The sequence below is a fragment of the Gobio gobio genome (assembly GCF_949357685.1).
Source record: "Gobio gobio genome assembly, chromosome: 6".
Classification (NCBI taxonomy): Eukaryota; Metazoa; Chordata; class Actinopteri; order Cypriniformes; family Gobionidae; genus Gobio; species Gobio gobio.
This window is the reverse complement of record NC_137102.1, coordinates 53555264-53675263: the sequence shown is the minus strand read 5'-3', so window position 1 is coordinate 53675263 and position 120000 is coordinate 53555264. Positions and strand designations below refer to the sequence as shown.

General features: G+C 38.9%; 6 protein-coding genes across 11 annotated transcripts in view; 2 read left to right on the top strand and 4 right to left on the bottom strand.

The window, feature by feature from the left end:
• hecw1b (HECT, C2 and WW domain containing E3 ubiquitin protein ligase 1b) overlaps nt 1–4541 on the top strand; it is a gene marked incomplete at its 5' end in the record, with an annotated part of 68693 nt that extends 64152 nt beyond the window's left edge. Inside the window, one exon of the mRNA XM_079820602.1 lies at nt 1888–4541. Coding sequence (XP_079676728.1) covers nt 1888–1999 — 112 coding nt within the window. The 3' untranslated portion in view covers nt 2000–4541. The remainder of the gene's footprint in view (nt 1–1887) is intronic.
• Nucleotides 4542–14213: 9672 nt separating this feature from the next.
• On the bottom strand, nt 14214–18041 carry coa1 (cytochrome C oxidase assembly factor 1). 2 transcript variants are annotated; one of them, XM_079820612.1, is made up of 5 exons: nt 18020–18041; nt 15045–15182; nt 14819–14970; nt 14672–14748; nt 14214–14550 (listed from the first exon to the last, which is right to left on the bottom strand). In XM_079820612.1, exons 2-5 carry the CDS (start codon nt 15136–15138, stop codon nt 14469–14471), a joined length of 405 nt encoding a protein of 134 aa, XP_079676738.1. In that variant the 5' UTR covers nt 15139–15182; nt 18020–18041; the 3' UTR covers nt 14214–14468. The 2 variants fall into 2 exon arrangements, with proteins under 2 accessions (XP_079676738.1, XP_079676737.1); XM_079820611.1 differs by lacking the exon at nt 18020–18041 and adding an exon at nt 16760–17035.
• On the top strand, nt 17026–25315 carry blvra (biliverdin reductase A). The gene is made up of 7 exons (XM_079820610.1): nt 17026–17162; nt 18389–18512; nt 22838–22957; nt 23070–23167; nt 23950–24057; nt 24134–24302; nt 24541–25315. Exons 2-7 carry the CDS (start codon nt 18394–18396, stop codon nt 24803–24805), a joined length of 879 nt encoding a protein of 292 aa, XP_079676736.1. The 5' UTR covers nt 17026–17162; nt 18389–18393; the 3' UTR covers nt 24806–25315.
• Nucleotides 25316–26662: 1347 nt separating this feature from the next.
• wdr48b (WD repeat domain 48b) lies at nt 26663–44744 on the bottom strand. The gene is made up of 19 exons (XM_079820606.1): nt 44662–44744; nt 43823–43963; nt 43549–43627; nt 43367–43449; nt 39691–39820; nt 39468–39556; nt 39238–39339; nt 38809–39033; nt 38629–38703; nt 35106–35208; nt 34756–34853; nt 34572–34679; nt 34368–34464; nt 33652–33747; nt 31361–31466; nt 31192–31279; nt 31024–31100; nt 30275–30467; nt 26663–28019 (listed from the first exon to the last, which is right to left on the bottom strand). Exons 1-19 carry the CDS (start codon nt 44707–44709, stop codon nt 27924–27926), a joined length of 2034 nt encoding a protein of 677 aa, XP_079676732.1. The 5' UTR covers nt 44710–44744; the 3' UTR covers nt 26663–27923.
• Nucleotides 44745–46161: 1417 nt separating this feature from the next.
• Nucleotides 46162–104799, bottom strand: urgcp (upregulator of cell proliferation). Of its 3 annotated transcripts, XM_079820390.1 has the most exons (7): nt 104351–104488; nt 95109–95249; nt 74204–75290; nt 64552–64645; nt 63844–64443; nt 61115–61206; nt 46162–52045 (listed from the first exon to the last, which is right to left on the bottom strand). In XM_079820390.1, exons 2-7 carry the CDS (start codon nt 95216–95218, stop codon nt 47243–47245), a joined length of 6786 nt encoding a protein of 2261 aa, XP_079676516.1. In that variant the 5' UTR covers nt 95219–95249; nt 104351–104488; the 3' UTR covers nt 46162–47242. The 3 variants fall into 3 exon arrangements, with proteins under 3 accessions (XP_079676516.1, XP_079676518.1, XP_079676517.1); XM_079820392.1 differs by lacking the exon at nt 95109–95249 and having other exon boundaries at nt 104351–104799; XM_079820391.1 differs by lacking the exons at nt 95109–95249; nt 104351–104488 and adding an exon at nt 84301–84511.
• A 700-nt stretch (nt 104800–105499) lies between these two features.
• On the bottom strand, nt 105500–111056 carry LOC307128489 (serine/threonine-protein kinase pim-1-like). Of its 3 annotated transcripts, none has more exons than XM_079820393.1 (11): nt 110903–111032; nt 110117–110218; nt 109857–109955; nt 109360–109454; nt 108298–108345; nt 107737–108115; nt 107472–107651; nt 107233–107321; nt 106819–107013; nt 106359–106437; nt 105502–105886 (listed from the first exon to the last, which is right to left on the bottom strand). In XM_079820393.1, exons 2-10 carry the CDS (start codon nt 110193–110195, stop codon nt 106366–106368), a joined length of 1236 nt encoding a protein of 411 aa, XP_079676519.1. In that variant the 5' UTR covers nt 110196–110218; nt 110903–111032; the 3' UTR covers nt 105502–105886; nt 106359–106365. The 3 variants fall into 3 exon arrangements, with proteins under 3 accessions (XP_079676520.1, XP_079676519.1, XP_079676521.1); XM_079820395.1 differs by having other exon boundaries at nt 105749–105886; nt 110117–110176; nt 110903–111033; XM_079820394.1 differs by lacking the exon at nt 110117–110218 and having other exon boundaries at nt 105500–105886; nt 110903–111056.
• Nucleotides 111057–120000: the final 8944 nt, after the last annotated feature.

The following is a 120000-nucleotide window of genomic DNA, read 5'->3' as shown; positions in this document are numbered from 1 at the left end:
CACACTCTTTCATTTTTCACAAATCTGACTTTGATTTGAGTTGGTATGCAAAAGGTTTAACATTCAAAGATGCAAATATCAATATTGAAATAATGAAAGACAAGTTTTATCGCCTGACAACTGTAAGCATTCGATTTCCTCAATTTCTTCTGTAATGTTTAAGTCAACATATTACAGCATTTACAAACCAGTTTACTGTATTTCTGATTGTCGTAAGATATGGATCATTATCAAAATGATACACCTGTCCCTTGACTTTTCAGTCAAAAAAGACATTTCAAATTGTCTAGAAATTCTGTGTAAAAGGTGTAAAATTATTTTAATATGAAAGGTTTGACTGACAAATTAATAATTGTTTTACTAAATATATTTGAAAATATTTTAATTTGTCAAGTGCCTTCTGTTAATTGAAATAAAGCTAAAATAAAATATAAATATTAGTTGAAAAACTTTAAACGTAAATTAGAATTTTTTTCATTTTAAAATTATTATTTAAAATTGTAATATTAAATAATGTTCATTTTAAACTATTAGAAGTTTTGCCTGAAATTAAAGCACTTAAATTAGCACTAAAATTATTAACTGGAAATAAATAAAAACTAAAGCTAAAAAATAAATAAAAAAAAATTAAACCTAAATAGAAATAATATTTAAAAAATAATAATAAAATGACAAAAGCACATAAGTTCCTAAAAATGTAACTAAAATTAACATAAAAACTAAAGATATAAAAATACATATTAATTAAAACTAGAATAAAAATGAATAGTATTTAATAATATAAATAATTGAAAAAGAACAGTATTTAATATAATTTAAAATGAACATTAATAATATAAACAATTTAGAATTATCACTATTTAATAGTATAATTACAAATGAAGTGTATTTAATAATATTGATCATTTAAAAAGTTTTTTCATTAGTGTCATCAATGTTAAAGGATTAGTTCACTTTTAAATAAACTTTTGCTGATAATTTACTCACCCCCATGTCATCCAAGATGTCCTTGTCTTTCTTTCTGCAGTCGAAAAGAAATGAAGGTTTTGGATGAAAACAGTCCAGGGTTTTTCTCCATATAATGGACTTCAATGGGCTCCAAACGGTTCAAGGTCCAAATGACAGTTTCAGTGCAGCTTCAAAGGGCTTTAAACAATACCAAACAATACCAGATGATGAATAAGGGTCTTATCTAGCGAAACGATCCGTTTCTGCGAGAAACCGAGCAGTATTTATGCTATTATTTTACCTCTTAACAGGAGAAACTCGATCGTCTCTGAGCTCCGCCATCACTTCCGACGAGTGAGGTCGAATTAGATCGTGGTCATAGATGTATACGTAGATGCCTCATTAGCGACTGCACGGATCAGTAGAATGAGGCATCTACTATCAATATATCTATAACCACAATCAAAGTTGACCTCACTCTCCGGAAGTTATGGCGGAGCTCAGAGACGATCGCGTTTCTCCTGTTAAGAGGTAAAATAATAGCATAAATACTGCTCGGTTTCTCGCAGAAACTGATCGTTTCGCTAGATAAGACCCTTATTCATCGTCTGGTATTGTTTAAAGCCCTTTGAAGCTGCACTGAAACTGTCATTTGGACCTTGAACCGTTTGGAGCCCATTGAAGTCCATTATATGGAGAAAAACCCTGGACTGTTTTCATCCAAAACCTTCATTTCTTTTCGACTGCAGAAAGAAAGACATGGACATTTTGGATGACATGGGGCTGAGTAAATTATCAGCAAAAGTTTATTTAAAAGTGAACTAATCCTGTAAAAATATGACCAGACCTAAAACACAGATGATTCTGGAGACTGAAGACCAATTCCTTTGAGACGTGGTGTCAGTCAGGCTGATGGATGTGTCATGTCTGTTTTCTCAGGGCGCACACATGCTTTAATCGTCTGGATCTTCCGCCGTATCCGTCCTACACGATGTTGTACGAGAAACTGCTGATCGCTGTGGAAGAAACCAGCACTTTTGGCCTTGAGTGAGGACTTCACGTGACTTTCCACGTACACTGTATGTAATTATCTACTAGCGTGGATCGTGTCCTGTGTTCGTTTCTTTGGTTTGTTCAGGACACCACTGCATGCATCAGTCGCCTGCGCGGGTGTACAGTGTGTAACGGGTATGCAATAGTGAAAGAGAAGCCTTCAACCTGCTTTAACACTCAGGGCCTCGACCTCCGCTGGAGTCGCAGTTCGCACACCATCATTTCACCGCAAACCGTCGTTTTCTTTTGGTGCATTTTGACATTGACAAGAATTGTAAAGTTAAAACCAAATACACTCACAGAAAATATCCGACGGAGGTGCCGTAATTACTGTAAATGTGTGCACTAGTGAGGAGTTCACAGAATCTCACCCAACACCTCGGCATCATCACAGGAAGTGACATCACGCCATTGCAGGAGTCAAAGACGGACTAGGAGGAAATGGCAAGTCTAAACCTTGATTTGACTCTTTTGATTCATTTATTAATAAATACATTTTAATATTGAAATCATTAAGGCATCAACAATGTTCAAGGATGTTCAAGGCTTCATGCTGTTTTTATGTTTTGTCTGTAATGTTTGAATGAATTTCTAGTGTTGACACATGATTGCATTCAATGAATGAATGTTTATGGGTATGTTAAAAAAATGCCCAACATTGCATTTTTTTTTTTTTTATGTCATCAGCGAAAATGCTAAATAACACAACACATCCGGTTAGAATAAGTTTATTATACAGCTGTGTGGAACGGGATTTTGAACCAATCAGATTGCACTGTGGGCGGAGCTATTCAGCGGAACAAAACAAAAAACAAGGGTCTGACAAAATGCCTTGTCAGGTGTTGCAGTTGCGTTCGGTTAAGACACTGTGTAAAGGTGCATTCATGATGACTGATTTATAGCGATTTGGGCGTGTATTTTATGTAAATGAGCAATGCAGTGCTCTACCAATGGGAGTGAAGACATCTCAGTTAGTAAATGCTCATAATGAGCAGTTTTACTGTTTATGATTGTTTATGCACTGCTGCAATTTATATATACAAATTTCCATTCAGCATGTTCGTTTTTAGTGTATTAGTTTACTTTGTTTTATTTATTGTATGGTTATTTATTTCAATTTTCAAAGTTACTGTCTGCGCTCCCATTGGCAGTTCATCATGGCTCATTTGCATACGATTAAATCTCTCGCTGTCACTTAAAATATACTTCGAATTTCCCGATGTCATGATAATGCACTCATTTCCCCCAATGTTTATAAAATGTATTATCTATTTATATCTATTTATATGGTGTCTTTTTTATGACTTAAATTAGTGAGGGGATTGTAAGAAATGACAAACCAAATAGTAGAAGAATTTGTGCGCCACACTTTATGTGTTTCGGCTGTTTGTGTGTTTATGGTGAAGAGCAGTGAGAAATTCTGAAAGTTATATATTTATTCAAAAAGGAAATTGGTTTAAATGTCAGGACACATTTCTTTGAAAGGTCCAAGTGGTTCGTTCCGTGGGTTGGTTTATTGACGACTAGATTCCTGTGCTGACATTATTGTTCATGTTTACATTTTTTAAATGACGTGAATGTGTGTGTATTATACATTACGATCGTCATAAATCGTCTTGACATGATGCCATTTAAAGGTGCATGTGTTTGTGTGTAATCCACACTTGATGAATCAGTCTTTTATTTTTGTCTCCTAATATTTTCATAGAGGGATTATCACCCAAAAAAATGCTTTGTTTGAATATGCAGATTTAATAGCAACAATGGTTACCTCTCTCTCTCTCTCTCTCTCTCTCTCCTTCCCCAGTTTTCATTTTTGGGTGAACTGTCCCTTTAATGTGGTGATGAGAAGTAAAGCTTTGGTCGTCTCTGAAATGTAATTCTATCTAAAAGCAATTGCAGCTCAAAATGAACAACACTTCCATTCAGCTTAAGATATTAGGAATGTAGAGAAAGTGCATTTGTATTATTTATCCCAATTAAGAAATTATAAAATGTCTGTATATCAAATGTGTACATATTTGCTTGAACAGTCTATCAAGATTTTAAAATGTGATGAATCAATTCTACAGCCAACTATTCATCTTTTTTTTAAAAACATGTCTTCATACTTACTATTTACATAATGTTAGTTTAAAATGGTTTTCTCGGATGTATATTACTATGCATATTAGGTTGGGATTATAAGAAAAGCGCGGTTGTGAAGGACGTTTCTTCATTTATCAAGACACTCGCAGCCCTGAAATGAAAATGTGCTAGAAATGAGGAGAAGGTTCTGGAACAAACTGCCTCTCTATAAACATGGCACTGTGGGAAATGCAGAAAGGGTTGGCTCCTGCTTCCACCTCGGACACATACACTCGCCTGCTTATGTCTTTTTACACTTTTAATCTATCTGTATGAAAGAGAATAAGAGCGGAAATGTACAAATGTTTTGAATTGTGTGTTGAGGTCACTTATAGCGCCTCTCTCAGGCTGAGCTCTGTAACTACAAGCATTACACTGTTAACGAATGTCAATAAACAATCACTTTCTATCTGAATCTGACTGGCGCTCGTGTGCTTAATCCATCGTGGTCTGAAATATAACAGTATAAATATAAATTGTACCATTTCTTAGTAACATTAGATATTAAATTATATTCTGTGTACAGTAAGGCCTATTGTGAGGATGTGCTATTCCATACATACTTTTAAGACAGATCTGGATTTGACTACCTATAGCAAAATATACAAAACAGATATTCCCAAAAATGTATTATTATAGAAAGCACATTATATTATGATTACAATATTATTTACATAATAATAATGCAAATAATAGTAAATATAGCTGTTATTGAGGCCAAGCACAACAGAAGCAACAAGAAAACTAGCAGCAGACCAACTGCAATGAGTGAAAACATTTGGAGACAATTTTAGGCAAAAAGGTTGCAAACCCATATAAATACATTGAGTTGTATAGAGCCAATTTCATATTTTGTTTGACTTTTTTGCTGTTCCACCGCTTTTTTTGGTGCCCCCATACGCGTGTGACATTTGGTGGAAAATCTCATTTCGTTTACGAGTTATTGACGTTTAAATGTGGGAACATAAACGTCTATAAGCCACTTACTATCAAAATTTTGACATTTGGCCTTTAATATTTAGTCAACCCACTATGATTCTGATTTTCCTACGGTGGTTTCGTCTCGATCAGACTAATGGTTTCGAAGATATTTGCAAAAGTTGTTTTAACGCTAAATCACAACGTTGAACAAAGCATAAGGCGAAACCTAGCCTGTTTGGTATCGTTGGACTCGGCAAGGATCCAGGAATCTAAGGATATGACTCCTGTGAAAATAAGTCAACCAAATCCAAAGTTATAAGCATGTGAATATTTGATTTTACCACTAGGTGGCGCTGACTCAACTTCTCAGGCTACTTCAGGGCATCATGAAAATTACCCGTGAGGTTTGTAACTATATGCTAATGCATTCATAAAATACAGCATTTTACTACAAAATTAAAAATGGCCGATATGAACAAATTGGATTCGCCCCGAATCTAACAAGACTTTTATGGTTTTTAGGCAAATTGTTCAAACAGTAGGTGGCGCTGCACCATAAGGCAGCATGTAGCCTCAGGTCATGCTTGTGATGATCTGTATTAAGTTTGGTCAGAATACGATAAAGCATTCTGGAGATACAGCCTTATGTCTATGTAAAATTAGTTCACGCGCTATTCAAAAACATTTTGATGAATCGACTTGAATTCCATAGGATTTTAAACAGGGTTTACTGTTTATAGAATGCATTTCACTTGAAAATATTGCACATTGAAGCAAAAAATAACAGTCATGTATTTTTTTGTGTGTGTTTTTTTTTGTGTGTGTTTTTTTTTTTAAAAGAAAAGGTTAATGTGAGGTTTATAGGTGTTTTCCTCAGCCCTAAATACCCTCTGGTAACTTCACAGTCTCCCTTCTCCTATATTTTCAAGAGAATCTCAAGCCAGTATAAATGTACCAAGCCAGCCAGCACATGCTCTGTGACCATATAATCTGCAAAAATCAACAACAAAATATACCTTAAAAACGTAATAACATTTAATGAAGGATTTATACATTTAATTTGCTAAAACACTCTTATGCAATATAAATATGTTGCAAAATCAGATCAAAACAGATTGGAGGAAGTATTCATATGCATGGATGTTTTGGCAGATGAACGTGAGGACAGATGGTCCCCAGAGCTCTGTGGAATATGAGGATATTTCTGGAGCAGGAGCAGGGTGGTTTTGGGGGATCACAGTGGGATTTTTGAAGGGCTTGAGAGAAGAAGGAAAGTTTGAGACATGAAGCCTCAACTCGGTCTGGAACTGAGATTTAGTCCGATTCGAAACAGATTTAGAGAGAACTGAAGAAGTTCCACAGATCACTAGTGTACTGCTTACCGCACTGTGTATACAATGGAAATACAATGGGTGAGATCGTAATTGCATATACCGTACTTTTACTATTTGTGATATTAATTGGTCAGTGTACATGAAAGGCTGAGCGCATTGCAGTTAAGTGAGATGGTTAAGTGCATGAAGTGACCAACATTCCCCACTTCATTTGTTTGGTGAATTAAGTGCATCATCCCGGTATTTAAAGTGCACTTCTTTGTAGAATTTTTACTACCAAAAAACGGTGTAGAATAGTGCAGTCAAGTTGAGTAAAAAAATAACAATTCAAGTAACACTTGTGAATGTAAAAAAAATCTGTGGAACTAGTTACTAAATAATAATTAGTTAAATCCACATTACATTTTTTTACAGTGTAGAGAAAAGGTTCAACTGGGGTTAAATAGAACACTTTATGCCAAAAATATATCAAAAATACTATAAGGAGAATGTTTTATAATAGTTGTTTAGTGAAGGGAAGTGACGCCCAATTATGGCAACTCATACTCAGAATTTGTCCTCTGCATTTTACTCATGTTAGTGCATACACATTAGCAGCAGTGAGTAGTGAATATACACACACACACACACACACAGAGAGAGAGAGAGAGAGAGAGAGAGAGAGAGAGAGAGAGAGAGAGAGAGAGAGAGAGAGAGAGAGAGAGAGAGAGAGAGAGAGAGCGAGCAGTGGGCACTGGGCAGTCATTCACTCATTTCCTGCCGGTGTTGAGAATCGAACCTGCGACCTTAATCCACTCTCTAGCCATTAGGCCACAACTGCCCCCAATAATGTTTAATCAGTTATTTCATTTTTTTCCCTAGTGATTTAGTATGTTTAAAAGCCGTTTAATTAATTGAATTTATTAAATTAACTTACTATTAAATAATTTATTAAAATTTGGTTTACTCACCCTCAAGCCATCCTAGGTGTAAATGACATTCTTCTTTCTAATGAACACAATCAGAGGTATATTAAAGGGATAGTTCACCCAAAAATGAAAATTAGCCCATAATTTACTCGCCCTCAAGTCATACTAGGTGTATATGACATTTTTCCTTCAGACAAATAAAATCTGAGTTATATTACAAAAATCCAGGCTAATCCAAGCATTAGAATTTAATTCATAGTTGCTCTGTTTTTGAAGTCCAAAAAAGTGCATCTGCCCATCAAATAACATGCTCCACGCGGCTCTGGGGTGTTAATAAAGGCCTTCTGAAGCGAATCGACGCGTTTGTGTAAGAAAAATATTCATATTTAAAACTTTATAAAGTAGAGTTCCAGCCGATTGCCTTCCATGGAAAAGTGTTGAATGTTGAAAGTGAAACTCAAGATGCGTACGTGACGTCATGACGAGCAGACCTGGTCGCGTTAGTCTTTCGATCGGCAGGGGAACTTTCAATAATTTTTTCATAAATTGTAACAGGGAAGGAGGTCGGCCGAAAGTTTACTTGATAAAGTTTTAAATTTCTTACACAGACGCATTGATTCGCTTCAGAAGGCATTTATTAATACCCCAGAGCCGCGTGGAGCAGTTATTTGATGGGCAGATGCACTTTTTATGGACTTCAAAAACAGAGCAACTATGAATCAAAATCTAATGCTTGGATTAGCCTGGACTTTTGTAATATAACTCTGATTTTATTCGTCTGAAAGAAGAATGTCATATACACCTGATGACTTGAGGGTGAGTAAATGATGGGCTAATTTTCATTTTTGGGTGAACTATGCCTTTAATAAATATCCTGACTTCCGAGCTTTATAATGGCAGTGAATGGGGCCATGAATGGGGGAGTTTGAAGCTCAAAAAAGTGCATCCATCCATTATAAAAGTAATCCACACGGCTACGGGGGGTTAACAAAGGCCTTCTGAAGCTAATCAATGGGTTTTTGTAAGAAAAATATCCATATTTAAAACTAAAGTAAAATATCTAACTCCCGCCAAATCGCCTTCTGTATTCAACTTATACGCAGTTCAAAACGTTTACTTTACTTTACTTTACGTGATGTCATCATTGCCAGTTACACTTTTTCCGTAAGTTGAATATGAAAGGCGGTCTGGCGGTAGCTAGATATTTTACTTTATAAATATTTAAATATGGATATTTTTCTAACAATTGCATTACTTCGCTTCAGAAGGCATTTATTAATTGTGTTTGACTGTATTCATCAGAAAGAAGAAAGTAATTTACATAGGATGACATAAGTGAGTAAATCATGGGATAATTTTCATTTTAGATTGAATTAATCCTTTAATGCAATTAAATGTGTATAAATTATCTTAATAATAATAATAATAATAATAATAATAATAATAATAGCCTAAGAGTTGTTATTATCATAGCTTTAAGTGTTTAAAAAAATTATTCCTTTTAACCAGTATTTTGGGGCTCTTATGGTTCTGGCCTAGCCTGGTCCCACCAGACTCTCGTACATTTTATTTGCAAAGTAATTTACACTCTCAAGATCCATTAATGTACAAAAAACATATTTAAATTAGTCCATGTGAATACATTGGTTCAATATTAATATTATAAAGCGACAATAATATTTTTGGTGCGCCAAAAATACCTAAATAACGACCTATACAGTGATAACCGATTTCAAAACACTGCTTCATGAAGCTTCAGAACATATCGAATCAGTGAGTCGATTCAGTGGTTCAGTGGAAGTCACGTGATTTCAGCAGTTTTGCGGTTTGACTTTAGGTGTGTTCGACATCGGCTGTGGCTGGATGCAACTGACCGGCGAGAGTAGCCGCGTGCAGGCGGGGAGGAGCTGCAAACACAGACGTGAAGTCGGACACTTTCTGCTTCCCGCAGTGACGCTCGCGCTGTGTTTGCATACTTTATCAGCTGAAGTGAAATAAATGCAATATTTGGCAATACACAGATGTTTCAGAGACATTATTGTCATGTTATACTTTATGCACTGCTTAATACAGCGTGTGTTTGTACAAGAATAAAGTTCAACATATAAGCCTACACTATCAATGAAGTGGGGTCTACGTTTTTTATCAGTTTTATTTTGATAAACATGACAATATTACACTGCGCCTACATGAAAGTAGGTTTTACTGTTATAAAAAACAGATTTATGAGCATTAGTGGAACTGAAGGTTTTAGAATAAACACGAAACACACGTGATCGCTGTCATGCGGTGAATCTGGCCAATCGTGGAACGGCTGTGTCGTCATCAGAGCCCGTGCAGCCTCGAGCAGAGCAGCTGCTTTGGAGAAACTGCACCGGCTGTATTCGCCGGCTGCTCGAGTAGCATCTGCCTGCACAACCGGAGGCTGCTGTATTTTCAGGACCGCACTCATAGGACCGCATTTCTAGGACCCTAGGTTTTTATTGACAACGCCACCTAGCGAATTAGAGGACCAGCAAAGACGGATGACGATCAGCGTGTGAGTACCACATGTGAATCAGTTTTTATTTTAACATTAAAAACAATCGTGATGCATTTCATTGGAAAGTTAACGTAGCCGAAGTGATCGTGATTAGCTAAATAGTCAATAGTGCTGTAAATGAATTGTTAGCACATTCGTTTAACTAAACTTGCATGAAAGCTTGTGTTGACTTAGTGACAGCACAAGACAACTGTATTTACGTTCGTTGTGAAAGCTTGTTAGTTACTCGTTGTTGTTTTTTTCTTCATTTTAAGTAAGTTAAATTAATCTCAATGTTTTAGCTGTCACGTGCTCACAGTCAGCCTGTTTAACGTTAAGTTACCACACAATACATGTTATGGGTATGTCTCTTCATTTTGACATAGTTTTATAATGTTGATTGAGACATATGACGTTTTTATAGTCAGGAATAACAGAGGCCATCATAATAATTGACTGTTAAAATACCACGTGTTAGATTGTGGCATATACTGTGTACTGTACTCTATATGAAGTGCTTTTAAGGACACAGCTCAGGGCAGGCAGAAGTATGACAAATGAATTAATTGGTCAAGTCCTAGACTTAGCCCTAATTTATGTCTATTTATTTACATGAAATTAACTTGTTTTTTATTTATTTATGTTTTTCAAGAAACATATAACAATCCAGGAAGGGAGAGCCATTCCTGAATTAAAGAGATGCACTACATGCTGTCAGGATTTCCACTGCCCGTTCTGCAGCTCTTCTTTGTTTCAACCAATGAAGCTGAGCAAAGTAAAATGTCATTTGGAAAGCCATTTTAAACGTGCAGTTCTTCATGAAGGTAACATTTGCAAACATTCTTTTGGGAAATACAATATAATTATCAATTCATTTTGAGCAATTAATCCAAACAACAGCATTTATGTTTTGTTTATGTTAACCTGATTCAGATTTTGGGTATTCATAATTTACACTGATGACCATCATAATGATACTAAAGTTTATTGTTCTTATATTTTAGGTTATACCATTCACAGATGTGGATTAGATTGCCGACCAAAGTGGCATTACCATTGCATCCACTGCAATTCTATGCTGCTACGTAAACCGGACTTCATGAAGCATCTGTCTTTTTGCAAGGGTAAGCACCCTGCCATAACCACCGCCATTCCAGCTCCAACTACCTCCGCCATTCCAGCTCCAACTACCTCCGCCATTCCAGCTCCAACTACCTCCGCCATTCCAGCTCCAACTAACTCCGCCATTCCAGCTCCAACTACCTCCGCCATTCCAGCTCCAACTACCTCCGCCATTCCAGCTCCAACTACCTCCGCCATTCCAGCTCCAACTAACTCCGCCATTCCAGCTCCAACTACCTCCGCCATTCGAGCTTCACAGATGAAGTGCAGTTCATCTGTGGTGTTCTATTTCCAGAGGTATGCATAACAGTATAATGTATTGTGCATGTTTCTGCCCTTTCAAACTCTACTGTACATTATACCATATGCTGCTTATCTACAGACCATATTTCAATTAACAATTTTCTTTTGATAAGCCATCATATATGGCCTGGCTGGGCTTCAGAATTTGTCACTGCAGGATGCTGAGCAGGCCTTCCTCTCTGGTCCACATTATCATTACAGGTAAGAATAGAAAATTTATTGTTTTTACACAATGTCCAATGTATCCTTTTTGTTTATTTTTTTACAGCATTTCTGTTAACCCAGCAGTAATTATGTTCTTTATTTACTATTTCAGTGAAGTGGAGGAATTTAATAGAAAAATAGACAAACAATTGAGAAAAGAGGGGAGAGCATCCAGTTAGTAGGTAGTGCTGCAGCATACATCACAATGTGTGCTTTAAATATTTAAAGGACAGGAAAAGTCATATTATTGTAGAAATTACTTGTTATTTCTATTCAGATTTCTTGCATCTATCTATATATTTCTCAGTTCAGATGCGCTTTATTGACATGAATGTTTCAAGAACCTGTTCACCCAAATCTTTGAACAGTATGCAATAACAGTAATATGAACATTATTTGGTATGGAGATTGATATAATTTTGTATTGTATATAATGTGTGTGCTCTGTGGTGACTAAGATCTTTAAAATTTTAAATAAAAAATTATTGTTCCTTATTTCATTCACTACTCTTTCTTTCTCTCTCTTAGGAGTCAGTGAAGACGTCCATGAAGTTCTTCGGTTTACGTCATGAACAAATTCGTTTTTTGTGTGTTCAAATGTAACTTGTTATATATTATTTTATAAAATATACACAATCTTAAATCTACCCCCAGAGTCATTCTTGTGTATTCCCTCTGTACTTGAAAATGTGATTGACTGAAAAGGCTATACCATTCCTTGTTTATTTTACTTGATGAGTTATTAAATTATGCAACTTGGACCCAATAATTACTTAACATTCCTAGAAACCAGATTTAATTGCAATAAAGAAAGCAGTATTTGGGTGTAATAAACCTTTAAAAACCTAAAAAAAAAAAAAAATTGGTCAAAATATTGCCATGGTGGCATTTGTTTCGCGTTCTCCAAAACTAGGGTCCTGGAAATGCGTTCCTGGGATTGCGGTTCTCCGACACGGTAGGTGGCGCTGTCACAAAAAAATAGGGTCCTAGAAATGCGGTCCTAGAAATGCGGTCCTGAAAGTGCAGCCTCCGTTATTGCAGACGGATAATGTTGGGCTGCTCTCGAATCGCTCTCGCGGCACTTTGTTGACATACGTCACTGTCACGTGGCGTCGGCGCTGCCTCAAGTCGGACAAAATTTCTAACCGGCATGCACTGCTTCAAGTCAGCCGCCGATCGGTCTGCGCATCGCTGGGTGAAGTCGAACAAGCCTATTGACACGCGATCCGAATCATGATTCGACTCGCTGATTCGATACACTCTGAAGCTTCAAGAAGCAGTGTTTTGAAATCGGTTATCACTATATAAGTCGTTATTTAGTTTTTTTGGCGCACCAAAAATATTATCGTCGCTTTATAATATTAATATTGAACCACTGTACTCACATGGACTGATTTAAATATGTTTTTAGTACATAAATGGATCTTGAGAGTAAAAATGACTTTGCTCCCTATGGAGGCCTCACTGAGCCTTAAGATTTCAACAAAAATATCTTCATTTGTATTTCGAAGGTGAACGGAGGTCTCACGGGTGTCGAACGGCATGAGGGAGTAATAAATTACATTATTTTCATTTTTGGGTGAACTAACCCTTTAAGAGATTTTTTTTTTAAATGGCACAAACTCATCTGGCTTAACTTAACCGCATGACCTAGAGCACTTGGACAAACTGCACTTGTTTTTCTGCATATTTTGCAGCTTTCAAAATTTCTCACAAAATGAATCGATTGTGGCTGTTTTGAGATGTTTTGTCATGAGAAACATGTGATTCAAATTTCTGGAGTTACTCAGGCTTAATCTTTTACTGACACCTACTGGTAAGGTTGAGTAACTACAGTGGTACTAGACAAGTCATGTCAATGGAATAACAAATGATCTAATGATCCCAGGGTTGGTAATCTGTATTAAATTGTAGTTCTCAAATGTTAATGTTGTACACACATTTTAACTTGGAAAGTCAAACAGATGTAGAATATTATTCTTGTGATTAATTTCATGCAACCCTGCTTTTTCAATATGATCAGATATTTGCTGTTACTAAATAAACATATTCAAGAACATATTTCAATACATTTTTACCTCATAAACTGAGTGGATCATTTAGTGAAATTGTTAACATTATGACCTAATATTGTGTTGTATCTGTGGTATCTGGCACCAAGATGTTAGCAGCAGATCCTTTAAGTCCTGTAAGTTGCGAGGTGGGGCCTCCATGGATCGGACTTGTTTGTTCAGCACATCCCACAGATGCTCGATTGGATTGAGATCTGGGGAATTTGGAGGCCAAGTCAACACCTCAAACTCGTGCAAACCATTCCTGAAGCAGTCCTATACACATTAACTTCTTGAGCAATTTGAGCTACAGCAGCTTGTCTGTTTGATCGGACCACACGGGCCAGCCTTCGCTCCCCACGTGCATCAATGAGCCTTGGCCGCCCATGACCCTGACGCCGGTTCACCACTGTTCCTTCCTTGGACCACTTTTGATAGAGACTGACCACTGCAGACCGGGAACACCCCACAAGAGCTGCAGTTTTGGAGATGCTCTGACCCAGTCGTCTAGCCATCACAATTTGGCCCTTGTCAAACTCACTCAAATCCTTACCCTTGCCCATTTTTCCTGCTTCTAACACATCAACTTTGAGGACAAAATGTTCACTTGCTGCCTAATATATCCCACCCACTAACAGGTGCCGTGATGAAGAGATAATCAGTGTTATTCACTTCACGTCATGATCAGTGTATACTGTAAAGATGATAAAATTATAGTGTATGACATCATCATCCATCTTTAATGAAGCACATAAACCAGCAAAAAAATTACTAAATAAATCACAATTTCTTTAAGCTGCCCCATAATAAAGTGCGTCATAGGACACAGCTTCCATACATGCCAAATAAATATATATTAACACTTCAATAAGGCAAATATATGAAAATGCCATAGTAAAAAACATGCTGTCAATCATCTGTTGTACAGGGACTCTGTTGTTTGTGTTCAACATTGATGCAATGCTTCTGTGTGAAGTTACTCTCCAGATTCTGTCTTGTTGAAAATCTCGATAATTTCTCCTTCCCTCAGCCTCAGGAACACTTGCTGGAGGTCCCATCTAGTGACAAAAGAGGTTAAGATGATTCTATCATACACAAGGTTACTTTTCAAAGCCATGCAGACACAGTTCGGCTCTGAAGGCTTCAGAGGAATGTCTCTATTCTGGGAAAAGATGGTACCTGTTCATGAGCGTGTCTCTGGTGGACGTTGTGTAGAGGTAACCTCCAGTCCTTGACCCGGTAACTGGGATCTTCAGCTGAAAATTATTTATACAGTGATTAAAATATTGCTGACCGATGGGTATTTCTCAGGTGAGAGCTGCTGACCTGAGCGCTGCTGTGGTCCATGCGGTTGTGCCGGTCAGATAAATGGATGTTGTGGATCTTTAGAGGAGGAGCACCCAGACTGGCCATGGCTGTGGAATTATTGTTCAGTCGTTCAACGGCCTGACGGTAGTACTCGGCTTTTGCAAAATTCTCTGAAAGAAACAGGACACAAGTGTTTAAAAGATTTTTAACAGATAACACAAGATATTAATTAACAATGACTTACTCTGCATGAGGTAATACATCATAGCGCAGCCGCCGCCGGTCACTACAGTGATGAATATGGCCATCTGCTGCAGGAGGCCGGTCGATCGACTCATCCTCACTTCAGCTGGAGTAGATCTCTACTGCCTGCAGGAAAACTCTATACAACAGCAGCAATGACACAAATTTAGCTGACAGTGATCATATAAATATAACATACAGGTTTAAGAAACACGATGCATTAAGAGTCGGGGGTGAAAACTTTTGAACAGGATGAAGATGTCCACATTTTTCTTATTTTGTTGTTTAAATATTTTTTTTTTATTTAGTACTGCCCTTCGGAAGCAACAGAAGATATTTACATGTTTCCCGGAAGACAATTTATGTACAATTTACTGTGATCTTCAATTTCAAAGCATCTTATAATGCATAAGAAGTGTTTCCTTCTGGAGTATCAGTGAATGTTTAAACCTTTTTAATAGTTTGAGTCTCTAAAGCAGGGGTCTCCAAACTCGGTCCTGGAGGGCCACTGACACTGTCCTGCAGAGTTTAGTTCCAACCCCAAATAAACACACCTGGACCAGCGAATCAGTGTAAGACACTGATTTGCAGGTTCAGGTGTGTTTTATCAGGGTTGGAACTAAACTCTGCAGGACAGTGGCCCTCCAGGACCGAGTTTGGAGACCCCTGCTCTAAATTGTCCTCAGTGTGAAATAAATGGATCTCAAAATCATACAGTCCCTGCTGGAGAGGGTTCAAATATGCAAAAGATACTGGAAAACGTTATAATTTTCAGGACCTGAAAGATTTTCTGAAGAACGTTGGTGTAACTGCTCAGGACACACAAGGCACTCAAGAACAACCATCACAAAACAAAACAAAAAACAGCTCTGGATCATCCAGGGAACGGCACACAGTATTAAGAATCAAGGGTTCAAAAACATTTAAACGGGGTCATTTTAATACATTTGCATTTGGCTATTATTTTGTATTGTGGACTAGATGGAAACATCTTTTATGTAAAATATCTTAAAATATCAGGACAGTACTAAATTAATATGCATTTTGTATGATCTCTCTTATTTTGTTAAAATTATTAACATTTTGACAGTTTCTGCAAGCGGTTCACATACTTTTTCTTGCAACTGTATATAATGTAAATTCATGTATAAATTTACATTATTAAATTGTCCATATAAATAGTTTTGATTTTCGTCATTTTGGTCACTACTTATTCTCTTACTGATCATAGTTCCAGGGCTTTACTATTCTAAATTGAGGAATATGGATTTGCATTAATTTGGATTACTTCAATGCCCTTGAAAGACAGTCCTAGCATGGGATATTCTCTAAAAAAAAAAATCCAAAAAACGTAAAACAGTGCGATTTTAGTACACATTGCCACATGAAAAAAATACTATAGTATATTATAGTAAAATGACTCTAGTAAATACTATAGTGTTTTTGAACCATACTATAGTAAAGATACTACAGTAAATTGTAGTATATTATAGTATTTGCTTTGCTAGAGCTAGAGTAATTTTACTATAATAAACTATAATATACTATAGTATTTTTTCATGTGGGTTGTTAGTGTCGGAAATATCTGCCTTCATCTTAAAGATTGATACTTTAGAAAAATGTACCTCAATTTCACAGAACTGAGCCCTAATTTTGTCCATTCAAGCATCGACTTCAAGGACCGTTCATAAAAATAAAAAAAACACAATAACTCACCGTCACATGGATTATTTTTATAAGACACTAAAAGCAGTGCGCTATGGACGCGGCCATGTTTGTTTTTTGAAAAAACTTTATTCAAACATTGATGTATATATAATCTGACTAAACGCATAGTAAACATTCAATTACGCGATTGTTGCCATATAAACGATAAAGTAAATGTTATTAACTCTTGATTTTTAATATAGTCTGATTGTTTATTATCTGTAGCCTATTTGTCGACGACAACAGGAACACGTGCGGCTGGAGGGCGTGACGTCAGACGCACGCGCGGTTACGAAAAAAGAGTTATGAAAGTTCTTTCCTGAGTCACAGTAGAATGTCATTCATGCCTCTTATTATTTCGCTTCAGGTGCTCTAGAGATTCACACCGAAGGCTCTTTGAGAATATTTAGAGGTGAGGACATTTATGTCTTGCTCTTGTACATACGCATGTAGAATAATTAACATTATTCGTTGTGTAATCTCTCATTTGCGCGTTCTTGAGCGCGTTGCAGATGTGTTTCGTTAATGTGACGTCTCGGGTGATTTAATGAACAAGCGTTTTAATAAGCATATTTCTTTCCATTATATCAATATATATTTTCGAGCATTTGAGAAAGTAGACGTGTATTGGCAGCATTTTAATAGCCAAATTCCTGTTGTCAGTAGTTTCCCGAATGCTGCTGCTTAGTTTTATTAATCCTGTTACATGACAATTAAACTCAAATGAAATATAGGGTGAATTCAGGGTTATTTGGACACTATTTGCCATTGAGATGACTTGGACAAAGTGTCCAAATCACCCTGAATTCACCCTATGTGTCTTTGTGTGTGAGATTATTTTTCTAATCATTTGAAAATTAAAATAATATAAACCTTCCAAAAAATCCTATTTTCATTTGGTATTTATGTTTATAGTTTGTAACTTTTCAATATAAATTAATGTCTTCAATACTGCTGCCATTACATCACGCCAAGCTCTTTAAATGTTAATTCTATTGATCACATAAAAGTGCTGAAGTTAAGAAACACCCTCAAACATATTTAAATGAAAGCTTGTGATATTTATCATGAAATAAAAAGATCATTTTATTTGAATAGCATGCATTTTAAAAGTTAATTTATTATATACTGAGTTGGACATGAATGACTAGGCAAAAATGTTTGAAGTTCCAGGTAATAGGAAATGTTTTCTCCATTAATAAATAAATGGGTAACTACTATAACCAGGATCTGTTTTCCCTTATGCAATATTCAGAAAAAGTTACTCACAAGAGTCAATTGGGAGTCCAAGTCAATTCTAAAGTAATTTTTTTTTTGTAAATGAAGTGCGACTCAATCTCTGGTTACAGCTTAAACAAGCCGTTATCAGACAAACACACATGTAGACACACCAAAAACTTATGCAAACGCTCTTCTCAAACCAGTTTCTTGGCTTTAAAGGTCAGTGTAGATGTGGACCGATCCACTCCATTCTTGTTGAACCTTTTCCAGAGTTGTTGCATTTGAATTGATTCTTCATCGTGCAGAATCTAAATCAAGTTCAGAACAAACTCATTTATATTTTGATCTACTATAAACACACTTGTTACACTCGTAGTTAATGCTGATGTTCTGCCTGTGCATGTTGTGTTCCTGCAGGAATCATGTTGGGATCAGTGGTTGTTGGTGTAGGCATTGCAGGAAGTGTGCGAATGAGAGATTTACTCACTCCTCTATCGTCCAGCGCTGCAGAGAAGCTCAGCATCAAAGGCTTTGTGTCCAGGTCAGTGCATCATCCAGACATTCATGCAGACCCGTGATTTGTCACACACATTAAATCACACACATTGCATGATTTGTTTTAGGGATGCACCGATATGAACATTTTGGCCGATACCGATAACCGATAATTCTTAATATTTGAAAGCCGATAACCGATATATTGGCCGATAAATCTAAATACAAATTTTAATAAACTCTGAGAGCCTGATTACAAAAACAAAAGGCTCACCATTAAAAGCCATGTCCCAAACACTTCAACATAAATCAAACCTATACACTACAGTAGCCTATTTGAACCAGTGTGAGATTCCTTACCTTTTCAAATTAATTTTACACTCCTATGGCCAAATTTTTTTTTTAACACTTTACAATAAGGTTTAATTTTTGTTAGTATTAGTTAACCAACAATGAATGAACAATACTTCAACAGGATTTATTAATTTTAGTTCATGTTAATCTCAACATATTCAGACCCAAAGTTGTGTCTTTTAACATTAGGTATGAACTGTGAATGGACTGTTACAAAACACAAACATTTTATTACTAAAAGAAACAAAGGTTATTGCTCTCTGTTTGTTCATGATAGTTAATGCATTAATAAAATGAGACCTTATTTGTAAAATGTTACCAAAAATTATATTGTCTAAAAAATAAAAATAATATACCTAAATAATGCAAAAAAGTAATTGAACCGCATTACTTAGGCTGCATAATAAAGAATCAGAATGCAAGTGCATGAAATAACCTCCGCACAGACGATAAAGAAATGGTTTTAATCAAACCATATTGTTGATGGAAATGATCCGAGAAAAATAAAAGTGCTAATTATAAAAAATAATGCTTCTGTGTTTTTGAAAAAAAAAAAAAGTTTAATATTACAGTAATAGTATACATCTGTAATATTAGTCTAGTCTATTAGGAATAATGTTGCTGTTTGAGAGCGCGCTGAAGCTGGAGAGAATGAACGAACAACCATAAACTGAAGCGCTTAGAAGTTTAATTAACAACTAAACGCATCATATATGAGAACAATCAGATATTAGGCTTGTTTGAGATGAGCGAAATCTGCGCAGAACCGATCACCGGTGATCAGCGCGAGATGCATGCCGGTTAGAAAAGTGTCCGAGGGCGGTCCGCCTTGCTCTGATGTCATGCCGACGTATGTCAAAAAACTCTCGCGAGCGAAAGGCGGATGTGTCGGATTTTGCAGTCGAGCGCAGCTGCTCTCCACCGACTGCGCGGAGCAAAAGCATGATGGGAAACGACTTGCTGACGACACAGCTTAATGCTTATTGGTTTAAACAACCGTGATGTATGGTTCTTTTTCAAAATGTTTGATTTTAAAACTCTGATATCATGTTTTTATGTGTGAATATTCCCAAACTCTCTAACAAAGGCGATCTCTCTGTGGGTTATGGGATTGTTGTCATATTTATAAAAATATATATATATATACAAACATGTATGTAGGCCTAATTAAAGTAAAAATGATTGATAAACACGTCTTTCGAATGGAAATAAATAACAAAAACTTTGGGTGTCTTGTTCATAATATTTATTTTCATATAAAAGTAACAGAACTTAAATTACATCCAGTTTATCAGCAACAAAGCGCACGAGTGTGAATCCCGCGATATCCGCCTTTGATCTCGCAGGTGTCTGATCCACTACGAGAAGAGAGAACTGTCCGGCTTGCCTGCACTTTTTTCACTCCTCCCCTCACTGCAGCCGCCTAGTCTCGGCTGAATATCAGGCAAGGCGAGGCGCATCTCAAACAAGCCTACCTATACAAAATAAATATAATATTACAACTTATATTAGCACAAAATCACGCATAGGTGAAGGGTTATAACTCCTGTGGATGCTCTTCCCCTGTTTGAGAGCGTGCTGAAACTTAAGATGATCACCGGTACAGTGAAGCACTGCGGGTTATTGACTTAACGAAACACATCCTATATGACTTTAATCAGATGTTTATACTACAAAAACGTAATATTACGACTTACATATGCTTAAAATGATGCGAATGCACAAGCGAACTTGACTGTGCTGGTCAGAATGCGTTGTTGACGCTTCCCACAACAGCGCGCTGAAAAACAACTAAACCCAGAGAATTCACTACATTTTATAACAGAAATATTCTCATTGCAGTGTTATGTATAGGACAGTCCCAGTAGTTATTAATGCTGTGCATTTCTGTTTGAAATGCGCGCGCCGGTACAATGAAGTGCTTTACTGCATCGTTAATTAACTCAACCAAACGCATCCTATATGGGATTATATACACAAAATAATAAATATAATATTACAACTTACAATGGCACAAAAGGCTGTGAATGCACAAGCAAACTTGACTGTGCTCGTCATGAAGGTGTAACTCCGTGGGCGCGCGCTGAAGCTAAAGACCGGTACAATGAAGTGCTTTACTGCATCGTTTATTAACTCAACCAAACGCATCCTATATGATATTACATACACAGAATAATAATAAATATAATATTACAACTTACAATGGCACAAAAGGCTGTGAATGCACAAGCGAACTTGACTGTGCTCGTCATGAAGGTGTAACTCCGTGGGCGCGCTCTTCCCTCAACAAACGCGCTGAAACACAACGCTCTTTTACAGCCTATTCTATTCTCATTATCATTTTATGTAGATTATAGAGAAGACTTGCGCTGCACATGTTGCACATAACTGTATTTTCCTTTTCGAAGTGATTCCAAACATATTTAGAGCAATTCAAACCCATCATGGTGGACAGCGCGTCCGTCTCAGCTGAAGGAAATAATACATTATCTATCGGCTTGACTATATTGGTCAAATTTTCTTATTGGACCGATAACGATAACATCAAAAATAATCATTTATCGGCCGATAACGATATGTTGCCGATATATCGTGCATCCCTAATTTGTTTTGTTTGACCCCATATAACACAAGATAAGCTCTCTGTTGACTCAGTAGACATGTCATACCATATAGCAAACATTTATTTTGCAGTGCTTGGTGTGCCAGGGCTCCAGACTAACTTTTTGCCTTGGTTGCACTTAATTATTACGGGTAGATACACGCAGGATTAAAAGTGGTCGAAAGAAAGTAACTTTGTCTGATCTGCCGGCGATTTGAAAACCTGTAAACCTGTACATTCATTTCTACTGCTTCTGTTACACTTTTGCGGGAACCAATCACAGACTGTCTTATCCACCTGCCGCGCTATACGGACCACCGGCACATCCAGGAACTTAACTGTTAATTTCGTCAACGCCCCTTTTTAGGGGAAAATAAACTAGACTTCCCATAGACTTCCATACAAAATAGCGGCACAAAACAACGTCCATACACAGCCGGCAGGCTTGAATAACTTAAAGGGGCTATATGCAACTTTTTCCCCAAAATAAACGTAACAATAGCCTTTTTATTTTACCATTTATGACTCAAACATCTCCTGATGAGCATACTGACACCTTGTCCGCTCACAGTGGGTGCACCTATAAGCCTGTATCCTATTTTTCCTATTTTCTGGCGGGTCGTCTTTTCCCGCGCTGTCTGCGGATGTGACGTCACCACCGCTGCGAGAGCGAGCAGAAAATAAGAGCAGTTCTGTTTTTTGGCCACAGGTGTCAGTCGCGAGTTTAAATTTCAGAAAAACGCATATAGCCCCTTTAAGAAATCTCTAAGATTAAACATGTCAAGTAATTATATGTCCACCCTGCCTGCCAAGAGCGTGAAAGATACATCCACAAACTTAAATTGGTCAATTTAAAAACATAGTTCTCTTTTGAACACATGTAATGAATTTTTTTTTGTTGTTGATGGATTTGAATATATATTTAAAAAATCTCAAAGACTATTTATTATAAAGTTTTAGATATTTTGTTGTTGTTGTTAGAAATATAGATTTTTTTTTCTGTGAATTTGTGTTTTTGCAGATTTCCCATTAATTTCCTATGGTGGACATTTTTGACCGAAGAGCACAAGTGGGAGTATTTTTTTATGACCACTTAGCATGCTCGAATCATGCCCTCATTTGCTTTTTTTGTGTGTTTACATACCTAATGCTAGAAAAGTCACCAAGTTTCATATCATTCTGATGAAGCAGTGATTTTTAAAATTTCAAAACCAATTTCTGGTCAGAAATGACCGAAGAGCTCCAGAGGGTTAAATAAATAAGTAGACAAAAAAACTCCCTGAATTAATTTTTGTATTACTTTTGAAGTTAAAAAGTCATGTTTTTATTTATGTATACATGAATTTATTTGTTCTTCTCTGTGTGCATCATGGAAATGAGGGATATATACAATCAGTAGTTTTGTGTATGAGCAGGAGGACTCTTGACGATCAGCAGGGTGTGAAGCAGATCACGATGACCGAGGCGTTGAGCAGAGCTGACATCCATGTGGCGATTATATGCACGGAAAACACCAGCCATGAAGAGAACATCAGGTATCACACAGATTCATTCCTCCGTATCCATAATCTCTTCTGACCCCTCTCACATGGCAGAAATGCCCTTAGTTAAACATGATGGTCTCTCCCCTGATCTGCTCAATCTCAGGCAGTTCCTGGAGGCGGGGAAGCATGTGTGCGTTGAGTATCCCATGACCCTCAGCTACACGTCTGCAGTGGATCTGTGGAACCTGGCTCAACAGAAGGGTGAGCTGCTGTCTGAGGATGCATGTTTTCGGTCTCCTTGAGTAAATATTTGAAATAGCAGAACGTTTGTCATTATTTGTGTAGCTAAGTAATATTTTTCTGCATCATACTTATAGGGTTAGTTCACCCAAAAATGAAAAATATCTCACAATCTACTCACCCTTAAGTCATCCTTGGTGTATATGACTTTTTTTTTTTCAGCCAAACACAATCAGAGTTATATTAAAAAATAGCCTGGCTCTTCCTTTATAAAAAAAAAGCTTTATAATGGGAGTGAATGGTACCTTAGTTTTTGAAGCACATCCATCCGTCATAACAAAGACATTTCTCTTTAAAACTTCTCGTTTTTGACTCTACTTATTCATGGCCGGTGTTTTATTTTGCTCTGTCCTCTGCGCTTCTGTGTTTGTCAATGCGTCATGCTACATGCGGCTGTTATCGGAAGCCAGTGATTATAGTTTATAAAGTTTTAAATATGGATATTTTTCTTACAAAAACGCAATGCTTCGCTTCAGAAGGCCTTTATTATCCCCTGGAGCCGTGTGACGCACTTTTTGGGCTTCAAACTCTGTTACCATTCACTCCCATAATAAAGCTTAGAAGAGGTTAGATAATAAAAGCTTAGAAGGATATTTTTTAATATAACTCCAATTATGTTTGGCTAAAAGAATAAAGTCATATCCACCTAGGATGGCTTGAGGTTGAGCAACATTTATGGGGTTATTTTCTTTTTTGGCTAAACTAACCCTTTGAATGTTTTGACTTCTATATGGTATCTCCAGGCCTGGTGCTTCATGAAGAACATATTGAACTCCTCACTCCTGACTTTAAACAGCTGAAAAAAGACATCTGTGGGAAAACACTGGAGAAGGGAACACTGCACTTCACAGGTATAATAGCACTCAGGTCATCCTCTTTTCAAAGGTTTCCACTAGGGTTTTGAGTGACAGTCATGTTTCTTCTCAGGTGGACCCCTGAAGCCAAATTTTGGGTTCCCGGCGTTCAGCGGCATTGCCAGACTGACCTGGTTGGTTGATCTTTTCGGGGAGCTCACGGTTACTGCAGCGTCTCTGGAGGAGGAGAAAGAGAACAAATACATGAAGATGACGGCCCACCTACTGACCCAACAACACAAGTGAGCACACTCACCTCAGAGAGGGGCTTCTTTCTTTCTCAAGTATAGTAGAGTTGTATAGTTTTATGGGTGGTGCTTGTATTGTATTGTGTTCTAAGCGGTTGCTAGGGTGTTACTAAACGGTTGACCCAACCTTACTGACCCAAGTCAAAGAGTTCAAAATGGCTTTTTTTCCCCCACCTGTTTTATCATCTGACATGCAAAAATCACAAATTAATTAAAGTTCCTCCTGGCGCAGACCTCTTACTTGGATTGAAGAACGAGGTCCAGGACTGGGCAGAGCCAAACACATAGACCTTCAGTTCCAGGACGCCACTATCACAGAGCTGCCTGCCGGTCAGCGGGAGCCAGTGGGGCTGTTCATGCAGGATCTGGTGCTGTTCGGCCGGAAGCTGCAGGGGGACGTCTCTGCCGCGGAGCTCCAGGCCGAGAGGAGCCGGATCTTACACTGTCTGGAGCTGTCGGACCGCATTCAACAGCTCAGTGAAGGCGCTCGGGCCTGAACCTGTCCTGACTGCATGCTGACAAAGTGAGCCACTATGAGATTTTTACTCCGTCTTTTCCCAAATGTTCCATATGGAATTGTGGGATATAGGGGTGTAGAGACCGACAACTGGAGTGTGAAATAATATCAAAATAATGAAATGCATAGATTCTTTTGTTAACACCTTACTTAAAGACTTTATATATAATGCATTGTATTATATTAATAATTGTAACTAAAAATTATATTTTATAATGCATATCTATTCATGAAACACACCTTTAGAAAGGATAGTGCATTAAACCCATTTCTGATGTACCAATGAATCTGCAAATATTACAATGCATTTTTAAAATATTTATGAAAAAATATAATGCATTATACATGATGGCTTTAAGTAAAGTATTACTGATTATTTTTATTAAACAGTAAAAGGAGTTTGCTTATCAGTTGCCGTTAAGTTCCAAAAATAAGAAAAAAAGAATCACCATATAAAAGTAGTGATTTAAAGTTTGTTCTATTATTCCCCAAAAAAATATTAACAAAATGTATTATAGTCTTTTTGTCCATTTTGGAGCTTGACAGCTATATATATATATATATATATATATATATATATATATATATATATATATATATGTGTATATATATATATCAGTATTGGGAAATTGCAGTGATTTAAAAATAGGCAACATAATTGTACCAGCACAAAAGTTTGAAATCTTTAATTTGGAAATGAACTAATAGTTTGTGTTTAACTAATATTCTCCATAATATGCAGTAACGGCACATTCCTTCATTGTATCGTGCAGCTCATTACTATAGTTATTGATTAACGTTATATGGCTCATTTATTTAACAGGGTTACATTATTTTAAGGTGACGTAGTTACATTGTACTTAGCAGCAGTGTTATTTAGCTACATGTGCTTACTATAGATTTATGTGTAACACTTTTTTTGTGTCCTTGTTACATATGTTACATTTACTTACTGTAGTAATATCAATAAATTATGCATAATTACATGCTACTAACCCTCAGCCTAATCCTACTCTAACCCTAGTAAGGACATGTTAATTAATATTACTTGGTACTTAAAAGTAACACGGACACCTTAAAATAGTGTAACAGGGTTAGGTTTAGGGTTAGTTACTTGTAATAATGCATATTTGACTGTTATTATTATAGTAAGTACATTTAGTAATGTGTAACTGTGTCACCTTAAAGTAAAGTGTTACCTTTAACAGAAAGGGAAGATTCCGGCTGACTACTTATTCAACATTTGGTAAATCAGTTGTTATCAAGTATGTGACTGATACAGTGAGTTGTACATTTGTGCAAATTCAAATATACATTTTAGACAAATGAACCAGGTTTGTTTGGTTTGATGCTTCTGTCTTGAGTTGCTCTGTTGTCATTTTGTAGTTCTGTGAAAACTGGATGAGCTCTGTAGGCATTCATACATGCTTTGGAGGTTCTCTTATCGTTCATGATGTGCCGAAAGTTTTTCTTTTAATCTGATCATCCTTTCCTATCTGTTCTTTGAGATCAGACATGAGGCGAGCACGCACTGAATGGAGCAGATCAAGGAAGCATTAATGTAATGCACATATCATTGTCTGAGAGGAATGCTCATTGTTGTTTCTAATGCATTGTTTACATTTGTCTTCATGTGTATGTTTGTGTTATTCATTTAATAAATGGTGCCTGCTTTATGGAATTTCTGCAGCTGAATCCACACATTAATGCATTTTAACTATAACTTGAAATATTGAACTTTTTATTTTGTATTATGAAAATGAAGCTTACTTTTTGCATTACGAGCGAAGTATGTCCGTCCCAATTTGTTACTGTAATAAAAATGACACACTTCTTTAATTCAATTCATTTATTTGTATAGTGCTTTTCACGATACATATGGTTTCAAAAATTCAATAAAAAGGTGGTGGGTTTTTTTCATTCTTATTGTTTTACACAATTATGATGGGTGCATACTGCATATACTTAATTTTCTAGAGCAAAACAAGTCTTCATTCTTAATGCAAAATATTTACCATAAAAGTTGATTTATTAACTAATTGAAGGGTGAACAATATGTTCACCGCATTTATTAATCCAGGCTGATGTATACATTTGATTAACATTTCATGTTGAATACATTTACTTTATATAGCGCCTTTAAAAATGTATTTATCACATTAACATCCGTTCATGTAAAAATGAATATCTAATGCATTAATAACAAGCAACCTCATTATAGGGTTAGTATTCTTTTGCTTTTGAGATATGAAATATGATCCAGACATGACACTCATGAAACCCTGCATTCCTTTCTCAAAAGTGAAATGTTAAACATTTACAAACATTTATGAATCATGTTCAGACACCAAGAATGAAAAAAACGGTTTCAACTTTTATTCAGAAGAAAAGTCAGTCCTAATGTCACAAGTTGAAAAGGGCAGGGCCATATTTCTCAGAAGCTGTGGTGAGATGCAAAAACTGCATAAATTGCATCTATTTCGTTATTTCCGTACATTAAAAACAGGAACTGATTTTTTTTTTTTGATTGCGTTGCTGAAATACAGTTTCTAGATCCTCATTGATTTCTGATTGCAAAATGTAGTTGATATAAAAAAATCTTCAAATAAATTGCAACGACATATTAAACCTAGAAAATAAAAGTTGAACTTTGTTTACTTGTGGAAAAAGCAAAATGGGAGCAACAGAGCTTCAAAGAGCAGCTGATTTCAGTCTAGTTGAAAAGTGTCTGGAATGTTTGAGAATGGAAGTACTTGTGTGCATCATCATCATCATCATCATCATCACCATGCTGGACAAGACACGCCGCCAAACACAACAGTAATAAATATACAAAAAATAATGAAAAAGGCAGAAAAATGACAGTCCTTGTTTACAGCACGCCACAACAATCTGCAGTCGATCTTTAGTCTTTAACCTTCAACTGTCGGTCAGGTCTTTCTGCTGGCTCTGTCACTTCAGACAGTGCAAAGAGAATGAGAAGAAAAGAAAAAAAACATTCCTCCTGGTTGAGACTATCAGACCTGAGAAGAGCAGGGCATTCTGGGATGCTTCTTCTGGAAGTCAAAGCGATGCGGGCTGAAGCTGGTGGGAGGGGCTCACGTGGATTTCTGTTTATAATGAAGGGTCAAGTCTCCACCGCTCTTCCAGATAAAATGCTTAACAGTCCTGAGGTCCATGTTTGGATCCAAGACCTACAAAAGACAGCAAACATTTTTTAACAAATGACTACAAAAAGCGTCTCACAATTTATACCATTCAAGTCCATTCACACAATGACCGATAACTATATTAGCATTCACACCAAACGCACGATATTGCTCTGTTTATTATAAGCACGCACTGCAGTTTTGTTGTCTCCTGCCTCTTTTAAAGGGGTCTTATTATGCCCTTTTACAAAGTCTTGAATTCGGTTTTGGGGAGTACTTTCATGCTTGATTGATCAAAGAACACATTATTTTTCACATACACTATATTGCCAAAAGTATCGGGACACCCCTCCAAATCATTGAATTCAGGTGTTCAATCACTTCCATGGCCACAGGTGTATAAAATCAAGCACTAGACATGCAGACGCTTCTACAAACATTTGTGAAAGAATGGGTCGCTCTCAGGAGCTCAGTGAACTCAAGTGTGGTACCGTGATAGGTTGCCAGCTGTGCAATAAGTCCATTCGTGAAATTTCCTCACTACTAAATATTTGTAGGCCACTTAAAAAAAAAAATCACAGAGCGGGGTCAGTGCATGCTGAGGCGCACAGTGCGCATAAGTCACCAACTTTCTGCAGAGTCAATGGCTACAGACCTCCAAATTTCATGTGGCCTTCAGATTAGCTCAAGAACAGCGCATAGAGATTTTCATGGAACGGGTTTCCATGGCTGAGCAGCTGCATCCAAGCCTTACATCACCAAGTGCAATGCAAAGTGTGGGATGCAGTGGTGTAAAGCACACCATCACTGGACTATAGAGCAGTGGAGACGTGTTCTCTGGAGTGTGAATCACGCTTCTCTGTCTGGCAATCCGATGGACGAGTCTGGCTTTGGTGGTTGCCAGGAGAACGGGACTTGCCTGACTGCATCTGTGCATCGTTTATTTTATTATATTACAGCACCTCTCTCCCCAGTCTGGCTCGAACGCACCATTTAGTTTTTTTCATGAAGCCCCCCTTTCCGAAATCAGATGTAAATATTAAGAATTGCGTAATTTTCAAACCAATTCAACCCTGATTCAGACTTAAGAATGTTGACAAACAAGAGGATCGCACTAATTTCACAGGACGTTTCAGAGTGGTATGTCATTTTCTTAAACATTTCAGATATGATGATGCACCATTTAATCATGATATTTGTCAGAAAACTATGGTAATACAAACAATATTCAATCACAAAACCATGGTTAATTTTGCTAAGGGGCGGTGAACAACTTCACAAAAGCTACAGGAAAATCGTAGCAACAACATAAAACTTATAATTGGAACTGTTCATAGAAAATGCAACTACAAATAATAAGACACTAACAACAGACTGCCCAGAAAAAGTGGGAACTGCTCCATCTATAATAAGCCGGCATTGTACTCTCTTAGTCTCTGGAAGCTGTCCTCCGTCAAATGTACAGCACACAGATAAACATTGGGGTTATAATGTTCAGGAACGGTGTTTAAAACAAACTTTAACCAGTTCGTCAGCCTTAGGATGGTCGTTTTGGAAACGTGGTGACAACACTAGCGTGTTCTCTAGCGTAGCTCAACCAGGCCTCGCCCCCTTTTTTGCGTATTCCATGGGTGGGGATTATTTAAATGAGTGTCATTGTCAATTCACAAAACCCGGGAAAAAAACGGGTTGTAGTCCAAATGAGTCGTTCGTTGTAGTTCTTGGAAAGTACATATTGTTCTGAAAGTGATTACGATGAAGTCGTTATCATTATAGTTGTGGCGTGAACTTAGCTATTCTTTTAAATGTAGAACGATTTTTAAAACTATATCTTTATCATAACGGGCCTTTAGGAACACAATGCGAACAACATAATCTGGCCTAAAATGTCAACAAAACTCAGTTCAGTCGAGCATTAATGCACTATAGGGATGAAAATAATGTTAAAGCAGGGGATTGGTTTTCCCTGATTGGATTGGGATCTAAGGTTTAATCTGTTACTGGCTTTTCACATTGTTTAGCTGGGGTTATGGCAACTTTTACACCTGGTTTAATCAATGTTTCACACTGATTATTGATGTCACAACCTGGACTGCGCTGACAAAAGTTCACAGTGTGAATGTAACAGCCAGTTGCTTAACAAAAAACAACCTTATCAAAACTAAACAACGGTCACCTCATTTAAATGCGTTTCAGCATCTGGGGAAAATAAAACGTTGAAGAGCAAATAATGAGTACATTGGAGCAATGAGTGTGTTTTCTTGTCTGGATGCAGTTAATAAAATGATAGCACGTCTAACCTGATCTAAACACATGAGCTCAATCTTCTCTTCGGCCATCACTGCCACGTCTTCCTCTTTCTCCTGCTCTCCTGGCTTGTCATTGGCTGAGGAGCTGGTGGTCTGTGACTCCGTGTCAAGGTTGATGATCTTCTCATAGACGTGTTCCATCACTTTCCGCACCTGCAGCATGTCACTGGCAGACAGACGGTCCCTGAAAACAACAGGCCATGATAAATAATTTCCGAAATATTGCAATTCAAATGCATTTATCTTACGATATGTGACCCTGGACCACAACACTAGTCATAAGTCACATAGGGGTATTTGTGGCAACAGCCAACACTACATTGTATGGGTCAAGATTATCGATTTTTCTTTCATTTATGCCATAAATCATTAGGATATTAAGTAAAGATCATGTTCCATGAAGATATTTTGTAAATTTCCTACAATAAATATAAAATAAATGTATTATTAGTAGTAATATGCATGGCTAAGGACTTCATTTGGACAACTTTAAAGGCGATTTTTTTCAATATTTAAATTTTTTGGCACCCTCAGATTCCAGATTGTCAAATAGTTGTATCTCTACCAAATATTGTCCTATCCTAACCAACCCTACATCAATGGAAAGCTTATTCATTTAAAAAAAAAAAAAACCCTTATGACTGGTTTTGTGGTCCAGGGTCACATATGTCTAAGAAATTAGATTATCCAAGCATAATGATTATTCATTTTTAATTTAGTCACTTATAGACACAACATACTTTTTGAGTGTTTTGGCTCCAGATGATGAATGAGGTTGGAGGTAGAATGGGATCTTGTTGAATTTTGGCATGTTTTTCTTAAGCAGAAAAGAAAGCAATCAACATACAATCAAAAACATTATCATATGATGGACACAAAAGGATGATAGTGGGATTTTAAACACTCACATCTACAGTGATATCGATAACCCATTGAGGTACAGTTTCATTCAGTAACATAGACTCTGTGTCTCCTCCAGAATCACGGCATAATAACCTGGAATTGGAAGGAAAGATGGCTTATAATGAAGACAAGATCCAGGAAGTATAGTGAGTTTAATATCTTTATCATTCTGACCTAAACAATGTTCTTCCGCCTGCTTCACCAAAAATGACAGGAGTGTGTGGGGGAACCTGGAAGTAGCCGTTGCCCTTTTGAATTCGGCTCTCCTGTTCGCCGTTTACTACAGAGAAACAAGTCAGACAAATGCATATTTACATGTTGCAGAATGTCAGATGCGGACAAGGAAATCTATGCATTGCAACAAAATTTTCATCCAAGATGGCATTTAAAAGTCAAGGTAAATTAAATTTTTTACTAAAAGTATAGACCCTTTTCACAGACTGTGATGACGCGTTTTAACGGTCATCAATATCGTAAAATCCTGCAATGTTTTTTGTATTTTCTTTTTTTTTTTTTATATATGTACATTTATAACACTAATACGTTGTATTTTATTACTTTAGCATCAAATTACAATAAAAAAAGTTACCGCTGCTGTGAGGGTGTTTAGTAATAGCTTCTATGGGAGTGATGGTAAAAATTAACATATTTCTCTCTTTTCACTGCCGTTATCAATCTCACTCTATTTTTTCCCTCTTTTTGAAAGTTGTGAAATCACTACTGTGGCGTTTTTCTTTTGCTATGTGAGCAAATGGGCACACAAAAAAATATTTAATGTATTCTCTCATTCACAGCTATACAGGGAGTGCAGAATTATTAGGCACGTTGATTTTCTGATCATATTTTTTTTCCAGGCACATTTGACCAATTCCAAACCAAAGTAATCCTAATAACTACTATTAATTTAGTATTTAATAATGTTTAAGTGATATATAATTGTTCATGAAGGCTGGAAATGAAAAACACCTTATATTCAGGTGTGCAGAATTATTAGGCATGTTTTCTTTTACAGATAAAATGAGCCAAAAAAGAGATTTAACTCAGACTGAAAAGTCAAAAAGTATTAAATGCCCATGAGAAGGATGCAATACTAGACATTGCAGTTAAGGCATGACCATTGGACAGTGAAATACACGTTGGGTCAGCAGGATCTGACAAAAACAGGTGGTGAAGAAAAGACACCTGTTAACTGCAAAAGAATTAAGAATTAAGGTGAAGAATTAAGGGTGAAACCATCAGAAACCCTTTAGTCTCCAGCGCCACCATTTTCCAGAGCTGCAACCTACCTGGAGTCTCCAGAAGTGCAAGGTGTCAGGATCTCAGAGACTTCAGTTAGGTAAAGAATCCTAAAAAATGACCCCCACTAGATAAGAATCATAAGCTGAAGTGTTGTAAAATACATGAAGCCTGCTTTTTTATAGGCTTTATAGGTTTTATAGGTTGAGAATGACTCTTGAAGGACCAGCTCCTCATCCTCTAGTACCACTGTTTGAAGAATTCATCTTCCAGAATCTGGCAGTACGTTTTGGGAGTTCATTTTAGTCCATCCTGAAGTCCGTTTTGCAGAGATGGACTAAAAATGAACTCCCAAAACGTACTGCCAGATTCTGGAAGATGAATTCTTCAAACAGTGGTACTAGAGGATGTGGTGCTGGTCCTTCAAGAGTCATTCTCAACCTATCTGTCCATAAAGCCTATAAAAAAACCTTCTTCATGTATTTTACAACACTTCAGCTTGTGATTCTTATCTAGTGGGGGTCATTTTTTAGGATTCTTTACCTAACTGAAGTCTCTGAGATCCTGACACCTTGCACTTCTGGAGACTCCAGGTAGGTTGCAGCTTTGGAAAATGGTGGCGCTGGAGACTAAAGGGTTTCTGATGGTTTCACCCTTAATTCTTCACCTTAATTCTTAATTCTTTTGCAGTTAACAGGTGTCTTTTCTTCACCACCTGTTTTTGTCAGATCCTGCTGACCCAACGAGCATTTCACTGTCCAATGGTCATGCCTTAACTGCAATGTCTAGTATTGCATTAGTATTGCATCCTTCTCATGGGCATTTAATACTTTTTGACTTTTCAGTCTGAGTTAAATCTCTTTTTTGGCTCAATTTATCTGTAAAAGAAAACATGCCTAATAATTCTGCACACCTGAATATAAGGTGATTTTCATTTCCAGCCTTCATGAACAATTATATATCACTTATACATTATTAAATACTAAATCAATAGTAGTTATTAGGATTACTGTGGTTTGGAATTGGTCAAATGTGCCTGGAAAAAAAATATGATCAGAAAATCAACGTGCCTAATAATTCTGCACTCCCTGTAATACTTAACCCAACTATGATGACTTCCGCTCTGAGAAACCCGGAAATGTGAAAAGGGTCTATTACTAGAAAATTATTTAAATGCCTTTATTAAAAGATGCATTACATTTTTTTTTTTTTTTTCCAAAAACACCTACCATGGTTGAGCTCATTTTCCTCCTCTTCCATTGGGTTTATGTGAGTTCTGGGCCAGAACTCCAGCAGGGCCTGCAGGAGCAGCCCACCAAGATTCACTGGAATATGCGAATAAACACAAAGAATAGTTATGTTACATAATTCCCACTGTTGAGTTAATGTTGTATGGTTGAAAATTGGGCATTGATTGGTTCAACATGCAGTACTGAATCTAATGAGACTGAATTTTGGCCAAACCGTTTAGATGTTATAAGCAAAAATAGCCATTTTTATTTCTCATGACCGAAACTGTGCAGGTAACATCAGGTCATGGTTGACACAACACACACCAAGTTATGTCAGAATATGCTAAACAGAGGGAATGGCTGAGAACGATGACATTGATGTCCTGCGCTAGTTTGAGATGACATACGTCACGACTCACGACCAAACGTTAGCGATTGGTTATGGCAGATCCAGAGTGGCTCTGGGCAGATCCAATAGTTTTAAACTTCAACAGAGTACCCGCCTTCAAGGAAGTTAACGCTTGTCAATGGAGAGTGGCCAGACTCTCTGTACAAATGAAATGTACGAGAGTCTGGTAGAACCAGGCTAAGATTATATAACAATTCTGAGAAAAATTATTTGAGATATAAACTCACAATTTCAAGTTGTAAAGTCTGAGAAACAAGGTCAGAATTACTAGATTCTAAGAAGACAACTAAGAAGACAACTTTACACTTAGGGTCAGAGCCATCTGGGCTTGTAAAACCAGCATCTTTAGCTGCCACCCACGCCGCAAAGGAATCGCTTTCATCCAGCGTGATAGTCAGCATCTGAAAAACAGCAAAAACATATTTAACACTCATTAACATACATCTTCACCCACATTTTCATTGAAAAACATGATGCTAATGCAAAAGGCATTGCCTCCAATACTCACCCCTGTTTTGAGATCTACAGAAAACCAGTTCGGCACATAGACCATCTTGAACCTCTTTTTAATTTCCTCATCAAAGTCCACTTTACCCAAGTCTTCCCCCTTGCATGCCTACAAAAACACAGAGCAAGATTATATAACGGTTGGCCAAAATATGCCACAAAAGCTTCTTGTGATCTGCTCTTACCTTGAGGACATCCCAGAATGCCACACTGTTATTGCTGTCTTTCGTGAGTATGTGCCTCTTGTCATTGAGAATATGACACTGAACGATGCTGGTGCCACCTGAAATTAAATTAAACGGTTCAATACAAGTATAGATAAAAAATAAAAAAAAACAGTAGATGCTTTTATCTAAAGTAACTGAAAGCACACTTGCTACAGGTTCCTTATACAATTTCCCTGGAGAAACTGGGGCTGGTGTCTTTCACAACCAGTGACCTTTCTGGTTTAAGCTTTAACCATTGCACAACACCACTCTTGACCTCCACCTTTAAGGTCAGATGCTTGTTCTAGTGTACACTGATGGTCTTTTACCTTTGATGACCTGCTCCGGCTGTGTACACAGTGGAGTCAGTGGGGCACTACAGTCGTTGTCATAGTCTCCAGATGTTCTGAAGTTATGCATGCCCTTTAGAGACTGATGTTCACAAAGAAAGAAAGAAAAATACACATGAGCTGCTTGAAGGATGCAATTCAATGCATTTGAATTAGATTGAAGATACATGCTTAGACATAAGCAAATGTCCAATTATACAGGGTTTATGAAGGTAAATTTAAGACTTTTTAAAGACCCTTTTAAGACCAAGTAAAGAAAATGTAAAGAATTAATCGAAGGGAACACAATATGTCAATATGTTATCTAAATGCAAAAGTCTAGGGAGTTGTGTTAGCTACACTTCAGAGTTTGAAAATACATTCACTTTAAAAAAAATTAAAAAACAAAAAAAACGGTTAGGGTATATTGAATAGCTCTGCTCCCAACCCCTAGAATATGGAAACCTTCTGGTCCCACTGCACAAAAGTAAAGTTTTTCCAAATGTCTAAATAATACAATAAGATGCATTTACTGGATGAGCAAAATTACATAAAGTTTTGTTTTCTGTGAAATTGATTTAAAAAAAATTAGTGAGTTTATGATTAAAACTAGAACTTATATCTGCCAATTGGGTCAAACATTCAAATGGAACTTTTCATACACCATTGACAAATATTTGTTCTTGTTTTAAGCACAAACTCAATAAATTTTTTGATACATTTTTCAAGACTTAATTTTTCAAACGTAATTTCCATCTCAAGTACACACACGTATCTTGATTTAAAAATGCTTAGATATTTGTATTTGAAAACAAAAATACTCAGAAAGATATTTTTGCAATGCATGCAAGAGATTTAATGCCATGACTTAATGACTCTGATTTAAAACCCTTTTAAAGGCCTTAAAGGGATAATTCACTCCAAAATGAAAATTCTGTCACCAATTACTCACCCTCATGTTGTTCCAAAGTTTGGAATGGCATGAGGGTGAGTCCATCCATCCATCCATCTTCTTCCGCTTATCCGGGGCCGGGTCGCGGGGGCAGCAGTCTAAGCAGAGATGCCCAGACTTCCCTCTCCCTAGACACTTCCTCTAGCTCTTCCGGGGGGACACCGAGGCGTTCCAAGGCCAGCCGGGAGACATAGTCCCTCCAGCGTGTCCTCGGTCTTCCCCGGGGTCTCCTCCCGGTTGGACATGCCCGAAACACCTTCCCGGGAAGGCGTTCAGGAGGCATCCGGAACAGATGCCCGAGCCACCTCAGCTGTCCCCTCTCGATGTGGAGGAGCAGCGGCTCTACTCCGAGTTCCTCCCGAGTGACTGAGCTTCTCACCCTATCTCTAAGGGAGCGCCCAGCCACCCTGCGAAGAAAGCTCATTTCGGCCGCCTGTATCCGGGATCTTGTCCTTTCGGTCATGACCCAAAGCTCATGACCATAGGTGAGAGTAGGAACGTAGATTGACCGGTAAATCGAGAGCTTCGCCTTACGGCTTAGCTCTTTCTTCACCACGACAGACCGGTACATCGACCGCATTACTGCAGAAGCTGCACCGATCCGTCTGTCAATCTCCCGTTCCATCCTCCCCTCACTCGTGAACAAGACCCCTAGATACTTGAACTCCTCCACTTGGGGCAGGAACTCTCCACCAACCTGAAGTGGGCAAGCCACCCTTTTCCGACTGAGGACCATGGCCTCGGATTTGGAGGTGCTGATCCCCATCCCAGCCGCTTCACACTCGGCTGCAAACCGTCCCAGTGCATGCTGAAGGTCCTGGTTAGAAGGGGCCAACACGACAACGTCATCCGCAAAGAGCAGAGACGAAACCGTGTGGTCCCCAAACCTGACACCCTCCGGCCCTTGGCTGCGCCTAGAAATTCTGTCCATAAAAATTATGAACAGAACCGGCGACAAAGGGCAGCCCTGCCGGAGTCCAACATGCACCGGGAACAAGTCTGACTTACTGCCGGCAATGCGGACCAAACTCCTGCTTCGGTCATACAGGGACCGGACAGCCCTCAGCAAAGGACCCCGGACCCCATATTCCCCCAGCACCCTCCACAGGACGCCGCGAGGGATACAGTCGAATGCCTTCTCCAAATCCACAAAACAAATGTGGACTGGTTGGGCAAACTCCCATGAACCCTCCAGCACCCTGTAGAGGGTATAGAGCTGGTCCAGTGTTCCACGACCAGGACGAAAACCACACTGTTCCTCCTGAATCCGAGGTTCCACTATCGGCCGAATTCTCCTCTCCAGTACCCTGGCATAGACTTTCCCGGGGAGGGTGAGTAATTAACAGAATTTTCATTTTTAGGTGAATTATCCCTTTCATTTGTGTAAAAGTAAATTAACACTTTTAAAGACTTTTTTAAGACCCTCAGAAACATATAAATGATTATATCATGTATATTTAAAGTGACAGTTCAACCTGAAATTAAAATTCTGTCTTCACTGCTTTCATGCAACCAGCGACACACTCCACACTCAACGCACTATAATAAGAATGATGGCTACTTTTAAGGTAATTTTTAGTTTTTTGCAGCTTGATATTAATAGTTCTCATTCACTGACATTGGAAAAAAGCATATTAGACATATCAACGGTTATGACAAAAATCATAATTGACGATTATTCCCTTGAAATTGTAATTGCGATTATTAACGGGTTACTTCAGCGATTAGCATTAAGCTTTGTATCAGTAGAAACCCGGTAGTATATTCGAATTATCGTACTTTCTCCCCTCATGTCCCCCTGAGATGAGAGAATTATGCTTTTTATTTCTGGAAAAAAATTCTCAGATGACACAAATACCGTCATTTTGCGTCATCGGAGGATTTTTTGTCCAGAGGCTACTATTTTAGTCATTTTTAAATGACTAAAATAGTAACTCACAGTGGTTACTCACAGTGGTATTATAATGTTATACAAAATTAAAACAATGGAAAAAACCCTTAACCTGTAGAAAGAAAGAAAAAAAACACACAAATCTTAAGCACAGAGTAGTGTAAGTGGACTTTTTTTTTGTAATTGTGCCATTGAGTACGCAATTGTGGCATCCATAATTGTAATCACAATTACAAATTTGATTAATTGTGCAGCCCTATAGGTAAGTGTTATATTTACATTCATCCTTTTTATATTTTCTTTTTCTCCAAAGTGACTTACAAAAGAGGTACGCAACAAGCAGTTAATCTTTAGGCAATAACATGAGAAGTGCCAGCAATACAAAGTTTCAAACATCCAGAATATAGTACACGCTAGGTCAAGGAAAGGAGGGATATAAAAAATAGCATAGAAACCTTTTCTTTTTTTTTAAGTTGGTAGGATGCAAATAAGAGCTCATGGAGGAAATTCGTTTTCAGTTGATTCTTGAATATCATCATGGATTCGGCTGTTCGGTTAGGATCGGTGATTAATGAGAAAACTCAATTGAACGATATGAGGCTGAATATGACAGAATCTTTATTTTGGCTGAACTATTGCTTTAAGGAAAGAACCCTCTGAATTCTGGTTATGTAACTCACCCATTTGTTCACAAATGATTTAGTTGTGGACACCCAAATGGCTTGAGGAGGGTCAGCTGATTTGTCCAATTCCATCTGCACAGAGCATCAGATAAGTTGTAAAAGCAGCTTTCTTGAAGGATTCATTAATAGCATTCGAGGATGATTTTCAAGCACTATGCATTTCAATATCACTCTCACCTTTAAGACAGGAGCTTTCTCTTCGCATATGAGCACACGTATGTCAGGGTTTCGCAGGTCTGTGCAGTAGATCTTTCGGTCACGTCCGCCAGAGTAAATGTGCGTGAAAGCCTCGTTCGCCTGCAGTGCCCACACACCCTCATCGTGGACACGGTATGTGGCGATACATCGCTGCTGGCCGAGGGACCACAAACGTATCGTACCATCTGAGCTACCCGAGAGACACTAGACAGAGAAACACAAGGCTGATAACATTATCAAAGTCAGTGAATGCTTGTGTTTAGTTTTTGGCAGTCTGAATAATATTAAAATAGATTAAATATTAAACATTTTTGGAATGCGTCTAAGTAGTTTCTGATTTGCTGTGAAATGCACATGTGATTTCATACAAAGTGTGCAATATTGTCTGGAACCGTGTCAAAGTCCTACCTGGGTGCCGTCTCTGTTTAATAATAATGTTTTGACGTTGTCACTGTGGCCTTTCAGCTTCATTAGCTTGGCACATGTTCGTGGATCCCAGAGCCTCAAGACCTGCCATAACCAAAAATGTGACAGAACAGGTTCTGTAAGTAAAACCTTTTTATTTGAGCCCGCCTGCAGTCACATGAATGCCAATATTCCTTCCTTCAAATGTGAAAGTAAAACATTGTATGACTAACCTTTTCTGTAGATCCTGAGATGATCACGGTTCCTGCCTGATTCATGGCCAGACTGTAGATGGAGTCCTTGTTTCCACTCAGAGAGGAAGCTGTCACAGAAAATATGAACGCAATACTGCACTCACTTCAGAGCAAAAGAGTTTTCACATTCATCTGCTTGACTCCTACTCAGTGAATAAGAAGAAAGATGGCATGAAAGTTATGATAAAGAGAGTTTTCTCACTGGTGACTGTATTATTAGAGGCAGTCAGAGCCGTCAGCGTGTTCACATCCCACAGGAAGATCTGCCTGTCCAGCCCGGCTGATGCCACCAGCTCCTTGTCTTTCGCATATGCTAAAGCTTTGACGTAGTCCTGAAGAGAGAATCACAACCACCGTCACCATTAACATAGTCATAGGTCTCATATGTATAATAGTAATAGTACAAATTAGCTGTTTTCTAGGCAAATTCTGGAAGCTCCAAAGTGGACCAGAGTTTATACCTACAATCAAATGTCTGACTACCATCAGCATAATTGAAAAGGCCATATTATGCCCTTTTACAGAGTCTTGATTTTGTTTTTGGGGTCTACTTGAATAGGTTTTCATGCTTGAATGTTCAAATGTTTTTCACATATTTTACTCTTCCCAGCTCTGTTTAGTTCCGGTCTCAATGAAGCCCCTCCTTCCGATAATCACAATGCACTCTGATTGGTCAGCTGGACCAGTGTGTTGTGATTGGTCAAATGCTTTGAGTGTGTTCCGGAAAATGTCGCACCCTTAACATAACCGCAAGTTTTAAAAATGGACTGTACCAAAAAATATGGACGTAGTGTCCATGACATCACCCGTAGGTTTCTGAAGAGCATTTTTGAAGAGAGCCGGCTGTCACCATCTTGGCAGCGCGCCACTGTGCATCACTCCAGGGGTCCATTCTTCGTACGTCGCTAACTCGGATTTGATTGTTGACGATTTGGCATGATCTTGGATTGTTTGGTTCTTCAACGCTCATCCTGGACTTGCTGTCATAGTAACAGGTCCGTAAGCTTAAACCTGCTCGGGAGCAGCTTATTTCATGTAAACAGGATTAGATTGCAACTTGAGGTGATACTTAAAATCTGTCATAGCCACTGCTACTTTATTACAAAGTCAGCCACTTGATTGAGCGAATTATTTGTGATGGAATAGTTACTTTATAATTTTATTGAAGGTTTACACACATGTTGTACAGTTAATCTGAGCCGTGAATTAATTTAAGTGATCACGGATATTATGGGAGTGGCTTTATGTAGCGGAAGAGATGCAGATAATTTGATTTTGAACCTTAAGAAACTTTAATACTGTCACGTTACAAATCTGCTTCAAATTACAACATTGAAATAAAAATGTAAAGGGTGTATAAATACTGTATAAAATCGTGAATATAAATAATTGGTAATCATGTTTAAAAAAAAATTAAAAAAAAACATTTATAATTGATCTATTCTAACTTTTATGTTGGTTTGGTCGTTTAGCTGTTTCCTTATAAATGTCCAGAAATTTGTGGGGGGTTTTTGTGAAAATTGTCAAGTTTTTTGCCAGGTGGCTTTTTTAATTATATGATGTCATTACGTTGCTGTCTTGACGCCAGCCAATCGCTGCATTGCTGATCGTGGTTTCGAGTATCGATGCATCCAGGGTTCCTACACAATTTTCATTTCAAAATTCCATACTTTTCCAGACTCAAATTTCCAGACTTCCCTACAGATTTTTCCGACCATATTCAACTTGTTCTGATAAATTGTTTTAAAATTCAACTGCTAACAAGTATGTTACATTCTAAAGATTTAGTATTGGCGTTTTTGCCTTTTATTAGGATAGGAAAGTAGCTAGACAGGAAGTAAGGTGGGAGAGCGAGGGGCGGGATTGGGAAAAGTCCATGAGGCAGGACTCGAACTCGGGTCTCCCGGAGCACAACAGCACTGCATGGCGACGTACTTACCCACAATGCTATTGGTGTAAGTATGTTACACTCTGAGTCAAAACCTCTATGTAGGTTATCATGTTAAATTTGTAAATTTGAAAATTGTAGCTACTGTTGCTTGTACAAGTCCATTTAACACCAAACCCAGTCAAGTTCAAAGCACAGCATTTTATTAAAACTACAATGCTAAATCAGTGCAATGTTATTCATATTTGTAATTTTGTACATTTAAATTAGAGATGCACCGATTGATCGGCCAGGGATCGGAATTGGTCGATTTTCTGCATGTTCAGTCTCACGTGTCTCTAATTTTGAGCCGATCCGTCTACATGCGGCTGTGAGCACGAGCACGAGCGCGGCTGCGACGTTGATGTCATGAACGAACGAAATGACTTGAAAAAAGATTTGTTCATTTTGCTGAACGAGATTCAAAGAGCCGAGTCAGTAAATTGATCCGAACTTCCCACTACTATTTTGGCCTAGCATATGGCTTACAATTGCCACCTCCCCCATGTTGGAGATGTCAAATGATTTCACATAAAGTTTGCAAATAGCTTTCTTTGTAAATTTAAATTCTTTGGCTAACCAGGCTTTATATTTAGGATCGGCAAGCCAGCCCTCGGAAAACTTACATTTTCCCATTTTGTTTGCCGTGAAGTCCACACTCAAATGTAAAAATCAAGCACAACGTTCCAGGTGTTTTTAGTCAAGCAGTTTGAGGTAGGGGCGTTGTGATGGCAACTGCCGCCTAACAACCTAACAACCAATCACTGCAGACCTAAACTCCAGCAGATCAAGTGTAAAAACGATCGGCAGCGCTGGCAGACTGATCCAAACGCCATGAAAAAAAAAACAATTGTATATATTATATATTTATTATATACATTTAGAAATTCTTAATTTTATTTTTAGAAAACTAAATAGGGACAATAGTCTGGAAACATAAATATTTTTCCATACTCTGATTTATTTTTTCCATACTTTTCCAGACCTGGAGATTACTCAAATCAAATTCCATACTTTTCCAAACCCCGTAGGAACCCTGTGCATCTGCCCTCTTCAGGGAACACAAGAACGCGCAGTAATCTTAGATCATTTAATTCAGATATTTTAATCCAATCCGCAAATTCGTTTGAAGAACCAAATTAGCCAGAGATCAGTTATCACGATTAAAAGATCTGGGATCTGTCAAATCATCTCAGATGTATTAAGAGAGGTATGAAGAACGGACCCCTGGATAACTGAAAATGGGCCCGTTTTCAGGGTGGAGCTGGACGTGGACGTTTTCATGGGACGTGGGTGGAGCTCAGGTGCCTGTTTGCTGAAACCACGCCTGCCGAGCTCGACCATAGTGGCAATCCATCTGTCACTCAAGTGGCCACGCCCTTAATTATGCAGAACTTTAAGGCTTAACAATTTAAACGGATGAGTTATAAAAAAATTCACCCCCTCACAGTTGTCATGAAGGACAAACTTAGCTGTATAGACCAAAACCACTTTTTGCACCAGGCTGTAAACATATGTTTTCTGCTGTAAAGTTGGGCATTTTAACATAGGGGCGATACAGATTTGACTCACTTTTGAAGCCTGTCTGTAGCGGCCAGTTGATGAATTGCAGTTTAAGTCACTTTGGTGTTGACTTCAAGAGAGACCTCGGGAGGTTATCGCTTGGTTTCAACGCACTACTAATGCAACTCAACTAGGCCTCGCTATTTTTTTTAAAAATATGCCTTGGGTGGGAATCATTTAAATGAGGAACGTGTTTCCAAAAGAAAGCTCAAATCGACTACAAATCGAGGCGTTTCAGGGAGTTCAGAAACAGTGCACTGATATAGAGAATAACCCCTTTTGGAATGACTGTAACTTTGCTGACCTTTTTCATGCTCATTACAGCAACAGTACACAAATTTGAAAATGGAAAAAGCATAATAAACACTTAACACAATATGAAACATACCTTATGTGTCCGTAACGTGGACATGCAGAAACCCTTGTGTGCATTCCAGACTTTCACGGTGGTGTCCGAGGAGGCTGATATCACTATAACACAGAACAATCCACTGAAACGATCTAATACTTCGGATATGAGATCTGATCATGAAGTTTCCTGTAAAAAGCTTCTGAAGTGTTTAGACATACATGTTTTTCCATTACAACAGAGGATGATGTCATTCACCCAGTCAGTGTGATGCTCCATCGAAGCGATGTAAGGATCCTGCTGCAATAGTAAACAGCTGTCAGTAAAGTGGCACATAAAGCTGGAAATATCAGAAACATTTAAGCATGAAGAGACAGGACAGGGATAAATTATGATTTTTTTTTTGATGGTGAAAATGGAAGATATGGTCACTTAGTAGCAAAACAAGGGACCAAGTGCATTAATATTCATAAGTCATGAGCATGCTGGTTGTACTTTGTGTTGATTGACGCTCCATATCCTGACGATGGAATCTCGGCCGGCCGTGAAGAGTCTGTTGAGAGCAGGATCCAGCTGAAGAGCGTTCACACCGTTACGATTGTACTTCTCCACCTCATCTCTTATCACATAGGAAACCTGTAAACTCATCATTATTAAAAACATTAGTTTATTAGACAATTAGAGAACACATACAGTCTACCTATTTAATAAAGGTATAGAAAATAGATTACAAAGAGAGCCTTAGGAAATCTTGTAAATCTGTCATTAAGTGATTATTTGATTTTGAGGCTATACAAAATCGGTATACAAAAATGGGTAACACTTTATTTTAGTGTCATTGTTACATGTTACATGTACTTAATTTACTTATAGCAGTAAATTATGCATAATTACGTGCCACTAACCCCTAAATCAATTAATCCTACCCTAACCATATAGTAAGTACATGTAGTGAATTAATATTACTCTGTACTTGGTTAAGTTATATATTATTACACTGTCCCAATGACACCTTAAAATAAAGTGCAACCCAATAATGTCTTTATCAAATTAATCTAATTTTTGAGCCAACAATTACAATATAATATATATGCAGTGTACAGTGGCCCAAAAATAAATTTGGACACACCGTATAAACGACTGAATGCTATTGCGTTAGATATTATCATTGTACCATGGTAACACCACAGTACTTTTTGTAAGGGTGGAAACGTGTCGGTTTGCAAATATTAGCAACACTACATTAGGCGACACTTTCATGAAACACGTAAACGTATTACAAATTCACTAATAAACAGTTTTAAAGTTCCGAGAAATGATGTGTAAATGATCACCTGGACTTTCCTCCGTCCAGCAGCGTTCTGTCTGTGATGAGTCGCCATCTTGCATGTTGACAATCAGTGAATGCGTCACTTCCGGGTGACGGCGGAAAACGTTCTGGTGCTTGTTGTGCCTGTCCAAATCGGTCCAAATCTGTCACTAGAGGCCGCAGTAGAGTACATTTGCGAATAGATTTACCTAAATTAATTGTTCACAAATACTATTATAGCTTAAAATGTTATGATTTTATGTCTTTGAAAGATGCTACAATTTCAGTAAAATATTTTAATAAGTTTATTAAAAGTAGGCCTATTCCTGTTAGTTTAAAAACTTTGACTAAAGCACATTTTAGATATGGCTGTTTTAACAATTATATCCCTATACTTGCACTCAATGGTGTTCATGTAGGCTATTAGATAAGAAATGCAATACATTCTTTATTAGAAACGCTTTTTCTTCAACTCCAAACACCTCCCTAAAGCACAATCTAAACGGAGGCTATCTGTTATCTGAATTCTGAGTTGTTTAACTTATGGACTTTTCCCTCACAAATGTTTTATCCCTAGTAAAATTAAAGAACTCCATGTCAAAATTGTTTAGAGATATTACCCTTGTAATTTATTTTTGAGTAGATTTTATGAGAATGTATCTTCTTTATGTTCCTTTTGTAATATTGAAGAAGAATCCACAAATGTATTATCATTGCCCAATTATCCAAGTCTTTTTGATCAGAAGTTACCATGTTAGTATTCTCAACAAATTGTACAAATGACAGAATCAAATTTTATTTTTTGTCTGATTTTTATTCTAATGAAGTTAATCTTGATTATATTTTGATTTTGTCTTCTGGGTAAATTCCATCTTCACAATGCCAACTTTAGAATGTTTTCCTCCAATATAAAGTCCCTTTTCATTTCCTTTAAGAAAATGTTAAAACCTTTAAACTAAAAAACCTATAACTTGAGGAACCTTTACATTTTCATATTGATTTATGTAATTCTTATGACCTCTTGCTATTATGTCCAGACATAATCTCTCTCTCTCTCTCTCTCTCTCTCTCTCTCTCTCTCTCTCTCTCTCTCTCTCTCTCTCTCTCTCTCTCTCTATATATATATATATATATATATATATATATATATATATATATATATATATATATATATATATATATATATATATATATATATATATATATATATATTAGTATACAACAAGATGTGTATGATTTTGTACTAACAGTCAATATATATTAGTATACAACAATATGTGTAGTGTATGATTTTGTACTAACAGTCATGTCAAGCATGAATAATAACACATTTTGAAAGGCTTTAAATGAGACCATGAAGTTCGTCCTAACTTTTTTTAAATAGGGCCTTATTTTTAAGTGTTCCACTTAGGTTGAAGAATATAAGGGGTTAATAAACATAAAACTGGTAACTAAATAGTGCACACATCATATGAATAAACTTAGCCCTCAACTTTCTTCCTGGATAATTTTTTTTTTCCTGGTTTGATATTAATATTAGAAAATAATGTGGGATTATGAATGTAATGACTGCTTTAAGAGCAGCTGACATGTGAGTTCATCATATGCAGAATGAATATAGAGCAGACATTTGCTGTTGATATTCAAATGTGGATAAATATGTTTTAAACTTAAATGTTGTTATGCATTTTAAAATGTCTTTGCAGTTTAAACTTTATTAAAATGTGTATGTTCCAATAAACATGTTTATCTTGCTCTGCTTACTTGTATTCTGTCATTATTAAAGCTAACATGCTCATAAATGCATTCACATTGTTTTTACTTACTCTTAGAATCATCACATACCCCTGGTTACATATAAGTGTACAACTTAAGTAAGTTAAGCATATAAACAAACAAAAAAAGTTTTCAGACTTAATTTCATTCACTCCGCTTTATTCAGAATTTATAATCACAATTTAATAAAACATGCAGAACTACAGTATGTCTGTGATGACCATATACAGCTCATAGTCATAGTTTTGCTCTGCAGGCACAAGCTTTCTAAAGACTAAAGTGATTAACAATTAGGAAATCATGGTGCTTTTTCATCTCGGATAAGTAAAATATGGTTGAGGTTTTAAGATACAAGCAACATGACTTTGCAAAATGATGTCCAATATGAAATCAACAGCAACAACAGTAATAAAAATGAAATTGTCCATCACAGGCTAATTTATCTATTGAATTTCAGCATTACATTTGCATCATCACATACACCGATTCCCTTCATGGAGCAAGTCACGAAAATATATTTTTTTAAAATATATATTTAAGCTGAGGAAATTTTTTGACAGAATAAATCATTAAACATTTCCCACTGGCTTTAACAGCCACACGTTTGTCTCTCAACTTTGATAGTATTGATCCATGTCTAAATAAAAAGCACATCGGAGTTACTTCACAACAAAACATAGCAGTATGTAAACTTTATCAGAAAAATAAATCTCAAACAAAAGCACAATGTACTGAATCTACCAGTTCAGAAACAGTATTGTGCGAAACAGGATATCAAAATATCATCTGTAAACAGGGATCTGAAAGAGTGGCATTTGCTTACTTTTCCATCACATGTATTTATCCAAACTTTCCAGAGCATCTTTTTTAGTGTACTCTCTCCATTCAACTGGAATCTGACCATGTCCCTGGAATGTTTTACTGTAGTACTTTTCCAGATCTTCCTGGAATCTGCACACAAACCATTTCCAGTACGGCAGCTCAGCGTGGTCAGGGGTGATGCTCCAGTTAGCATATTTAGGGCCTCCTTTTCTGTATTCTTTCCAGGGGACTTTGTCGTCTGAGGAATTTGGATAAAAAGATTTATCGCTCGCTACTGCTGTTGTACAGATATTAATGGACAAGTTTGTTGTTCCTCTGTAAAACCACCCATTCAGTCCAATATTGCGGTGGAAAGAAACACTGTGATCTCCAGGATGGTCTTCCATTGTGTTGGTGCAGATGGCTTTACAGAAAGGACACTGAACCCAACAGCACTGACAGAAGTGGTCAATCAAATGTTGATCTGGCCCCTTTCTGCAGTTTTCCATTTTTAGGTCATTAATGCTTTCAAAACTGTTCTGAAGCTTTGTCATCCTTTCCTTTAGACTATCACTTAAAACATTCTCAAGAAAATCCAAGTCTTTAATTTCACTGAGATCAACACATGAGTTCTCTGTGAGTTTCAGCTCATCTGTCAGGGTTCTGGTAAAGCATTTGAACCACATGTTGCCATCTCCGCTCCGGTTCTTGACATCTGCAGCTTCTTTAATTGCATTACTTACAGTCAGCCCTTTTTGCTTTAGATTTCCTTTGAAAATGTTTAGAATCCTTTTGCTTTGATTGGTGTAGTATCTGTCCACTTCATTTTTTATGAATTGTTTGAAATGTTCTCTGGGATTATGAATGTATTTTATGTACTGGCTAAAATCCTCCTTTTCTGCAAGGGATTTCAGAATGTGTTTCTCCAGGTTTGGTCTGTTTTCACGTAATGCTTCTATGTCAGACCTCATCTGTGCTGACAAATCAATAGCAGTTTTATTGTAAACCGCTTGTAGGATAGATGGCTCGAGTTTGCTGCAGATGAATTCACTCAGTATGGTTGTTGTTGTTGCTCCTTTGTAGTAGTTCTTGAAGATATTCCAATAATGAGTTTTCTGCTTCTCCAGATAAATTCTTGGGTCATGTTTATCTCTGAATTCTTTGTGGAGTTCATTAAACTTCTGTCTTGCAATGGCACAAACATGAAGACTGAGATCTATGCTAAACTCTTTTTTCAATGTGTATTTTTGGCTCTTGGATTCATGTTGCTTTACTGACTTTTGAACACAGGCTTTTATTTCCTGAATGTAACTATCACTGTAGCCTCGTGTTCCAATTGGTGACTTCTTCATTATCATCTCAGTGTCCTGAATAATTTTTTGAGTCAGACGCCTTATTGAGTAATGACATTCAGCATTTAAGCCCTCTGGTTGCTTTTGAGTCCAACTAAACAAATCTATACTTGACATGATTTTTTGACCAAACCGCTTCCATATTCCACTTTTCTTAGAGTTCTCGCCAGCTTCCTCTGAAGATTCAGCTTCATCCGAATGCTCTAGGTGCTTCTTTAGTCTCATGTAGTCATAATAATCACTCCGGCAGTCTATTGATTTATAGTCATTCTGATGTAACCGCTCACTTACAAAATTCAATTCCTGATTTTCAGATAAGATCCGAGTCACATCATCCCAGAAGTTCAGTTCTTCCATTGGAGGAGTATCTTTAGTCATTTCAGTGACCCATTTGCTCCACATTTTGTCAAACTCCTTGCACATATTTTCATCTGTTCCTGTATTTTTCAGTCTCAAAGCTAGTTCTTTGCTCCGCCTGAAAAGCATGTTTTCATACTCTGTCCTTTTCTGATCCAGCTTCTCCCTGGCTTTTTTCTGTTCAATTGCTTCATCTAACTTTCTTTTTGTTCCTTTCACAAGGTCATCATGAAGATCTTTGATTCTGGTTTCAAATCTTCCTCGCCACTGACACAGAATTTCTTTGTCTTTGTCCTCTTCAAAGTAAGACATCATTGATTTTTCTACCTGCTCTTTTGTCTTCCTCATGTCAGCCAACAAGTCATTATCCTGTACCTTAATGTTTCCATTGGCAATTCTGTTGTAGAATTTGTCTTCAATGCTCAACATGGCGCTTCTGAGGCTCCATGTCCAGTCGCTGTATTTAGTTTCAAGTTTTCTGTATGTCGCAATCTCAAGTGTGTTTTTGAAGCTGAACACAAAGCTTTCATTCAGCAGTGCATTCCACAGATCATTAATACGCATTTTGAACTGAGACAGTGTAATGCCGTTAGATGTAGAAGCTTTTGAGAGAATGGTGTCCTTCAGCTCCTGAATATTTCTGCTGTAGTCTGGGTTTGGTGGTGCCATGGGTGGGCTGCCTTCCCACAGCTGTGCAAAATATTTCACATCATTCTGAACATCAAAAGTGATGACATCACTGAAAAACTCTGTATCACAGTCTTCTTCTTTAGCAGCGAGTTTTGTCATCTCATCCAGTTTCTCCTGCAGTCGTCTCCTTCCCTCCATGTTTTTCTCTCCGGCTGAGATATCTGAAACATTCTGATGCACAAACATGCAGCTTGGTTTCAGTTTGATCTTCTTCATCCTCATGAAGGCCTGAACAACAATCTGAAGAATGTCCTGCATCTCAGCTGTGTTTTCTCCAAAGATGTTGATCAGTGTCATATTTCCGAGACCAACAACAAATGTGGCCATTTCATTGTCATGATTTCTTGTTGACCTTCCAGCCAGTTCTAGGGCACGCAGTCCCTCAGTATCAACAACTAGAATGTAGTCAAACTTCAGCTGTGCTTTCATCTCCTCGGATACTCTGACAAGCTGCATGAAAGCTCCTCTGGTGCACCTGCCAGCACTGACGGCAAACTGCAGTCCAAACATGGCATTCAGCATGGTGGATTTCCCAGAGCTCTGAATCCCTAAAATTGACAACACATAGACTCTCCTGTTTCCCAGTTTCTGGATGAGTGCATCAAGAACAGCAGTAACCCAGATCAGAGGAACATGGGCAGCATCGCCATCCATCAGCTCCAGTGGAAATCCAGATATCATCATCTCTGCTGCAAAACTCGGGAGAGAAGAGAAGTTAAACATCGGGTCTTTCTTGTTCCTCTTCACAGATAAACACGATTCATATATCTGACCGATCTCTCTCAGTATGTGCTCCAAGCCAAAGGTTGCAGCTTGTAATTTCTCAGATACTGTCTCAAGTTCTACTTGTGCAGCTGCCAGTTGCTGGGATTTATCATGTTTCTTTTTAAGATTTAGGACTGTTGACCATTTTTCATCATACTCATGAAGAAGGGCTGAAAGACTTTCAGCTGTGTAGTCATCTAGAAGGATGCCTAGCCATTTAAGAAAATACGAGACCTCATTTCCTACTAGTGAATTCAGGTTTTGGATGAAGATTTGGATAAACTTACTTAAGACAGTTGCTTGTTGCTGTTCACGAATTTTCAGCATTTCTGATCGCTTAGAACTTTTGTTCTTTTCAATGTTGCCCGTCTTATGTAATTCTCCCAATGTAGGTCGATGAAGTTCTTTATTCTTCTCGCACCATTGATGCCACAGTTTTCCCTGCAATGGCAAAACTGATTTTTTGATTTCAGTTAGATCTTTATCCTGCAGTTTTTTCATCATCTGCTGTGCTGCCTCTTTTCCTCTCCTGAGGTCTTCATCATTGTCCTCATCTACTCTGATGCCAGAGTGCTTGCTTACGTCTTCAAGCTTGAAAATGGTAGATGATTCAAAAGACAAGAGCCCATTATTTATCGCTCTTCTGATTTCTTCAAATACAACTGACTGATTTCTGTCTTTCAAACCAATTTTGTATTTCCCTTTTCGCATTTCTGTGAGAGCTGAATCATTATCAGTAAGGAGGCAGATGAGTGGCTTTGAGTCCTTGTAGAAGTTTTGGATCATGGTGATGCTTTTGTCATTCTTGCCGAGTTGTGGTAAAATAGCAACATTTACAGAGGCCATTTCAGTAAGGATATCTAGCTGCTTCTCATTGGCACCTGCATCACCATGGAGGTTACAGAATGCAACACAATGAGTAAATCGATCTGTTTTCTCTCCAGAGGGACAGTACCAGGCGATCTCCACCAGTCCATCCATCAGCACTCTGGTTCTGCTGCTTCCCGGGCAGTTTCTGTGGAAGAATGTGTTGTGTTTTTCATTGATCAGGCAGTTCATCAGTTGAGACTTGGATGAGGTCACAGGGCCAAACTTGAAGAAAGCCACCATTGGAGTTTCTGCCTTGTAGACTGGCTGTAATTTGCTAGAGATTTTACCTTTATCATCAGTTGTCTTCCAGCTCTTGTTGATTTGTCGAAATGCCCAGAGTGGGAACTCAATCTGTTGTGTGAATGGATTTGGTACAAGTAGAGGCAGAGCATATTGACACTGTGAGAGTTTAGTCACCATGAGCTGCTTTAGGAAACTATCAGCACAATGGAACACAGCCATCTGCACATCCATTAAGTGGACAGCATCTAATATGTTTGTTTCATCAGAGGGTTTAGCGCTTTCTCCAAAAATATTATCAAAGACATCAACATCAACTTCAGATGAGTCATTGTTCCTTTGCTGTGTGTTATGTTGTTCATTTTTCTCTTTACTCTGGAGGCATCTTGCTCTGTAGTCCATCATCATCAATTTTTGTAGAAAAACTGAAGCCAGCTCCTCCTCTGCACAAGACTCTTGGGACTGTGATTGTGCAACTGGCTTAAGGAAATCTACAGTTCTTAGTTTTGGGTGTTTGTCTTCAAGATGAATCCTGTCAAAGAGTTGCGCAGCACCTATCTGAAAAATACAATACCATAACACTTAATTAAATGGTACGACTTGAAAAGCCATGGAAAGAATGCTAATTAGTACACTTTTTGGTTATTTAATACATTTAGAATTAGAACATATGCCAAATATGAATATGCAATCTGATGTTATTTAATATTTTCAGGTACAAAAATGCACATATCCGTACATTTGGATAGATGCTGAAAAATACAATATTGTATTGACAGTATCTAAAAGGTAAACATTAAGTATTTATGGCTGTAGAAACATAAAATGTTTTATATCATAAATATAGCCTATTTGTCGCTCAATTTTTTATATTTTAAGATACATGTTATAAATCCCTTAACCCTACCCCAAATCTAACCACTTCTAAATTTTAGTACAATAAAGGCTAAACCTGCTACTTTTGAGCTGCTAATCCCACACCATTTCTTAATATAGCCCCTTTGCCTCCATGTTGTGTATTAAAATTGTTTAATGGACAGCTAGCCATGGATTATCTTGCTTATACCATGGTCATTTGCCAGCTTTGACAACTTGGCTAAATTTATTGATGTGTGCAGCGCAATATTTTTTTTTTTAGATCTAACTTTCTGCCCACTTCGAATCAGACAAAGAGATAAAGTTATATAAACCCCTCTGTAAAAAAACAAAGTTTGGTGTATGTAACTGGTACTGAAGTTAGAGATTTCTGTCTCAGTGCAGGAGAAAAAGCTCATTTTGGAGAAAAAAAAACAAAAAAACGCCCTTTAAAGATATGTATTGTAATTTAAATCTACAGACACAAATAGATTACATTTTATAAAAATAAAGTTTCCTTTCCACCAATCTGAAAAAACTATTTATGAAAAGCCCAATATCTCAAAATTGACAGATGCATGAAAAAAGAAAAGAAACTCCTGTTCCTGCCTACAGACTGACGGTCCACAAGAGTGTTGTTCTCTGCTACGGAGCCACATAAACTTGGAGCATGGTAGGGGTGTGCCCTTGTCCAGCAGCTCCTGCAGGAACTACAACACCAGTGAAACATCACAGGACACACAGGAGTCCTCACTCCGGACTGAGCACCAGTCGGAGAAGACAGACCACTTAAGGGAGTAGAGGCGTCTAGTAGAGATAGTGCTTAGCACCGTGGCAGGAAGAGGCTTGTAGGTTTCCGTCAAAGGGCAAAACATGGAGGGCCCACAACTCGGGTTGGGCCCAAATTGTCCCTTTCACAAGGGAAAGGAAGTCCGTCCTCAGGGGAATTGGTCAGGGATTTGTCGCAAGCAGCTGCATCAACTCAGGGAGCAATGACTGGTTCTGCCAGAGGGGGGCCACCAGAAGGACTGCGCATCTGTCCTCCCTGATTCGTCTGATGACCTGAGGGACCAGAGCGACCAGAGGAAAGGCATATAGGGTAAGGCTGGGCCACTCCTGTGCCAGCGCGTCCCTGTCCTTCGAGAAGAATATTGGGCAGTGAGAGTTGTCTTCTGAGGCAAAGAGTTCAACCTTTTCCCTCCCGAAGATACTCTAGATCAGTGGTTCTCAAATGGGGGTACGCGTACCCCTGGGGGTACGTGAAGGCACTCCAGGGGGTACGTGAGATTTTAAAATATTCATATATTTAAAAAGTAGCATGCAAAAATCCTTTAAAATAATTTTTTTATAAATATTTCAGGAAAATATAAGTATAAGTTCATAAAATGAATTTTATATTCAGTAGGCTATTCAATTTCATTATCCTAAAAACCCATGAGTCACCCCCATACCAGGATGGTTTGACCCAACCTGTCAAATGCCGCCTGGCATCACCTGTCAATCACTTGGATCAAACATGAAGTCGTGGTTGAAGCGTAGCAGCAATTCTTTTGAAAACACGGAGGGACAAGTGGCAAAGAAGGCCAAACCAGAGCCGTCAAAATTCCGGCTGTATCTTGAAGAATATGTTTTAATTGGATTTACGTCCACAAGTTGCATCCCACCCAAGGCACTGTGTTTTTTCTGTGGGGAGAAATTAGCTAACAGTAGCATGAAGCCAGCACATCTGCAGCGGCATCTTAAGACAAAACATGGATGTCACGTTGGTAAGCCACCTGACTTTTTTAAGAGGAAACTGTCTGAATTCAGATCATCTCAAGACACGATGCTGAAGGCCTCCACAACATCAGCCAAAGCCCTGGAGGCCTCTTATGCAGTGTCTTTGCTCGTAGCTAAAGCCAAGAAGCCATTCACTATCGCTGAAGACCTGCTCCTTCCAGCGGCTGTAGTGCTGGCTGAGACTATGCTGGACAAAAACGCAGCGGAGAAATTAAAGACTGTGCCTTTGTCAAATGACACTATTTGCCGCAGAGTAGATAAAATGGGAACAGACATTGTCGAGCAAGTTGTGGGAAAACTTAGCGACTCCTTTTCACTCCAGCTGGATGAATCCACAGATGTCAGCGGAAATGCACAACTTGTTGCTTTTGTGAGGTATGTTGATACTGACGACATTTATGAGCACATACTATTCTGCAAAAGTTTGGAGGGGAAAACAACAGGAGAGGATATATTTAATGTTGTCAATGCCGCTTTCTGTGAAAGCGGTTTGAGCTGGAAATCCTGCAGCAGCATCTGTACAGACGCGGCAGCATCAATGACAGGCAGCGCGAAAGGACTAATAGCGCGCATTAAAAAAGAAAACCCCGACGTGATGTGGACTCACTGTGTCATACACAGAGAGGCATTGGCGTCCAAGAAAATGAGCCCTGTATTGCATGACGTATTGAACAGCAGCATCAAAGTGATCAACTTCATTAAGTCAAGGCCACTTAATGCACGCCTGTTTCGCCGCCTCTGTGAAAATATGGGAGCAGAACACACACAACTGCTGCTGCACACAGAAGTACGCTGGCTCTCTCGAGGGAGAATACTCAACCGGCTGTTGGAATTAAGATCCGAAGTACACACCTTTCTGATTGAGCACAGATCTCCCCATGCCACCTTGTTCCAGGACACAGACTGGCTTGCAAAGCTGTGCTATCTGGCAGATATATTCAGCAAACTGAACGAACTGAATATGTCTCTGCAGGGCAAGGACACCAGCATTTTAAACCTGTATGACAAGGTGGGTGGTTTCCTGAAGAAAACAGAGCTGTGGAGAATGGCCTGTGAACAGGAGGATTTTACCTGCTTTCCTCAGCTGGATGATTTTCTCTCTAGTGAGGATGTGGACAGAGCTCCAGTCAAGTTGGTCATAGTGGGACATTTGACCAAGTTGATTCAGGATTTTCATTCCTACTTTCCTGACATGGAGGAGAAATCTGCACAGCTGGATTGGGTGAGAAACCCATTTCTCTTGTCCGAAGCAAACCGAAGCAAGCTCCCGGTCACCTATCAGGAAAAACTCTTGGAAGTGTCATCTGATCGTGGCCTCCAGATGAAGTTTGCCATGTCCACACTTTCACAGTTTTGGGTGTGTGTGAAGCAGGAGCACCCTGACCTGGGACAGAAAGCTTTGGAGCAGCTACTACCCTTTGCCTCCACATATTTATGTGAGGCCTCCTTCTCTGCAATGACTGTGATCAAAACAAAGCAGAGAAACAGACTGTGCCTGGAGAAGAGCTTGATCACAGCAATTGCCTCCCTGCCACCAAGAATGAAAAAGATCCTCAGTGAAGCACAAGCCCAAGTGTCTCACTAAAAGTGCAAAAACACTCAGTTAAGATGTCAGTCTTCTTTTTGATTCTTAAAAAGATATTTTAAGATGGATATTTTATTTATTTTTAGCAATTTCTGCTTTTATTTAAAATTAATGTTAATTAATTAATTAAAATTTTTATTTAAGTTAATAATTTATTTTTGAGAACAGATCTTTACTATGATACCAAAAGAGGACACTTTATGTTGATAATTATTTTTAGGTGCACAAATCTTTATTTATTTTAATTAAGTTAATTATTTCTTTCTTTTTTTAGTTATATCTTTTTATTTTCAAATAGTTCAATTGAGACCACTACAAATGAGAAGTGTTTTGCACATTTATGGAGTTTTAAATGGTTATATGGTCACTGTTTTCACTACATTAGTTTGAATCACTACATTTTAGTGATGATACATTTTTGCAATAAATTTAGTCATGGATTATTATCATTTAAAATGTTCAAAATAGTTTTTTTTTTTTTTAAATGTTTGAATTTTGTATGTGTTTATCTGTTCCAAAGTTGAATAAATCAGACACCGATGGCACAGTGCTCTGTTTTAAGTCTTTTTTTTAATTTGCGCTGGTTAGGGGGTACTTGGCTGAAAAAATATGTCACAGGGGGTACATCACTGAAAAAAGGTTGAGAACCACTGCTCTAGATCATGTGAACCGTCAGGGGATGGATCGTCCATTCTCCTTAGGACACATTGCCCAGGGACAAAATGTCTGCCCTTTTGGTTAATCTTGATCGACATGTGCGCTGCCCATAAGAGGAAGTGTCTCAACAGTTTGTACAGAGGCCTCAAATTGAGTCCAACTTGGTGTTTACGTAGGACACCACCGCCATGTTGTCCAAGCAGACTAAGACATGGGGCCCTTTCAGTACTGGGAGGAAGGTTTTGAGGACCAAAAAAAAAAAGACAGCATTTCTAGGCAGTTGATATGCCGCTGTTTCTCTGTTCTCAACCAAGTGCCGGATGTTGGCCAGCCCTCACACAGAGTTCCCCAACCAATGTTGGAGGCATCTGTCGAGATAACCTTCCTTCTGGAGACCAATCACTAGTCTAGGTCGCCCAGGTACAGACGAGGGTCTATCCAAGGGGCCCAACCCTCTTGATACGAAGGCGCCCAATGCACCAAGCGTTTTGGCGGGAACATGAGCCCTGCATTTCTGCCCGAGCCCGACGGGCCCCGACTTTTTTACGCCCCTAGGGCCGGGCTTCGGGCCAATTTTCCCATCATACCTCAAACGGGGACCGGGCTTCGGGCCTTTTTAGGCTTCTCCTTCATTTTATATTTTAGACATTCAATAATTAAAAGAAACAATGAGATGTGCTGCGCTGGTGGAAACAACATGAGATCATGATATCGCGAGTCCGCAACTGTCAAGACTGACTCGCACAGTGTTTAGAGGACGGCGCTATGCAACACGCATCGCCGCAAGTGAGTAATGCAAGCCAACATGCAAACTGCCACAAGTGAAACTGAAAATAAGCTAAGTCTTAGATGCTCAAAAACACAACCATCTTCAATAAAACTAATGAGACTAAAGGCTCTTACTAGTGTTTAGTTCGCTCGTTCTCATAATGCGATCTTTGATGTTGAAATGAGCTGATGAATAAAATGCTCATATCGGTTGCTTTCTTTGACATGAACTCCGTTAAATGTGCATATAGCACGGGAATTGTAGATCAGATTTATATTAATTTCGTGGAGAGGTGTAAGGCAAGACAACCAGCATGTTTTTTTTATTTTTATTATTGTGTAGCCCTTTTCGTTTGCTGAACTATTTTAATGGCTGCAACTAATGTGTAATAGGGAGGATAAAAAAAAACACGGGCTCCAGTCGGATTCGGGCTGATAATTTTAATGAGCTGTCGGACACGGGCTGGGCTAGGGCCTCAGCGTCTCGGGCCAGGGCCAGACTAGGGCCTAGTTTTGAGGCCCGTGCAGGGCTCTAACATGGGTGTTTCAGCCAATACTGCAGGGGCCACATGTGTAGCAGCCCCAGCAGGACAACCGATGATGTGGCCGCCATCAGGCCCAGCATCCAGTGAAAGGCTGTCTGGACATGAAAGTAGGCATCTTTCAGATCCACTGAGAAAAAAACAATCCTCTGGGCAGACTTGCATGAGAATTTGTTTCAATGTTAGCATCTTTAACAGCCATTTCATCAAAGCACAGTTCAGTTGCCTAAGATCGAGAATGGGCCTGAGGCCACCATCCTTCTTCGGAATGAGAGAATAGCGGCTGTAAAAGCCTTCGCCAGCAAATTCATCACTTTGGAACGGAGGAAGTGCGCCGCGTTGCTCTGTATCGATGAGCAGACCACACCCTTCAAGCAGGGGGGGGTGGGGTCTACAAGCAAATTGAAGCAAATAACCTCAATTGACTCTGTTCAGAACCCTCCAGGGATGGCTTCCCAAGCCTTGGCCCGGGTGGCCAGGTCCTGAAGATTTTCAGGTGACAGGCTGCTGTGCTGAAACAGGAGACTGACGCCCATGGTATTGGGAAGAGGAAAAGAAAGCAATGAGTGGGGAGAGGAGAGGCTCATGCTCTCACAGTGAGAACAGCTTGTCTCTGAACTCTGCTCATCAGAAGTGTGTAGGGGTGCCCTGCACAAGCCGCACTCGTGCCGCAACAACGCCACTGAAAATGTTCTCTTTATAATAATTGTGGGATAGATGCAGGGGAGGTGCTGAATCAGCTGCTTGCAGAACGCTGTGTAATCAGCCTGCTTGCAGAGCGCCACTAAATCAGCTCGTTGGCAGAGCATCAGCTTGCTTGCAGGGCGTCGCTGAACCAGCGACTTAGTTGAAGGCTTAGTTTGACGCCGAGAAAGCTTCTTCTGTCTTGCTTCAGAGTCCAGCGAGGTGAAGATCGTCGTGCTAAAGGAGAAAGATTCTGGAGTCTATGGTGAGCTTTGCTCTCTTATGTAGATGAGTAGCCATGCCCATTTCGGCTGGCTGCAGCGCCATAGGTTTGTGCAGTTCATGCAAAAAATAAAAGGAAAGTTGGTGATCAGTTTGTGTGTACGTTTTTGACTAGCGTTTTCCACTGAACGAATTAATAGCGAAATATATTGTAGTAGCCTAATACATATTTGCTTAGTTATCACCAAAGTGTTCTCTATTTATATTGCAGATCACTATAAACCGTTATGCTGTCTGCCTCAGATATCTGTCCGAAATCAGTCTCGTGGGGTAGGCCTACCTTCTTGCGCAAACACTGCCCGCAAAGTCATTGCCTTGCCTGATAGGGCAGCGAGGCAACAAGTCCGATTGTCACAATCCTCTCCTGTCCTGGACTCCTCCCTGCCTCACACCTGTTTGCACTTCCTCGTTATCTCTCCCACTCTCCCTGGATTCCATGCACCTGGTTGTCTTGTCATTAGCACTCCTTTATATTGTATTCACTTCTTGTCCGTTCTTGATGTTGTTAAGTTGCCTGTGTTTGCCATTCTGTTTCTAGTACTTATTAAATACCCATCTTTGTTTGAAGTTCTGCCTCCTGATTTCCTGCTGCCTAGGCGATTTGTAACCGATTTTGGACGCATTAAATTTCTTACTCAAATCAATATGGCTTTCCTGAATATTTGGATTGCATCGCACACTTAAATTTGGTTTCATTTATGACCATTTTGTTATGGTGTTGTGGTATAGTTTTTTTTTTGTGCCACGGTATATTCAGAAAATGTTAAAGGTTCCATGGCAAGAATTTTTTTTTTTCTAATGTATTCGGAGGTGTACTTATATTGTTAGTATGATTTTTACATCATAAAATGTCATAATTTAGAAATAAAATGCATTTTTTTTTCTATACTGATGTTTGCCCTGTGGCTGAATGCCCTGTTTCAAGGGGCGTGTCTGCTGTGAGACTTCAGTAAAAACGGCCACTGTTGTGATTGGCTGACATCTTTGCATTTTAAATGAGTGGAGGGGGCGTGGTTTAACGAGGTCTACGAGGCACAAGCAGGCACGAGCCTGCCAGAGAGACGGATGTCACTTTTCATCAGTTCTCTCAGCATGTCTCAGTTCAGTGAACTGTTGTAGTTACTAGCATATACTTCAGGTTATTAGTTTATTTCTAGTCGGAGGGACTGTCACTCATGTCAGAAAGTTAGTAACTTTAGTAAATGATGGATCAGCGCTGACTCGAGACGCAAACCGTTTAGAACGATTCAGTCCGATTTGGTGAACTGGTTCGGTTCCTCCTTATTACCAACTTTGTAACACATGTAATGTATCATTACAGCTGTCGAGATGAACGAATTACGAATAAGTGTTGATTATAGCATTTTTTTGATATTTTCCTATCATATGAAAAGCATCAGTGACGCACATTGAGTACACAGCACAAACAAAGACAACAGCACAGTAATCGAATGTAATCCAGTTTATTGTGGGGACAGCTGGCTAGCTCAGATGCCCTCACGCTTACCCCCCTTCTGCTTAATCTCGCGCCGCGTTTGGGGCCTCCACTGTGGGCGAGATGCAGTACTGGGGGTCAGTGATGTTGAAGGCCGACCGGTCAGTGCAGCCCGAGCTTCAGCATGCGTGAGGTTTATCTCTAAAGATGTGACTCTGCCGATGTTGAGCAGAAACTCACGACTGTATGCACATTTTAGAACAGATAGACACGACGAGGACGTAAAAAAACACTGATAGAAAACACCGTTCTGTCGGGAGAGAGAGAAGCCACAGCACGAATAATAAAGTTCTGTGTGAACTTGAATAATTAGCCACAGATCAGAAATCCCTGATCACAGATCAGAAGGAACTGAAAAAAGACTTCTGTTGTCATTTGTACATCCAAACACTGAGAAACTGCCAGCATTCACTCGTTTACAAGCCATGATCTCTCGAGGACAAACAAATATGGCGCTCACATGAGCGTGCCAAATTCTCTGGGCGGAGGAAAGGGAGGTAACCGTTCCTGTTATGATGTCATACCAGGATAATTCAAGATCAGCTTGTCTGGGCTGTCATTTTCTCAAAGGCAGAGAAAGACAGCCAGAACTCGGTTTACACCGATCAAAATTTCTAGCCACTTGGGGACAATATTCAGGCTAGGGGAACTCATATTAATGTTGAAAAACCTCATTAAATGAAAATTTCATGCCATGGGACCTTTAATAAAATTATGCAAATGTATTAAATAAATGTGATGATGGAATTGGAAACAAATAATCTAACTGTTTATAAATATAGTAATAGAATCAACTTATTCCATTAATTCTAAAGTTGTTCATATACGCAAATGATAGGCTATATGTTTTAGAATGCTATGCAAATTTTAGATGCATATGCAAATGTAAATGTAGAGTATGTGTGGTAAACCACAACAAAAATAAAATACATACATAAAAATACGAATTACTTCCCGAAAAAATATGCATACGTTCTTACCTCTTGTTTGTCACCTTTATCAGTTTGTAGTTGTTCCAAGCTCCCCAAAGGCTGTGCGTTATCCTCACCGATGCTTGCTTCTGTTTTTGAACCTTGATTTTATAAAAACAGAGGGGGTTGGGGGAAATCATTGGCGGCTCTTTTATTAGACTTCCAATTAAAGTACTGTAAAAATGCTTCTTATGAGCAGATTCTTTTAAGTAGGCTATTTCAGTTCACTAATGTGGACAGCAATACATCCAGTCATGTCTTGCAACTTGACATATTTTCAATATATTTATATATTTTGGAGTATTTTGGAGATCACTGATCCATGCAAATGTATTACTACTACAAATCAATCTTATGAACCAGTTACAAAGATTTTAATCTTCAAATCTTCCTCTGGTGAACAACATTAGTATTACAACCTTTAACAACTTCCACATCACAAATCATAATATTTAAATATATTGCTATGGAACAAAACGACTGTCAAAAATAGCACGTGCATAAATCAAAACCATAATTCTAAAAACTGCAAAACTTCTGAGTGTAATTGTAACTTTATGAGGGTAGATTCCAGAATCTATGATCAAAACAGATACAGATACAACATTTGTTACGTTTGTTTGAGTACGACTCCAAAATGTATGACTGGTTTAGTTTACACACACAAAATATAGTTTTACGATTGCTGGGTTACGAGTACAAAGTCTTGTTTACGAGTACGAATCAAGCGCCAATCTATTGTCAAAATAACGTCACCGCTGTCACAGGCATTAATATACGAGTAAAAGATACATCAATCACACAGTGCACGTGCGCGCCCTGACCTTGTCATTAAACTGCACTCAGGTGCGTCCCAAAGCGGAGGGTGCACTCTCCGAAGGGCGCGTTAGTACGATATCGATTGCGGCTGCCCCGATTACAAAGCATCTTCAAGGGGTGGTAAAACACATTCTTTTGAAGGCTTGATTGTGTTTGTGGGGTGCACTGTAACATGTGTTCATGCTTCGTTTTAAAAAAAATTGCCTTATTTTTCATATATTTGACCTTTATTCTACACTGCTCTGTCCCTCCTTGTAAAACGGTCTGATGCTTTCCGGGTTGTATGAAGCCAGTCCCTCAAAAATACGCAGTGGGCTCAGATTGGTTAGCTGGCCTAGTGTGTTCTGATTCGCTAACCGCAGTGCACGTCGGAAACGTCACGCCCCTTACCGCCCGAATCAGACCCAGAACATTTGAGTGAAGATGATCGAGCAGAACCTGTTCAGTCCTCGAGAGTAAAGACTGCGGATCTATAATGATCGCTACTGAATGGCACTTTAACTTTTGTATTTTTAGAACAATTATAGCCAAATATCTGTCGCAAGAACTAACCCAAAACAAACACTAAGCACTGGCTTTAACTAGTAAGTTAGCCAAATCACACACAGAACCATGTTTAGCAAGCCTGTAGATAAACAATACATAAAAGCTCTAATCAAAGAATCATTTACACTAATGTCAGGTTCGCTGTTGAGATTTTAACGTTAGTGTTTGTAACGTTAGGTGTTCGTCGGATAACGTTAAGTATGAATGAGCATTTAACAGACTGGTTTGCAGAACAGCGTTGTCATCTGTTTACTTCCTTGCTACAACCTATTACAGGAAAACACATCGATGAAAAATAAATCAGACTTACAGGTTGTGGCCCGTGAACAGCTTCTGTTTGTAAATCCAGCTTTCAGGACAAGCCGTTGTGCATATCCTGTATTGAACTCACGAAGTTTGTGGAAGTTTGTGTTGTCCTCCGTGAAATGTGCAGCGCGCGCGTCGTGCATCCATTATTGGTATTGAAATCGCGAAGACGGTGGATGCAGGGAGCCCTGCGCGCGCCTGATTCCCCGCTGACTCAAACACACGTGCATATAACATGCTGTATGTTAAACGCTCTGCAACGCACCCCCTTCCCAAGGAAGGCTGAACAGAGCAAGTACCCCAGACCTGCAATCCGGATGAAAATAACAGCGTTTCTTCGGCATTGCGGCAAAAACACAGCCTACTAACGCTTCCCCGCGGTGATACAAAATTGCCTCGCCCCCCTTATTTCATATTCCCCGGAGGAGGGGTTTATGTAAATATTGGGCCTGGTGATGTCAGCAAAACCTGGGTGAATGTGTAGTAGTCCCTAGCGGCCGTTTGCTGTAGTCCTTAGAAACTGATTTCTTTAAAAGCAAATATCTCCCTTTGCTTTAAACTTTGAACGTTGTAACTTTGCAGATGTTGTTTATGCTCAAGCAGCAACATTACACGTTAGCTAAAGTTAGAATAGTGAAATCGTGGTTTACCACCCCTTTCAAATGCGACCTTCATTTCTCGGGCAAATGAAGGATACAACAGATGGACCCTTCGCGGCCTACCCTACCATATAATTAATTGTGCGCCGCTGACGAAAGGATTTTTATTAGAAGAAAATGGTGGGGGGATTCTGTGGCTGCCGAGGACTTCACATATAAATGTAAGTATTGTGCTTTATTTTTCGTAAATGTCAAAGCTGTATCTGTTTTGATCATAGATTCTGGAATCGTCCCTCATAAAGAATTACGCTCAGAATTTTTACAGTTTTTAGAATTACATATTTATGGTTTTGATTAATGCGCATGTTATTTTTGACAGTCTTTTTAATTCCCTCTATTGCAGTATCAATATGTATCTTGAATGAAATGTTAAAATGGAGACAAAAATCTAAATAGAACCAGTGTTACCACTTTGACATTCACTGTTTTGCAGGTCTTTTGAAGGATTGTATGTCTCTCTGGTGTAAAACGGCTGATTATTGTCATTGAACAGACGCTTAATTATGTCAATCAAATCTCTCATCTCTGATTGGTTGTTCATGTTCTTGCTGCAGATGTGATATCTTCCTCCACATTTCTCCACCAACTGCTCCAGAACAGAGTTGTTCTTCAAGTCATCTATAATTGTGTCACACTCTTCCTCTCTTTCATAGGTGAAGAGAATAATGAGGAGAACTCTGTCACCAAATATTCTCTGTAGCCAATCAATGCCCATCTTATCCTCATCAGTCAACTGTCCAAGTCGCACAACAAAGATAAAGGCGGGGTTCTCATTCAGTAGTTGACCAATATCATGATCAAGCGTTTCAAGATCAGTCTCATGTAAGCCAATCATGTTGATCACAGAGACATGATGTTCTGATATCTTCATCTGTATTGGAATGATTGTGGGGAATTCAGCATTTTTAAGACAGAATTGCTTCTCTCTGAGTAGAATGTTGTCACATCCGAACTGAACTGCCCCAGAGCTTCCAAATAATGCAACAGTCAAACTGGGATCACTGTGATCTAAAGCAAACGACACAGAACTGTTCTCAGACTCAGATGAATTAAGAATAACACCACAATATAAGACAATATAATGGTGATTTTTGCTGATATGGGCACATTGCTTACCTGCATTGCTTTGTGATGAATCATGCACTGTACTTGTGTTTGGATTACTATCCAGTTCCAAGTTACTCCCTTCTTCTACTGGCTTCACATTATCCTGGGGAGAGAACAAATGATCTGTTTCTTATTACCAGCATGGCTTCATGTTTATTCTGTGTAGGTGAAATAACCAAACTTGTGAATTAGAAGGAAAATTCATAGAATATACACCGATCAGGTATAACATCATGATCATCTTCCTAATATTGTGTTGGTCACCCTTTTGCCAAAACAGCCCACCAGACCCCAGAAGGTGTGCTGTGGTATCTGGCACCAAGATGTTAGCAACAGATCCTTTAAAGGAACACGCCAACTTTTTGGGACTTTGGCTTATTAACTGTATTCCCCAGAGTTAGATAAGTGAGTCCATACATACCATTCTCATCTCTGTGCGTGCCATAACTCTGTCTGACGCACCCCCTGCTAGCCTAGCTTAGCACAAAGACTGGAGGTATATGGCTCCAGCTAGCCTACTGCTCAATAAGTGACAAAATAATGCCAACATTTTCCTATTTACATGTTGTGATGTGTATAGTCACAGCGTGTATAAATAACAAGGTTACACGAGACACAGCCATCTTATAAACGTATACATACTGGGGACTATATTCTCAGAAGGCGAAGCACTGCTCTACTTCTGCAGAGTGCGGAGTGATTTGCTCGCAGCACCTGAGAAACCCCCGCGGTGAGGAGCAGAGAGTTCGCTCAGAGTTGGAGTAACAGAGTCAGCAATTACTAGATAGTTTACAATCATGGGTGTTTTCTGTATTGTAAAGGACTGACATAATAAACAGGGGAGACCAGGTAATTCAATGATATTTCATAGAATTCCAATCCAAAACACTGACCTGATGAATCGATGGCTGCTTGCTCTGGATATATATATGCAAATACACCTGTAGCCATCATCAAGCACCATCACGTTTGCTCTGAACATTTCACAGAGGACGACTATTTTGAAAAAATTTAATTTTTTACACGGACCATGAAATGTGTGCTGAAGGATACGGCCATCCCATCGATTGTACAGACGGGATCACCCGCGACTGCGGTAAGTGATCCGTTATGTTTTTAGATGACTAGCCTACTGTAACAGTACCATTAGCTATATCTAATGTAACGTTTGTGTCACTGTTACATAAATAGGGTGGTTACTACTGTATTGCAGTTTTTCCAGTGCACCATGTATCCCCTGTAATGTTAGTATTGTGTTGTCACGAACGCGCTCTGTCACGGTTACAAATGAGCGGTGCTCGAGGTAATTCTCTGGACCATAGCATTTACCTTGATAATGAATTGGAGGGAGGATGGGCAGTTTTCATTTTTGTCTGTAGGTTCATTGTAGGGCTGGGAATCGATTCCAAAAAGAATCGATTCCTCGATTCCAAGGTGTTGGGAATTGAGAGTCATTCCCATTCAGTCGGTCAACTCGATACAACACATGACTATGGGATATCGCGCTCTAGCGCCATCTGCTGAAGACACCTTTATTCACGCCTGAAAGGCCAATGACGCATGACGACGTGGGCGGGGTCACGTGCCCAGAGCATATAAATGCAGTCGTATGCGTCATTCCCTTTGTTCTTCAGCTATTCACCATGCTGCTAGAACACCATCACGCCACATTTTCGGAAGAAGAAAAGCCCACGGTGGTGATTCTTGGCGAAATTAAGGCAGAAAGAGAAAGCTTTTTTAGCAGCAAGTTTAGCTTTGCTAACGAAAGGCTAATAAGTTTTTCTCAAACAAAATGTTCAAACTTATGCCAGTGGGGACACTTGTTAAAGGAAAAGGCATACAAGAGAAGTTTTTGGCTTGAGTTTAGTACAACTAACAAATGGCTAATAAACTTTTTAATGAGAAATATATGAACAGGTTATCGCCCCTGTCCTCTATGGCATGTGGGTGTTCATGGAATAATCATGAGCAGTTTGGAATGTCCGCGCTAGGCTGGATCTCTCCAACCCCAGTGCATGTAACGTTACGCTGTGCCCTACCAGCAGCTCTACCATTCCACTTGGCGGGGCAGTGGCCGAGCACGGCCCGCTCCTGTCTTCAGGTGCCGATCCAGATGCGGCGACTCACCGGTTTGCTCGGAGAGTTGGGACGATCGGGTATAGACGAGTGTCGGTGTAGCGTTCACGGGGTGATTCGGTCTCGCTGGACGCGGGCAAGGAATGCTCTGATGATATATATTTTCAAGCAGGGCAGATCGCATCTCCCCGAGGTGGGTGGAAGTGAAGTGATGGCCCTTGCATTGATCTGTGTTGGAGAGTGGCAACAAAGTTTGTCGATAGTCCTGCCGTGATACAGAGAAGCTTGCGGGTTCTGTTTGATTTCTGTAAAATCAGCGATGCAAACTCGCCTGCCGATCTATCCAGATTGGGTAGAAGTAGCTAGCCCTGCAAAATAGCAGGTTCAGTTTTAAGTATGTTGTCAATAAAATGTGTGTTGAGCATACAAGACCCTTGCATACAAAAAAACAATCAGAAGGCACTGGAACCTCTAACCTCACAGTCTGGCCGTGTGCCGACAGAGGAGGATAATGCAGTATTATGCAATTTACAGCAATGTTTGCAGAAGGACGCGGGGTTCCACAGGGGATGCCTGGGAATCCTCGCTGTCTGCCTCGAACGGTGGCGCGCGCGCGCACTAACAACACCGTGGCTTCTTCGCACGATTCCAGTAGGGCTGTCGGCTGCAGTTTCTCTCGCGCCCCCTCTGGTTCGGCGGAGTAATTGCAACTTCATTGTTCGAGAGGGGAAATCCGTGCTCTCCTCAGCAAAATGGCAATTCGAGTTTTGCCACAAGGGAAGATGGAGAAAGAGGTTTTTCAGCGTTAATTCCTCCTCCTCCAAAAAAAAATAAAAATAAAATAAAAAATAAAAAACTTGCAGCAAATGAACAAACACTTTAGAGCGGTTAATGTGTCAAGTTAAAAAATCTTGCAGTATGTCACCTGTTATACCCTCTGCATCCTCGGGATCGGCTTACATCAGTGTTTTTTTTGCCCGAATGCATCTTGCCATAATCCACCCGGAGCACAGAAAACATTTCTGAGGTCTCCGTCGATGGGATTGCCTATAGATCCCAATGGCACCGTGCATATCTGAAAGATATGCAGAAGTGGTGTTGGTTCTGCTGCTGTGCCATCAGAGCACGATATTGTTCTCCTATTTGGATTAAGTGCTCCTGGCTGCAGACAGCAGGCAACAAGCAGTGTTATAAAACACATGCACTTGTTTTTCCATTTACGAGCTCTGGGATTTTCAGATAATCTCAAAAGGGGCTGTTATGTCTCGGCCTGTTATATCTCGGTCTGGGGATAGATTCAGAACCGAACAGAGGGCAGAGGACTTTTACAGTATTGAGACTGCTGGGGCTCATGGCCTCGATAGCAGTAGTAAGGCTGGATTCTCCTCTTTGTGGATGCAGTTCCGGCGCTGGGCGTTCGGTAACTTGCTATATGCCATGTGACATTTAAGCATGGTTCAATAGCGCTGTTGGGCGTTCAGACCATGGTCCCCTGGGAGTCCTAGATCTGTTAACAGAAGGAATTCCCCTGGGCAGGGTTACGGCATTGTTCATTATTGATGACAAACGTCACAACATGGACAAGAAACTCTGTAAGAGGAGAGTGGTTGACAGCGCTGTAAGAGCTTCACATATATTTATGTGGAGTAGTTCTCCTGGTGTTGAAACACTTGACCCAGCAGGGAAAGCGTTATTCAGAATGCAATTGGCATGGATTTTCTTGATACGGGGCAGACCTGCGGTGGCTTGCGCACTCTTGAATAGTGGTGCAGATCGGGTGCAGAAATGTGAATCTTTTTGCATCTGCAGAAAACATGCCCGCCCGCTGTTTTCTTGATTATGGACAGGAGTGCCCCGTAGGGGGTGGATGTCCCAACACATGTATAGCCCAGGATTCTGCTGTATGCAGAAGGGTCCATCACTGATTTTGGTGGCATCTTTCTGGCCAGAGAAAAAGAAATGGTAGACAAGCATCATGGCATTGCTGTTAAGGACACACACCATGGTGTCTTCCCCTATGCAGGGACCTGCTGTCCCATGCAGGAGGCAGATTCTGCACCCTTGCATTCTGAAGCACACCGTGTTGTGTTGAAGTAGCGCATGTTTGAAGTTTGGTGCAGGTGAAGATCTGTGTCACCATGTCAGTGCCTGATTGAGGGGATACTGTTTTCTTCTCTGAAGGAAAGTCACTCCCATTCCATGCTGGAAGTTTATTGGGCGACTGTTTCGGCTTTCATGAGGGCATTAATGGTGCTGCACTATAGCACGCATTTTCGGTTCCTTAAGAGGGTCCTGGCATACTACAATTTTTGCTCCGTTTCGAGCAGTCGAGAGCGTTTTTCAAAGTATAGCCTACTCCATTGGCCACATCGGTGGAAAGGTGCTTTTGGCGCATGTGCACTATCTAGTGCATTTTGGTTTTCAAGTGCTCTCTCTCCTCTCCACCTATAGTTGGTGTGTGGTGAGCGCACTGGCGCTATTGTACTGTGGCTGCCCTGGCATCATCCAAGTGTATGCTGTACACTGCTGGTGGTTGAGGAGAGACCCCTGACATGAGTGTAAAGCGCTTTGAATGTACAGTAGTACATAGGAAACGTGCTATATGATTCATGTCACTCGCACGTGCTGTTGTATGTTCACCGTCCCCGCTCCCAAAAATTGGGCTGCACACCGACAGTGTGTGCGGCCATCTGCGGACTCTCCTGATGATGAAAATGACGTCACACGGACAGTTCACGGACTGTTGGGGGAACTCTCGCATTCCGCTCCATCTGTTGAGAGATATTGGTTGGTGCTTCCCCTTTGGTGATTGGTGCAGTTTGCACCTAAGCTGCGCTTGGTGGTGTTGCATCCAAATGCGGCGTATATGCCTAAAGTCAGGTTGGGAGCAGTGTTGGGGGTAACGCATTACAAGTAACTTGAGTTACGTAATAATATTACTTTTTCCAAGTAACTAGTAAAGTAACGCATTACTTTTCAAATTTACAACAAAATATCTGAGTTACTTTTTCAAAAAAGTAACGCAAGTTACTTTTTCACATTAATTTGACTGACAGCTCTCCTGCCCCCATGTTGAGAAATATAAGTGCAGAGGCGTGTGTGTGTGTGTGTGTGTGTGTGTGTGTGTGAGAACATGATGGTTATTGTAGTTCTAGACTAAATGTGGGCATTTATTCATCTCACTTGCACAATAAAGATTCAGTTCTCCTCAAAATGAATAAAATCAGTCAAATGCAAAATCAGAGTACTCAAACCTCAAATATATAAATGTTAAATAGAACAAATATTTTTATGCATTTAATCTACCTTTATTGACCAATGTCTTGCTGCTGACCTTTGATGATTCAGTTAAACCATGAGCAAATATTACTAGATTTTTTGTTTTTATTGGTAAAACGTTTTTCTCCTGCGTCCTATTCTTCCATTATCCAGAATGGCAGCACATTTTTACCTCAGCCTGAGGCTTATTATTTCAATTTTGGTATGAAGAGGTCTTTACATTTGCACAAAAAAGGACTTTTTTTGCTATTAAAAAACAAAACAAAAAAGCAAGCCCAGCCCAGGTGAGAAAAAGTAACGCATAAGTAACGTAACGCATTACTTTTCTTAAAAAGTAACTAAGTAACTCAATTAGTTACTTTTTAAGGGAGTAACGCAATATTGTAATGCATTACTTTTCAAAGTAACTTTCCCCAACACTGGTTGGGAGTATGCTCTCGTTCGAGCTGTCTGCCCTGTGAAATCTCTGACTCAGAGAAAAACAGGATACTTGCTTTGTGCTTTGCCCCATTTGCGATTCGTACGCAGGTGCATTGGGCAGTTGCAGGCTATGCACTCGCCTGGCCAGCCTTTTGTCATATTTTCCAAATCAGCCAGTGGAAAGGCGCTATCTGAGCGATGTTTTTCACATTTGATTGTACAAGGCTATTTCTATAGCATGGAAGGAGTTGGTTCTGCCTGGTGGGGTGTGTGAGCACTCTACAAGGGCATGGAGATGTCAGGGGCTTGGTTTAAGATTCTCGTGGGATACCAGCTGGGCATCACTGTGCACTGTGGTTGCTACTACGGCAACAGTAATTCAGGCTGTGCAAACCACAGGGGTTTTTATAGGGGCCATGCATCTTTCCCTCGGGAAAGGGTTATGTGGCGGTGCTGGTCTCTTACGTTTAGTTCAGCGACTTGGCAGGGTGTGAATATATGTCCTATAGTCATGTGTTGTACCGAGTTGACCGACTGAATGGGAACATTGAGTTATGCATATAACTACTGTTCCCAGAAGGAGGGAAACGAGGTACAACACCTCTGGGCCCCGCACAGTCGGGGCTCGGTGAAGAGCTGGACTGAACAAAGGGAATGACGCATACGACTGCATTTATATGCTGTGGGCACGTGACCCCGCCCACGTCGTCATGTGTCATTGGCCTTTCAGGCGTGAATAAAGGTATCTTTGGCAGATGGCACTAGAGCGCGATATCCCATAGTCATGTGTTGTACTTGGTTTCCCTCCTTCTGGGAACAGTAGTTATATGCATAACTCAACGATTCCAAAGTTTGGAATCAATTCCATTGAGGGGAATCGACTCCTCTTTAAGAGCCCTTTTCAGTTCAACAGAATTTTGTATTAATTTGTCTCTCGCTCACTACTAATGATTGGAAGTAAATTTAATTTCTGCAAAAGGTTCTTTCGGACAGTTGAAATGAATTAGTTAAAAATTAAGCAATTCAGCGGTTCTTTTGCGTCATCGCGTGATGACGTCACCAGAACATAATTCGAACTACTTCGTTTTACGTGTCATTCAAATAAAGCCATAGGCTACGTGAATGCGTATCGCTGATTATTAGCCTACCTTTCATTAACTTAGGTTAATGGTGTTTATTGTAATTTATTGTTTATTATGTAATTTATGTATAGATCCTGCATCTTGGACAAGTTTACTACATTTTGCACCCAAAAACTAGCCTGACAAGCCAGACCCACATCAAGATGTTGGGTCTGGAAACTCACCATTGACAGGGCTCAATCCGAGGGGCAGGATAAACGGTTGTCTTTCAAATTCCTTCTGCACGCAATTGGATAGCGCCATGAGCGCCACAACCAACCAGAGCAAAGAAGGTGAAGCCAAGCTAACATTAGTTGATAGACTTTTGCCGTATCCGGTAGGCAAAACTCCAAACATATCTTCTTTTCTTAAGAATGAAATTCTTTTCTTCTTTGTTCTTTTCTCAAAGAAAAGCGTAACTCCAAGTCTTCCAGAGTCGTGGCCAAAGCCGATTCGAAAGACCGCTGTTCATCAGCTTTGTTTATGAGTAGCACGCAGAACCTCCGCAACTCTGCCGTGACGTGCCGTCATTATGTTAAGCCTGCTTACCGACTGTACACACACCGTGATTGGCCTGACCAGAGTTTGGTTTTTCCAGCTCTCAGGTCTACCGAGAGTTGCTAGACTACACTCGCGGCAAAATAATTTTCTGCGCTAGGGTGCGTCTAGATTTCTAGGCTACCCAAAAACATAATTTTAGCTTGAAACGGTAAATGTTGTCCACAACGGTAGGTTTTGATCGCTGCTTGCTCTACGATAACAGATGGAGATGTGAGGGTCTTATTTTCCTTTGAAATAAAATGCTGTTTTTTTCTTTCCATAATCCAATGATAATTCTGAAAGAAAATGCACCTATAGCACATATTAATGGCCGAGAGCCTACTGTTACTATAGCAATGAACGCAACTTACTCGCGCATCTGATTTACAAAACTGTGCAGTCTTATATCATTGTTTTTGTTAATATTGTGGTTATTTTGCCTCGTACATTCTGTGCAAAAGCACTTAAGTAAACTTTGTCATTTAAATCTTAACTGTGCACATGCATTTTAGACATGTCATGTAGTTTTAACCATGCAATAAATGCACATCCTTGAATAATGTGCTATCCTGTTTATTTATTAAATCGCATTTACTGCTGGGCTATGGGCCTTTTAAGGAGCATCCATAATTACTATTTAAAATCAATCAGAGTTATTGAAATGTATCTTCATTTTACAAATAAAGTTTCAGAGAAGGATGCTTTCTACATCCTTATTTCCCACAGTCACTCCGGGACTAGGTTCCCCCATCAATATTGTTAAAAAAAAACAAGAATCGAAAACAGTGCGGAATCGATTCTTTGAATCGACTCGAGTCGATTCCGGAACCAGGAGTCGGAATCGATTCCAAAATTTTCAGAATCGACCTGCCCTAGTTCATTGTGCAAAAACAGCTACCTAGTCACGCTGGTTTTGTTGACGGACGCTGCTTCTCAGGTACTGCGAGCAAATCACTCTGCAGAAGTAGAGCAGTGCTGCGCCTTCTGAGAATATAGTCCCCAGTATATATACGTTTATAAGATGGCTGTGTCTCATGTAACCTTGTTATTGTACGCTGTGACCATACACATCACAACATGTAAATAGGAAAATGTTGCAGTTATTTTGTCACTTATTGAGCAGTAGGCTAGCTGGAGCCATTTACCTCCAGTCTTTGTGCTAAGCTAGGCTAGCGAGGGGGTGCGTCAGACAGAGTTATGGCACCAACGGAGATGAGAATGGTATGTATGGACTTATAACTCTGGGGAATACAGTTAATAAGCCAAAATCCCAAAAAGTTGGCGTGTTCCTTTAAGTCCTGTAAGTTGCGAGGTGGGGCCTTCATGGCTCGGACTTGTTCAGTACATCCCATAGATGCTCAATTGGATTGAGATCTGGGGAATTTGGAGGCCAAGTCAACACCTCAACACCTCAACCTCGTTGTTGTGCTACTCAAACCATTCCTGAACCATTTTTGCTTTGTGGCAGGGTGTATTATCTTGCTGAAAGAGGCCACATAGCTCGTCTGTTTGATCGGACCACACCGGCCAGCCTTCGCTCCCCACGTGCATCAATGAGCCTTGGCCGCCCATGACCCTGTCGCCGGTTCACCACTGTTCCTTCCTTGGACCACTTTTGATAGACACTGACCACTGCAGACCGGGAACACTTCACAAGAGCTGCAGTTTTGGAGATGCTCTGACCCAGTCGTCTAGCCATCACAATTTGGCCCTTGTCTAACTCGCTCAAATTCTTACGCTTGCCCATTTTTCCTGCTTCTAACACATCAACTTTGAGGACAGAATGTTCACTTGCTGCCTAATATATCCCACCCACTAACAGGTGCCGTGATGAAGAGATAATCAGTGTTATTCACTTCACATGTCAGTGGTCATAATGTTATGCCTGATCGGTGCCAATTGGACCTTGTATGTAAAGAGCAGCAAGAACATTGAGAATAGAAAGACATTTCTTTTATTTTTAAATTACACGCTACACTCTTAAAAATAAAGTGTCTTTGTTTGTTGGCATTCGGTTCCATGAAGAAACTTTAACATCCATGGAATCGTCAGTGCACAAAATTAATTCATTATTAAAAATGCTTCTATTATAAAAATGTTCTTCACACTAAGAAAAAATTGGTGTTTTAAGAACTGTTCACTGAAAGGTTTTTTGGAGGGTGGAACCAAAAATGGCAATTCTGTGGCATTACTGGAACATATTTTAAGAGAGTTATTAAGTTTACCTTGTATTCTCCATGTGCTTTATTTGAGGTCTTCAATCCAAGGTCTTGATCAAGTGATGTGAAAGGAACTGAAATTGGTTGCAATTCTACTTCAGCGGCTGTCACAACTGGATCATAATTGTTTTTGTTTGGGGTTTCTGTGTATTTTACATCATGTGTCATTGGAGGATTCCCCAAGGCATCTGGTTCTTGATTTGTTGCCCGAGGATTGTTCATGATGTCACCTGGTTCTTGATTTGTTGCCCGAGGATTGTTCATGATGTCACCTGGTTCTTGATTTGTTGCCCGAGGATTGTTCATGATGTCACCTGGTTCTTGATTTGTTGCCCGAGGATTGTTCATGATGTCACCTGGTTCTTGATTTGTTGCCCGAGGATTGTTCATGATGTCATCTGGTTCTTGATTTGTTGCCCGAGGATTGTTCATGATGTCACCTGGTTCTTGATTTGTTGCCCGAGGATTGTTCATGATGTCACCTGGTTCTTGATTTGTTGCCCGAGGATTGTTCATGATGTCATCTGGTTCTTGATTTGTTGCCCGAGGATTGTTCATGATGTCACCTGGTTCTTGATTTGTTGCCCGAGGATTGTTCATGATGTCACCTGGTTCTTGATTTGTTGCCCGAGGATTGTTCATGATGTCATCTGGTTCTTGATTTGTTGCCCGAGGATTGTTCATGATGTCACCTGGTTCTTGATTTGTTGCCCGAGGATTGTTCATGATGTCACCTGGTTCTTGATTTGTTGCCCGAGGATTGTTCATGATGTCACCTGGTTCTTGATTTGTTGCCTGAGGATTGTCCATGATGTCATCTGGTTCTTGATTTGTTCCCAGAGGATTGTCCATGATGTCATCTGGTTCTTGATTTGTTCCCAGAGGATTGTCCATGATGTTATCTGGTTCTTGATTTGTTGCTTGAGGATTGTCCATGATGTCATCTACATATTGATGTGTGACTGAAGGATTGACACAATCTGAATCTCTATATAACTCAAGAGAAGTGTCCATGACATAATCTGAACCTCTATATAACTCGGCAGAGGTGTCCATTTCATTATCATCTGTATCTTGATCCATAATTATATGACTGTAAAACAAAATAAGCATTAACCAGTTGAGGTGGATCAAATAAACTACAGACAAGATACGAGTGGTCCCAAACAGTATTTGAACATTTTGACTTTCATTGTATTAGAAACAGAGATGGACAGTAACTAAGTACATTTACTTGAGTACTGTACTTATGTACACTTTTTGAGTATCTGTACTTTCCTTGAGTAGTATTTTTTCTGGAAACGTATGACTTTTACTTCACTACATTTGAAAGACAAATATCGTACTTTTTTTAGATACAAAATATATACATATATGCATATAAAAATTATGCCTGAAAAAACAGGTTTAAAATAAAAAAATATAAGTTTTAAATCTGTAAGTACATGGCAGTACATGGGTTGAAGATGAAAGGGGTTTTCAAGTATCAAAAAAGAAGAAGTGTAATACAGCTTTAAATATTTTTCCTCCGTACATTAGAATGTATCCTGTTGAAAGGGTTAGTTCACCCAAAAAGGAAAATTCTGTCATTAATTATTTACCCTCATGTCGTTCGACACCCGTAAGACTTTTGTTCATCTTTGGAACACAAATTAAGATATTTTTGTTGAAATCCGATGGCTCAGACAGGCCTCCATTGGCAGCAACAAAATTTACACTCACAAGACCCATAGAAGGTACTAAAGACGCCTTTAAAGGGATAGTTCACCCAAAAATGAAAATTAGCCCATAATTTACTCACCCTCAAGTCATCCTAGGTGTATATGACATTCTTTTTTCAGACAAATAAAATCTGAGTTATATTACAATAGTCCAGGCTAATCCAAGCATTAGAATTGGATTGATAGTTGCTTTGTTTTTGAAGTCCATAAAAAGTGCTGTGCCCATTAGGGCTGGACCAGAATATTCGAATATAAAATCCAATACTTTTTTCAATTATCTTATAGCCAAGCCATTTTTAATAGCCTCGTTATACTTAATACATATATTTGCTTCTTCTTAGTATTCCCTGCAGCAGAGCGCACAACTGCACAAGCTTATATGGCAGAAGCCATGTCTGAGCTTGCATTTTGGGTTAAACTGAGTTTGTTTGACATTGTGGAAAATAGAATAATAGAATCAAAATGTATTATCCTTTTTACACGTTAGGGATGTGACGGTGAAAATTTTTTCCCTCACCGTTTCCCTCATTGCTGTGCTTGTGCACTGAGCGGCTGAACGCATGTAGCAGTGTGCCGCGTTTACTTTCGGTTTGCCAATTCAGGGGCGGGTTGCTTGAATTGTGGGTTCATTAGCTATTATACTTAATGAAAAACATAGCAACAAAACAGTACAATGACAAACTCCCTTAAATAGGCACTTTTACATCGCTTTAAAACCAAATATTCCGCGATCATCTTGTAATTTAGCTCCTTGCTCTCGTGAAGTATATGATCTGACTGCTGCTGCTGATGTGCTGAGACGCCCGTTAGTTTGGCTCAAGTGGCACGTTCAGTTTTTTAATTGTAGTTAGTTTTTTAATTGTAGTTAGTCTTAGAGCCCTGCACGGGCCTCAAATCTAGGCCCCAGCCCGGCCGTGTCTGACAGCTTACCAAAACTATCGGCCCGAGTCCCGTGATTTTTATTTATTTATTTATTTATTTATTTATTTATTTATTTATCCTCCCTATTAAGCCTACACATCGTTGCAGCCATTAAAATAGTTCAGTTTTGTTTTTAATGTCAAAGTAGTTATATTTCGTTTCATTTCTTTATTAAGTTAATTTAGAAAAAAATGTAAAGCATTTTTTTGTTTGTTAAATTAAAGTTTTAGTTTTTTTTTAAATAATGACCAAGCGGCCAGTGGCTGACAGAGAGTTAACCGCATGTTTGATCAATTTAGCCTCTCAAATCAACACTGGACTTGTCTTACTTATAATAAAATCCATAGATATAAAACACTTCAAGCATCACAATGTTGGTTTAAACATTTAGCCTATACACGGGTTTCCTGTTTACAAACATTACAGGGTGCGTGCGCATCCTGGAGGCAGAAAGACAGATCGCTGAGCTGCTCCGCTACTGCAACAACCTTAAGTATTGAAGCTTTCCTTATTGTTTGTATATAACTGCTGACTCAATAAAACGTGATTTTAGTTGGATCTGTTTGTCTGTCTTTAATTTTGCAGTGTTGCTGTGATACATGTATGAATGATCATGTTAGGCTAGTAATGTACTAGCCGCATCTACTGGACAGCGCGAATTTGTTTTTATTTACGTGCCACATCTCATGACTGCACATATATACACAAAATACTAAACTGTAAATAAAATATTTGACAATGGATTACGTGGGAAGCCTTAGTACCTCCGACCGTGCAGATTATATAAAAAAACGTACTCTCAGCAATGGTGAGATCTTGCCAGATCCTTACGCTATACATGACGATCTGTGGATTGTGGATGACAAAAAATGGCCAGCAATTGAATCGCCTGATATATACAATTATCTAATTCAGACACCAAGTGTGTATACTAGAGAAAGTATTAGAGCGTACAAATCCCTCGATGCATAGGCTACAACTACGTGCGGTCATGTACAGCTTGTTAAATACTTTGATGCTGCACCGGATTTTTGCGTGTTGAGGTCAGGTGTGCTCCCTAGTCAAAGGCAAGGGATTAAAGCCAAGCCTTATGATGCCTGGGTGTATGTCCACAAGGCCCTTGGGTACATCCTCACGGCTAACTGCAAATGCATGGCAGGGTACGTCTACCTATCAAAATGTACCTGCAATAACAAAAATAATTTTTTGGCAAACACATGCTTCCCCCTAGGTATGTTAAACATCAGGCACCCAGCACTGGCTCTGTTGGTACAATTAACCACGCAGCAACTCCTTGGCATTTTGACTTACAGACACGCCGCTAGTAACCTACAACACGAGAGGTTTCTTCTTTCTGCCTCTCGGGTGCGTGCGCAAGCAGTGATGACGTCACCGAGAAATCCATGTATCACCACCACCACAGTAAAAAGGCATTTTTGACAAGCTGAGGCAGACTGATGCTGCTTGCAACGGCGCAAATGAAACAAATAAAGTGAAGTGACGTGTTTTTTTATTTAAAGTCGGCATGAAACGGAAGTTGAGATCGTCTTTTTCTCCTTATTGTGACGTATATCCGAGTGAAACGGCTTCTGAAATTAGAAAAAATGTAGGGCGAGGCTTGATTTCGTCCTTCGGGAATTGATTGGATCGTTGGAAGTTGGGCGTTGCTAACAAAATGGAGGCAGATTTGAAGTTTGCACTCAGTTGTGGAGAAAAACTCAATCTATCTCTTAAATAAATGTATTTTCTTTCTAAATCTTTTCTACATAATGTTACTGAGCATATTTCCTCACTTTTCGCTGGTTTATGCTACAGATTTTACTTATTTTAAGCCTTTTATGGCTTTATTTCTGTAAAGCTTTTTTCTCAGCTCTCCCTTATAAAGGGGGCGCGCCGTAAGCGCGTTCACACGCTGCATTCCTCAGTGCGAGTCGTCACGATAAGCTGTTCGTCCGACTATATTGAGTAATTTTTACATTAAAAAAAGCTTTTATTTCTCATATATTTCTCTCTTTTTGCCTCAAGTCCTTCTTGAAGAAGGTATTGTGTATACCGAGAAAAATGCACCTAACCACGATCAGTGACATGTTTCTGAGAGGAGGTGCAGAAACGAGACGGGGCGATAACCCCGCCCTCGCGCCATAGCACATGACCGGGAGAGAAGAGAGGTCGTTTCATGGGGGAGGGAAAGTTAACATATTTGATTAAAGATTATAAGGGTAAATGAATTTTTAAAAAATAATGAAGTGCACAGATAAATCAGTTATAGTAAACACTACAATATTAATATAAAAATACAAATTGTAAAATTTGATTTCATGCCGCCTTTAATTTATTAATTAATTTTTAATTAATTTTTATTTTTTTATTTTAGTGCCATATAGAACCTTTTTTTTTTAGTAAACATTCCTCCCTACACTCTAAAAAAAAGTTCTATATGGCATATTTTTTTGTGCTATATAGCACCAATTTTGGTGCTTCAGTGGTTCTTCAGCAGTTCTTCAGAGGTTCTTCACCGGTTCGTTGACTAAGGTGCACCTCTGAAAAACCACTGAAGCACCAAATTTGGTGCTATATAGCACTAAAAAAGGTTCCCCTAGGATTACGAGCCAAGAACCATTTTTGGTGCCATATAGAGCCTTTTTTTTTTTGAGTGTATTACACATGGTTGCAGCCATTAAAATAGTTAAGTTTTGTTTTTAATGTCAAAGTAGTTATATTTCGTTTTGTTTCTTTATTAAGTTAATTTAGAAAAATGTTTAAAGCATTTTTTTGTTTGTTAAATTAAAGTTTTTGTTTTTGAAAGTAACGACCAAGCGTAGGCTACTGAGTGAGTTAAAAACACGTTTGATCCATTTATCGTCTTAAATCAACACTTAACTTGTCTTGCTTATAATGAGGTTTTTTTTTGAGTAAACGTGTTCAAAAATAAATAAATAAAAAACATTGTTAGCCTGGTTAAAACCAGACCATTCTCAGTAGTAACTGAGTTATGGTCTGGCAAAGCTTCATAGACAAATCATTTCCAAAGGGGCGTCACCAACGGACGTTGCTCAAATGCCTCTGGGTGCAATTGGATAGACCTAAACCAATCAGAGCGATGAGGGAGATGACATATGCAGAGCGACGGAGAAACATCTGAGACTCTGGCCGTTTCTCAATATGCGTACTTGTCTGTACCACTGTCTATGGTCTGTACTTGTGTTCTTTAAACCACATATTAATGTTTAATTATTTTTAAAATGTAAAGGAAAAGAGGCAGGGTGTTTTATACTTCGTTTTATTATAAATATATAAGATAATAAATGTAGGCCTAACTACGCGTTGCATGAACCACATTTGTGTGGCTAATATGTTTAAGTTTGTTTATTTTTTATGAAATGAGGGAGTGGTGTTTTATGACATATTTCGTACGCGAACTTCTGACTTGCGTCCATGACTTAGCAAGTTTGACTCTGGAGAACGAACTCCCGAGGACGGAAGGACACTAGTCCGCCTACTTTGCTAATGGACAAGCAGCGTTCTTGACAGTATCACTCAGTATATATTTGTATATTTTAGGCTACAATAAAACAAAATAATGATATTTTAAATATTAAACATATTATAGCCACACAAATGTAGTGCAGGCAATGCATATTATCTTAAATGCATGTATATAACAAAATGAAATATAAAAAACCCCCCGGCCTCTTTTCGTTTACATAAAAAAATTAAAACATGTAATATGTGTGCATAATATAGGTTATGATTATCACTGTAATAAAATTTGATATGACATAAAACAAAACCCAGTCTCTTTTTGTTAAATGTTAGTTTAATGCGTGATCCATATCAATTATAAAAGTATAAGTAAAAGGTATAAGAAGCTATACATAAAGCAATTCAGTCAAAGAAAGTCATCGCTAGGACACTACAACGATAAAGTTTAATAGCTTACAAAAAGTTATGAAACTTCACTTTGCCCTCAGACAAAACGATCTGTCAGGGAACAAATTATAGATTAATGAGAGCAAAGATCAGCTGTTAAATATATACACAAGACGAATCATATCTTCACATCAGAGCCAGCGGCAGATGGCAGAAGGACTGGCCGAGGAAAGGCGCCTCTCGGTGGGGTTTATGAGCGATTGAGCACCGCTGGTCCACTGGAGCTCACAACTCCGAAAACGGCAGATCAAATTTTCAAAAGGGCGCTCTCTTTATAAATAAACCACAGATTTGAGCTTTAAACAACTACATTATCGCCTGAAAAGGACTTAAAACTATATTTTGTGAAAAATTAACTCTACCAGAGGGCTCTCGCTAAGACAAGCAAGCTGGTATATCAGACTTTTGACGAATCCAGTCGGTAAGACAGCGATAACATCTTTTTTAGATATGAAGGCTTCGAGTGTTGTTCTTTGCTCGGGTTTTAACGGAATGGAAAAGTTTAAATCGCTTAAAACAGCCGCGATAGCTGATTTCGAACGACTGATGTTCCACGGCTGCATCCATCTTTGTAGTGTACAGAATCTGCTTCACCGTCGCTGCGCTGTCGTCATCGTGTAAAGCCCGCCCCAGCGTTTCTGATTGGTGCCCCGATTTCTAGGGCTTAGAAATGGGTTTGAATGGGCTCTTTGCCAGACTACTTGCAGAGCAAATCTAAATTTGCCGGAAGTTGTCTGGGTTTTTCCAGGCTAGGAGATTGTATAAACACTGTTCAAAGTCTAGTGTGACTGCGGCTTAAGGCCCTGATCAGACAGAACACGTTTTTCAGGTTTGAAAACACGAGGCGAGGCGCACCGCACTGTCTTTTTTTGGTTGACGTTGTTCAATTTACAAAAGAGCAGTGCACTGTGTTTTTTTTATGTTGCTAGGAAACCCCCGAATCAGCTGTCCTGTCAGTCTAATCAAGGTAATGGTCACCACAACAGAAGGCCCACCTCAAGCAGAGTCCCTAGAGGAAGTTCCTGTGGTGGAAACGCTGCTTTTGTTTCCACATTTGTGTGGCTATTAATGTTTAATTTTTTTTTTTATGAAAATGAAAATAGGCAGAGTGGTGTTTTAAAACATATTTCGTTTTATTGTAGCCTAAAATCAGGAGTGAGAACGAGCTGTCATCCAGACGCAGCTCCGCTTGTATTTCGCTTCAAACGCTCAATTTATCCACGCGTCCAATTCACTGTGGATGCGCGAGTGGATTCAAAATGTTCAAGTGTCCAACTTGACGTGATTTTGCCGCTCTATTCGCGTTTGGTCTGAACGCAGCATAACCATAGACCTTAAAGCTATTTACTTTTTAGCTATTACTTTTTATGTTTATTCTTAGCTAAAAACACTTAGTTCTTTCAAAAATATATGTGCTCATTAATGTATATTTACTTCTTTCAAGTGATAAAGTATTCTCGTAAGTTCATAATGTGCCATTGAAAATAGGCTACATATACGGGTGAGGGGTTCGAATGCGGGTCGCCATGTTGCCCCTCCAACTTGAAAGTACATTAGCCAAAGAGGGACATACCCGGTAAATTCAAGCTTCGCCTTTCGTGTTTTAACACTCGATGGCACCGTGTCGAATGTGGACGAGGACAAACTGGAATTAATCTTGGACTAAACGGCCACTGTAGGAGTTAAAACGAAATCGGAAATTGAGAGGAACTTCACTGAATGGTCATATACCTTTTCACCGCTAGACGGGGGAAAATATCACACAGTGTAGCTTTAAAAAAATAGACGCGATCAACCCAGGTTCGACTCCGCCTTTTGCAGGGATCACCTCGCTCTTCTCACTTTTCACTTATCTGCCTTTTAAAATATATATTTTTTATGTGTCTGCATGTGAACATCCAGGAGAAACACAGACACACTTCTCCGTGATGATACATCTATTAAGGAATAAATAAATAAATAATAACAAACCTGTTGATCAGTGGCCTACGGCAGCCGAGACCCCCAAAGTAAAAAAAAAAAATCTAGAATTTCGAGATTAAAGTCAAAATAGGCTAATTATTTATTGAATAATAAAGTCGAAATATTTAGAGAATAAAGTCGAAATATTTAGAGAATAAAGTCGAAATATTTAGAGATTAAAGTCGAAATATTTAGAGATAAATCAAAATTAAAAACGCACCTCATTGACGTAACACACACACTACAGCGCTGCAGCCGCTAGTGTATTTGAACAGGGGGCTGAAAACATTCATCATCCATCAGGTAGCCTAATTGCCCTTGACGTACAGAGTGAGTAGGCTACATATCACTAAACAAGAGATAAAATTGAAATATAAAACGCAGTGTTCAGGTCATCTTAACGTTCATGAAACAGATCGGCCAAGGAGTTTTCAAACTTTTATCTTTTATCCCTTTTATCATTAGGCTATCTACATTAATATCTGCTCTGAGAGCAAAATAATAAAAAATCCCCGCACTTTTCTCGGGTGTGTGTTCACGTAAAGATTTCTATGGATCAATGTGGATAAATCTAGATTTAAATTCAGAGAGACCAGCGCGTGACCTGACGGATTTGGATTATTCCTATCCAAAATGAGATGATCATGTGAGCCTTAGCCTATAGTGTAACTTCGAGGGTTGAAGCCGCAGGACGCGCTCACACACAACGCCAAAAACGGTCTAGAAGTAATGATTTATGACGTCCCAGTAGGCAAAATTGAAAAAATCATCCAGCTAAATTCAATGAAAAGCAGAAACCTTTTGACTGATGAAACATAAGGACAATTAACACATTTCTGATCTGATCAAAAAGGGGGTCAAAATGTTTCTAAACTTAAAACGCATTTTTTTTGTCCCGTTTGCGTTTGTATTGTTTTACTACTTAAACATTTATTTTAAGTAGGCTATATATCATATTATTTACAATACTCAGCATGGTTTTCAGGGGGGACAGCCCTCAGATTGGGGGGTCCTGTCCCCCCCGTGATTTACGCCCCTGGTTTTCAGCCCCCTGTTCAAACACACTAGCGGCTGCAGCGCTGAGTGGTTCCCAAACCTGTCCTGGAGGACCACCAGCCCTGCACATTTTGTATGTCTCCCTATATCTGACACACCCATTTCAGGTCTTGCAGTCTCTACTAATGAGCTCATGAGTTGAATAAGGTGTGTTTGATGAGGGAGACATACAAAATGTGCAGTGCTGCCTGGTGGTCCTCCAGGACAGGTTTGGGAACCAGGCCACTACGTCAATGAGGCGTTTGTAATTTTGACTTTAATCTCTAAATATTTCGACTTTAATCTCTAAATATTTCGACTTTATTCTCTAAATATTTCGACTTTAATCTCGAAATATTTCGACTTTATTCTCGAAATATTTTGACTTTAATCTCGAAATATTTTGACTTTAATCTCGAAATTCTAGATTTTTGCGGTTCAGGGCTTCCGTAGTAGCCTACGAGCAACTGGAATCCATCAAAGCCTGAAAGTCAATAGGATTGAAAAAACTGAAACAAATTTAAAATTACTCACTGCTTAGGAAGGCAGAGGGTGATCAAATCCTTAATAAGAGAATCTCAGATCGCGTCATAATCAGCTCCAACCTCTCAACTACAAAGTTCATAAATTTCTTATCTCACTATATAGGCTACTTTGAACATATATCTGGTTAATACATAACTTTAAAGACTGATGGTCATTGAACCGTTCCAGAATAACTACAAATGTAACTGTGAGCTAGGCTACTGTGAGGAAAATGTTTCTTGTTTAAATAGCCTACATCACGTGATTTCTGGGAAACCGCATAAGTTTGAAATCGAAAGCACCTCGCCTTATTTATTTGCAGATTTGACCACATGAAAACCAACTAGGCTATCTAATACATTGATCAAATACTTGTTTATAAGAATATATAATATATAAGGGTCGTGTTGTATATTTAAATAATGCCTCACAGCCAAGCTTGTTTGTAGCCTATAGCCTACTCACCACAGGTGTTACGAGATTTTTGGTTTGAGAATTTCAGTGGGCGGAGCTACATGAATATTCATGAATGCGCGTGGAACTGGGAATTTTAGTTTACTCAAAAAAGGTCAATTGTTTCAGCGCGAGTTTATGCCTAAACAACAACTATTTATCGTTTCAGAACAGTTTACAATGTTGTTGTTTTTATTATTTATTATTATTATTATTTGCACGTTTTGTGCAGTCGTCCCTGACTGAAGGCAGTTATTCACTTCGTGTAATGTTAGGATAAGCAAACTTAACTAGTCGTATACATTTATTTTGTTGTGCTTTTCCTTTGTACTTTGAGATGGTGTCTTTTATCAGTTTTTATAATTTGTTTAATACCCGTAACAACTGAAACAATATTTGAATCTGTGGACTTACTATTTATACATATACTGTAAAAATGATGGGTTACTCGAAGATAGGGAATGGCCCGAATCGCAGTGTCTCGTTCCCTACTCAGGGAACCAAGGTTACATACGTAACTGAGACGTTCCCTTTCATTGGTTCTCTCGACACTGCGAGACCGTCGCTATGGGAACGATATACAATGCCTTCTACATAACTGAGAGTAGCTGGGAGACCGTGGAAAGCGTCCGCTCAAGCAGATAACCTGGGAGCCTGGAGCCGTGTTCACGAATTAAACCAAGGTGTTAAGAGAGGACCAGCCTGCCGCAACACAAATTTCCTCCAAAATAATAGCCTCTTTAAAAAGAGCCTTATGACGATGCCATTCCTCTAGTTAAATGAGCATGACACCTAGAGGCGAAGTGAAGCCACGCGCCTCATAGACCACAGAATAGCCTCAATCACCCAATGAGACATGCCAATCACGCAAATAATTGTTCCAATCTAAGCCACTGGGATGTACGGTTGACATAGATCTTCCACACCCGCACCGGGCAAGACCAAGGGGTCGTACGCTCCCAATCTATGCTCCAGGAGAGGAAAAATCCAAGACCACTGGCTGGGAATGAAAGGGCGTCGAAGCGACCTGTGATAGAGAAAGCTTACAGATCCCCTATCCTCATGGAGAGGACAGACCAACTCCAATGGCTCAAAGAGTCACCTGTTAGTCCCTCTAGGATGACAGAAGATCCCATGAGGGAACTCAGGTAGGGCGGAAAACCTAAGGTGGGGTTGGACGAGCGGCCTATCTCACAATATCAAAAGGCCACGGCCAAAGAATCGAATCACGAGCTTCTGGGGTAGGCCGCGTTTCGTCATGGACGAATAAAACAGTTGTCGCTGTCACGGTTTCAAACGCGCGGACGCGACCAGGGGAGAGAGAGAGAGAAAGGGATATCCGTCTGCTCACTCACCGTGTGCTCCGGCTCACCGTCATCACCCCAAGCGTTCATCTCGTGCGGTGCCTCGGCAGCCGCAGAAACGGAGAGGCGGGGGTTAGACTAGAGCGGCGAGTCGAACGCACACTTTCAGATGCTGGCTATCACAGTGCCAACAGTAGATACTGTAAGCGCGGTCTAAGCATGCTGAATGCCTAAACATAGAACACACCTTTAATGTGTTTCCTCCTGCGATGAACCTGTCGATACATCTCTTGCAGCTCATCGTTAAGAGGAGTAAAACTGCTCTGAAAGGGGTAGCTGTGAACACGAGAAATTCGCTTTCCAACGGGCTCAAAGAATCCGCTTCCTGAAGGAATGAAATCTGATGATATGATGCATATGATATGATATGAAGCGTTACTGGCCAATCAATTGGCGTGATGGTATAATGGCTTCAGACATTCGTCACACCGAATGCGTTCCCATAGCGATGGTCTCGCAGTGTTGAGAGAACCTATGAAAGGGAACCTAATATTCCAGAACACCTGAATTATTACACTGATTTCCAATAGAATACAGATAAAGAATATTCTTATGAACAGATTATCATTTAATGTATTTATTATTATGCTCTTCTTTTACCTTACCTTATGCAATGGCAATGACTGAAATAACATCCACAACCATATCAGTGACCTAATAAATACACTGATATTACTCTCTGTCATCTGCTCTTTCTTTGACAATGTGTTGCACTGTGTGCCTGGATGATACACAATGATGATGATTTATACCTTCATGATCTATTTTGACACACAACAAATACTAATTTATGAGTCATAAAGGCCTGGTTTCACAGACAGGGTTTATATTAATTATAGGACATTTAACTTTAACATTAAACATGCCTTAATGTTGCCTTAATAATAAAATTAAACATGCCTTAATAAAACACGTTAATGGTTGCATGTTAAGACAAAACAATGGCACTGACATATTTTAAGATAAGCTTTCAGTTAAAACAGCTTAAGCCTTCTCTGTGAAACCTGGGGTATGTTTTATAAACATGTAGGTTCTTAATTGGGCTTCATTAGAAGCACTTTTGACTTTAAATCTTGAAAAATTAAACTTCTTTAAACTATTGAATCTATGTTAAAACATTTATGACATTCTAGCTGTCATCTTGACGCCAGCTTTTTTAAATCACTCTTAAGATTTGCATGACAAAAGTTTGATTTATTGATTTAAATGTTAACTTTTATTCAGCAAGAACGCATTCTATTGGTAAAAAGAAAATAACAGTAAAGACATAATGCTACAAATGATTTATATTTCAAATAAATGCTGTTCTTCTGGTCCGTGTAACGCTTCACAATTCAATTTTCAGACCATATAGTGCAAATGCAAAAATTAAAATATTGAAACAAACGTCCATTTTTTCCATTTTCTCGGTTACTTCATCAGTGGATTTTTGCCATTTTCTCTCCTTTTTTCAAATTTCCTTTTGCTAAATTATGACTTAAGAAATTATCTTTTGAATAAATTGAAATCTAACCGATTTTATTTTCCTTCTATTTTTTTCCCCAATTTACGTGGACTGTGCCATATAGCGGGGGGAGGTCGCGGACTGTTTTACATCGTTTATGTAGGCTATAGCCTGCGTGCACGTTGAGAAGTAACTTATAGTTTAAAAGGCTAACACAGAGGACGCCATAGTTTTTATTGTTAATAACTGTGCTAAATGTAGAATTCAGGTCTGGCCATCGGGAGCAGCGGGCAAACCGGTGGCCTGGCTACTTATTTCGCCCGCTGCTTTGTATTTATCTATACTTATTTGTTATTAGTGCACGCACGCACACACACATACACACACACACACGTGCACGCATGCACATACATACACACACACACACACACACACACACACACACCTACTTTATTATATTGATGCATGCCTCGATGTACCCGAATGATTTAAGGACTCGCCATTTGATAATTAACCGATACAAATTATGAATCCGCTACTCTTGACTTGCAGCATATCATTATATAGCCTACATATACATAGGCATATCAAAGCCTATCATTCTCGGCTGGCTTGTAATGAACCGAGTTAATGACTGCTAAATTTAAGGGCAAGAGAAGATGTGAGAAGCAGTATATTAAATGAAAAGTTCAATGTTGCCGTGGAAACGAAGAATGATGATGATCACTAAGTCAAAACATCGGCAAAGGAGTTTATTTAGGCCCAAATATTTTGTATGTATGCATGTAGGCTAGGCTAAGATGTGAATAAAAGCTAACAAAAATTTGCTGAACTTTATAACTTTAACAAAATTATAAAGAAAGAAAAAGTGAAAAGACAGTCACAGACATAGGCTACCAATTCAGATAGATTTTAAACATTTTGCCTTATGTAAATATTACGGTGACGCATTGCTGCCACATACATATTTAATTTTCACACAATTATGTCATGATAACGAGATCTTATGAAAAAGAGACTACTGTCTCAATGTGACTACCCTGGTAAAACAAAGTATAAATTAAAAAAAAAATCTTTTCTCGTAATAACAAGATCTTATGTCGTAAAAACAACAATTTTCTCGTAATAACAAGAACTTTTGTCGTTAAAACAACATTTTTCTCATTAAAACGACGTATTTTCTCCTAATAAGGTGTTGTATAGTGATGTGTGTATATATGTCTGTATCCACATTAGAGAATGTATTTAGCCCATGCCTTTGTCACACTTGTTTGAAAGCAGAAAAATATCTCATCCGCTCCCTGTATCAGTAGCAGTGCCCATAGCACGAAATTGTTGCAATTTATTGATTGAAGCCTGCAGTTCATAACAGCCATGGGTAGCAGGTGCCATGGATCACTAATGATAAGCGTGTAACTTTAACCTAGTAATGATGGACCCCGGTGCAGCCACAAATATCATAACTGTCTATAATGGGCCTACTGTAATTAAGACATATATTCAAAAAATGTATTAAAAACAGAAAGACGCAGGATTCAAAAACTGGAAACTTTTGAACCTTCATTATGTACACCAATTATTTAGTAATAACAACTTCAAATCATTTGAACAACTGAGAATAGAGTTTAAACTACCAAGAACAGACTTTTTCAGGTACCTACAATTAAGGAGTTTCATACTGAAACACCCAAACTGGAACAGATTAATAGAGCCCTCCCTTTTAGAACGGTATTTATAAAAAATTCAGGGTGGAGAACATATGAGGAAACCAATAAGCAATGTTTATAAAATCATTGCTTCAATGACAAGAGATAATTCATTCTATGTGAAAGACAAGTGGACTAGGGAGCTACGGCTCGAAATAAGTGAAGAAGTTTGGTTGGAGGTATGTACTCAGGCTCATAAAGTCACAAACGTCAATTTTTGGAAGGAATTTCAATGGAAAATAAATAACAGATTTTTCAGAACACCACAAGTTGTGGCTAAAATTAATCCGAATCAATCAAGTCAGTGTTGGAGGGGGTGTGGAGAGACAATGGCTACTCACTCACATATTTTTTGGCAATGCCCTTTGTTGGATAACTTTTGGAAATCCATTTTTACATATATTAATAAAGTACTGAATGTTGACCTGATAAGAGACCCTCTGATAGCAATCCTAGGGATTAAACCAGCTGTGATACACAGTAGGAAAAATATGTATTTATTACAGATATTACTGATAGCAGCAAAGAAAGCAATTACAATAAAATGGCTTAAGAGTGAGCCACCAAACCAAGCTGAATGGCTAACAATTTTGAGAAATATTTACACTATGGAAAAAATTACATATTCATTGAGATTACAGAGGGAACTTTTTATTGAAAGATGGGCACCATTAATGATGGTGATGGAGGACCATTAGAATTAACTGGTTATATTTGCCAGGGGAACTTGAATACAACCCATGTTTTGTTTTAAGTTGATGTTTGGTTTGTTCAAATTTTTTATTTTAAATGTTGTTAATAATTTCTTATTTCTTCTTTTCCTTGTACTTTTGGAAATATTTTTCTGCGGAATTGATCATACATGTAAGGATGCGTGAATGTTATGATCCCCTGTAAAGGATATTGTTTCTGAGTGCAAGTAATTGATGTAAAAGGAGATTTGAAGAACATTCAAAATAAAAAAATAAGTTACAAAAAAAAAAAAAACAGAAAGACGCTATTTCAGCCTTAGGCTACTCAAAGGCCGCGGAAACATGGCCAGTGGGTTCGTTACACATGTCAATCCATTCCCGGCGTTCTTGGTTTGCTTCTTATGTATTAAATATACAGGCAATTAGATGAACCTTGATCAAAATTAAAATACAATTGATAGAAAACGAAATTCACTTCAAAGAAATGATTTCTGCAAAACAACACTCAACAAAAATCATGTCTGACTCCACTCCATGTTTCCAGACATATTGCGTGTCTTATAGCCTATCTTACTCATGCCGACAAAAGCGCACGCAAATTCTTTAATATTTTTAATTTTTGCAGTTTTTTTTACCACTTCGTTATTTTGGCTCGGAATTTCGTTTGTTGGAAATATGAACTGAATATAGAAATTAAATTTGAAATTAAAAACTTTGCGTTAATAAACAAAATACATTTTTGAAGCGTTTGGAGTGGAGTAGGCTACATGCAAACGTAGCCTATTTAGATTCATAGTTAGGCTATATGTTTAAATATTAGCTTATTGTATTATTGTTTTAATTTCATATGTTGATGATGAAAAGTGAGCAGCATGAGTAAGATATAGGCTATAAGACGTGCAATATGTCTGGAGACAAGGAGTGGGGTCAGACATGATTTTTATTGAGTGTTGTTTTGCAGAAATCATTTCTTTAAAGTGAATTTCTTTTTCTATAAATTGTATTTTAATTTTGATCAAGGTTTCATAAACTAATGGCCTGTATATTTAATACATAAGAAGCAAAATAAGAATGCGGGGAATGGATTGCGTAAAGAACCCACTGGCCATGTTTCCGCGGCCTTTGAGTAAGGCTGAAAGCGTCTTTCTTTCTAGAATATACAGTGAGGAAAATAAAGTATTTGAACACCCTGCTATTTTGCAAGTTCTCCCACTTGGAAATCATGGAGGGGTCTGAAATTGTCATCGTAGGTGCATGTCCACTGTGTGAGACATAATCTAAAAAAAAAAATCCAGAAATCACAATATATGATTTTTTAACTATTTATTTGTATGATACAGCTGCAAATAAGTATTTGAACACCTGTCTATCAGCTAGAATTCTGACCCTCAAAGACCTGTTAGTCTGCCTTTAAAATGTCCACCTCCACTTCATTTATTATCCTAAATTAGATGCACCTGTTTGAGGTTGTTAGCTGCATAAAGACACCTGTCCACCCCATACAATCAGTAAGAATCCAACTACTAACATGGCCAAGACCAAAGAGCTGTCCAAAGACGCTAGAGACAAAATTGTACACCTCCACAAGGCTGGAAAGGGCTACGTGGAAATTGCCAAGCAGCTTGGTGAAAAAAGGTCCACTGTTGGAGCAATCATTAGAAAATGGAAGAAGCTAAACATGACTGTCAATCTCCCTCGGACTGGGGCTCCATGCAAGATCTCACCTCGTGGGGTCTCAATGATCCCAAGAAAGGTGATAAATGAGCCCAGTACTACACGGGAGGAGCTGGTCAATGACCTGAAAAGAGCTGGGACCACCGTTTCCAAGGTTACTGTTGGTAATACACTAAGACGTCATGGTTTGAAATCATGCATGGCACGGAAGGTTCCCCTGCTTAAACCAGCACATGTCCAGGCCCGTCTTAAGTTTGCCAATGACCATTTGGATGATCCAGAGCAGTCATAGCAGAAAGTCATGTGGTCAGATGAGACCAAAATAGAACTTTTTGGTCATAATTCCACTTAATGTGTTTGGAGGAAGAAGAATGATGAGTACCATCCCAAGAACACCATCCCTACTGTGAAGCATGGGGGGTAGCATCATGCTTTGGGGGTGTTTTTCTGCACATGGGACAGGGCGACTGCACTGAATTGAGGAGAGGATGACCGGAGCCATGTATTGCGAGATTTTGGGGAACAACCTCCTTCCCTCAGTTAGAGCATTGAAGATGGGTCGAGGCTGGGTCTTCCAACATGACAATGACCCGAAGCACACAGCCAGGATAACCAAAAAGTGGCTCTGTAAGAAGCATATCAAGGTTCTGGCGTGGCCTAGCCAGTCTCCAGACCTAAACCCAATAGACAATCTCTGGAGGAGCTCAAACTCAGGCCAGAAACCTGACTGATCTAGAGAAGATCTGTATGGAGGAGTGGGCCAAAAACCCTCCTGCAGTGCAAACCTGGTGAAAAACTACAGGAAACGTTTGACCTCTGTAATTGCAAACAAAGGCTACTGTACCAAATATTAACATTGATTTTCTCTGGTGTTCAAATACTTATTTGCAGCTGTATCATACAAATAAATAGTTAAAAAAAGCATATATTGTGATTTCTGGATTTTTTTTTTTTTAGATTATGTCTCACACAGTGGACATGCACCTACGATGACAATTTCAGACCCCTCCATGATTTCTAAGTGGGAGAACTTGCAAAATAGCAGGGTGTTCAAATACTTATTTTCCTCACTGTATGTATTACAGTATAACATACAATATATTACAGTAGGCCTATTTTAGATAGTTATGATATTTGTGCACCAGGGTCCGTGATTTCTAGGTTAAAGTTATACCACTGATGCGAACATGAGCGGTCCATGGCACCTGTTACCCGTGGCTGTTATGAACTGCAGGCTACATCAATAAATTACGATACTTTCGTGCTATGGGCACTGCCACTGATACAGGCAGCGGAAGAGTCTATTTTACGCTGAGCTTGCTTCTGCTTTTCAGACATGGAAGTGTGACAAATGCACAGTGCCGCCGCTCCCATTACGCGCATCACGCGCTGTGCATAGGGCACCAAGTGCTCAGGGGGGCACCACAAGAAAATGCTCTCTCTCTTTTTTCACTTTTTCTTCTTGTATTAGAAGTTATTATTAATGTTTAAAATCTATCTGAATTGGTAGCCTATGTCTGTGACTGTCTTTTCACTTTTTCTTTCTTTATAATTTTGTTAAAGTTATAAAGTTCGGCAAATTTTTGTTAGCTTTTATTCACATCTTAGCCTAGCCTACATGCAAACATACAACATATTTGGGCCTAAATAAACTCCTTTGCCGATGTTATTGTTTTCACTGAGTGATCATCATTCTTCGTTTCCACGGCAACATTGAACTTTTCATTGAATATACTGCTTCTCACATCTTCTCGTGCCCTTAAATTTAGCAGTCATTAACTCGGTTCATTACAAGCCGTTAATTATCAAATGGCGAGTCCTTAAATCATTCGGGTACATTGAGGCATGCATCAATAGGCCTATAATAAAGTATGTGTGTGTGTGTGTGTGTGTGCACGTGAGTGTGTGTGCACGTGAGTGTGTGTGTGTGTGTGTGCGTGCACTAATAACAAATAAGTATAGATAAATACAAAGCAGCGGGCGAAATAAGTAGCCAGGCCACCGGTTTGCCCGCTGCTCCCGATGGCCAGACCTGAATTCTACATTTAGCACAGTTATTAACAATAAAAACTATGGCGTCCTCTGTGTTAGCCTTTTAAACTATAAGTTACTTCTCAACGTGCACGCAGGCTATAGCCTACATAAACGATGTAAAACAGTCCGCGACCTCCCCCCGCTATATGGCACAGTCCACGTAAATTGGGGAAAAAAATAGAAGGAAAATAAAATCGGTTAGATTTCAATTTATTCAAAAGATAATTTCTTAAGTCATAATTTAGCAAAAGGAAATTTGAAAAAAGGAGAGAAAATGGCAAAAATCCACTGATGAAGTAACCGAGAAAATGGAAAAAAATGGACGTTTGTTTCAATATTTTAATTTTTGCATTTGCACTATATGGTCTGAAAATTGAATTGTGAAGCGTTACACGGACCTCTTCTGAACTCCCTATTCATAAAGAATCCGGAAAACAGACGGCTGTATAGCCTAATGGTTTCCACACTTCATTAGCAGCACAACCATTTTCAACTGTCATAATAAGAAATGTTTCTTGAGCAGAAAATCTGTATATTAGAATGATTTCTGAAGGGTCGTGTTGTATGTTAGTGAATAAGGACGCTACACAAACTGTGGATTAAGATCCGTTTATTGCTCTGTTCCAGAACTGACATGCACACACCGTATCACAACACTGTTGACTTCCGGTTACATGTTCCCAATTTCCCCACAAGGTGGAGCTGCTGCCTAAGCAGTACAACAGGATACCCTGTAATCTCCCTTCCAAAGAGATATCCAAACAAAAATGTCATTGCCTATAGCTGTGTCTCAAACATAGACTGTAAAAAAATATATCTGTGGTCCCAAAGTGAAGGGTGCGCACTTTGAAGGCTGTGCACATGAAGAACATGAAGGGCGAACCGGGACAGGGTTGCCAGGTCTGCACAACAATACCCCTCCAATTACTAATCAAAAGTAGCGGAATCACGGCCAAAATATACCAAAACGCGGGGGGCGCCCAGTACAAATATTGCTAAAGTAAAGACAACTTACACCTGTGGACTGTCTATAGGCTACAAACAACCCACATCAACAGTAAATGCTTCCCAATTCCAGACTTGGCAACACTGAACCGAGCGTCGTTGAATGGGCTGTAGCAGGTGTGTGACAACTGACAGCGGACGTTCGTGAGGAGATTTTAAAAAGAGAAATGGAGCAGAATTTGTTTATTTATTTTTTGCTTTTTATGAGTTTCATTGGATTTTGGCATGCTTCAAAGCCTGCGATGATGGGAGACCACACCACAAGCACGTAAATCTGTAGCATATGTTTAAATATTTAATCGTTAAGTTGCATTGTTTATTTATTATGTTAAATGTAACTGTTACAATATATTTTAAACATTTATATTTTTACGTCCAAGTCTTTATTTAAGTAGCCTACTTATTTTTATTCAACTCACATCATCTCAGATGCAATTGTACCTACTTTTTATGACATGCAGCCGTCGACCGACAGTGGAGATATGCACTCATCCCAGATGAAGATGATGTCCCGCTGGCACAGGCCTTACCAGGGTTTCTATTGTGCATTGCCATCCCGGTCCAGCTCCACCAGTCATTTTCACGCCTAGAGGAGGCAAAGCGTGACATTGACACGCATCCTCTAGAGGACCAGCGTGTGTATTACACGCCTTGGCGTGATACTGGGTTGCAATGAAAGTGTAGAAATGTGTTCTTCTGTTTCAGCTGTTAATTTAAATTTCTGTTGTTTCTGATGTTTATTGTAGGCCTATGAATAGTTGTAAAAAGTACTTTAAGTAATGTATAGACCAATTTATTTTCATTTACACATTTTAATTTACATGACAAGAAAATATATGCATGAATATATGAACATATGAATTTGTTTAATGTACAAATTATAACTTGCATTACAAAAATAAACAGAATGTAGGCTACATAACAACCACTTCTCTTTTATTTAGCCTACACATTTCAAGTTAACGAAAATGAACAATAGACAGCAATTACTTGGTTTAATTTACAAATAACTTGCATAAAAAAATAATAATAATAATATAGAGAAATTGTTCTGTGCATCCCAGCCACGACTTTACATTCAGCCTTTGGAGGAGACTTTTGGTATAATGGACCGTCGTCAGTGAGCGACATTCATTTATTCATTCATTCATATAAAATACTTTATTTTGCAGTAAAGTCAGCAGTTTTCGTTTATTTGCATTTTGACTTATAGTTTTGAGAGACAGATGTCGTATTTGATTTAGCCTATTTTTGTCTGTGACATATTTTAGCTACGGTGTTGACAGTAGGCTATGCCTATGATAAGAAAAAAAATAAATGATTGGCCAACAGCCTTTTACTTCTGTTATCCCCAGTCTATCTCTCTCTCTTTCTGTAGGGGACATTTAAAAGAGAGATTCTGGAAACGAAATCAAAATTTAGCTGGATCGGTCGGGTCGGGAATAAAATAATTTATAGCGCGTGAGCACGGAGTGAATTTTTCACGTGCGCTGAGCGCGCTGTCCGCTGGAGCTCACAGCTCCGACAACGGCAGATAAAATGTTCAAATAGGCACTGTTAATGTAAATAAACCACAGATTTGAGCTTTAAACAACTACATTATCGACTGAAAAAGTCTTAAAACTACGCTTTGTCACACATTAACAGTAGATATGAACAAAAAAAAAAGACATGTAAACACAGCCCATGTCAGCCATTTCTCAACGAGACGAGCTGCTGGCGAAAGCCCCGCCCATGACGCGAATTCGCATCTGTTGTGCAGTGAATGTCACATGCGATTCGCGCGAGTAAACTCAAAATGTACACGCGTCCACCTTCGCGCGAATCGCGTCCGGTGTGAACGCCACATTAGACAAGCGCTCATCAGCGCAGAGGTCCATTTCTCCCGAAAAATGACCAAGGCACAGTTATATGCCTTGTACGTGTCTCTTCAATCTTCAACCCCTCTTCCCAAATCGACTTCTCTCTCCAAGAAGGGTAAAGCGAGCATGAGTCGCAAAGCTCCATCTTCACGTCCACAAAAAATTCTGTCTCCTTCATGCGCAAATCCAGGGCCTCCTCGTGCTTCTGGCCGTGGCAGTAGGCCGTCAACAAGTTTGGGCCGCGCCCCGGACTCCGCGTCTGCCAGGCCTAATACTCCTCTTCCTTCCGCTCTGCCCGCAGGCAGCTCCTTTAATGCAAGTATGACTCTGCTAGAAGTACAGGCTCGGCCGCCGCAAAATTCTCGCACTGTTTCCATTCCTCCTCCCTGTCTGTGGCCTGCAGCCCCATCATCAGACCCTAGCGCGAGGCTGCCTCCGCTAGCCGTACAGGCTCAGACGCACTACTTTCCTTCCCAGCCTGTCTCATTTTCTAATATCTTTGTTCCCCCACAGGCTCCAGGGACCGACCCGAGCGTGAGGCTGCCTCCGCTAACGGCGCCGGTCCAGATGCCTTACTTTTCTTCTCAGCCTCCTTCTTTTCCTAACTTTCTCGCTCCTCCTCAGGCCTCAGGGGTCGATCCGAGTGTGAGGCTGCCTCCGCTAACGGCTTCTGCCCCGGCTTCTCTTCCTCCTACTATTCCCCAACCCAAAACTCCCTTCACCCTGTCCTCAGCAACTCCGTTGCCCATCCCACCAAACGCAACAGCTTTGGAACCCACTCCTGTCGCCCACAACATCAGGACCCAAATTCAGGTGTGGACGTGGATTTATCCTCCTTGTTATCTCTACTTCCTCCGTCCGCTTCAGACCGCCAAATTGACGTAGGTGACTTCTCAGTTACTTTAAAAAATTCGGCTGTTAATCCATCTCGCCTCCTTTCTTTCACTGAATTCTCTATTGCCTTTAATCGCTTCAGCGAAATTATTTGTAGCGCATTTCCCCACAGGAGACGAGAGCTGAGTGATTATCTCGCGATAATTGCAGAGCTTGCGCTGTCTTACGGGGGATCCCATTTCTACACATATCACAAACTGTTTTCAGCAAAATGCGCTGTGCGTGTTTCTCAATGGAACCAGTGTCCTTACTGGGGTGCTCTGGATACAGAGCTTCACAACAAAGTGTTCTTGGGCTGCCGTAATATATCTTGCGCAGTCTGCAGATCACTCGCCCACTCCACCATATCATGTCCTTTAGTTAACCCTTCAATTCCCCCTTGTCCAGTTCCTTCCCAGGAAAGATCCACTAGTTATGTCCCACGACCAGTGCATTTCGACTCTTCAACCAAAGATTTCAAGAAAATCAATTTCAACTCCCGCGATCAAGTCTGCATCAATTTCAACTCGTGGGGATGTGCACGACAGCGGTGCCGTTTCCTGCATATCTGCAATTACTGCGGTGGTGCTCATTCCCGCACCATTTGCCCTGTTAAAAGATCACAAAATAAAAATTCAAAAAATTACTTGTCGACTCCTGTGAATATTTCTCGTCTGTCGGCCGAATTGTCTCACCACCCTGACGTTAACTTTAAGGAGTATTTGCTGTCTGGTCTCGAGCACGGTTCAAACCCGGAGTGGAAAGCCTACCTACGCAGAACATTATTTGCGATAATCTTCAGTCTGCTCTCGCCGAAACAGACACAGTAAGCCTCTTAATCAAAAAAGAAGTGGAATCAGGTTTCATGATTGACCCTTTTGACATACCCCCCTTCGATTTTTTCCGTATTAGCCCTATTGGAGTGGCTACCAGGAAATTCTCGGGAAAAAAGCGATTAATAATTGATCTCTCAGCCCCACACAATTCGCCTTTTCCAAGCATAAATAGCCTTATCTCGCTTGAGGAATTTTCTCTTCATTACCACAACATTGAGCAAGCAATAACGTTGATTAAAAACGCCGGCCACGGTGCCTGGCTCGCAAAAGTCGACATAACTTCTGCATTCAAAGTGATGCCCATACACCCGGACTCATGGCACTTCTTTGGCATACGCTGGCACGGGAAGTGTTATTTTGCCGTTCGCTTAACTTTCGGTTGCAAAAGCAGCCCTAAGATTTTCGACATGCTTTCCGAAGCTATTTGCTGGATCCTATCTAATAACTATTCAATTCCGTACGTGATTCATCTGCTGAACGATTTTCTAATCATCTCGCCTCTCGAAGCCATTCCAGCCGCACATCTTCTCATAGTCCAAAAAGCTTTCGCTGAGCTCGGGATCCCAATCGCCCAAGATAAAACCTTGGGTCCAGCCACGACCATTGAATTCTTGGGCATTAACTTGGATACAGTACATTTCCAGGCCTCATTGCCCAAAGAGAAAATTGACAGGATAATACTGATCGCATCCGCCCTCTTAGACAGTCCAAACTGTTCTAAACGCGAACTGTTATCTTTGCTCGGTCATTTAAACTTTGCGATGCGCATAATCCCGCAAGGCCGCCCCTTCATCTCTCATCTCCTCTCCCTTGCATCTTCATTTCACTCGTTAGAAGATCAAATCTCATTAAATAATTCATGCTGCAACGAGCTTAGTTTATGGATAACCTTTCTTAAACAGTGGAACGGTATTTCCTTTTTCTATAACAATCTGCTCGCGCTCCCTTTCGATATCCAACTGTTCACTGACGCAGCTCCCTCCATCGGTTTCGGTGGTTTTTACCAAGGTCGCTGGTTCGCGTCTACATGGCCACCTCAGCTTTTGGATGCACAGGAGTCTGCAACTTCCTCAGCGATGTTCGAACTATACCCTCTTGTAGTAGCAGCCTTCCTGTGGGGGAAAGAATGGTCTGCCAACAGCATCGTAGTGCACTGCGACAATGAAGCAACAGTACATTGCATTAATTAAGGTCGTTCGCACTCGCCTGCGCTGATGCCTCTCCTAAGGCGCCTCATTTGGATTTCAGCATGCGATCAATTTATCATAACGGCCAAACATATCCCCGGATGCAAAAATCAAATAGCTGACTCTCTCTCTCGTTTTTCTTTTCAGAGATTCAAGCTGTTGGCACCAGAGGCGGACCCATTCCCAACCCCAGTACCTCATTATTCAGAGTTGATATTCCCATAAACCATTCACTGAAATTCCTCCTAAACACTTCACTCAAGCCCTGTCACTCGGTTTTGGTTCCAAATCTTATATCCTTAAATCCATTTTTTATTCAATCAGACATATCCACTGCCAATAAAATCATTCCAATAAATGGAAATTTCCTTTCTCCACTGCCGCAGCAGTGATGTTTACTCTGCTCCGCAGGAGCTCAGCTCTTCTGACTATTCTCCACTGCCGCAGCGTTGATGTTTACTCTGCTCCCGCAGGAGCTCAGCTCTTCTGACTAATTTCTCCACCGCCGCAGCAGTGATGTTTTTTCTGCTCCCGCAGGAGCTCTGCTCTTCTGACGAATTCTCCACTGCCGCAGCAGTGATGTTACTCTGCTCCCGCAGGAGCTCAGCTCTTCTGATTAATTCTCCACTGCCGCAGCAGTGATGTTACTCTGCTCCCGCAGGAGCTCTGCTCTTCTGACTCATTTTTTCCCTGCCACAGCAAGTGATGTTACTCTGCTCCCGCAGGAGCTCAGCTCTTCTGACTAATTTCTCCACTGCCGCAGCAGTGATGTTTACTCTGCTCCCGCAGGAGCCAGCTCTTCCTACTAATTCTCCACTGCCGCAGCAGTGATGTTTACTCTGCTCCCGCAGGAGCCAGCTCTTCTAACTAATTCTCCACTGCCGCAGCAGTGATGTTTACTCTGCTCCCGCAGGAGCCAGCTCTTCTAACTAATTCTCCACCGCCGCAGCAGTGATGTTTACTCTGCTCCCGCAGGAGCCAGCTCTTCCTACTAATTCTCCACTGCCGCAGCAGTGATGTTTACTCTGCTCCCGCAGGAGCTCTGCTCTTCTGACTAATTTCTCCACTGCCGCAGCAGTGATGTTTACTCTGGTCCCGCAGGAGCTCAGCTCTTCTGACTTATTTCTCCACTGCCGCAGCAGTGATGTTTACTCTGCTCCCGCAGGAGCTCAGCTTCGGACTTATTTCTACACTGCCGCAGCAGTGATGTTTACTCTGCTCCCGCAGGAGCCAGCTCTTCTAACTAATTCTCCACTGCCGCAGCAGTGATGTTTACTCTGCTCCCGCAGGAGCCAGCTCTTCTAACCAATTATCCACTGCCGCAGCAGTGATGTTTACTATGCTCCCGCAGGAGCCAGCTCTTCTAACTAATTCTCCACTGCCGCAGCAGTGATGTTTACTATGCTCCCGCAGGAGCCAGCTCTTCTGACTTATTCTCCACTGCCGCATCAGTGAAGTTTACTCTGCTCCCGCAGGAGCCAGCTCTTCTAACTAATTCTCCACTGCCGCAGCAGTGATGATTTACTCTGCTCCCGCAGAAGGTCAACTTCTGACTTATTTCTCCACTGCCGCAGCAGTGACGCCTACTCTGCTCCCGCAGGAGCCAGCTCTTCCGACTAATTTCTCCACTGCCGCAGCAGTGACGCCTACTCTGCTCCCACTGGAGCTCAATGAGCACATTCAGCCTACGCATTGCATTTTTTGGGGGGCTATCAGTAATGTTACGGCTGCTGTCCTGCATTGGTTGCAATTTTTGGGGAGTACTCTGGGTTCGGGCCAAATACCGAGCTCGGAGCCCTCTCCTCGGACAGCACGCCAAATACGCATACTACCACGCATACTATTATGTATACTATATTTACTATCTGATTATTTGTAAGTGTGAACTCGTGAAATGATGTTTTACTAACAAAGTTCGGGAGGAACACATTCAAATGATCTATCCAATTATAACATCATTTAAAAACCAGCTGTCAGCAATCAGCAATCAACATGTCTACACAATCAGCACAAGGGAAGGACTACATAAATACCCAGTCAACTCACCAAAGTTCTTTGACAGTTTCCCAGCATCCCTCCACCACCCCATCTTCCTCACACTCACCTGGTTACTTCCTAACCAGAGATACGGGGGGAGTACTCTGGGTTCGGGCCAAATGCCGAGCTCGGAGCCCTCTCCTCGGACAGCACGCCAAATACGCATACTACCACGCATACTATTATGTATACTATATATTTACTATCTGATTATTTGTAAGTGTGAACTCGTGAAATTATATTAGAGTTTACTCTAGAAAATACTATAGTGTTTTTGAACCGTACTATAGTAAATATACTACAGTAAATTAACAAAGTGTGGTAAATACTATAATATACTACAATATACTGTAGTATCTTTACTATATAGTATGGTTCAAAAACACTATAGTATTTACTAGAGTCATTTTACTATAATAAACAATAATATACTAATAGTTGCGTTCAGTGTTGCCCAATTGATCCAACGAATTTCCAGCTCAAAAGCTCACCAAAACCCGCCCACTCCAAGAAAAACCCACAAAAAACTTTAACTGACAAAATAATGTTATATAATTATATTGCCATACCAATCAATGTTGTATTGCCTTGAAACAAAATAATGATGACAAAAAATTCCAGGAAAGCAGACGAAACAGGGCTAATACTAGTGATGTGACATTTGTTGTTAACGGATAGCCTGACAAGCCAGACCCACATCAAGATGTTGGGTCTGGGTATTCACCATTGGCAGGGCTCAATTCCAGGGGCGGGATAAACGGTTGTCTTTCAAATGCCCTCTGCACGCAATAGGCACAACAACCAACCAGAGCAACGAAGAAGATGAAGCGGAGCTAGTTGATAGATTAAACTTTTGCTGTATCCGGTCGGCAAAACTCCGAACACATCTTCCTTTCTTACGAATGACTTCAGTGGAGTTCTTTTTTCAAAGAAAAGCTTAACTCCAAGTCCAGAGTCACGGCCAAAGCCGTTTCGAAAGACCGCTGTTCGCCAGCTTCTTTGTTTACGAGTAGCACTGCCCACCGATTCTATACACGATGTGATTGGCCTAACCAGAGTTTGGTTTTTCCAGCTCGCAAACCAACGGAGAGTTGCTAGACGACCCTGGCTGCAAATTAGATTTGCTGCCGCTAGTCCCGGACTAAAATGCATGTTTGAGCTGTTTTAACTGGGAAAAAAGCACAGTCTGTGAAACCAGGAGAGAGTCATTAAAGAAACACAACACTTAAAAAAAAAAAAAGGCTCATTTTCCAACTCCCCTAGAGTGAGTTTTACCGTTTTCGAATCCATTCAGCCGATCTCCGAGTCTGGCGTTAGCACTTTTAGCATAGTTTAGCATAGATCATTGAATCTGATTAGACCGTTAGCATCTCGCTCAAAAATGACCAAAGAGTTTCAATATTTTTCCTATTTAAAACTCGACTCTTCTGTAGTTACATCGTGTACTAAGACCGACGGAAAATGAGAAGCTGCGCATTTCTAGGTCGATATGGCTAGGAACTAGCCTATTCTCTCATTCCTCCGTAATAATCAAGGAACTTTGAGCCATACCATGGGTGCGCAATGATATAATGCAGCGCCTGAAAATAGGCTAACTTCCGTAAACATAACCAATGTGACAACCTAATCTTCAGTGTGTTCCGGTTCAAATAGATATGGTTCAGGATCTGCACCAAAGTAAAAATCTTTTGAATCATCTCTCATGATTACATTAGGTAATATATATACTTGTTGTGAGTTGTATTGTACATGTACATGTACAATTTTTGTATTTTTATTTTGGTCATTTACATGATTTCTTCGTTAACTAGCCTAGAAATCTAGACGCACCCTATAGGCTTAAGATTTGTCTGTGAAACCAGGGGAAAGTCTCTTAAAAATAGTGTGTATTGTAATACCCATAACAATTACACAATAACTAATTACCGTTTGTGATGTTGGAATTGTGTCCTATCAGTTCATTTGTATAAAATGTTTGATATTTTGCATTTTTGATTTCAAATCTCAAACTGACTTTCTCCAAATTACGCCCGAAAACTAGTGATCAAAAGTTTATATTTTGCAAATTCAACAATTCAAGTGATAATAATAAAAAAATTATCCTAACTATACAATAATATTTCAATAATATTATACAATATATACAATAATATTAAAATTAGTTAATATTAATCTTAACATTTACTAATACATTTTTAAGATCAAAAGTTGTATCTGTTAACATTAGTTAATGCACTGTGAACTAACATGAACAATTGAGGTTAATAATTGGTATAAAAATATATCACTAATTAAGAATATACAAATATACAAATAACGTAAAATAAAAGGTATAACAGCTTCTCTTGCCGTGTGCGCCGTTTTTTCTCCTCCGTTTCCCTCAAATAAGCAAGGAGTAAGCACCTTTGGCGATATAAATTATTGTAAATGAGCATAAGCCCGTACGGTCCGCCATGCTTTGTTTACAGCTACCACAATTCCTTGCACCCAGGCAGTTTGGCGTGACTTTGCCTGGAATGCTACAAAGTCGTCAGTCGTGGTTTGAAGTCGTAACTTACGGGCTCAAAAACCTGCCTGGAACGCAGCATTAGATTAAGAGGCTTTAGTGATCAATTATCAGTATTTAACCTGTATTTAGTATTTATCCACATTATATTTCATCTGCAGCAGCATTGTGAACTTTTGTAATGATACGTGTGGCAAGCAGCGAGGCAGGGGACCGCTGCTTAACATTTCTAACTGTTGTCCTTCTCTGAAAAAGATATACCTATGCAAAAAAATCTTGGCGTATTCTTTGACTCCGAGCTTAACTATATGTAACAACATACCAAAAACATAAAACAGCCCCCTGCAGATCATTATGAATAAGCATGAGGTACAGTAAGAACTTACCATGAAGGAGAAGGCGCTGTAGTTCCTTATGTTGATCCCTAAAGAAAGGGGTAGAAATAATTTGTGAAAAAAACAGCCTGTACTGTGACATGTCCTGCATTATTTTTCATAATCTATTTATTAACAAGTGAGTCTTTATACTATCCAGGGTTCCCACTCTTTCATGCACACCAGATTTAAGGACTTTTTAAAGCACCTTTTATTTTAAATCATGCATAATAAATACGTTAAAGGTGGATGTGTTACTGCCAATCTGCACAGTATATCAAACACCTACTGTACCTGTGTCTATCATTACTGCAGTAACGCTAAGGCATATACTGACAACTAAATACAATTTTAGGGGCATGCGACTTTTTTAAAAAATCTAATGAGGAGAAAGGCTGGTGGAGTGTACAAGAGAGTGTACAACATTTAACAATTCCTGCTTTTAACATTTATTTCACACTGGTTTTAGTTTTCTTTTTTATAAATCATTACTTCATTAAAACATCAAAATATAGAGATAATATTGTATACATGAAAAAAATATGCAAAATAATTTATTAATCACCTGTACATGGTATCTTTTTAAAAATCTATTTTAAGGCTTTTAAGACCTGCACAGGGTGAGATCAGTGTTTGTGGAAACATCCTAAACCATAAAATGACTAAAATGACTTACTTTATATTAATACTAATACAACTTTATATTTATATTAATATATTAATAAAACTTAATATTCTAGATATGTTATAAAAGTACATCAGCTTCTCATCGATCCACCAGTTAACATTTACAACTCTGTGTAAGCTGTGTGAAAATATGGGTTAATATGCATTAGTCTGAACAAACCAACTGGCGCGCTGAAAATGCAAATTTCACTCTTTGACAGTAGATGGCGCTCATGCAACAGCAGAAATATATTGGTTTCCCCAATAACCTCTGTAAACAACGGAGTGCTGCGCTGATAAACACCACTTTATTAAGCGTTATACGTTGGAACTTTGATAAACCAATTTTTATGTAGATCAACACTGAGCCAAGCATCACTGAATTTGCACTTCCCTGGCACTAAGCTAGTTAAAAAGCTCCACGTTATGTGCTCATTATGCAGAGCTGACTGCACGTGATCACAATCCATTTTTTCAGGTTTTTCCCACTTTTTTCTGGCTTTGGCAGCGCATAAAGGCCAATTTTTGTAATAGCACCATGCTACTCTAACAAAATGTAGTTCACACTTAATTCAAGCACTTTCAAGGACCTATGTTTGTTTTCAAGAACTTTCCAGGCCTTGAATCCATGTGTCTGAAATTCAAGGACTTTCAAGTACTTTCAAAAAGCGTGGGAACCCTGACTATCACACAAGGAAAGGTCAATAAGTCTCTTAAAATATCAGATAAATCGTAGAGAATATAATTTCAATTCATGCATCTTTTTTTATATGTAAAAATAAAAGAATGGGATGCTGGTTTTCTGTGCTGGTTGAGGTGGACCAGCATGGGCTTTGATGGACCAGTATGGGATGCTGGTTTGCTCCCCCCCCCTCTTCATTACTGCAATTTGAAACAAAAACAGAAATCAGGTTATTGTTTAAATACATTACACAAACAACATACACATATAATAGGGGTGTAACGGTACACGTATTCGTACCGAACCGTTTCAGTACAGGGCTCTCGGTTCGGTGCATGTGTGTACCGAACGGTTCTGAACAGTCGGCTTGTTTTAAGCAGGAACAAATTATACATCCATGAGACCAAAGATCGCCTGCTAGATATACACAAGACGAATTATATCAGAGCCACATTATCGACTGAAAAAGTCTTAAAACTACATTTCGCTGCCATTTTGAACCAAACGCTGCCAGCTTCTTTTTTTTTAGCCTAGCCTACTAATAGAGCGCTCTTGTCAACTTTTTCTTGTCAAAAAAGACGTCAAGTGTGAACAAACCCAAGAGTGCTTGGATAAGAGAGAGTATAATACAACATTATCTAGATAGATATTGTAAGTAATGAAAATTGATACCTGAAGTTTATCTTCCAAACGAGTTGCTAAACAGTTCCAAAGCCTCCTTCACCGAGTTGAAAGCCGATTTCATACGGGTCTGTTAAAAGAAAAATAAGAGGTGTTGGCATGAAATGTCAAGCAGTGACAGCACACAGCAGCTACTTTATCTAAAACGTTCAACAAGATTTGTCTGGTTCATATATTCATAGAATTACTAAATTGAATATTCGTGCCGTTAAATTCATTTCTCATTAAATTCGTCACTACAGGACTATTTAAGAAAACTGTAGGCATTAAAAAAATCTGTGTCAAATATACAACTTCACCCATACATACACACATTTAAAAGTTTATTTCTGTGTTATTTTTCCACTACCCTTAAACAAAGCATGTTTTAAAATAATTTAAAGTATAACAGCTGATTAAAGCGTGTCTTTGTGTGTGTTGGGTTATGTTACGGTTTTGTTAACAAACTGACCCATAATTCCTGCAGCTGGCTCAACTGAGGTGCCACAGTGTCCTCTGGGCAGCTGTAAAAGACGTCGTCGTCATCGCTCGAGTCCTCATGGTCATGGTCTTCACTCCATTCATCGTTCACTTCAGGGTCAAGAGCGATTGGTTCCACTGCAGTGTAAGAAGTCTCAGCATAAGAAGCATGGGGTGCCTCATTACTCTGCAATTTGAAACAAAAACAGAAATCAGGTTATTGTTTAAATATATTACACAAACAACATACATACATATATACACAAAAAAAAAAGAGGCCACATATTAAAATATATATATAAATTCATACAGCACTGAAATTTGTCATCAGACTATATGACATGCAGCACATATCGAAAGGTAGTAATTAAAGCCAGTGTCAAAATCTTCTAAATGTAATTAATACCTTAAACCAGTCATGGAGACTGACTTCCTCCAGTTCAGTTCGCTTCGCTGGGTTGTTCTGCAGACAACTGCAAAGAAAATCGCAGCATTCTGTGGAGAGAGATGGGAGAGACGTCCGATTATTACCTTATACTTCACAAAAGCCACTATGCTCACATGTTCCTTTTCCTGCATTGTTGGTTTGTTCTCTCTAGTAAGATTCAGGATTAAAATTATCCTTTGCTGAAGTTAAGATCTCACCTTGCGACAATTCATTACAGATCCAGGTGTTTTGGTCGAACTTGTCATGGTCTTGTTTTGATGGAAAATACCCCCCGCTCATAATAACAAACAAGGTTATTCCCAGCGACCATACTGTCGCTGGTTCCCCGTGATATCTTTTATTTGTCCAATATTCCGGGGGGCAGTACTCGTCTGTGCCTGGAGGGAAAAGATGTTGTCTTAATTGCAAGTTTACATTTACACATCCATTTTGACTAGATATCCATTCCATGATAATACATACCAGAAAAGGATGTGTAACCCGCGTAGGTAAGCATTTCGCCGCATCCAAAGTCGATTAATTTGATTTTAAGTGTGTCCGGGTTAATCAGCAGATTTTCTGGTTTGATGTCTCTGTGGAACACTCCTTTCCTGCAGCACACCTGAGCAGCGAGAGTGACCTGCCACATGATAACACGGGCCAAATCCTCCCCACCCATGGTGCCTGTATAGCTCCCTAAAAATTCATCCAAGGACTGACTGGGCATGGGCCGCTCCAGAACTATAATGTAGTGGTCAGCCTCTTCCTGCCAGTCCAGAAGCTGGACTATTTGAGGAGCCCTGGACTCATTTGCTCGAACATGTAGAGCAACCTCGAGCGGAACTGGGGCGGAATAACGGTCCTGGGAAAAACACAGATGTTATGATATACTAGTATTTAAACTAGTCCTGAACAAACTGTTGACAGTGGTAGTTTGTCTATTGAAAAAACATTTATATAGTCTGTGATTAATGTCAATATGAGATGTATGAAATTAAAACGGAGTGACTGAAAGGAAAAACAGAGAGAGCAAAGACTACTTACAACGCTGACATATGTTGCAAGCTCTTTAGATGCAAATTTCACCGCCACCTGATGGACAAAAACAGAAAATGGATTTGCGTTAGAATTTATTTATTCCAAGTTCACATATTTCAATCATTAAACCTGAACAGACATGTACGGTTTCATAAATTAAATTTTAAACATGAGGAGCATGTCTGACAATTTAGAGCGTTTTCAAACTTGACGTCTTTTTTGAAGCTGCCAGCGTCTGTTTTACATTATAATCCTATGGAATAAACCGTGTTTTCAAAAAAGTTGTGAGCGCTTTTTTTAAACGCCAATGCCAACGTCTTTTTCTGCAGCTCAGCGCGTCTTTTCAAGTTGAAAAAAGTTCAACTGTTCTGATAAAAACGGCCTACGTCAAGCGCCTTTTTGACAGAGACCAATAACAAGCGAGAAGCAAGACCTGGAAGTGGAGGTGCCTGTTATCTCTATGTATATTTTACTCTACAATAAAGCGAAATAAAAACACAACCCTGCATTTTTTCGTTTACATTTAAAACAATATTAAACATATTAATATGTGGTTCAGACAATTGTGCATATATGATTATTTCTGTAATCAAATTAAACAACATAAAACACAACCCAGTCTCTTTTTGTTAAATGTAAGTTTATGTGTGATCAATAATAGCCATTATAAAAGTATAAATAAAGGTATAAGAAGCTATATAAGAAATAAAGAAAAAAATTAAGTCAAACATCGTTAGGCTACAATGGTAACGTAAAGTTAAATAGCCAAAAAATATAAACTAATAAAACTTCACTTTGCTCTCAGCCTAAACAATTTTGCCAGGGAACAAATTATAGATCCATGAGACCAAAGATCGCCCGTTAGATATACACAAGACAAATTATATCAAAGCCAGCGGTAAATCTCAGAATGACTAGCCGAGGAAAGGCAGCTCTCAGCGGGTTAACGAGCATTCTTGTCAACTTTTTCTTGTCAAAAAAGTGTGAACACACCCAAGAGTGCTTGGATAAGAGAGAGTATAATACAACATTATCTAGATAGATATTGTAAGTAATGAAAATTGATACCTGAAGGTTATCTTCCAAACGAGTTGCTTCATAAACAGTTCGAAAGCCTCCTTCACCGAGTTCAAAGCCGATTTCGTAGGGGCAGGAATTGATGTCTGTTAAAAGAAAAATAAGAGGTGTTGACATGAAATGTCAAGCAGTGACAGCACACAGCAGCTACTTTATCTAAAACTTTCAACAAGATTTGTCTGGTTCATATATTAATAGAGTTACTAAATTGAATCTTCATGCCTTTAAATTCATTATTCATTAAATTCGTCACTACAGGACTATTTAAGAAAACTGTAGGCATTAAAAAAATCAGTGTCAAATATACAACTTCACCCATACATACACATATTTAAATGAAATCTTTAAAAAAAAAATCATTTCTGTGTTATTTTTCCACTACCCTTAAACAAAGCATATTTTAAAGTAAATTTAAAGTATAACTGCTGATTAAAGCGTCTGTGTGTGTGTGTGTGTGTGTGTGTGTTGGGTTATGTTAACAAACTGACCCATAATTATTATCTCTTCATCCTGCAGCTGGCTCAACTGAGGTGCCACAGTGTCCTCTGGGCTGCTGTCGTCGTTCTCATGGTCGACAGAAGGCTCACCTAAAGATGGTAATGACATAAATATTACAGTATTAATAAAATGACTTAACATTTTGGACTTTCCTCCAAAAAAACTTCAAGCAAAAATAAGCGTTTAACCAGTGCAGACTCCAATAAGCAAAAAGAGTTACATATTCTCATAACATGAACAATCCACTTACCATCATCACTCTGTGAGTCGGTGTTGACTTTCCATTTACGCTGGGAAAAGGCGTACAATCCTAGCAAAGTAAACAGCATTTTGATGCCTTTACAAGGCTAACCTGCAGTGTGAAGCGAGGTCAACGTTTGTAATTTATCGATGCTGAATTGTTGTGTAGATAAAAATGGTGTAATATCAGGTGCGCAATAAATCAATGTAGTTTAAATATAAGCAAGTTGTTGTGGTTTAAGCAGGAATCGAGTGAAATACACAAGAAGCAGTAAAACGATCATCAACGAACAGCAAGTGGTGCAGATTGAGCAAAGTAAGATTCTTTATACCGAGCTACTGTGACGTCACATTCTAAATGACATTCCAGAGCCGCAGAGAAATTCCTACTGTGGGCGGGGCTTCGAGTCCATTACTGCAGAGTCCTGCATGGGTCAGATTGTGTAAATCTGCACCTGTCGGTACCAGCAGCGTTTAAAACCGCATCAGCACTAATTAAAATCCACTCTAAACCGCTTAAAATAGAACCGACACCCAACCCGCACCCGAAATAAAATCAATTTAGCATATCATATTATAGACACACTTGTTTATTGTTAAAAAATGTTTATTGCCAGCATACAGAAGTTATTACACGACCATAACACAAGGACAACTTCGGCCGAAGCTGTCAAAAGGCTACATCATGAAGAACATGGTTATGTTTCCTTATCATTTCTACGGTGAACCTGCATGCTGTTCTGTCCCATTTTGAAAAACACTGTTCGATAAAACTGCTTTGAGCTTGGTTTGTTACCGCAGTTATCTGCGTGCTTCCTCCGCGATGAAGTTCCACATTTGCGCCCATCCAATATACGATATTTTCTTAAACTCCTCAGGATTCATCTCGACGACTGCAGTCAGTGCAGGCAGATCGCGTGGGCAAGGTTGTGATTCTCCTGGGAGGGCACGAGCACGCCGCGTGGTCACAAATAAACTGATATGGATTTTAAATTATTTTATCAACTTGAAATACAAGGAATATTTTTGTAGATGTGTCCCTAAAAATATGCATATATTTTTTAGGAACACATATATACAATATACATGCATATGTTTTTATACTGTATTCGTTTGCACGTGACTGTTTTGAACCCGTGTTTACACCCGTGTTTCTCCCTTGTCCGAGCCGCTCCCGTATCCGACGATTCCGACACCGATAGGATGTTTTTCACCCGTTTCAGCCCGCTCCCGTGCTGGACTCTGCACTATTGTAGACCTACTTAGGAAAAGCAGAATAAAACAGAATTATTTAAGAACTCATCATACAATGCTTGTTATTTAAGTCGTGCACGCGGGCAGGGCCGTTAGGGTTTTTTAATCGTCATAAATTTGAGCCTAAATAAGTTTATTAAATTAATTCACAATATGTACACATTATTATTAATCTGATTCCTAATATGATGAACACAGCTTCGTTAATTATTGTCCTTTCACATCGAAAGTTAATTATTTTACATGAATCATGTAAATTATAAAGGCCTGTTTTCGAAATTATCCTAAAAAAAGCTGTCAAATATGACATGTTTAATTTAGCTGTACTTCCATCTATCTCGCACTTTATGGTCGTTTAATGAAGCGCCGTTTCAAAATCCTTTCACTGTTTTTAGAAGAAATGCCGTCAGTACATCCACAATATTTAATCATCTAACAATCTTTAAGCTGTTAAGGCAATAAACTTGTTTCAACTTTTTTACATTTTTTACATTTATTTATTTATTTATTTGTTTGTTTTTTCATCATAGTTTTCTTTTTCTGTGTAGGCTATATAAGCTATGCCTATGTAGCCTATATTTTTATAAATTATGTTTTGCTTTTATTATTTTTTCATTGTATGTAACTTTTTACTTACGTTCACTATACTTGTATTTTTGATAATACAAGTTTGGCATGAATTAAAAAAATTAAATCCTGCAAGGTTTTTTTATATTTTCATTAAAAAAAAAGATCTGTGTAGATTTATAACACTATAGCCTACTTTACTACCTTTGCATCAAAAAAAAAAAAAAAAAAATTTTTTTGAATGGTGAGGGTGTTTTTTATTCGGTACATTTTTTTACTAGTAATGTGTACATTTTTAAGACAAGATAATTGTGATATGTAATGAGAACATTTGGTTTAATGACCGAAACAAAACTGTATGTTCTTCTTTCAATAGTCTACTTTTAACAATCAGTTCATTCGATAGCAAACAATGCAATTTCAAATCACCCTTATTGCTGAAACAATTACTGTACACAGGATACAGATGCCACATTACAAAATACACTTATATATCTAAATTACATAATTAAGTATTTTATTGACTGGATTCGAGGAGTTTATGTGGTTGAAATTTTAAAAAGTAACAAGTCCTTTCCTCACGTGTCAATTTTGACCCTTAGGAATGAATGGAATGTGAGGAATGCTTCAGCTTACATAAAAAAAAAAATGCTATAACTTCACCCCAAATTATTTTATGTCTACATGTGTGTCTGAACGCATACTGAAGTGAAAAATCAAGAACTGACTTTAGGACCCAGCGGAAGAGTGCATTTGCTCCATATAGAGCTATAAGGCCATCTAGTGGCAAGAGTCGTGAAATATCATGTTTTATATATATATATATATATATATATATATATATATATATATATATATATATATATATATATATATATATATATATATATATATATATATATATATATAAATATATATATATATATTTTTTTTCACAATAGGTCGGCAAAGACAAAAATTTACCCAATGTGAGATATTTTGAGCTGATTTATTATACATGTTTTGAAGATTTACTTTGAATTTAAGTTGAAAGAATGTGAAGAATGTGCTTAAATTATATTTATTGATAAAATTCTAGTATTTTAATGGTAAAAATGTATATGCATTAAAAACTAGAAACAAATATTACCAAAATGAAATAATATAAGCTTTCTGATGGACAAAAAATAAAATAAACATAATTGTAGGGCTCATTTTGACCCGTGAGGGAAGGATTTGTTACAGAATGCGAGGAGAGGTTAAAAAACAACAACAAAGCCAACTGATATGTTAAACAATTGTGTGTGAATGAGAATTATGTATTTTTGTATGATCTGAATTAAAAAGCAAGTAAAATCACACCACCAAAATGCTTTTATTTTAGTTAATTTTAACGACCATTGCCACTTTGAGACTTTGTAGCTTGCACAACTCAAAATTCAATTGATTTATATTTTTTAAGTAACAAATCAGAAGCAGTTATGTGTAACGTATTTTAATAAATGTTTATGAATCAGGCTCATATATGGCTCAGATCAGTCAAAGGTGTTGCAAAAGTCCTTCTGGCAGCACTTGATGTTGATGTAGGAGTTCTGTTTCTGCATCTGCACATCACTACATCTTTTTTTTTTTTTCAATTAACCTTTATATTATATGGAACTTTATATCACATAATTGCGAGTTTAAATCTTGTTCCTTTTTTATTTTTTATTCGGTGGCGGAAACAAGCTTCCATAATATTACATGCATTGCCCAAAAACAGCCAATTTTTGTTATTGTGTGAATGGACATCAACACTCACATGGTTTGTGTGAAACTTGGCGGCGGCACATGCGTTTTTCTCCGGTGGGCAGGTTACCGCGGTGACCTCACAGGCCCCTCCTGCTTTAGCTGGGACACAGTGATGACAGTCCAGGGCCGTGCCTTAAACCCACAGGGGCCACTATTCAAATTCACACTTACACATTTTTGTGCATACACACGGACTCAATCTTGTATGTATAAAAAATCCTTTTTGAACCCTTTATGCTTCGACTACAGGTAGTAACTGATTTCTTATTATATTTTTCTGTATGAATATTCTCAGAGTTTCATAGATGATTTGAAGCGCGTTTTATGACAGGAAATCAATCATCACACTAACTGCCCGACCCGCATGAGAACAAAAGCCAACACGAGGAACCTCATCATTCTGGAACAAACCAAAGAAGAGAAGCGACTTTCATTTATTTATTATTAAAAATCAAGAATATAACTCACATACTAGACAGCAACCAACCAATTCCAACCAGACAAAAGCTTCTTAAACATATCAAACGAACCATTACTGTAAAGTCTAAAGGAGTACACTGCCCAAGAGTAGCCTAGATCAATACATTTTATGTTGTATGATCAGTGTTGGGAATAACGGCGTTATAGATAAACGGCGTTACTTTTTTCAGTAACGAGTAATCAAACGAATTACTGTTTCTTCCGTTACAACGCCGTTAGCGTTACTGAGGGAAAAAAATGCGGCGTTACTATAATTGAGCTCATTGAAGCGGTTTTCATCCGAACAGGCTCTCTGTCAGTCGGACCTGCAACGCGCAACGCGCGCGCGTTGATAGGTTGAGTTCACACACACACCTATGACGCACACGCATATGCCCAGTCAGCGATGGCAGTCCAACGACTTCAAAGGTAGCTTTCGCAAACTGAAAGTATAAACGCTACTTTTCCCTCGTTGAGGTGAAAGGTAAGAATGTTTATTGTAACGTGCAGCTTATGCCCAAGAAGAAAGAGTCTCTCCTCGTCGGTGGAAAGTAATTCTATTTCTAATCTAATGAAGCCTCACGTCATCACAGCCACAACATTAGTGGCTAAAAACCCAGGTGATAACGTGAGCTCCACTACCAGAGGAGTAGTAAAGAAGTACTGATACTATTTACACAATATCTACACTATAGTAGGTCTACTGATAATATTTACACAATATGTACACTATAGTAGGTCTACTGATAATATTTACAATAATATATTGAATTTGACAGGTGTCTCTCACATTGTCCCACAGCAACATTACAATAGTGTACATTAATGTACAATGTTTTATAATAATAATTTATTCTATTTAGTGTCCAATTCATTCATTTAACATATTTAATATTGGGGGCATCCAAGTTATTTGACATATTTGAACATTTGAAGGAAAAAAAAAGTAACACATTAGTTACTTTCCCTGGTAATTAGTTACTTTTATAATGATGTAACTCAGTTACTAACTCAGTTACTATTTGTAAGAAGTAACTAGTAACTATAACTAATTACTTTTTTAAAGTAACGTGCCCAACACTGTGTATGATGCATCCCTGATTTTAATGTCCTGTAAAAAAACATTTCAATGAATAAAACTGTGTAACTCACCTTTGTAATGCCGTGGACTGAGTAAAACTGATCATCCCAAAGGTGTTCTATCGGGTTGAGGTCAGGACTCTGTGCAGGTGTCATAATTCACCAGTGTGAGTACCGTGATCACCACCAGAGGGCACTCCAACCCTGACTGTCATTCTATCATAGACTGGATTACCCATAATCCTTTGCCCAGACTCATTAGCACTCACTGTTTACACCTGTAGGCGTTTCTCAATGTCAAGGAAGGATCCTCGGAAGCCAGAATTCCGAGGATGCTACGTCATCGACAGCCGTCGAAGGACTGTTCCAATGTCGAGGATCCTCGGAATTTCAACCAAGGTCTGAGTCCTTCGTTCGAAAAATATGCCATATACAGGAAAGGATGCATACGAGTAGACTTCGCGCACTTAGCGTTCTCAAATCACCCACAATCCTATGCGCGCAGCTTTGCTATCTTGTTCAAAAAATACAACATATCGGACGTTGGCGGAGTCGGAGCGTTAACGGGGCAATATGCTTTCAAGTGTAACGTTACCAAACATTTGTTATAACCGTAGTAAATATAAGTAAAGTTTAACTTTTGGTGACAGTTGGTGGTGGTTGAGATTCCCCCCTTCTATGTAAAAGCGCTTTGAGTTAGTGCCTAGAAAAGCGCTATATAAATGTAATTAATTAGGGGTTCAAGCACGAAGTGCTGAAACCCTATTGTAATTGTAAGGGTTTTTAGGGGTTCAAGCACGAAGTGCTGAAACCCTATTGTAATTGTATTGATTTTTATTATTAGGGGTTCAAGCACGAAGTGCTGAAACCCTATTGTAATTGTACTGATTTTTAGGGGTTCAAGCACGAAGTGCTGAACACCTATTGTATTTGTGCTGATTTTTAGGGGTTCAAGCACGAAGTGCTGAAACCCTATTGTAATTGTATTGATTTTTATTATTAGGGGTTCAAGCACGAAGTGCTGAAACCCTATTGTAATTGTATTGATTTTTATTATTATTAGGGGTTCAAGCACGAAGTGCTGAAACCCTATTGTAATTGTATTGATTTTTATTATTATTATTATTATTATTATTATTCTCCGCTAAAACGCATCATGCAGCCCAAACCGTAGAAGCTGGAGCTTTGAAACTTTGTCAGATGGTAGTACAAAAATCGAGGAGAGGTTATCAAATTATGAGCCAGATTGGCCTATAGGTGGCGCTATAGCAATCAATTGCGCAAAACTGCTCATAACTCCTAAACCGTATGTCGTAGACTCAAGTGTCTTATATCATTGGAAAGCTGAATACCTGACGTAAAAAATGTATATCTCCGATTTCATTTCCGCCATTATAGATTTTCCGCCATTTTGAATTTTGTCAAAAAACTACTTTTGCGAACTAGTCCCTGGATTTTTGCCCGATCGGAACCAAACCAGTGCAGAAATGTTCTCTGGAGTCTGAATATCAATAATTATTGAAAAAAAGTTGAAATTTCTATTCACGATCGCTAAGGTGCGGAAAACGAACGTTGTGGGAGGAGCCTATTTTACTAAAATGACTATAACTCAAGAACAAAATGAGATATCTTTACCAAACTTTGTTCACATGTGTATGGACTGAGTCTTGGGTCACGATAAAAGAATCGCGACGATTGAACACTTGGTGGCGCTATAACACGAAAAAAACATGAAAATGGCTATAACGACCCGACCGCTAGTCCGATTGACTTGAAAATTGGTATGCAGTGTCTTGGTCCAAGGTACCATGTATGTCTATGAGGACATTGGCGTATCTCAAAAAACATGGCTGCTATTGGCCAATGAAGTTTGAGCACCTCTAAGACAAGGTTAACGGAGGCTGATCGGAATGAAACTCGGTGGGCATGTTTGACTCATGGACTTAGAGGTCTGTAAAAATTTTGAAAGAAATCGGCCACTAGTTGGCGCTAACGAGTTTTTTGGCTCTGTAATCACGTGGTGTTGCACACATCAACCAAATATACACATCATATGATAGGGCTCCTCATACTGAACAACTTTTCCTCTAAAAGCATTGCTGTCAATCAAATCGTTCATTAAATATTTGCGATTATGTTTAAAACCTACTTTTGCGAACTAGTCTCTGGATTTTTGTCTGATCGGAAACAAACCAGTCTAGGACAATTCTCTGGACTCTCTAGATCAATAATTATCAAAAAAAAGTTGAACTTTTGCATTTGAATGCCTATAACAGGGTCATTTAGAAGAGGGGCGTAGCAAAATACACTCAAAAGCATATAAATCCTAAAGGAAAACTCAAAACTTCACGAAAATTATTATGTATATGTAACATAACATGCTGAAAAAGCATGCAAAGTTTCATGGAGATCGGACCATAGGTGGCGCTATAACTGTTAAAAAGCTTTGAAAACCATGTATTCCTATGGTGAAATGCCTGTATTGGCTGTAAATGGTATTCTCCATCTCTGTAATCAGGTGGGGTTAAAAACATCCACATAATATGCATAAATTATGATAGATCTCCTCATACTGAACAACTTTGCCTCAAGAACCAATACTGTCAATCAAATCGTTATTTAAACATTCACAATTATGTTAATAACCTACTTTTGCAAACTAGTCATAGATTTTTCAACCTGATCAGAACCAACCCAGGGCAGTACAATTCTCTGGACTCTTTAGAGCAATAATTATTTTTAAAAAAAGTTAAACTTTTGCATCTGAATGGCTATAACTGGGTTATTTCAAGATGTGGCCTTGACCAAGTGTCCCCAAATGCCTATATCTATTCAATGAATGCTCAGATATTCTTAAAAAAAAGTCAGAACATGTGTACTATGCCTCTAAACAAGCATGAAAATTTTCAGACAGATAGGACAATATTTGCCTCTATAACAGTTAAAAAGCTGAAAATTATGAAAATAATGGTATATTAAGCCAATAAGTGGTCGTTTGCTGCCCCCCGCTGTTCATTTTATTGTACTACACTCTAATATTGATATACAAGTCATTTTCAGCTTTAAATAAATCACTATTTTAATATTTGCTATCACATTTAGTTAAAATTAATCTATTAAGTATTACTATTGACAATTGTCACATTGAGAAATGTGAATCTTGAAGGAGACTTGCAGGAAACATTTTGTTTACTGCAACATCATAAAGTTCAAATGTCTGTAACTACAACAAAATGTGTGTGTGTAGTCCTATGTTTCTGAATACATTTTTAAAAATCTGATTAATAGTTACAAAGAGCTATGTGAAATGATTATAGACCATAGCATTAAAAAAGTGTGTGTGTGTCTGGCCTTGACCAAGTGTCCCCAAATGCCTATATCTATTCAATGAATGCTCAGATATTCTTAAAAACAAGTCAGAACATGTGTAATATGCCTCCAAACAAGCATGACAATTTTCAGACAGATAGGACAATATTTGCCTCTATAACAGTTAAAAAGGTGAAAATGACAGAGTTCATATGAAAATAATGACCAATATGTGGTCTTTTGCTGCCCCCCGCTGTTCATTTTATTGTACTACACTCTAATATTGATCTATGGTTATAGATACATGGTTAATCATAGTAAATAATACTAGAACGTGGTGCATTTCACAAAAAAATGTGACATGCTCATAGACCATTAAAAGATATTTTCACAATAACATATCTCAAAAATATTGTGTGTGTGTGTGTGTGTGTGTGTGTGTGTAACCATGCATAATGGAACAACTGGTTTGAAGCCTGTTTCAGAGCCTATTTTACTAAAAGGGCTATAACTCAGGAACGAAATGAGATATCTTCACCAAACTTGGTACACTTGTGTATGGGATGAGTCTTTGGTCAAGGTAAAAAGAATTGTGAGGATTGAACACTTGGTGGCGCTATAACATAAAAAAACATGAAAAGGGCTATAACCACCCGACTGCCAGTCCGATTGACTTGAAAGTTGGTATGCAGTGTCTTGGTCCAAGGTACCACGCATGTCTATAAAGGAAATTGGCGTAGCTCAAAAAACATGGCCGCCATTGGCCAATGAAATGTGAGCACTTATTAGACAAGGTTAACAGAGGCCGATCGGAACAAAAGTTGGCGAGCATGTTTGACTCAGGGTCCTAGAGGTCTGTAATAATTTTTTAAGAATTTGGCCACTAGTAGGCGCCAATTAGTTTTATGGCTCTGTAATCACGTGATGTTTCACATATTCTCACAATATTGATATAATTTGATAGATCTCCTCATACTGAACAACTTTGTCTCTAGAAGCATTGCTGTCAATCAAATCGTTCATTAAATATTTGTGATTATGTTAAAAACCTACTTTTGCAAATAAGTCCCTGTTTTTTTGCCCGATCGGAACCAAACCAGTCTAGGACAATTCTCTGGACTCTCTAGATCAATAATTATCAAAAAAAGTTTAACTTTTGCATTTGGATGGCTATAACAGGGTCATTTCGAAAAGAGGCGTGGCAAAAAACCCTCAAAAGCCTATAAATTCTAAGGGAAAGCTCAAAACTTCACGAAAATTGGTGGCCATGTGTGAGATTAGATCCTTAACAAGCATTAAACGTTTTATAGAGATCGGACCATAGGTGGCGCTATAACTGTTAAAAACCTTTTAAAACCATGTTTCCTATGGTGAATTGCCTGTAAATTGAATTTTCCATCTATTATTTCAGCGTTTAAAATCTTGCTAAATAAAACTTAATGTCTTTTGATGCTT

What these genes read in the sequence shown, in the direction of transcription:
- blvra (XM_079820610.1), top strand. Translation starts at nt 18,394, where the DNA reads ATGTTGGGATCAGTGGTTGTTGGTGTAGGCATTGCAGGAAGTGTGCGA. An exon ending in GAACCTGGCTCAACAGAAGG is followed by an intron (nt 23,168 to 23,949) that starts GTGAGCTGCTGT and finishes TGGTATCTCCAG; the next exon opens with GCCTGGTGCTTCATGAAGAA. An exon ending in CTACTGACCCAACAACACAA is followed by an intron (nt 24,303 to 24,540) that starts GTGAGCACACTC and finishes CTCCTGGCGCAG; the next exon opens with ACCTCTTACTTGGATTGAAG.
- urgcp (XM_079820390.1), bottom strand. Translation starts at nt 95,218, where the DNA reads ATGGCAATGCACAATAGAAACCCTGGTAAGGCCTGTGCCAGCGGGACA. An exon ending in AAGCACATGGAGAATACAAG is followed by an intron (nt 64,646 to 74,203) that starts GTAAACTTAATA and finishes TTCTCTCCCCAG; the next exon opens with GATAATGTGAAGCCAGTAGA. An exon ending in ATAAAGGTGACAAACAAGAG is followed by an intron (nt 52,046 to 61,114) that starts GTAAGAACGTAT and finishes TGTATTTTTCAG; the next exon opens with ATAGGTGCTGCGCAACTCTT.
- LOC307128489 (XM_079820393.1), bottom strand. Translation starts at nt 110,195, where the DNA reads ATGCTGTTTACTTTGCTAGGATTGTACGCCTTTTCCCAGCGTAAATGG. An exon ending in CGACTCACAGAGTGATGATG is followed by an intron (nt 109,956 to 110,116) that starts GTAAGTGGATTG and finishes TACCATCTTTAG; the next exon opens with GTGAGCCTTCTGTCGACCAT. An exon ending in GTTTGGAAGATAACCTTCAG is followed by an intron (nt 108,346 to 109,359) that starts GTATCAATTTTC and finishes TTTGTCCATCAG; the next exon opens with GTGGCGGTGAAATTTGCATC.
- coa1 (XM_079820612.1), bottom strand. Translation starts at nt 15,138, where the DNA reads ATGAGTCGATCGACCGGCCTCCTGCAGCAGATGGCCATATTCATCACT. An exon ending in TGGACCACAGCAGCGCTCAG is followed by an intron (nt 14,749 to 14,818) that starts GTCAGCAGCTCT and finishes AATAATTTTCAG; the next exon opens with CTGAAGATCCCAGTTACCGG. An exon ending in AGAGACACGCTCATGAACAG is followed by an intron (nt 14,551 to 14,671) that starts GTACCATCTTTT and finishes TTTTGTCACTAG; the next exon opens with ATGGGACCTCCAGCAAGTGT.
- wdr48b (XM_079820606.1), bottom strand. Translation starts at nt 44,709, where the DNA reads ATGGCGACTCATCACAGACAGAACGCTGCTGGACGGAGGAAAGTCCAG. An exon ending in CTGGACGGAGGAAAGTCCAG is followed by an intron (nt 43,964 to 44,661) that starts GTGATCATTTAC and finishes ATGAGTTTACAG; the next exon opens with GTTTCCTATGTGATAAGAGA. An exon ending in TTATCGATATCACTGTAGAT is followed by an intron (nt 31,101 to 31,191) that starts GTGAGTGTTTAA and finishes TTTCTGCTTAAG; the next exon opens with AAAAACATGCCAAAATTCAA.